Source organism: Mauremys mutica, chromosome 1 (assembly GCF_020497125.1).
Source record: "Mauremys mutica isolate MM-2020 ecotype Southern chromosome 1, ASM2049712v1, whole genome shotgun sequence".
NCBI classification, from domain to species: Eukaryota; Metazoa; Chordata; order Testudines; family Geoemydidae; genus Mauremys; species Mauremys mutica.
This window is the reverse complement of record NC_059072.1, coordinates 205,698,457-205,842,635: the sequence shown is the minus strand read 5'-3', so window position 1 is coordinate 205,842,635 and position 144,179 is coordinate 205,698,457. Positions and strand designations below refer to the sequence as shown.

Genomic DNA, 144,179 nt, shown 5'->3' with positions numbered 1-144,179 from the left:
TATAGCTTTCAGTAATGACAGTGGAATTGGTGTGGAATACAGGTAACGTTGGCACTAAAATGAATGTCAACCCTTGGAATGAGGCTTATTTAAGTGGTAAGCAGCAGAAGAATTAAGCCAGAATGTATACCTTTAGATTGTGTTACTAAACTCCTGCTAAATGTGTCGTCGTTCTTGCCACAGCCTGCCCGCCCTGTAACTAAATGTGCTGTCTTTTCTCCCATGGATATGTCTGTTTGAATTATTTATATGCATATAGCCACAGAGCATGGAGTTTCCTTTTAGACAACTACAAACCTTTTTTTATGCTGCCAGTTGTAGTAACGTGCATTTCAGGTAACTTGATAGCAATTACTGAGCAAGGGAAGCCATGTCTAACACGCAACTCGGTGGCATTTCTCTGCTGTGGTGGAGCAATGAGGAAATTGGGGGGAGGTGCATGGTGGTGGCACAGACAGCCACTGGCCTGTGGGGAAAGAGGACATGGCATGGAGTGGGGGAAGAAAGGGTACAGAGCCCCTAGTTTGGAAGGGAGAATGGGGGAATCTAGTGTGTGGGCAAAGGCAATGGAGAACACAGGCGTGGAGGTGGGTTGCAAAAATGTCTCTAAAATAGAGGGGATAACAGAGTGGCACATAGGGAACTTGCAGTCGGGAATAGAGGGATGCAAGGAGCTCCTGGTGTGGCAATGTGCTTGGCCTACAGAAGCAATAAAGTGTGTAACCCACTATTATATGTTGCTTTCATACTACCTGGGTAATAGCTTGATAATATAGATCCACCCATGGCAATGGGCACTGAGGGACTATAGTCAGACATGACTGTCTCCCAGCTAGCAGGCAGATGGAGGCCCCATCCAACAACTCCAGTGGTTTCCCCATTATGTACTGAAACCTTAGGATCTATCAGCATGGATCAGCTGTCAGGAGCAGGCTGGCCTCAGCACCTGCAGGGAACCCCACGAAAGTCACTAAGGCTCCTGGCATCTGCAGGGACTGGACTGCACAGAACCCATTGACTTCAGTGGGGATCTGCATGGGTGTCGGGACCCACCTGTCTGGATAAACTTGCTGAACTGGGGCCTTAGTTTGCCACCCTACTCCCTCCCCTCACCCTCCCACCCTTCCAAAAAAAGCTTGAAAGGAGAAGGAATAAAAGATACACTGTAAACCAGAGCTATAGTGGTGGTGGTCATTATTGGTAATGTGGTAGTACCCCGGGACCCTAGTTAAGGCTCACAACCCCATTGGGCTAGGTGCAGTACAAACACACAACACAAAGATGGCCCCTGCCTCAAAGAGCTTACGGTCTCTGAGATGAGGAACAGCAGGTGGATACAGACAGATAGGGAATACAATGAGACAACGGGCAATGGGTAGTGGTCTCAGCATACCCACTGCCCAGCCATTGTCAAGTTTTGAAGGAGGACAATGAGTAGAGCTCTGTGATGGTGTGGGGACTGTTGAAAATGAAGCTGCAGATACAGGCACTGCCTCATGTCTTCACTCAGCAAAACCCTGAGCCTGACACAGGCTCGCAAATGTTCATAACATGCTTTGAGATCATTGCCTGCAAAGCTCTCTGGCAGTGTAAAATCATATCAATGGATCAAATCCTGAAATTACCTACTCAAGCCTTACTCATTGGGGATTTTGCCTGAATATTAACTGAGTAATGACTGAGATTTGGCCTATACATATTACACATCATTATTGTTTAAATGGGAGTTGTCTGTCTGGGTTTTTTAATTAGTTTGCGTTTGGCTTGGTTACATTTGGATGGAACAAGTACTGAATAAGTATATTTGCTGGTGTTCCCTGCTGTGTTTAATACTACCTGTGCTGTTTCTAGACCACCACTCTTCACTGGCTCTTGCCTGGTTTGCTAGAAGGCCGAGGATGAATTGTCAAGTGAGTGGGAGATTGCCCTGTGAAAAGTGCTGCCAACCTGCCCCAGTCCTAGACCCTGCTACATCCCTTCCTAGGTCACAAGCAGCTAGACTCACATCCTGACACACACACATGCTTGTACCTTGAAGGCGTGCCCCCACACCTGACTTCCCTAGCTGTCAATTCCCCCAACTCTCTTGTGCACACCTCTCAGATGACAAACTCAGAGTAACTCTCTTAGCCTCAGAGAGGTAGCCTTGTTAGTCTATAAGGTGCCACAGGATTCTTTGCTTCTCTTAGCCTCCTGTAATAATATTAAGAGTCTCACCTTTGGGGTGAAAATATGTAATCAGCCCACAAATTATTTGTTGCAGAAAAAATTACAACATAAAACAGTCCAGCATTGCTCATAAAAATCTACTGAGTATTTCTTTCTTTGTTTAGATCTTGTTCCAAGACATACAAGGTCAGATTCTCAGTTGATTTTAAACCAGCTCCATATGGAGCTGTGCTGATTTATACCATCTGAGGATCTGTCCTCTAATTTAAGGTAGAATTGGCTCTAGCACGTCTTTCTAAATGCATAAACGGAAAATGTCTCGCTGTAACTTCCCAGCAGTATGTCCTATAAATGCGGATTTCATAACAAAGAATAAAACTGGAATTATGCCAAGCCAAATATTGGCCTTACTATGAAGTAATAAGTGGCAATAGCAGATCCAGCCACAGAAAATTATCTATAGCATCAGCTTCAAGCAAAGGAAAGGGTTCTTATCATACTGGAAAATGGGGAGGAGTCAAGGTTTTGATTTTTCTCCCATAACCATTGCAGCTGTTCAGTGTTCAGCATTGCTACTAAAATAAACCTGATATCCTGTAAGATCTAAAACCTGATCTGTCCTGACACATTTGTTATCATGAAGCTAGATCATGAACAAATTAAGGCATTTGGCACCTTTAAAATACATATTTGATTTATCTATAGTTAAGAACAGTTTACAAAAAATAAAGAGAGCTCAGTTTACAGGCTTAGCAAATAATACCAGGGGCTACAGTTTCAAACATAGGCACCTAAATGAAGGCACTCAGTTTCAGTGTGGGTACTCAAGTTGGCATGTAGGTGCCCAAATACCCATTTTAAGTACTAAGTGCTGATTTGAGTGTCCAAATGTGGACCTGAGTGCCATAATTTAGGCACCAAATATTACATGGAGGACCTCTGAGATTTTTCAGAGTTGACTCATCTATCTATTACATTTCAGTGGGAGTTGAAATGGCTAAATCCTCTATTCAGCTGTGAAAATCTCAGCCTTACGTTTTATGGTAAAAATTGGTCTTGATAGCTTGCCAATCACTCTGTGAGCTACCAGTTTCCATAGGGACTATGTAGACCTGTTTATTCTCACTAATTTGGGAAGATGGCTCCCTTGTACTGAAGAGTACTGCTCACAGTAACTTGGCTGTATTTTGACAGGACACTTAAAGCCAGGGCTTTGGAGCTGTGCTCCGGCTCCGCTTCGCTCCAGCTCCAAGTGAAAACCTGCAGCTCCACTGCTCCGGAGCTGCTCCGCGCTCCAGCTCCGCGCTCCACTCCAAAGCCCTGCTTAAAGCTGCTCTCTAAGAAAAAAAAAATCGTACTCATTTAGATTTGTCATTGTTTGACTGCGCTAGAGTAGGAAGCAATACTTATGTGTATGGAATCGTTCAAAAGGCCTGCCTTTCCTATGGACAGATAAAAATACTAGAGCTGATTGGGAATTTTCTATCCTTTTTTTTGGATGGAAAATGTTTCTGCAAAATTGAAATTTTCAATGGGGAAAACAAACAAAATATTTCATTTGGGTCAGTTCATCATTAAACTGCCTCTGTTTGCAGTGCACCGTGGACGTTGTAGTTTAGGTGCTTTATGCTCCCATTCTCTCCTATGGGCTGGGCTCCTTGACTGGACTATATCTCCCATGATGCACCCTGGTGTCCCCTCTGACTGAAAAAAACAGTGCAATGGAGGAATCACATAACACCATGGGAGGTGCTCTCTGGCCAGGGAGCCTGGTCCATAGCGAAAGAAGAGGGCATGAAGCAACTTAACTAAAACTCCCATGAGGCACCATGGCACCTTAGGCAATTGTAATTTAATGTCAAACTGACAACTGAACTGAAATGTTGAGTCAGAAGTGTCCAAATTTTGGAATTTTTTGTTCTGCACTTGGGATGAAAACATGGAAAGAAATGAGAGGAGTGATCCGCGACAGGAGAAACCCTATCAAATTGAAAAGTAAGATCTATAAGATGATAGTTAGGCCTGGACTTTTGTGTGGCTCCAAAAGATGGGCACTCAGGAAGAGACAGGAGCAGATCTTGAATGTAGTGGAAATGAAAATATTAAGCTGGATGCTTGGACTTACAAAGATGAACCATGTTCAGAACAAACAAATTAGAGGAAGTGTGAAGGTGGTACCTATTCTAAAAAAAGCTGAGGGAATCCAGATGGAGATGGTTTGAACATATGAAAAGATGAGAAGACTATATAGAAAGGTGTTAAACTTAGAAGTGGAGGGTACAAGAAAGGTTGGAAGACCCAAAACTAGATGGATGGATGTCATATGAAAGGATTTTATTAGCTGTGGAGTTTCCAAGGAATTGCTTCAAGACAGACTAGAATGGAGAGAGATGGAAAGAGCCCACCAATATAGATAGGCCAAAGGCTAGAAGAATTGGGATGAAAACAAATGTGAAAATATCAGAATTTCCCACAGGACAAATTCCAATTTTTGCTGAGCTGTAATAGATATCTATTTACATCTATGGAGATATAGAATATTACCTAGCCGCCCACACACTGACCTCTGTACTTCTCAAAACATTCCTGTCCCGACAATGAGCTTGTGTTGCATGAATGGTTCCTTTTGTTCTGAACTTATATAACTCAGTGTCTCTGATAATCAAGTCAAATTCTATCCATCTTGGACACTTTTATTATTCTTCCCATGTGAAAAATGCAACGTATTTTATATGTGGGCAAGTGCTTCCTCTGAGAAGCAGTGAGGCAATGAAGTGACAGACAAGTGCTGTTCAGACAGTGATAACATTCATGACAAATAAATATATGTAGCAGTAAATGGCTTCTGTGGGCAATATAGTTTCGAAGTGGTCAGGATACTTGCCAGACATTGGATTTGTTTATTGTGAATATTCCTCTTTCTTGAATAAGATAAAATTCAACACACTGCAGTATAAAACACCCAAACAACTCCCGCCCCCCCGTCCCCATTGCTTTGCCTCACCAGTTGGAAAGTGCTGTGCTTCTGCTTTCTTTGACTTTCTTTTCATGTCATTGTGGGGGTGACACTGAGGTAAATAGTTGTACAAAGGCAGGTTTAAAAAACAATTGTGGCGTGGCCTGTTTGGAAAAGGAGTTGTTATGCAATTTCTCAGCGACCCCGTCAATAAAGATTTCAATGCAGTTTGTAGGAAGTTCATGTTTGATATGTTTGTGTTGTGACTGGCTGAAATCCTTCTCTTTTATATAACTAGTGTATTATCATTAGCATTTAAAGGCCTAAAAGATATAGGGTCAGCCTACCTTCTATATCCTATGGGAGTGGGACTGGTGACCATCATGAAGAAGAATCTTGTCAGGAGAGAGGAGAGTCTCTTCCATCAAGTCCTCACAACACTAGAATTTGTAGCTTTGTATAAAACTCTACCTAAGTTTTCCCAAGTGTAAAATTGGTATGATGACAATAATAGTAATCTGCCTTATAGAGATGTTGAGGATGCCTTTATTTCTTGGTAACTAATAGTTGGTTCACATTTTTCAAATGAATAAATATCCTCTTTAAAGGCAAACTTTCATTAAAATTGTTGACATTTTTCTTCTCAGGACAAATTGAGACTTTTTAAAAAAAAAATCATTTTTTCCCAAAAAATGTTATTTAAAATATCAGCATCTTTTTGTTAACCCCAAAACCTGACTTTTGGTAAATGAACAATGTCTATAACCATCTTGATTTTTTTAAATGTCTCTTAAAAACACTCAGAAAAACCATTTTTCAAACACTTGTTGAAAAATCTAAAACAAACAGAAAATGGATGTGTTTCAGTCAGTTTGAAATGAAAACAATTTCAAAGTTTCTCTCTCTCTCTATTTTATTTTATTTTTGGTGTGTGAAAATAGGTTTGCATTGTTTAACCATCTATAGTAATTAGTTAGCCAAGGATAGGTATTATCTTTCTTTCTTTCTTTCTTTCTTTCTTTCTTTCTTTCTTTCTTTCTTTCTTTCTTTCTTTCTTTCTTTCTTTCTTTCTTTCTTTCTTTCTTTCTTTCTTTCTTTCTTTCTTTCTTTCTTTCTTTCTTTCTTGACCTGGCAGCTTGTTTGCAACTTGAGTTGCTTTGATTATAGGCTGGTTAATGGCTGTGGTTCATTCATAATACTTTGTATGAGAAACACTATGCAGAAATAAATTTCATTGTAATGTAACATTGCTTGTCTTAACTCTAGCATCGTATTAGAAATAATCCAAAATGGAGTATTGGCTCCAAATTGCTCCTAAACACTTCAGAATATCGGATCCAAAACTGAGTTTTTCAGTCGGGTCCCTTGCTATAATGAGGCTGAACCAGAATCCATACCAAACCATATTCAACTGCTCCTGAACTTTGAAGAAGTTTGGACTTGGATGCAAGTCTTGTTGTGGCCTTTATGATTCAGGCTCATATTTAATCAGTATTCTGAATTATCCAAGTACATTCTGGCAGATGAACTAAGACAGTAGGACTGATGAAGAGGATGATAATGACCCCATGAAACTTGGGATGACCTTCTCTTTTGAAGAGGTGTGAAACAGATGGCCCATGAGCCAGATTCAGCCTGCTTCATGTATTCATGAGGCCTGAAGGATATTATCAGATTATCCAGGTTCTAAACCTTTGTTTTCTGATCTGATGTGCTATGTGCCTATGCAAAAATGATGATAATATGGCTGAGCTGTGGAAAGAATTTTTACTTGGTGCTGTGAAGGTGAACAGGGTATGGCCTCATGAGCAAGGGGTAGGCAGCTCCTCTCAAATCACTATTGGCATTTCAATATCATCAATGGTAATCTGCTGGTTGTGGGGGCGGGGAAAGTCCTTGATTGCAGCTTCCTGAAAAGGCCTGTGTTCTTAAAGATGGGAGTGTCATGCACCTTCCCCAACCAACCCACCCTGATGTCAGTGAAGCATCTCCAGTGGTCCACTAACAGTTGCATGATCATAGAAAAGTAGCTCTTTCTGTTGATGTACTCTGTGGCAACTTGGGCTGGGGTCAAAATCATGCTGTTTGTTGCCCCACTATAGATCAGAAACCCCATAGCTGCAAATCTATCCATTACATCCTGCATGTTGCTGAGATTCACAGTTCTGCATTGTAGGAGATCATTAATGTGGGACAGTGGCCTCCCCATGGTGAATTTCCCAACTCCCACTGATCAGTAGCAAGCCAGCATTGCAAGTTTCCACAGTATGATCACCACTTGCTTCTCCACTGCCAGTGCAGCTCACATGTTGGTTTCCCTGCACTGGAGGGCTGGAATGAGCTCAGCTCACAGATCCAAGAATGTGGCCTTCTGCATCTGAAAATTCTGCAGCCACTGCTCGTCATTCTACACCTGCACTCTGAGGCCGTTCCACTAGCCAGTACTCATTTCTCAGGCCCCGAAGCAGTACCCTGGTGTCTGCAGCTGCTCCGTGAATGCCTCCAATCTTGTACTGTTTTATTTCTATGTCCCACAGCAATCTGTCCTCAAAGAAATTATCACATCCCCCATTGTTGCAGTAATTCCTGCAGGTCTGCAACAACACGTTGTGAAAATTCCCCAAAAGGCATTACTCCAGAGGGCGGCGCATGGCACACTGGAATACATACCTTCGGTGCACCACATTTTATGTCAACACAAACACTCCTGGTGAGGACACAGTGTGTCTAAAAGTTAGTAGTGAATACATGTCTTGTAGGCAGGTGCTGTGCCAGCTTCCCCCTCAGAGCAGTGACAGTGCACTGTCATACCTCTGCCTTGCAGCCATCCTTGACCCTCATGTGAGCAGATTCCCAGTCCAAAGCTATGTCGGGGGTTTAAGATGTTTACTGGAGATTAGAGTAAAAGCCTTTAAAAAAAAAAAAAAAAGGCAGAAGTGTGATAAATGGTTATCTTCCCACAAGACAATAGACTCTGCCGCCTGACAATACCCCAAGGGCATGACTACAGAGGGTTTTAGGAGAACAAGAACACTCCCTAAAGCATGCTGGAAAGATCTTAGAATGTAGAAAACTAAGGTTTGTCTTCTGTGCCTCATCTGACTTTGCAGCTGTTAATCCCCCGTGTGTTTAAACTAAAACCAATTCTCAATCTGGCATCAGGACACAAAAAGGGTTATTTGAAGCTGGGTGGAACTGTATCAATAGTGACCTAAAGAGGTGGGAGTGTTCATTTTGACACTAATAAAACTGGGAAAGCTGTGGGTGGATGAATACAAGAACAAAGGGCTGCAGAATAGAATGGAGTTGAGATAAAAAAGCCAGGAAGAAAAGCACCCATAAACACTCTGATTTTAGTCCTAGTAAGGCAAAAAAAAAATTAGATAACATGGAAGAAATTCTGGGTAGGGTGATATGCTATTGAAGTGTTACACTTAGCCAGACTGACTCCTGTCCTGTTAGCACAAGAGATTTTCCTTCCTAGGAGAAGCAACTGTAACAGATCTCCCTGTCTGATATCTGAGAGAAACAGCTATCGTCTTCAAATGAATTAATGCTAATGCTCAGACAGGGCTAACAACTTTTGAGGGGGGCTGGCATGTGTATATATTTAGAGAAGTGTCAATTGTATATAGGGTCAGCGGGTTCTCTGTATTGAGATCTTTAATATTTGGACTATTGTAGCGAGAGAGGGGGAAGAAACATTGGTTCAAAGAAGTTGCGGTGTGACTTAAACAAATCAAAATTATGCCAAGGTTGTGGTACTTTGGCACATGTACCACTACCTTCTGCCCATGTTGCATCTGCCCATGTTGCATCTGTTCTGTGGATAAGCAGAACTTTATCCTCCAAAGTTGTCACTTTCCTGTAGAACTAAATGGATTTTGCACATTTTCTAAATCTTTCAAACCATTTTTCATCTGGAAGTACAAAATGGTTTCAGCATTTTGAAATAGCAAGATATACACTGCTTTAAAAAATGAAAAGGCTGCTCAGCCCTGTACTGTAAAAATGTGTGTTATGGGAACATTCAGATAAGGTTATATATCATGCCAGATATCAAGTCTGTTAAGGGTTAAATGAATATAGAGGATTAAGATAAATTACATACATGTTTTAAGTACCGAATGCTATAATTTTGACTTCCAATGGCTTTGGCCATGGTATTGGTATGTTTTGTTTTTTCCTTACAGCTATAAACCATTAACCGTGATGTCAGCATGGAAATGACTAGAATTAGCATTGGCTGAGCATGGATGCTTGCCTAGCTCCGTTCTGAAGATCATTCTTCTAATATAACTTTTGTGTTGATTTTAATTTTTTTTTAAATCCCTTAGGAGGCTTGCTGGTAACAAGCCTGCCATTCTATCAGACCTGTTTACAAAATACAATTAGAAGATAGGAAATTGGAATGGAAAGTTGAAATATCAAAAAATGTAACCCAATATAAATTTTCTGAAAGGTTTCTAATAGCAAGTGTCAAAACAAAAATACTGACAGTTTTGAACATAATTGTTATTTTTAATTGACATTTCAACATACAATGTTTCTGTTTCAGTTAAACTGAAACAATCTGTTCAAACCTTGTATTTTGCAGTGACACTGAGTTAGTTTCCTAGACCTGAAGAAGAGCCCTGTGAAAGCTTGAACACTTTTCTCTCTCACCAACAGAAGTTGGTCCAATAAAAGATATTACCTCACCTGACTTGTCTCTCTGATATCCTGGGTCCAACACAGCTAGAGTAACACTGCATACAACAAACAGTGTCATTTTGACATTTTATGCCAGAAAAGCTAACTCTCTCGTTGGACCCAACCTTAACCTGCCATATATTTTGGTCTCAACTAAACTGTACTTTTCAGCACTGCAGTTTTCTACATAAAAATTTCAGCCAGCTCTGTAACCTGCACAGATTTTGAACCTTTGCTATCAGTACATCCCAGCAGATAGCAAATGGGACGGATGAACCAGATTGTCTAAAACAAGTACAGATTTGCACCATCATTGCCCCAAATTACAAGGAATCCTTACATGAACTTTTCTTGATGTATGAAAGAGTTTGATAACTTTTTAATGTCCTGTTTGTTTATTTAGTTCTAACAGGTTTACAAATCCTTGCCATGTAAGTATCAAACAATACAATAATCATTACAACAGTAAGCTTTTGTTTAGCGAAACATTATACAGGAATATAGTCATCAGATCTCTCTAACAGAGTGTTTCCATATTACAGAGTGATTATCATCACAACATCTGTAACCTTTCATTTCTACTGATACTATTAAATTGAGTGAAATCTCTCATTACATATATAGAACTGACCAGGCATATCTATCAAATGTTAATATTTTAGACAAACTGAATAGGGATAGCTCAGTGGTTTGAGCATTGGCCTGCTAAACCCAGGGTTGTGAGTTCAATCCTTAAGGGGGCCACTTAGGGATCTGGGGCAAAAATTGGTCCTGCTAGTGAAGGCAGGGGGCTGGACTTGATGACCTTTCAAGGTCCCTTCCAGTTCTAGGAGATTGGTATATCTCCAATTATTTAAAAAAAAAAAAAGGTGTGGTGGGGCTTTTTGCAGACGAATGTATCTTGTCTGAGTATTAAATAAAAGGTAACCAAACATCTAAGTTATCTATTTGTCCTCTGTATATTTTGCTGTAATGTGTGTTAGCTATTCCTCTATGGTTGGACTATTTTTCTTCTTCCACTGGCCAAGCAGCTACTAACGGATGAGAGATTAATTCTTCATTTCTTTTTGTGTGACCATGTCTGCTAGGAAGCCCCAGGAAGCGTACCAAAGGGTCAGTTGTTAATAAGTACAGTTTGATAACTCTTACACGATTGCCACATTCCCCTGCATCGCTAGGGGCTGGCAGAGGAAAAGCTGAAGACACTCCTAGGAAGGCTGTTCTCATGGCATTTCTGTCCTGGCCAGGAGCAGTGAGTTCCAGAAGACTCGTGATAAAACCTCTGTTTCCTGCCCAATTTCGCAGACCCAAGAGGTTTATATCATTTTGATGAGGTGGCTAAACACCTAAGGTTGGGTTACTTTCCAAACAGAAGCTTCTAATATTGAGGTTTCTTGACAGCTCAGATCTGGCTGTCATACAATGGATTGCTTTACACTCCTAATATTAAAACACCTAGACACTGCGTCTCAGCACATAGCCTAAATATTACTGTGAGGGGCACACGAAAATATAGTAGATAAAACATGACATGTGCCTTTCTAAATGTATTCAAAAGGATGTATCCAGCATCTTACATATGGAGTCTTCATATCATAACATAGCAATAATAGGATGTGCTTCATTGTTGGCACAGCTGAACTATAAAGGCAAGTGAAAATAGTTATAGTATTAAAAAACACACGGAAAAGAGCTTATTCCATCCCAAACCACATCCAGATGGCTCCATTTGTTCCCAAACCTCAGACCACAGCTCTATTGTGAAAACAGGTGGTTACTGCACATGAATTGTTATTGACTGAGTCCACCTAGTGGAGTTTTCCAGTAAATACAGCAGGCAAAACATGAAGTTATCTATAATAGAGAGTGATTCTATTAAAGACACTTGCATTAGCATCAAAGATAATATAATGTTATTGCTTACCAAGCCCCGTAGGATCAATAATACCACTTTTTAAACCAAATAATTAGCTTAGGGACAATAAGATACACATAGGGATACACATAATACCGAATAAATAATACATTCATAAATACAGTTTATTTCTTTGTTGGGAGAAAAAATCCAAACAAAACTAACAGCACTGTCAAGACATTCAGTACAACTGCAACATTCATGCGCTCAGCTTTTCTTTTCTTTTCTTTTGTTCTATCCCCCTCTGCCTTTCTCTAGTGCTCATCTAGATTATAACCGCTTTTGGGCAGGGAATTTGTCTTCAGACCTGTTTTTAAGAATAATACCCTTTTGTCACTACACAAACAAATATGTACACTGGAGAGCTCACACCCTCCAGTGTGATGTTCTTGGTCAAATCACTGTGGCTAAAAACTATATGAATTGAGTCAGACTGTGATATGTATGTGGTTGGCTGGGTTTTAGTAGGATCAGATGATATAGTAGGACAGAGTCATAGCTTCACTTTTCTGGACAGATAGACTAGAAAGGAAGAAGAAAAATGATTGCCTCTTTGTGTGGCTGAGGTGTGTCTAGCCTTCAGCTTTCTCCAGAGCAGAAATGTTTGGTTGAGATTATTAAAGTAGTGCAGGAGGTTTAACCATGAAATTAGTGGAATATGTGGGGTTAAATCCCTTGTGTTGCTCAGTCTTCATCTTCTGCTTGAAAATCTGGTGAGATTTCCCTTCCCTCGGCCCCTTCCCAGCCCATCCCTCAATTCCTCCAGAGGACTGATTTAGCAGATGATCTGCGATGATCAGAAATGTGTTTGTACAAAGGTAAACCAACAGACTGTGGCTACTTCATGGATTAAAAAAATTAACCTGCCATACTTGATATCTGACTGACATGTTAGGATATTGCTATGGGGGAGGCCTCATATTTCTTCATATACAGAAATATGTGGAGATTGATGACATGGGTTGTGTTCCAGCATGCCCATCTATTGCCATAACCATCATGATTCAAGGCCATCTCTGTATGTGCTAATGATTGTAAAACATGGCGCTGTGCAACCCAGAGGCCTCTCTGTTTTACACAATTAAAAGTAGTAGTGGCTGGGCAGAATGAACTCTCCTCCACTAAGGGCCCACGGGAAGCCAGTGCAGTCCTGAAAGTGTATGACGCTGGCCAGGAAAATGGGGCGTGGGCAGAATGGCTGAGGTATAAGTTGTATCAACAAATTCTGGCTACATCATCCAACAACAGGACTCCTAGGGAACCCCAAGAGAAACTCAAGTGAGCTTCTGGGTGGAAGTCCACATGGCAGCTTGGCAGTGTCACCATTATTTGTTCTCTGTGTGGGTGAATTCCCCCAAGGTCCAGAGGGATTCAATAGCACATGGAGGTGTAGTTCAGACACTCCTTCCCCAGTGCAGGAATCTCTCTTTTATCTAAGTGCTGAGTACATGGAGGGTGCTGTAGGAATAACAAATGCAATAATAACAAAGGACCACAGACTAATGGACTAGCTGTTGTCCTGGCTGGCATGCCGTAGCCCCAAGGCTAGGGAGTGTGGTCAGGTGCCCAGAGCACATGTTGGCAAGTGCTAGACAGGCACGCATGAGGCACCTTTTGGGAGCGGTAGCAAGGGGCACACCCACGTGTTGTTTTCCTCCTCCCTTGGTTGCCATGAGTCATCCTGTCCTGCACCTGCAGGATTTCCCTCCTCCCTGCTGAGTGGTTGGCACTGCTTTATCAGCACCTCATAATGCGAGCCCCTATAATAAGGGCAGGATTTTAGCTTAACAATAGAGCATAGTTTTCTACTCTGATCAAGAGTTATTCATATTACATGACATGGTTGCACTCTGCCTGCACTTTGTTATTGGAAAGTGTCACGCTGAGGCCATTTGGCTCAAATGAGAAAGTAAGAGAAAAGCAAAGCTCTGATATGAAAAGCAGAGCTATTAGCGCACAAATTGACTCCTGAGTGCTGTATGACAGCCTAAATGCCAAACACAATTCCATTGCTCTGACTTGGTATGTGTACCGCTTCTACATGGAGCACACATCTCACACTAACACCACAGCCATTGTTTGTGTGTCAGTTTTTCTTCCCAACACCCACATTAGCAAAGCATAAGGATTTAGTCATGTGACTTCCATTGACATCAAAGAGTGTCCCTCTACTACAGCAAGGAGTTGTAGCTAGGCTTAGAAGGCCTAGATTTTTATCTGTAAATATTGATTTTTTCTGTATACATAAACTAACCAAAAAATATTTCCACCAATGATAATAGAAATTTACAGATAGACAAAGAAAGAAAAATGCTGCTTGGGAACATATTAGTGTTTCATATAAAGATATATTCTGTATATTTTGACATATGATGTTGACAATTTGTTTTTTTAACAGTTATCAAGCTTTAATTTTTTGAATCTCAGTATCTACTGTCAGTCAATAATTATTTAATTCCCCCATAATTTCCCGCAACTGTGAACATTTAAATAGATTAAAAAAATTAAAAATGCACAAACCCCATAATTTTATGCAACTGTGAATATTTAAATTGACAAAAATAGAAACAAATGCTTAAAACATCTATATTAGCTGTCAAGATTATAAAAAAAAAATTGAATTCTGGCAAGTCTAATTATAGTACAAAACAAAGGAGAGACCTGCTGTGTTATCTATTCCTTCTCCCTGCCAATGAGGGATTATGCATTAATATAAACTTTTGAGGCCTTTATCCAGCCCAACTGTAAATGTCTCAAGTGACAGGGCTTCTACCACTTTTCTTGGGAGACTATTATTTTTCCAGCACTCCAAAGTGAGCAGGGCATCTCAAAGAGTAAGTGAAGTTGCAACCCTTCCTCCAAGGAGCATACAAACTCAAATTTAACAAGGCAATGATAAGGGAGGTCATCAACAGAAAGGGGAAAGGAAAGAGAATGGAAGAGGATGATGATGAGGATAATAAGATCTCATGGAGATAAGGCATGTACACATCTTGTTGGTTTAATTCCATATTTTTTCTCTCTCTCTTTAGTTGTAGGCTACCTAATATCTCCCTCATTTCTCATAGGCTTTGCAGCAGCTCATTATGCTATATCACCACCATCTGGAAAGTTTTCCAGCTACTCAACCTAAAATTTTCCTCTTCTTCGGTTCATTTCTCTGCGTGATAGAGAAATTGTCCATGTTGTCAACTCTTGTGATTTTGATGGCAAATCGGAGGATATTTGCTGTTTTACTCAAAGCCTCAGCTCCTGAAAACAAGCAATTGTGGTGACAAACTTAGCTTTCACTTAAAAATCAAAGTAGGTTTCTAGCCCTCATGGTGGCTGAGAAAAGCTTGAATAGGGACCCAAATGCACCCTACAGGCTCAAAAATCAGAAGGAAAATACCAAGAACTTAGGGTTTTGTTTGTTTTTTTTTAAATGATGATTTTTAATTACAATTTGGGGTGGGGCCTGACTCATTTCTGAACATCTATGGTTGGTAATACTGAATTTTAGAACTAACATTGTTTGAAATAAACCTGATTAGTTCAAAACAGGTCCAGTAATTCCATTTTGTGACCTTTGATCTGGAAAAGGAATGGAAGATGCTAAAACGTGCTTATTGGTGAAAACCTTGTTATGTAAACAGCAGCAGGTTTCTTGAAAATTAAGGCTCATGCTTTATTTTTATTATTGTTTGTATAGCCTCAACAGTGTAACATCTAAACACACAAAACTCAAATGAGGAATGGAGGTTGGGTTTTCTTTAACCATTTACTGTGACTGGATCCAGGTTGTATCTTTTTTCTAATTGTCCACATAGCATTAAAGACAGAAAATGCATGTTTCATGGTCCGCTGGCACCAGGCAGAGACAGATTTAAGGACGATATTGTTGAACTGTTCCTAGAGGATATCTATGTGCTATTCAAATGCTGAAATATGATCAGCTGTCGACAGGTGTCTGCATTATAGCTACTGTAAATTCTCATATGCAAATGTATTGATACAGTTACTTCCTCTAAGGGCTTGTCTACGTGGTGCCTGAGTCCACACCAGCTGGGCTGTAAATTCTAGTGTGTGCACCAGTGTGTCACACACTAATTGGGCCATGTGGGCCTTGCTAAGGTTCACTAAAAGTTCCCTAGTGCGTGTTAATGTAGTACTGTTTGATATGGGAATACCTTAATGTGCACTGGAGAACTTTTAGTGTGAGCCAGCCTGCTGTTAAGAGGGCTGCATTTTGGCCCCTGCACTCTTTTGTCGGGCAATAGATTTCAAAATGCAGCATTCCATCAGGTCCATAGGCATCGAGATCGGTGATGTCTCACTCACAGACCTTGACTACGCTGATGACGTTGTTCTTTTAGTGCAGAACCCCAACAGGTTTTCTGAGGTACTCCAGCATATAGAGGAGGAGTCAGCTAAGGTTGGTCGCCATGTTTCATGGTCAGAGACAAAACTGCAAAATATAGGATCAGGTCCACCTGCGACTCCAGTCTCTTTGAACAACGAAACTGTTGAATCATTCCCAGCTTTTGCTATGTGGGTTCTATACTTACCAGCTCCTCCAGTTCTCACACAGAGGTTCTCCATCGGATTGGCATCACAGCATCTGCCATGGACCATTTACAATGGATATGGAATTAGCATCATGTTAGTATGACAACCAAGTTCAGGATTAATTCGAGCTGTATCCTTCCCATACTGTTGTACGGCTGCGAAGCATGCACACTATGCCACTCAGACTGGACAAAGCTGGAGACTTTCCACAGAAAATGTCAACGTCAGGTATTGGGCATAAAGTGGAATGACTTCATCTATAATGCAGATGTTTATGTCCACTTGCGTCTACAGAGTACTAGGGCCATTGTCTGCAGGCGGCGCCTTACGCTTTTGGGACATGTCACAAGGATGACACAAGATGTTCCAGCCAGTGCTGTTCTCTGGGTGGCTTGTAACATCCGGGATAAAATTCCACCAACCGAGGGGTGGAGGCAGCCCAGAGGCAGACCCCCTATTACATGGGTTCATCAAGTCTGTTCCAATGTTGGACTCTCAGGCCATCAAGCCGTTGCAGTTGCGCAGGAATGGACCAAATGATGAATGATCGCTATGGCCAACTGTCTGGCTAAGCATTGAAGAAGGAGAAGCAGAGCCCCCAGGGGCTACCTGGTACGGATTAGAATTTACACCTCAGCTGGGTCGGACAAAGGCACCATGTAGAGGTTTTTTCCTTCAGCTTTAATTTTATTTATTTCCACTGCAGTAGCCCCTAGGGATCCCAAAACAGGGATTAGGCCCCCGTTGTACAGTCTAAACAAATAACACAAAACAGTCCCTTCCACAGATTACTCACGCAGGTCACAATCTAGAATTGTTTATTAATTGTCAGGGTGACTAGCGCTTCTGGCATTTTACATTATTACTTAAATCTAATGCTGTTCACCTATTTTTTCAGTTAGAGACACTTTTTTCATTAAATCAGAGGATGCACGAAGAAGTTCAGGGCCAGGTCCTTTACTTGTGTAAACAGGTGCTGTGACAAGGTAAGGCAGCAACCTGGAAAGGGTTAAAGACACATGGCGGCTGAGAAAGAGATCAGGGAGAGAAAGCTGGGCCCAGGCTGATTGAGAAAGAGAGGAGCATCTGGGCACCATATCCAGTTTGATCATTGGAGTTGTTTTATTTTGGATTTAAATGTCTATGTTCAAAAAACAAATCATACCCTCAGGCTGGGCCTCAAAAGGATTTGAGTATGGTGCTGCTTCCCCTCCTGGCTGCTGAAACAGTCCACTTTACAGGCACTTTACAGGATTAGACCAGCTATCTGGCATTCATTGCCTATGTCAGTTTACAATGTGGGCTTGATTGTATTACAGCTTCTATCTATACCATTCTTTCTGTAAGACTGCAGAAGAGTCTCTCAAGACTAGAGGTGGAGGCCCCATCTTTGAGACATTTCAAACTAGGCTGGCCAAAGCACTACAAAATATACTAGACCAGGGGTCGGCAACCTTTCAGAAGTGGTGTGCAGAGTTTTCCTTTATTCACTCTAATTTAAGGTTTCACATGCCAGTAATACATGTTAACGTTTTTAGGTCTCTTTCTATAAGTCTATAATAGATAACTAAACTATTGTTGTATGTAAAGTATATAAGGTTTAAAAATGTTTAAGAAGCTTCATTTAAAATTAAATTAAAATGCAGAGCCCCCTGGACTGGTGGCCCAGGACCCAGGCAGTGTGAGTGCCACTGAAAATCAGCTTGCGTGCCGCCTTCGGCACCTGTGCCATAGGTTGCCTACCCCTGTACTAGACTATAGAACAACTTGGCAGCACCAGGGGAAGGATCTATGACCTAACAGTCTTTTCCATCTCTAATTTCTGAAATTCATCCTGTGGCTCTTTCCAGACACCTGCTTAAAGTATCTAAAAACTCTTGTGTAGCTTCAGTGAAGTCAGTAGCTTAAGGGAAGTCGGTGACGAGGGACTTTCTAGGGTGCTGGGTCAGACAGAGGTGCAGGTTAAACTGAAAGCACTATGGCTATTTCGAACTGAACACTGAAAGATAAGTGGTAAGGAAAGCAGTGGGAAAGAGGGACTCGATGTGGAAGAGGAGTTAGAGACCATGATAATGCAGGAACGGGGATATACTTTATTACCTAGCATCAGTGGATAGAGTCTGAAATTTATGCCAGCAGACCTTCTGTCAAAGACCTAATGCATTTTCTAACACATTTACTCTCTACTTTCTAGATTCCAGGTTAAGAAATCGGTGTGAAACTCAAATTGGAGAGTCCAGGGGCTTTCCATACAACTTATATGTCTAGTAGCTCACCTCCACTTAGTGTGGTACCCAGGCTAACTTGATTTTCTTGCATCCAGCATAAGAAAAAGTGAGGTGTACAGGTGAAGAAGCAATACAAGGAGGTATAAGCAGTGATGAAAGTAACTGCATTAAATAGATTAATAGATATTGCCCACTGCAGATGTAATAGAATCTTAGAGCTGATTTAAAACCTGAATTTCCATCCCATGGTGAATTCTAGTTTTTTGGCCGTAATTGGGATAAAAAAGTCAAAATAGTGAAACTTTTCACCCAACATAATTCTGGTTCAAAAATGTTTTGACATTTTTGATCAGAATGAAATGTTTTGACATTCCTAAATCAAAAATATTTCATTTCAGGTAGACAAACAAATGTTTCAAATTGGATAAACCTGAAATGAAACATTTCATTTGGTTTTTCCCCAATGGAAAATTCCACCAAAATTGATTTCTCTCTCCTCCCCCCGGCCCTCCTGCTGGAACACTTCAGTTCTGGTGAAACCTGTTTTCCAACAGGAAAATGGTTTGTTCAAAAGCTTTTGACCAGCCGTCATACAGATTTCTGGCATATGTTAGATGTAACAGTAAGATATTTTTCCCAGAAAAATTGTTCAGTAGTTGAAGATATTTCCTAAAGGAATGATAAAAATCTTGAAAGCTATTAATCAAGCTTGACAGATTTCTAATGGAGCTAATTATTGTCCACAGCTCAGACAAGATGAAATACAGTAGCAGGTAGATGATGGCTTGCCAAACAGCTGAATGGAGGAAAGCTACTGTGCTGTGGGTTCTGATCGTATAAATCTTGATTGCATGCTTAACAGCTCAAGCTGTCCACTACCACAAGCTCCTTACTACACACTTACTGGTATCAACATTCTAAAAGAATAACTAAAACTAAGCTTGAAAAGATTAGATTTTTATTGCTAAATCTTGCTAAATGTCAATTTCATAGTAGCACAAACCTGAAAAAATATTTCCATCAATAGCTGAAACTTACAAATAAGCTGCATATTTCATGCTTTGCCTAAGAACTTAGAGTTTGTTTTAAGGCTAAATCAATGACATATGATGACAATTTGTGTATTTATGGTTCTAAAGCTTTAACTTTTTGATCTCAATGGCAACTATCATTATTGTCTGATCCCCCATAATTTTCTAGAACTGAACATTTAAACTGAAAAAATGCTTAAAATCCCATAACATTGCTCAACTGAAAATTTAAGTCAACATTTGAAAAAAATGCTTAGAAATATCAATATTCTTCATCAAAATAATAAAAATGTAATTCTGCCAAGCCTAATTAAAATTCAGCCATAAGGAACAGTTTTCATTTGACCCACCTGTATGATACAGTATATGCTAGCACAGTTTAGTAGCTTGGGGAAGAAAAGCATTTTCATAAGTGAAGTCTAAGCATTTACTTTTAGCTGAGTAAAGATTGTTTAGATATGACTCTCTTGTGTTTTACAGAGTTTCAGTAAAAACGTAAAAGCATAATGCAAAGACAGCACGCTAATGAAGCCCTGCTAAAGCCGTTGTATTCAGTGTTGTTGTTCATTATTTGTATTACAGCTGCATTCTGGATCCTCAAAGAATTAGAGTCACATTGTACTAGGTGTTGTACAAACAAATAAAAAACAGCCCTTGCTACAGGCAGCGCATGATGTAGTCTTGTATGATAAGACACAATGGGTGGAGAAAAAGAGAATGAGGAGTGAAGGGGCGGAAGTTCCTAAGGGACACATCACACGATCCATTGTCTACAGCCAAGCCCTAAGATACAACCGCATTTGCTCCAATCCCTCAGACAGAGACAAACATCTAAAAGACCTTTATCAAGCATTCTTAAAACTACAATACCCACCTGGGGAATTGAGGAAACAGTTTGACAGAGCGAGAGGCGTACCCAGAAGTCACCTACTACAGGACAGGCCCAACAGGGAAAACAACAGAACACCACTGGCCACCACGTACCGCCCCCAGCTAAAACCTCTCCAGCGCATCATCAATGATCTAAAACATTGGTTCTCAAACTGGGGATTGCGACCCCTGGGGAGGACGCGACCTGGTTATGGGGCGGGTCACAAGCCCTGACCCCGGCGCAAGGCTGCAAGCTGCCAACCCCGATCTCTGTGCCGGGCTGTGAGCCCAGACAGTGACGCGTGGCTGTGAGCCCCGACCACCGTGTGGGACTGTGAGCCCCGACGCCTGTGTAGAGCTGCGGGGCTGTGAGCCCTGACAGTGACGTGTGGCTGTGAGCCCCGATCACCGTGTGGGACTGTGAGCCCCGACGCCTGTGTAGAGCTGCGGGGCTGTGAGCCCCAATCCCAACCCTGGCCAGGACCAGAGCTGCGAGCTCCGGCCTAGTGCAGGGCTGCGAGTCCCGACCCCGGCCAGGCGTGGTGTTGTGATCCCCGACCTCAGCCAGGAGAAGGGCTGTGAACCCTGAGCTGGGGTATCCAGGACGCTGTGAGCCCCGATCCCTGTACTGGGGTTGTCAGGCAGAGCCCAGCCATGCTGAGGGTTATCAGCTGGGAGCTCCGCCGGGCACAAGGTTGTTAACCCCCAGCCCTGCCAAGCACAGAGTTGTTAGCCCCGAGCCCTGCAACCCGTTGTGAGCCCCGCCAGGCGCTTGGTTGTGTGAGCCACGATCACCACCATTTGCCGACCTCAGAGCCCAAAGCTCCTCCAGCCCAGCTCCACCCCCAACTCCATGCCACCTCCAACCCAGCTCCACCGCCAAAGAAAGGGCACCAAACAGAAGTTTGCCCAGGGTGCCATTATTCCTATGGCTGGCCCTGGTACTGAAACAATATTAGAGGGCTTGATTCGCAGCTGAACAAGTACTTTATTAATTACCAGTCAGACACACACGAGCAAACTTTCTCCTGAAAATAAGGGCCACCTGTACAGCTAAAACCGCTAAAAAACAAAAGTATCTCGAGTCTTACATTAAACTTGGTTTTGCCAGTATCATCACTTCTGGTATTGAAAAACCGCAATGCGTCATTTGCTGTGAAGTTTTGTCTGCTGAATCAATGAAACCATGCAAACTGCAGCAACATCTTGAAACTAGACATCCTGAGCATAAAAATCAAAACGTGGATTTTGTCAAACGCAGAGAAGAAGCAACAAAGAAGGCCAGGCTTGATGCTGATGGAAGTTTCTGACAGCAAACATCCTCAGCTGTGGAGGCTTTTTATGTTGTGTCACTATGAATTGCCTGTACCAAAACACCACATATGGTAGGTGAGGAGCTTATTTTGCCAGCATGCAAAGATATTGTGGCACTTATGGTTAGCAATAATACTGCCAAAAAACTGCTTTCCATGTCTAATGATACTGTGAAATGCAGAATATGTGAGATGTCTGAAGAGATCAACAAACAAGTTATGCATGAAATTAAACATTCTGCTTTCAGTATGTTCAGCCTGCTACTTGATGAAACTATTGATGTTACTCACTGTGCACAACTGATAGCATTCATAAGGTATTTTAATGCCGGGGTCGTTAAAGATGAGTTCTTATTCTGTGAACAACTTCAAACAACCACAACAGCACAGTCCATTTTCAATAAGGTGAATGCCTTTTTCGAAAGCAACGGCATTGAGTGGAAAAATCTTTGTGGTATCTGTACCGATGGTGCTCCAGCAATGATGGGTGCATGGTCTGGCTTTCAGCAGAAGGTACAGTGTGCCTCACTGTAGCAGGGTGGACCCCTGCTCCTGCACTGAAGGGATTAAAAACAGCCCTGGGAAGGGGCTGTGGCTGGAGAAAGCAGCCTTTAGGCTGGGGCAAGAAGCCTGGGCTGATTGGGGAAAGTCGGCTCAGCTGTGGCCATGCTCCAATCAGGCCCAGTTGGCCCCTATAAGAGGCTGTGAGCCAGAAGCCCAAACAGTCTCTCTCTAGCTGTAGAGGGAGATGGGCCTGGCTGCAGGGAGCTGGACACAGGGTACCTGAGGGGAGCAGGGCTGGGGAAAGGCAGAGGAGCTGGGGAGCTCTAGCCTGGAAAGCCCCAGGCTGCGGCCTAGCATTGGGCCAACAGGTACTGGGGGTTGCAGAGGGCAGCCCAGGGGTAGGCTAAGGCAGCAGGTCCAAACCCTCCTTACCAGTGATGAGTAGGCTGATACTGCAGTCTGCCCCAGGACGTGGGGCTAGACAATGACTGGCAGTAGCCATACACTGAGGCAAGGTGGGGATAGAGGGTGGGGGTTCTCTGGGGAGGGGAGACCCTGAGAGAAAGGGGTTACTGCCAGGGGGCAGCACCCCATGTAAAAGGGTACCGGGTCCAGGGAGGGACACAGGGGCCAGAGGACAGGCGGATCACCGGCCTGCAGAGGGCGCTCCGGACTGGAAATTGAGCTAATTCCCAGAAGACACCGGCAGGAGGCGCCGCAGGGGTGAGTCTACTCCTCTACACTCACCTAATGTTATTGTCACTCATTGTGGAATCCATCCTCATGTCCTATTTGCAAAGACATTGCCTTAATGCTGTGGTGGATGTTGTTATACAAGCAGTGAACTACCTTAAAGCTCATGCTCTGAATAGTCGTCTCTTTCGAGAGCTCTGCAATGAAATGGGTGGTGAATATCAAGTTCTGCTTTTCCACACTCAAGTCTCATAGATTCATAGACTTTAAGGTCAGAAGGGACCATTATGATCATCTAGTCTGACCTCCTGCACAATGCAGGCCACAGAATCTCACCCATCCACTCCTGTAACAAACCCCTAACCTATGTCTGAGTTACTGAAGTCCTCAAATTGTGGTTTGAAGACCTCAAGCTGCAGAGAATCCTCCAGAAAGTGACCCGTGCCCCACACTGCAGAGGAAGGCGAAAAACCTTCTGATGGCTTTCTAGGGGACGCGGATTAAAACACGTTTTTATACTTCATGAAGGGATGGCAGAGTTTTTCCTGTGAAAACAGAAACAAGAGCTGAACATAATGTTCAGTGACAAGAAATGGCTTCTCTGCTTGGCATACCTAGTTGATAGCTTTGGTAGCCTTAATGATCTCAATCTGTCACTTCAGGGAAAATGTTCAACATTAGTAGACCTGTTTAATACAACTTCATCTGGAAGGCTTTGATTTTATCTGTGGTGCAGGAAGCTGGACACAGACAGATATGGCATGTTTTGGACACTCTTTGTTCAGCGAGGAAGAGGAGGTTGTTAACATTGATAGTGCTTTCAAGTCAGCAATCAGTGAACATTTGAGAGCCCTTCATGAAGAGTTCTCACACTACTTCCCAGCACTACCAGAAGCTCTTCATTCCCTGGTAAAGAACCCTTTCAGTGTGACAGCTGAAGCAGTTACCTACTGACGATATTCATGCACAGGAACAGTTTGTTGACATGATCAATGATGCTGAAGTGAAAGCAAAATTCACACAGCTGCCTCCAAACCAGTTCTGGTGCTCAGTTTCAAGTGAATACCCACTGGTGTCTGAAATGGTCCTGAGAGTCCTTCTGCCATTTCCCACTACCTACGAATGCGAGAGTGGATTCTCTAGCCTTTTCACAATAAAGACGAAATCTTGAAACCAGCTTGATGTGAAAGACCTCAGATGCGCCCTTTCTAAAACAACACCAAGAATAAAACTTCTTGTGTCAAATAAACAGCATCATCAATCTCACTGATTTTTGGCTGCTTCAGGTCATTAATTGCTGTCAAGTATTAAAATAAAATTCTTCTTAAAAATAACTTCCATTTATATTTAATTTGATAAAAAATGTGTTTTAGTCTTAATTTAAAAGCAGTGAGAAAAGGTAAATTCATTTTAAGCAATAGGGTTTAAATGTAGTACTTAACATAGTGTTAAATATAAAAAATGTGTTTTTAATTTCTAAGGGGGGGGTCCACACTCAGAGGTTTGGTGTTCGAAATGGGTTACCAATACAAAAAAGTTTGAGAACCACTGATCTACAACCTATTCTGGAAAACGATCCCTCACTCTCACAGACCTTGGAAGACAGGCCAGTCCTTGCTTACAGACAGCCCCCCAACCTGAAGCAAATACTCACCAACAACTACACACCACACCACAGAAACACTAACCCAGGAACCAATCCCTGTAACAAACCCCATTGCCGTCTCTGTCCCCATATCTACTCTAGCGACACCATCAGAGGACTCAACCACATGAGCCACACCATCAGGGGCTCATTCACCTGCATATCTATTAATGTGATATATGCCATCATGTGCCAGCAATTCCCCTCTGCCATGTACATTGGCCAAACCGGACAGTCTCCATATAAAAGAATAAATGGACACAAATCAGACATCCGGAATGGTAACATACAAAAGCCAGTAGGTCAACACTTCAACCTCCCTGGACATTCAATAACAGATTTAAAAGTAGCCATTCTTCAACAACAAAAAACTTCAAAAACAGACTTGGAAGAGAAACTGCTGAGCTACAATTCATTTGCAAACTTAACACCATCAATTTGGGCTTGAATAGGGACTGGGAGTGGCTGGCTCACTACAAAAGCCATTTTCCCTCTCTTGGGATGGACACCTCCTCATCAATTATTGGGAGTGGACCACATCCACTCTGACTGAATTGGCCTTGTCAACACTTGGTTCTCCACTTGTGAGGTAACTCCCTTCTCTTCACGTGCCAGTATATTTATGCCTGTATCTGTAATTTTCACTCCGTGCATCTTAAGAAATGTGAGTTCTTTTACCCAGAAAGCTTATGCCCAAATAAATCTATTAATCTTTAAGGTGCCACCGGACTCCTCATTGTTTTTAAAGGTAACATCAGCTATGGGAACTATACTACATACAAAAAATTGCATTGATTTAACTAAATTCGTTGTTAAAACTAGTGCTACCTCTGTCATGTACTTTTGTACCATATATGGACTGGTCAGAGCTTGCTTATATACACCAGATGTGTTCATCATCATATATGTTAATGCTCTGCGAGGTCTGACTTGTGAGCTTAAATAAGGTAACTCATACAGTGCCACCCTGTGGCTGAACAGTATGATACAGGTTAACATTCCATTACAGTTGCCCCTTTAAGTTCTACATTCCTACATACAATATTTATATTACCACACCATCTTTAAAGTTTGGTATGTATCAGTCTTTAAGCATCTCTGAATCTACTGTTTTCTAATTACACAATGTATAATGCATAACTTGGTCATCTGGCTGTCCATTAGCTGCAACATCTGGCTGTGGTTGGTCTGGAATTCGTGAGTCCTCTTGTTCTACATCACCTTCTGTAGGGTTTGCTCTGTTGATTGTTCTTTCTTTGGAAAGAACTGTAGATGTTGATGGTTTCTGGTTATCCCTCCACTGTGGGGGTCTTGATCACAGATGATCTGGGTGCTGAATTTTTTTTAGGACAGCTGGAGTAGTCAAATTGGATTGGGAAAAAAGAATGAACATGACACTTATGAGGTTCTAGACCTGGCAAGTCTCTGAGTGATCTAAGTGCTCTTAAATTGACGTTAGAGTGGCTAATATTGAGTTAGCTCAATTTCTTTTGTTATTGCAAACAGGAATAATGCTTACTCAACTTTCTGAAGAGCACAATATCTATGGATGAAATCTATGGATGAAAAGTGCTATGGGAATGCTTAGTATTATTAGGTCTGATTCCTATTTATTTTAGGCAGGCAAAAACTCTGCTTGGGAATAGAACCAGAATTTATAGGCATTTGGAGGAAAACAGGTTTTGGTATTGGTGAGTTCAACACCACGCTAAGGTCTGGTCTACACTGTGTGCGTGTGTGAGGATCGATCTAAGTTACATAACTTCAGCTACATCAGTAACGTAGCTGAAGTCACCATACTTAGACCTACTCACCACGGTGTCTTCACTGCGGTGAGTCGACTGCTGCCGCTCCCCTGTTGACTCTGCCTGCGCCTCTCATGGCGGTGGAGTACAGGAGTAGATGGGAGAGTGCTCGGGGGTTGATTTATCGCGTCTAGGCTAGACGCGATAAATCAATCCCTGCTGGATCAATCGCTGCCCGCTGATCCGGCAGGTAGTGTAGACATACCCTTAGAGTCCAACCCTGCAAATACCTACTTAATTGTGTGAGGAGTCCCAGGCATTGATCATATGAAACCAGGGCTGGTGCAACCATTTAGGCGACCTAGGTGGTCGCCTAGGGTGCTGGGATTTGGGGGGGGCACCATTTTCTTTGGCAGCTACCGCGGCGGCCGGATCTTCGGCTGTCCTGGTTGCTGCTGGCATTTAGGTGGAGGGAGCTGGGGTAGGGGAGTGCGGGGAGGGCTACCTGCAGCAAGTAAGGTGGGGGGTGGCACTCAGGGGAACTCCCTGCCCCAGGTCTCCCCAGCCCCACCTCCTCCCCGAGCACGCCGTGGCTGCTTCACTTCTCCCGCCTCCCAGGCTTGCGGTGCCAATCAGCTTAGGCGCCGCAATACTGGGAGGCGGGAGAAGTGAAGCAGCGACGGCGTGCTTGAGGTGCTCGTGCTCGGAGCAGGGGTGAGCTGGGGCCTCAGGGCGGAGGGTGGGGAGCTGCCGCAAAGGGGGCGCCTCAGAGCGGAGGGGGGTAGCTGCCGCAGGGGGGGTGCCTCAGGGCGGAGGGGGAGAGCTGCCGCGGGGGGGAGCGCCTCATGGCGGGGGTGCAAGGTGGAAGTTTCGCCTAGGGCGCAAAACATCCTTGCACCGGCCCTGTATGAAACATTGATAAAAGAGCTAAAAAAAAACCCTGGAAGCCCCCCCCCCCCATGATGCAAGCTGATGAATTCTCCCTACAAATGAGTTGATACTCTACCACGTTGTCACTTTTTAAAACAAGAGTGTTAGGGTCAGTCGATCATGTATGTTTGAGTCCTTATCTAAAAGCACCCCCTAGTGTCTTTAAAGTTTTCTTTTATTCCCCAATGACCATTTAGCCTTGTTCTGCATCACATTAAGGTGACACTAATAGCTGCACGTGCTCTAGATAGACTGAAACTAGTTTAAGGTAATTTGATTTAAGGGAGGGTTAATTTGGTAATTTCTTGAAACAAGTTATACCAATTTAAGCAAGGAGTAAACTGGTTTAAGTGCATCTAAACAGGGTATTTGTACCAGTGTGACTAGATGACTTTAAAACCTATTGTTTTACCAGTGCAAATTTTCTTGTATACACAACAAAGCTTAATGCATGAGAGTGATTAGCATGAGTACAAAACAGCTTTCAAGGTGAAGCTTAAGAAATAGGACTAAACTGAGCCATATGACCAAAATTGGTATTGGCTTTAAAAAAGAAAGTCCACTCTACCTTAAATAAAATTCAGTCTGCCACTTTACAGGGAGTAAAGTACACAAGGTGATCATGGCTTCTCAAACAAAAGAGCAAAGCATTCTGAACAAGCTGTGAGGGCTGCTCTGCTCCCATACTGGTCCAAGTCTGTGTGTAGATGCCTATTTCAGAATAAAAGGGGTTAAAGCTTTTCTAGTTGAAGTTGGTTTGTTACCAATGTTAACCAAGTAAGTACATTTAGCTAGATCATTGTTAGCCACTCTTATTCTGAAATAAGAATGTCCACACCTGGACTTAACTAAGGGTATGCTACACTTCAAATCTGCAGCGCTGATAGTTGCAGCGCTGGTCGTCCAGCTGTGCAGGGCCAGCGCTGGTGTGTGGCCACACTCACAGCTACCAGCGCTGCAGTGTGGCCACATTTGCAGCGCTGTTGGGAGTGATGAATTATGGGCAGCTATCCCAGCATTCAAGTGGCAGCAACATGCTTTTCAAAAGAGGGGTGTGTGGGGCAGTGTGACAGGGACCGGGGGCGGGGGGGAGAGAGTGGATTTTTGGAACTGACACTGTGCAAAATCAGAAAAATTTCCCACCCCCTTACTGTTAACTGCAAACAGCCTGCATCCAACATACTCTCTTTCCCCCCTCTGCCCCCTCCCCCCGTTTCTCTCAAGCAAAGCAAACACTCAACCCCAGTGAATGACTCCTTTTCTCGCTGCTGGTCAAGCAAAACGCAAACACTCAACCCCTGTGAATCACGCAGGGAGGAGGATCTCATTTGATTGTTCACAGATTGATCACAGCAAACAGGAGCTGATGAGCAGCTCCGGTAGCAACGGAGCTCCGGAGGTTCACAACAAAACAAAGAGAGGCTGCATAACAAAACAAAGGGAGTAATTTAGTTAAAAGCATTCTGGGATACACCCTTATACCCTGGAGGCCAATAACAGCGCTGGTGTGTGGCCACACTTGATGACCAGCGCTGCAATCCTTATTCCCCATGCTGAGTGAGGTGTACGGCCAGCGCTGCTGCCAGGGAGTTGCAGCGCTGGAAGTGCCCTGCAGGTGTGGCCACTTACTAATTGCAGCGCTGGAAAGCCTCCACCAGCGCTGTAACTCGCAAGTGTAGCCATACCCTTAGGAAAGGTGTGAATTAATAGATTTAGTTATTTCAGTGCAAGTTTGTATGGAGACCAGCCTTAAGTGATAGAGAAGCCCTGCTAAGGAGACTGGAAGGGGGAAATTACAGTAATTTAGCCTTGGGGTCAGGAAGATGTGTTTCTTTTGAGGTTGTCATCAGACTAAGGGTATGGCTACACTGGCGATTTGCAGCACTGGAAAGCCTCCACCAGCGCTGCAATTAGTAAGTGGCCACACCTGCAAGGCACTTCCAGCGCTGCAACTCCCTGGCTGCAGCGCTGGCCATACACCTCACTCAGCATGGGGAATAAGGATTCCAGCGCTGGTTCTGCAGCGCTGGTCATCAAGTGTGGCCACACACCAGCGCTGTGATTGGCCTCCAGGGTATAAGGATGTATCCCAGAATGCCTGTTCAGCCACTCTGCTCATCAGGTCAGACTCTACTTCCCTGGCCTCAGGTGACCCGCCCTTTAAATGCCCCGGGAATTTTAAAAATCCCCTTCCTGTTTGCTCAGCCAGGTATGGAATGCAATCAGTGAATCTTTACAGGTGACCATGCCTCCACGTGGCAAACGAGCCCCAGCATGGAGCAATGGCGAGCTGATGGACCTCATCAGTGTTTGGGGGGAGGAATCTGTGCAGGCACAGCTGCGCTCTAGCCGTAAGAATTATGATACCTTTGCCCAGGTATCGAGAGCCATGCTGGAAAGGGGCCATGAGCGTGACACGCTGCAGTGCAGGGTAAAAGTAAAGGAGCTGCGGAGTGCCTATTGCAAAGCACGTGAGGGGAACCGCAGATCCGGCAGTGCCCCCACGACCTGCCGGTTTTACAAGGAGCTGGATGCGATTTATGGGGGTGACCCCTCTGTAAATCCAAGGACCACCATGGACAGTTCAGAGCCGGTAGAGGAGGGGGAGGGGGAGGCAGACAGTGAGGCTACTGTGGTGGGGGAAGACACCCCGGAGTCCCAGGAGGCATGCAGTCAGGAGCTCTTCTCAAGCCAGGAGGAAGCTAGCCAGTCGCAGCCCCTGGAATTTGGTGCAGAAGAATCACAGGAGCAGGTCCCAGGTAAGCAGCTTTTATTGCAATGCAAAGGTTTTGGGAGAGGAGGGGGGGTATGGCTGCATGCCTGCATGCCTAGACATGGAATATCCCATTGATGTGGTCTATCACGTCGCGGTAATCTGCCTCTGTAATCTCTTCAAAAGTTTCTGCAAGAGCATAGGCAATTCGCGTGACCAAGTTTAAAGGGAGAGCCATTGTGGTCCCTGTCCCAGTCAGGCTAACGCGTCCGCGCCACTGTTCCAGGATGGGTGGGGGAACCATGCCTGCACAGAGGCAAGCTGCATAGGGGCCAGGGCGGAATCCGCATTGTTGTAGGAGACCCTCCCTTGCTTCCCAGGTAACCCGCAGCAGGGAGATATCTTCAAGTATTAACTCCTGTGGGAAATGGAGGGAGTGTTTCAGTGCTGGTTTCACCAACTGCATACCGCGGCAGGAACCCCAGGGTTAATTCCTGAGGGACATGGCAGTGCTGCTTTCCCCAAGTGCTGCTTGATGCCTGCCTTTAACAAAGCCCCAAAACAGGCAGCGTAGCCATGAAGCAAGAAGCACCCTGCCCAAGCATACCGCGGCAGGAACCCCAGGGTTAATTCCTGAGGGACATGGCAGTGCTGCTTTCCCCAAGTGCTGCTTGATGCCTGCCTTTAACAAAGCCCAAAAACAGGCAGTGTAGCCATGAAGCAAGAAGCACCCTGTTCCCCAAGTGCTGCTTGATGCCTGCCTTTAACAAAGCCCAAAAACAGGCAGTGTAGCCATGAAGCAAGAAGCACCCTGCCCAAGCACACCTCGGCAGGAACCCCAGGGTTAATTACCATTACCATTTCTGGGAGGCTGTGAATTCTCTAGCTGTAGTTTGAAATGTCTGAGGAATGCTACAGTGTGAGACTTGAAACTAACTTCAGATTATACACAATGCAAGCTCTCTTAAAATGTATCATTTGCTGTATTTTTATAGTGACCTTGAGTAGTCCTGGGCCGGTCTTATCAGTGACTGAAAGAAAGCTTCAAAACCTCAGAAGAAAGCCTAACAAAAGCAAAGAAGATTTGGTGAAGGCAGATATGAGCCAGTGTGCAACAGAGAATAAAACTGCGCAGGAATGGAGAGAAAAGATGCAGCACTGGAGGGAAACAGAAAGCAGGAGAAAGGCGTTGACGCTGAAGAAAACCACGAGGCAGCTTATAAACCTCATGGCACACCAAACAGACTGTATGCAGTCACTGGTAGCAATGCAGGCAGAGCACTACCGTGCCAAACCCCCACCCTCCCAAACCTCTTTCCCCTATGCACCAATGTCAGCTCCAAGTCCCGTTCCCCAGCATCCAGGTTCTTACCTACACCATCACCAGCTGCCCCCGACACCTGTACGGTCACCTATGAGCCCAGAGAGCTACGACCCTTACCCTCTGCACTCAACCCCCATCACCATGCAACAGTACAATCCTGAGGTGCACAGCACTCCTGGCAGTACATATGCAAAACTATGAATGTACAGTTCAACAACCAAGCCCCCTGCCCGTTTACTTCCTTTTTTTAAAATAAATGATTTCTTTGATTATGAAACAGTTTTTATTATTGCATAAAGTGAAAGATAACAAACCCCAAGGAAAACACAGGTAACAAACATCAAGGAAAACACAGGCACTTAAAAGCACTGTAACCAGTGCACGTCACTCCTGGTCAAGGCAAAAAAACATTACTGTTGGCTTTCAGCCTCAAATTCCTCCCTCAAGGCATCCCTAATCCTTGTTGCCCTGTGGTGGGCGTCTCTAGTAGCCCTGCTGTCTGGCTGTGCAAATTCAGCCTCCAGGACTTGCACCTCGTTGGTCCATGCCTGGCTGAATGTTTCACCCTTCCCTTCACAAATATTATGGAGGGTACAGCACGCGGATACAACCGCAGGGATGCTGCTTTCCCCCAAGTCTAGCTTCCCATAAAATGCCCGCCAGCGCCCCTTTAAACGGCCAAAAGCACACTCCATAGTCATTCGGCATCGGCTCAGCCTGTAGTTAAAACGGTCCCGGCTCCTGTCCAGCTTCCCTGTGTAGGGTTTCATGAGCCAAGGCATTAATGGGTAAGCGGGGTCCCCAAGGATCACAATGGGCATTTCAACGTCCCCTACTGTGATCTTTCGGTCTGGGAAAAATGTACCTTCCTGCATCTTCCTGAACAGGCCGCTGTTCCGAAAGATGCGTGCATCATGCACTTTTCCAGGCCAGCCTGTGTAAATATCAATGAAACGCCCATGGTGATCCACAAGCGCCTGGAGAACCATAGAGAAATACCCCTTGCGATTAATGTACTCGTAGGCTAGGTGGGGTGGTGCCAGAATAGGAATATGCGTCCCATCTATTGCCCCTCCACAGTTAGGGAAACCCATTTCTGCAAAGCCATCCACAATGTCCTGCACGTTCCCCACAGTCACGGTTCTCCTTAGCAGGATGCGATTAATGGCCCTGCAAACTTGCATCAACACGATTCCAACGGTCGACTTTCCCACCCCAAACTGGTTCCCGACCGACCGGTAGCTGTCTGGAGTTGCCAGCTTCCAGATTGCAATAGCCACCCTCTTTTCCACCATCAGGGCAGCTCTCAATCTTGTGTCCTTGCGCCGCAGGGTGGGGGCGAGCTCAGCACACAGTCCCATGAAAGTGGCTTTTCTCATACGAAAGTTCTGCAGCCACTGCTCGTCATCCCAGACTTCCATGACAATGTGATCCCACCACTCACTGCTTGTCTCACGAGCCCAAAAGCGGCGTTCCACGGTGCTGAGCATTTCCGTTACCGCCACAAGCAATTTCATGTCACCCGCTTTAGGCAAATCCATATCATCATCGGACTCCTCACTGTCACTTTGGAGCTGAAGGAATAGCTCAACTGCCAAACGTGATGTGCTGGCGACAGTCAGCAGCAAATTCCTCAGCAGCTCAGGCTCCATTTCACACACTGAAAGCGTGCTGCACTCACAATGGCAAGAAACGTGGACGGCGAAACTGACTGCTGGGAAGTGAAGCGATGCACCACGGGGCGTTGGAACAGGAAGCGGAATGACCCACACACTTCCTTCCCCTTCCCACAATACTCAGCGCCAAAACGGCGCCAAAACGGGACGAGGTGCTCTGTGGGATAGCTGCCCACAATGCACCTCTCAGTACAGCGCTGGAAATGCTGCCAATGTGGCCACACTGCAGCGCTGGTAGCTGTCAGTGTGGCCACACTGCAGCGCTGGCCCTGCACAGCTGGACGACCAGCGCTGCAAACTACCAGTGCTGCAACTCGCCAGTGTAGGCATACCCTAAATAAGAACACAACAGGGGGAATTCATGGCCGGGGCACCCTGCAAACACTTTGCACTGGTTCTACCAATGTAAAATGGCTGCAAAGCAGCTGTAAGTTTCTGCTATGGAGTATTCCTGGTATAGGGAGCATTGCCTGCATTAGGGGGATGAATTGGCCCCTATCATCTCCAGGATACTGCAGGTGCAAGCTGCTTTGCCATCAGGGTCCCTGCACTGGGATGTGCCCTGGCTCAGGGATTAATCTGGGCCACCTTGGGCAAACTGTATCTGAAAAACACTTTAGTACCAAGTACAACAACACGTGGGGCTTTCCATGGGAAGCAGCTGGCCTTAAGTGGCATCCATTACCTGACTCAGCCGCCAGGGAAATCCTCTAAACAAGAGGGGACATGAAGGAAGAGAGAATCTTCACAGTGACCACCCAGTACAACAGCCACATGAAGGTGAAGGTGAGCTGAAATGCTTTGCATAATGGAAAAAAACACCCCAAATTGGGGGAGTGTCTGAGTGATGAACACAATAAGTGAATAGGCTTCATAATAGTAAATAAAGACATTTTAAAGGTCACCTGAACGGCTTTAAAAGCCTGATTTGAGCACTTAATTTTATTCTTGCCAAAATGAGGCCACATGTTCTCTGAAGAGTTTGGGACTGTCACCCTCTGGCACTGCTGAACTCCCTTAAGGAGCTGCAGCACACCTTTGGGCAGCTGCCCCTATATTCCATCCAAGGCTGCCCAGTCTAGTCTGGTCGTCTTGCTACAATGCTACCTCCCAGCTCCTCCCAAGCCTCCTTGATTCCCCCCCACCCCGTCTCACTACCCTTTCTCCTACTTCACAGCAGCCCAGTGTCCTGTCTAGCTCCCTTTTGGGCCTCTCTTTCCTCTAATGCTCCCAGTTCACCATCATCCCAGTTCAATGGAGACTAGCTTCCAGACTGCCTCCACACGATCACCTCAATACAGTTTCTGCTCCCCCTGAATCCCCTCTGGGCCTCTGAGCTACATTTCTCACCTGATCCAAACAGCCTCTCAGTTGACTCTTCTAGCCCCATTTACTGCTCCAGCCTTCTACCTCCCACTTCCAATCCTTCTTCTTCCAAGCCTCTTCCTGTCTCCTCTAGCTGCCACTTCATCCAACTCCAGTGGCTCACTCATCCTGCACAAGGACTGGAAGTGAAATATGCTGTACACTGGCCCTTCAGTTCTGAGGTGAAGGCAACCCATAGTGCACTGGGCTAGGGAAGCTCTACAGCTACTGTATTAGGTGATGGCACTGTAGTCAATGAGGAGTCTTGCACACTCCCTGTGCTGCAGCATCCAGGGATTGACTTGTCTCCTGGTGTGGGTTAATTAGAGGCAAATCTTGCCCACCTCCACTGCAGTGGCTGCTTGAACCTGCTGTAGGAGTGTTATTTCTATCACCGTACAGATAAAAGATAGTCCCTTCCCAGAGAGGTTACAGATGAGTGAGAACATCTGATTGCTCCTGTGCTCGCTAAAATATGATTGATTTTTTTTTAGTAATCAATCTAACTTCGGAAAATTATCCAGCAGAAAAATACCCATCCTCTAATCTTACATAACGTAGTACAACAGCCAGTGAGTGGGACTCTTTTGGGGGCAGTTAATTTTACAATAGTGTTTAGAATCTCTCCCTGGTGAGGTGAAGGGCATTTGAATCACACGTTCCATCTCCCACATTCAAACTGTTGCAGCTCCTGGCCTTCTCCTGGTGCCTGCTTGGGCCTTGCAGCACATAGGCGCCGACTCTGTGGAGCACTCATGGGGAAAAATCCACCAGCAGCTCCCCACCCCGCCCCAGCTCACCTCCACCTCCTCCCCTGAGCATGCTGCCGCGTCCTGCTTCTCTCCCTTCCCTCTCAGCTGTTTTGCGCGGCAAGCAGTGGGAGGGAGGGGGAGGAGGAGGAACGCGGTGCGCTCGGGGATGGGTCCGGGGTTGGGATTTGGGGAGGGATCCAATGAGGCAGGGAGAGGTGGAGTTGGGGCGGGGCCAAAGGGACGTGAGCCAAGGAGAGTTGGCACCTGTGCCTTGCAGTGAAAGTGAGCGAGGGGGAGAGTGAGCGACTGAGAGAGCGGGGGGATGGAATGAGCGGTGGCAGGGCCTGCGGAAGAGGCAGGGCCTCAGAGCAGGACAAGGGTGTTTGGTTTTCTGCAATTAGAAAGTTGGCCACCCTACCCCCACCCTGGGGGAAGGAAGACAGTTGGGAACTCCTGTCAGTAAGCTCCAGGAAGGGCACTGGTGTCTATCCTAGAACAGAGAGGCCGACAGTCTGAGCCTGGCTGAAGAGGAACAAGCGTGTGCTGGTAAAAAGAAAGTTACTTGCCCCCCTGTAGGGAATCTAGCTCTCTAAGAAAGATTAGCTGGACTAGAGACTGAAAGCCAGTGTGAGCAAGGACCAGAGCCATTGAGTCTGTGAGCCAAGAGGGGCTGCTGGCTATTTACTGATGAGAAAGGGGGAAGGAGAAGAATAAGACTGGTAAGGAAGAAACAGAAGCCATGGATTATGTCTTTATGTTGATTCAGTGGTTGTTGATCAAGAGTGTCCCCTGAATAAGGGATTGGCTGAGGCAAAGCCCTGGGCAGAGTTTGATTTATATGATGGGGGAAACTGAGGCACAGCACAGGGCTTGGCCTGGGACAACTCTCATGGTCAGTACACTTCTTTCTTCCTTTCTCTGTCTGCTTGGTGTGTGTTACATGGGGATGTTCAAGGACAGGGGTCTCAAACAGGCGGCCTGCCGGGTTATTTTCTGCAGCCCTCCCCAGCGTTTACCTAGAGCGGCTCTGGCCTGACCCACACCGGGGCAGGACAGGCTCCCTGCCTGCCTGCCCTGCCCCCGCGCCACTCCGGGAAGCGGCCGGAACCTGGGGAAGGAGGGGTGCAGGGGTGTGTGTGGCCGTTGCTTCAGGCACCGCCCCCAGCAGCTCCCATTGGCTGCGGTTCCCCATTCCCGTGAGAAGCCTGCCCTGCCCCCAGTGCGAGTTGGGCCGGAGCCCGCCCCCCAAACCTCTCCTGCATCCCGACCCCCTGCCCTGAGCCCCCTGCTGCACCCCGCACCCTGACCTCCTGCCCTGAGCCCCCTGCTGCACCCTACACCCTGACCCCCTGCCCTGAGCCCCCTGATGCACCCTGAACCCCGACCACCTGCCCTGAACCCTCTGCCGCACCCTGCACCCCTCCTGCACCCCAACCCCCTGCCCTGAGCCCCCTGCCACACCCTGTACCCTGACCCCCTGCCACACCCCTCCCCCCTCCTGCACCCCACACCCCAACTCCCTGCCCTGAGCCCCCGCCACACCCCTCCTGCACCCCCTGGGGGCAGGGAGGGGGCGGAGTTGGGGTGGGAATTTCGGGAAAGGGGTTGGAATGGGGGCAGGGAAGGGGTGGGAAGAGGCAAGGCAGGGGCAGGGCCTCATGGAAGGGGTGGAGTGGGGGCGGGGCTGAGGGGGCTGGGGGGAGGTGTCAGTAAATGCGGCCCTTGGGCCAATGGACTAGTCTTCATGTGGCCCTTGTGGTCATTTGACTTTGAGACCCCTGTTCTAGGACATACTGTACCAGCAGCTGCCTAAAATCACAATAGTTTAACTTTAAATATTGTATTTACCATTAGATTAAATGACTAGCAAATGAAAGCCCTAAAAAGCAGCTTGACTTTCACTAACCTAAAGTGTAATGATTTCACAGCTAAAAAATAAAGAGAATGTAGATTATAGTATTCAAAAATCAATCTCTTAACCACTAGTGTCTGTTTACTCAGTGACTCATTTACCTAGATAGAAAATTAGTATCTGTAAAGCAGATGCTAGCCAAACTGATCACCAAGAAAACTTTCTCTGTGCAGTTAATGATATCAGTTCTCTCCTTTAATGATTCCCTAAGCCTGTTTACATTCAAAATAATTCCATTATTCATTATGTGAACAAAATAGCCCAAGGGCCTTAACTACTGTGCAGTTGCTAAGTGACACACATACATCGCTTGAAGACTGTAGCCACTTCCATTGTTCTACTGTCAGCTGGTACAGTGATTCCATCTTTGTGGTTAAAAACATTTATTCAGTTTCTCTGAGAAACAGATTGTATTGTTTATTATCTGAAGGTTCCATTGCTGTTGGAGTGTTATTCATTCCTTCATGGCATGTCCACTGTTTGAAATCCAGGTGCTCCTAGATCAGGTGCCTTAACAACAGAGAAGTTCTCGGTGGCACACAACATCAGAAGCTGGGTGGTCTTGTTCTTTGGGTAACCTGAGCCAAAGGGACCTATCACAGCTTCATACCCAGTTCAATTGCAGCCAGTCATGGCATGGAAGTCTGAGCACTAACAGTGTGTTGAAATCTCCCCAGGTCTTTGGTGGTATAGAAATGCCAGCAAACTCAGACCATAGACCGGTTGCTCGGCTCTCTCACTGCATCTTCCACCTCCTCACAAACCAGACATCTAACAACAATACAATGTCCCACGTCTGAGGATCCTGTTGAAGCGGTGAAGTACACAGGCCATTGAGGATCACATATAGCCTCAGTACTCTCTTGGACAACATGGAGCTCGCCTGGAGCGGTATATATGCGATATTCCAATGGTGGCATGTGATGATCAGCTTCAGGTGGCAACACAAGAAACTCTGGCTTTCTGAAGAGGCCTTTGATATATTAGCACAAAAGGCAAAGCCATGCAAACTGAGATGTCCACGGACATAAATAACTAAAAGGCATTTTTCCAGGCTTTGGCAAAACATGACAGCAAGGTCTGTCAACTCCCTGGCTGACAAAACAGAGGATGGCCTAAATAACAGCGATCTGAGTCTTGCCTATAGAGCCATCATGCACTTGCCTGGCACCCATAAACAGCTTTCTAACATCCTCATTATGAAACCAGACAACTCCCCCTGCTCAACCACGGATGGCATCCTTGATATATGGAAAATGCATTATGGAAGCATAGAATCATAGAATATCAGGGTTGGAAGGGACCTCAGGAGGTCATCTAGTCCAACTAAAGCTGGACCAATCCCCAACTAAATCATCCCAGCCAGGGCTTTGTCAAGCCTGACCTTAAAAACCTCTAAGGAAGGAGATTCCACCACCTCCCTAGGTAACCCATTCCAGTGCTTCACCACCCTCCTAGTGAAACAGTGTTTCCTAATATCCAACCTAAACCTCCTCCACTGCAACTTGAGAGCATTACTCCTTGTTCTGAGGGAACCATAAACCTGCTGATGACTGTCCTGAGCTATCTGACCTGGCAACCAGCATAGCTGCAGATCCAGGGGTGAATGCTGATCATCCATCACTCAAGGAAGTACAAACAGCCATCCAAAATTTATGGAACGAACATGCTGTTGGCCCTGAGCTGCTCAAAGATGCCTTGAAACCAGCGAGCATCAGCCTGCATCAACTGTTCTTAATAGCATGGGTATCAGGCAAAGTACCAGCAGAATGGAAAGCTGGCATCATGGTGTCCCTGTACAATGTCAAAGAATCTCTCACTGAGTGTGGCAGCTATGGGCATATCTCATTATTGGTCCCTGGGAAGGTGTTTGCTCATGTTCAGCTTGTTCGGATGCAGCTGGTCCTTAACAGACATTGCAGTGAAATCTGATTGTTCTGGATGACAAGGTAGTCAACAATGGATACTGTCCTTACCCTCCAGTTTCTGGCTGAGCAGCACTGAGCATTTAATCACCTGCTTTATACATCAGTGTCATAGAGGCTTTTGATTTGGTTGACAGGTCTGCTCTTCGTCTTCCACTGAAAGTAGTTGGTGTTCCAAATGTTTTCCTAAATGTGGTGCATGATCTTCACACTGCTCCTGGTGCAAAAGTGCATGTTGGTTCATGACTTTCAGTGTTTATGCACAACCTCAGATGTATGGCAGGGATGCAGTCTCATCCCTGGCACTATTATCTTGAGCCATCAACTGGATATTTGGACTTGCTGCTCCACATGTTGGAATCAAGATTGGTCAAGTAGTGTTTACTGACCAAGACTATGCTGATGAATTCACCTTGCTTGTGGAGAAGTCTCTCCAAGGTCTCCAAGACACTGCCTGCAATATAGGATTGAATATCTCATGGAAAAGACCAAGGTCCAGAGCCTCAAGGCTGGACCACCAGAACCCCTGCTGGAGCTGGGATTGAGTTCCATAGAGAGTGTTACATTCATCTACCTAGGTTGCAAGCAGAGTTCAAACAGTCATAGCAAACTGGGCACTCTTCATTCTGGAGGCAGCAAGACTTATGGACTCCATCAAATAGCTCACTTATGGATGCAAACACATCTTTGCACTGAGACAAAGTTCAGGATCTAACAAAGCTATATTACCTGTGTAATGATTTTGAGGTTCAATAAACAATCTGGAGAGCTTCTGTAGTGAGCTTCTGCACACAACCATGGGATGTTCCCAATACATCTCCAAATTCCCGCACACAACACTGTCCCTTCTGAGGGAATGTCTCCAGATCATAACTTTCATAAACATCTTGCTACAACCTGTGTTGCTAAGGTCAGAAACCTGGACCCTCTTACAGGCAGACTTGGAGCAGCTGGAGGCATTCCATATGCTCTGTCAGTACCAAATCCTGAGGATAAAGTGGTTTGACTTTGTGAAAAAATGTCACAATCTTGCAAAGATCTGACTTTCCTTCACTCACTCATTGTATCCAAAAGTGGCATTGCATGCTTTTTGGCCATGTTGCCAGGTTGGACAAAGACACCCGAGCACACCATGCTCTTGACCGCTTCATTGATGCACAAAGGGGTACACTTCTTGACCCTACTTGGTGCTGCCCAAGAGATTCATGGATTTGTAGGATTGAGCCAGATCTGAGAACTTCTTTACCAATCAGGTAAGTGAGCTTAGAACGTGCCTACCAGATCAGGCTTTGCAGATGCGTTAGGCAGGGAGGATAGAAGTTCCTCCCAATTTATGCATCGGTCTGAGGCTTAGCCAACTGGATGCATGGTGTGGGGCTGTATTATGCATGCTCAGAAGCAGAAACATAGGTGCCTAGGGAACTTTTACTGCAAAAATGTAGGTGCAGAACACTTTTAGATGCTTATAGGGCTTGGGGACAACAGAATAGGGTGAATACCAGTGGGGTTGAATCTGGGATTTAGGCAGGGCCATCCTTACCCATATGCAAAGTACGCAGCTGTGTAGGGCACCAGGAAATGTGAGGCACCAAATTTCCTGATGCCCTGCGCAGCTGTGTGCTGCTCCAGCCCCTGCTCCGCCTCTTCCCCAGGCCCCCAACCCTGCTCCACCCCTTCCCCAAAGCCCCTGCCGTGCTCCACCCCAGCCCTGCCTCTTCCCGCCCCTGAGGAGTGCAGCAGGGCCGGGCCGGCACTCACCAGCGGTGGGAAGTTCAGGGACCCGGCCCCAGCCACGTCGCCGGGGTGTGCTAGGGGGTGGTTCCCCCACCAAGCCAGCCCCCCCACTCATTTACAAAATTAGTAAAAACTTAGCCCCAATCCAGCAAACACACATGCTCAAGTAAAGTAGGACCTTATTTCCACAGGCGCCAGCTTCCTCTGGGCCCGGGGGTGCTCAAACCCCTGCTCTGCCCCAGGCTCCACCCCACCCCTTCTCCCAACCCCTCATCCCCATCCCGCCTCTTTCCACCCAGTTCTGTTCCTTCCCCAGAGCGTGCCCTGTCCCCGCTCCTCCCTCCCAGTGCCTCCTGCATGCCACAAAACAGCTGATTGCCACAAGGGGAGGCACTGGGAGGGAGGAGGAGGAGTTGATCATTGGGCCGCTGGCAGGCAGGAGATGCTGGGGGCAGGGGAGGGAGAGGTAGGTGCTAAGAACCTACTAATTTTTTTCCATGGGTGCTCCAGCCCTCGAGCACCCATGGAGTTGGCGCCTATGCTTATTTCTGTCACTAAACACACAGGAGAGCCAGATCTGATGAGTGAGAAATTGCTATTTTTGAACTGCTTTTCAGAGCTGAACCACAGTTTACAATGACAAATTACATTCACTGGTCCTCCCTTACAGAACACTCACTGAGATTCAGTTCTGCTGATCATGCAACATTCAAATCACAGCATAGACAGAAAGGGTTTCCCCTTTGGTTTCATCCCAAATGGAATGAATCCAAGAAGGCTAACTAATATGAACAAATAAATAATAAATAGTTACAAGACACCACCACACACGTTATCCCATCTGTAAGTGTGTCTCTCCCACATGCAATTTTAAATTAAATATGGGGAAAGATTTGACTTGTATTCTGTCACCCTAACAATTCTGTTCCAACAGCATTCCTGTTCAGGTGAGAGCTGCCAGCATATGTCTGCCGGTGAACAGTAATTTGTTGTCTGCAGAGTAGCTCTCTGAGTAGTGCTACAGTAAGCTGTGCACAAAGAAGCTGATCATTCCATGCTGTTCAGTAAACATCTTCACACTTTTTGAAGGTGACCTTTGATATTAATATTTCATTCTCTCCACATTGTCATGTCTGTATAAGATCTGTTTTGGTTAAATTAAAGAACTTACTTTGAGATTTCTTTTGTTTTCTAAATGGCATGTGCAGTAATTGTATACTAATATGGTGTTTAGTTATAGGAAACAATTCAAACATAAAGGGTTTTATCTCCACAACAGTCAGGGTGGACCACAATTGGGAGTGGACCACATGCACCCTGACTGAATTGACCTTGTCAACACTGGTTCTCCATTTGTGAGGTAACTCCCTTCTCTTCATGTGCCAGTATATTTACGGCTGTATCTGTAATTTTCAGTCCATGCATCTGAAGAAGTGGGTTTTTTTACCCACGAAAGCTTATCCCAAATAAATCTGTTAGACTTTAAGGTGCCACCAGACTCTTTTTTTTTTTTTTAGCACAATCTAATTTCTTCTGTGAGGGTAAGGAAAAAAACTGCACATGACAGGTGTGTGACCTATTGTATAGATTATGATTACAAGGAATGTAGTTGGGTGACTAGCAGCTAATATTAGAACACTATGTAGAGTACTGGTAAACACAGCAAAAAGGAAATGAGTTTTGATTCATTCACATTATATAAGGTCATTATGGGTAGCTTCTTAATTTTAAGTCAAAATGCACATCTTGATCTGTGTAAACATTAATATCTTTGTCATCTTGCGGCAATTCCTGAAACAAGCAGGCAGAGATGAAAACAAGTTTTCTTACGTATAACTGATTGTGAAATTAAATATCTTGGTCTTACTGAACAAAATAAACAGTGACTGTGCCACACAGCCAGTGTGTGGCAAATGAGACTAAATAAATAAGCAAGAATGTAAGAACATAAGAACGGTCATACTGGGTCAGACCAAACGTCCATTTAGCCCAGTATCCTGTCGTCCGACATTGAGCAATGCCAGGTGCCCCAGAGGGAATGAACAGGTAATCATCAAGTGATCAATCCCTTTTGGCCATTCCCAGCTTCTGGCAAACAGAGGCTAGGGACACCATCCCTGCCCATCCAACTTCACCTTCCTATTGCAGCCTTTCTCACTAATGAAGACCCATGCCATCTCTAGGCGGGATATGTAGGAATTACTTCATACAACTCTGCAGTGAAACACAGCAGCTGTTTCACAGTGCACAGCAATAGATGGATGGAAAATGATTTTCCCATACCATGAAAATTTCTCCATTTTCCATTAGGACAAAACAAAATCAAGTTATTTTGATGACTAACCAGAGGGGGAGACCCCAACCCAGAGTAGCCAATAGCCCTGTGGTTAGGGCACTCTCCTGGGATGGGGGAGATTCAGGAACCACTGAGCTACTGCCTAGTCTGGGAAGGTGCAGGAACACACCCTCCCCCTACCATCCCAGACTTGAGACGCCTTTAATTGAAACTGGTATGTTCCCATGAAAGTTTTGGTTTCAGTGAAAAACTGTTTCATAAAAAAAATTCCTGACCAGATCCTAATAAGCAACACCACACAGCAGATTAGGATCAGAAGCAAAGACTGGAAAGAGATGAGGAGTGCCTCGCATCAGTCTACAACCTCACCAGTAGCTGAACATCTGATTCAACTCCTACTGAAATCAATGGAAAGACTCCCACAGGGTCTGAACTGACTCCCACTGAAGTCTGAGTAACGAGCAGTGAGGGAATCCAAGTCGGTGCTTCGTGGCTAGAAAGCTGGTGGCAGTGCCCAGGAGTGGGGTGAAAATGGGGAATTTTAGGAGTTCAGCAAATACAATGGACAACTTTTAGTGGGAAAACAAGATAACATTATGACCTGGTGCCAAGGAATTTTGGTTCATGCTTTCTCTGCTGCTGAAGAAGTCTTGAGCTATACTGCTTGAGAAACCTGGTACAGCTATCCAGTGTATTGTGCACATTTATGAAAAATCAAACCTGATTAGACTGGGTTTAGTTTAGCATTGAACAGGAAATAGGTCATTGCACTTACTGCTTTCTTTCAGAAAATTGAACAGGAAGTCAGATAATGGAAATTTAAAAACAATCTCTGATTGGGGGGAAAAAAGTGTTTAGGACCAAATCACTGTTTTCTTCCCCCCCATTTTATAGCGATAAATAGAACAGAGATGGGGAAAAATCTGTTAGACGTTAGATCCAGGATTGTTCCCTACTGGAGATATTCTAGTGTTCTCCTGTCTACGGCTATGGGTACTCTACAAGCTCGTGCTGTGATTCCCCTGCTCGTGTACACATACTCACACTAGCTCTCATCAAGGAGAGCAAGAATGAGCATGTGTACATGAGTTGGGGAATTACCCCCCTAGCTTATACACTATATAGACATAGACTCACACGCCCCTTGGAAGACTAGTCCAGAGCCATGTACCTGTCACCTCAGGAAATTCTTCCTGATACTCAGCCTAAGTTTCCCCTCTTATATCATCCATTCACATGCCCATGTATTTAAATAAATCAATCCCGATCCTTGGCATTAACATTCTTTAATGGTTTGTAGATTGGTATCCTTTAGTGTTCATTGTTGCCGAGCTAATATTCTTATTTTACCTTTTGAGTCTTTTCTCCTAAACCAGATAATCTTTGTTGATGTTCTCTGATCTATATCAAATTTGTTACTATATTGTAGGTGCATGCACACCAGTATCAGAGGGAAAAGGACTATTACCTTGCTGATATGGGAAATGTTACACAGCCTAAATCTGCATTAGCCTTTTTGTGCACACATCCCACTGGAAATTCATACGTAACTTGCAACTCTTATCGTTCTGTCAGGTTTTTCAGTATTAATACTTGCTAAGTTTCTCCATCCCAGGGATGGTTGCCTCCACTCCCATGTTAAATTCACTTTCAGCCGCCTGCGGGAGGTCCACCGGAGCCGCCTGCCACCCTCCCGGTGACAGGCAGAGCACCTCCCACGGCATGCCGCCCCAAGCACGCGTCTTGGCGCGCTGGGGTCTGGAGCCGGCCCTGCCTGCAATGTTGTGGTTAATTTCAATCTTGGATTTTTAGGCAATATTTGTTCAAAGATTAACTTCAAGAGGAATGTTCAGATGTAAATGCAGCATACTTGCATAGTTCAGTGTTAACAACTAAGCTCTATTGAGAACCAGGAAAGCAAACTGTACTCTTAATGATGAAGTACTGTACTTGCTATGGCAGGAGAAAACAGAGTTGCTTTTAAAAAACCTACTCGTTTGTACCTATTTCAAAAAATGTAGCTGTTTTTTGCAATGTTGGCTCAGCCTATGATGAGTCAATTGCAAGTTATTATAAATCTCACTTCTGAGGATTTGTATACATGGGAAATGATTCTGGAATAGCTATTCCTGATTAATTACTCCTGATTAACTCTGTGACATTATCTGATTAAAATATGACCATGTAGATCATTGTTGCTATCACTGTTATATAATTGCAAGAAATCTTATACAAAGTATGTCAAGTAAGATGTCAATAGAAAAGTTATGATTTTCTGAATATGATTGCTATTTGTAGACATGTATCATTTTTGTATTTGAAGTTATTAATATTAACAGTGTACCTGTATTTCAAATGTTTGCTCATGGGTAACACCCACAAGGTATGTAGCCTGCACATTGTGAAGCCTGCACACTTAACTCACAATGGGCCATGGAAGACACCCATCCACACCTGATGGACTTTCCTGTGAACCTGCTAACTAGAGCATGGGTAATGCCTTCTATTATGACCAAGTGAAGCATGCATGGACATATGACTTGCCCACGTGACTCCAAACACTATCTTGTTCCCTGTAATTTTCCACAGTGAGAAGGCTGGGTTTCCCTTCACTTGTCAGAAGTTATAAAAATTGCTTCTTTCCTGCTCAAACCTTTCAGCTATGAACTTATACTAATGGGAGCATGCTAACCAAGGGACTGAGAACTTTCCAATGATTTGGAAGCAACCAGAGACTTAACAAGCCAGCAGTTTATTCCATCTCTGCTACAAGCTTGAACCAAGAACTTTGCAATTGTTGTATGTATTTGACTCCTTTAGCCAATTTTAATTCTCACCTTTCTTTCTTTTTTTATAAATAAACCTTTAGATATTAGATACTAAAAGATTGGCAACACCGTGATTATTGGATAAGATCTGAGTTATATATTGACCTGAGGATGTGGCTGGTCCTTTGGGATCAGAAGAACCCTTTTGTTTGATGATATTTGTTCTAAATAACCACTCATCATTAAGTCTAGTGTCTGAGTGTTGAATCTTGGACTGGAATATCTAAAGAGGCTGCATTTCTGACTTCTTGTTAGCCAGTGTGATGCAGGGCTGCCCAGAGGGGGGGGCAAGAGGGGCAATTTGCCCCAGGCCCCGAGCCCCACAGGGCCCCCACAAGAGTTTTTCGGGGCCCCTGGAGCGGGATCCTTCACTCGCTCCAGGGGGCCTGGAAAACTCTTGCGGGGCCGGGCGCAGGAGCTTCTTCGCTCCCGGTCTTCGCCGGCGGGGGGGGGGTGTCCTTCCGCCCCGGAGTGGAACGACCCCCCACGGGCGAATTACCGCTGAAGACGGAGCGGGACCCGCCGCCGAAGTTCAGCTTGGTCTTCGGCGGTAATTCGGTGGTGGGGGGCCCTTCCGTTCCGGGACCCGCCGCCGAAGTGCCCCGAAGACCCGCGGCGGGGGCCCCCCCGCTGCCGAATTACTGCCGAAGACCGGGCTGCGCTTCGGCGGCGGGGGGGCCCCCGCCGCGGGTCTTCAGGCACTTCGGCGGTGGGTCCCGGAACGGAAGGGCCCCCCGCCGCCGAAGACCCCGGGCCCCCGGAATCCTCTGGGCGGCCCTGGTGTGATGAGACAGAGGCTTACTTTTGTTGCTGGATTGATATATCTCATGGAAGAATAACCACTGGTTTTGGGGTGTGTCTACCCTTTTCCCCAGCAGCTTGTCCTGAATTTGTTATTCTCAGTTGTGAGAATAGCACATTGGAAAACATAATCCCAACTATATATATAAAATGATGGGGTCTAAATTGGCTGTTACCACTCAAGAAAGAGATCTTGGAGTCATTGTGAGTAGTTCTCTGAAAACATCCACTCAGTGTTCAGCGGCAGTCAAAAAAGCGAACAGAATGTTGGGCATCATTAGGAAAGGGATAGATAATAAACAGAAAATATCATATTGCCTCTATATAAGTCCATGGTATGCTCACATCTCGAATACTGTGTGCAGATGTGGTCAAAAAAGATATATTGGATTTGGAAAAGATTCAGAAAAGGGCAACAAAAATTATTAGAGGTATGGAACGGTTTCCATATGAGGAGAGATTAAAAAGACTGGGATTTTTCAGCTTGGAAAAGAGACGGCTAGGGGGAGATATGATTGAGGTCTATAAAATCATGACTAGTGTAGAGAAAGTAGATGAGGAAGTGTTGTTTACTGCTTCTCATAACACAAGAACTAGGGGTCACCAAATGAAATTAATAGGCAGCAGGTTTAAAACAAACAAAACGAAGTATTTCTTCACACAACACACAGTCAACCTGTGGAACTCCTTGCCAGGGAATGTTGTGAAGGCCAAGACCATAACAGGGTTAAAAAAAAAGAACTAGATAAATTCATGAAGGATAGGTTCATCAGTGGCTATTAGCCAGGATGGGCAGGGATGGTGTCCCTAGCCTCTGTTTGCCAGCAGAGCCGCAGAGAGCGGGTTCGGGCCCCAGTGAAAATTTTTTCTCAGGTCCCCCAGCAAGGGTGGACCGGCTAAACAGGGCCGACGAAGCCAGGGAAGCCGGGCCCCCTTCTGGACCGCCAGGCCCCAGTAATTTGTATTGCCTCCCCCCCTTCCTCGTCGGCCCTGTTTGCCAAAAGTAGGAAATGGGCGACGGGATGGATCACTTGATGATTACCTGTTCTGTTCATTCCCTCTGGGGCACCTGGTACTGGCCACGGTTGGACGACAGGATACTGGGCTGGATGGACCTTTGGTCTGACTGAGTATGGCCATTCTTATATTCTTATGTGACGCACGGAGGCACAGTGACAAACTTCATGTGTGGACACTCTTATTATGGAATAAGAGCGCCTTCACCCCTTCCCCTGTCCTCCAATTAGTTTAAGTGGATTAAGATAATTCAGAATAAGGCATTTTTATTCTGGAATAAGAGCAGCCACATATGGATTTAATTAGGAATAGTTAATCGGCTTTAAACTCACATCTTAATTTATTCTGGATACATTTTCATGTATTGACAAACCCTAATTTTATTACTTGTTTAATACCAATAATATACTTCTTACTATGCACAACAGATAAAGACAGCAGCTACCCAGAAAAGCTTGCAGTTTAGGCCAGGGATCAGCAACCTTTGGCCTGCAGCCCGCCAGGGTAAGCCCCCTGGAGGGCCGGGCTGGTTTGTTTACCTGCCGTGTCCACAGATTTGACCAATCACAGCTCCCACTGACCACGGTTCGCCATTCTAGGCCAACGGGGGCTGTAAGAAGTGGCGGCCAGCACATCCCTCAGCCTGCACCGCTTCCCGCAGCCCCCATTGGCCTGGGAGCCGCCATCAGCTGAACCTGCAGAGGGGGCAGGTAAACAAACCGGCCTGGCCCACCAGGGGGCTTACCCTGTTGGGCCATGTGCCAAAGGTTGCCGATCCCTGGTCTAGGCAGATGGGCCCAGAGAAGGAAGGACAAACTAGGAAAACTAGAGGAAAAACTGACATGTTATCTCCATCCAACATTTCTCTTTAGAGCATTTGTGTGCCACACAGAAGAAGTGAATATTTGGAAGGGATTTAAATGAGGAGATATAGACCTTGCAAACCCAGGACTGGGATGATTTTCCATACATAGAAGCAACAGGGGAAAAAGGCATGGAGATAGGAGTGAGGAAAAAAGAACAAATATGTCACGATCCTAACAAGGGCAGTCAGAGCCAAGGGTCAGAGCAAGGGCAAATCTGAGGCTGGGAGTAGCAGAGGAGTTCATAGTCAGATCCAGGTCAGGGTCAATACCAAGGGTCAGAGTCCAAGTCAGGTTTCAGGGTCTGAGTCAGGAAGCAAAGTCCAAATCAAGCTGATGTCAAGCCAGAAATTCAAGACCAAAGACCAGTCATGGTGGCTACAGAAAATCCACACAGTTGCCTGGACACTTCCTGGAATGCCCCTTGGGTTTATATTGGGCAGGGAGCCAATCAGGAGCCATGACGCTGCTGTCAAACCTTTAAGGCAGAACATCCCACGGGCTGTGTCCACAGCCGGTCATGGAAAGTGGAGCACAAATTGGTTACAAGTGCTGCTGTGTGGCAGCCTGGAGCTGTCTACTGCCTGATTGCTCTATAGGCCTGGGTTCTAGATCTCTAAGGCTTTACAAAACAGGCCATTAAGATTGTCAGAGCAGAATGGTTGTGAGGAATAGGGCATGGGTGGTGCGTGAACCACCTGTTGGGGGAAGCTAGCCCCTGTCTCCACCCCTTCTGCCCAAGGCCCAGGCAGTCCCCCAGCCCCAAGCTGCCCGAGCGCCCCCAGTGACGGAGCTCTGGGCAGGCGGCATGGCCTCAGCGCCCCCAGCCCCAGAGCACTGGGCGGGTGGTGTGGCTCTGGTGTCCCCAGCCCCAGTGCCAGGCAGGTGGCATGGCCCCAGTGCCCCCAGCCCTGGAGTGCCAGGTGGCGTGAGCACCGGCCCGAGCCACCCCAAGTTCCAGATGCAGTCTGCAATAGTCCCAGGTGTGGGGAAGAGTGGGAAGCCAGAGGGGATCTGGGGTGGTGCGTGGGTGGGGCCACACCGGGTTGTTTGGAGACTCTTAGCCTCCCCTGGCCTGTGATACCCACCACCCATCGAATAGGGCTAGCCATAGATACATGTAAAGCAGGTTGTCATTTGGATCTCTGCATACAGTTCAAGTTCAGTCACTGATGGACTGGCATATTTTACCCTCTGGCAATTGACCAAAGTCATGCCCATATTAATCATTCCAGAAGAAGAAGTCACCAAGGCTGATAACTTTCATCTTTTCTGCCTGACTGAGCCCTCACAAATTGTCAGGCTGGTCTTGCTTATTGGTAGAAAAGCATATCCTATATATTATAATACCACAGGATGGGAACAGTACATTTATGGAAGAGTGAACCCAATTCTATTTCAAATTGGGGGATTATCAACAAAATAGCTAAGTATATACCACTACTTTTATACCAGGTACTTTTACTTTTTATATTTCATGAGCCACACAGAATCCAATTTAACTTTCAGATTGCAGACTGAGTTTGCCGTTCGAAATAGAATTTTAAATTTGAAAACAATGTGGATTTCATCTGCAAACTACTGAGATACAAAAAATGCCAACTTTAAGAGTAACTCTTTAAAGTAAAACTGCACTCTAAATGTGGGAAAAACTCTTATCTGTTTCAATGGGGTTAGGATTTCATCTTAGATGTTTTGTAGAGCCAGTCCAAAATACGGGAAAATCTGGCATGAAAAATGTTGTGAAAAATTTGTCCCCTTTTTGTTGGAAATTTTTAAAATGTGAAGTTTATTTTATCAGCTTAAGTGTTTTTATTTTAGACAGACATACACCATTTCTGCAACTTTTTCAACAAAAGGCTCATCTCAACAATAGACTCTTATTCTTACACAGAGCTAGAACCAATGCTTTTGCCAATGACAAGCCCAATTATTTAATATGGTGAATGACAGGCTCAACATTGGCTGGTATGCTCTGTTACGGTGCATATGTATTTTTCTCTAGACAGCTGAACACAATGGTTTGAGAGAACTGCTGAACATGTTGCTTGGTTCTGCTAACTGATCCTCCATTGACCATACCAGATCTAATTGCAGAACACTCCCTGCTCTGACATGTGTATATAATGGATCAAGCATGGTGAGTGCCAGAAGGAGGAAAAGAAGAATGGACTCCTCCCCTCAGCACAGAAACAAGAGTATAGTGCCCGTTCTTCCACCAGTCAAATGGGAGAAATGAAGGCACGGCCCATTCCTCCCCCAGCAGCCAGAGGAAAGACTAAGAAATATAGGTAGGCCTCTTGATATTTTAATCAGGAGTAAATGATTACAAAATATTATATTGCCGGTATAGTTATATGCTACTTAAACAGCACAATGAGGTGGACATAGTTCCTGGGCAGCGCTGTGGAGAAAGATTAATCTGTACTTTTTTTGTGTTTGTACCATTTCCACTGGGATGGGGACAAAGAGAAAATAGTTTGCGCTGGCTAAACACTGGTTTACTTATTGTACAGTGTGTAGTGCACAGCTAAATGTTCTAGTTCCTGCTGATGGCTGTGTGATAAATAGAAGTGTAATTAAAGAGAGCGAATGCTGGCACCAGGAAGTACACATTGTTCCGATAGCCTACACCGCAGAGGTTTGGAGAGAATGCTAATAGGGGAGTAGTTTTTATCAGTGTTGGCTCATGTTTGGCAGAATAAAAGAACTCACATACAATCCTCTCCACCAGGAAAGAGCATGCATTAGCCTGCTACTCACTAGCTCTTGTAACACCAACCATCATGAAATCCTATTTTCCTCCCTATTAAAAGTAGTAAACCCAAGCACAAAAAGGTGGGAAACAAACAGCAGAGAAGCAAAGGTGCATGCACCACCCAGCAGGTAGTGAAAATAAAACAAAGTCTTGAAAGAGACCTAGAAGCAAAAGCCACCCCTCCTTTATTCAGTACCCAGGGGCTATTAAGCAGTTGAAAATCACAACTATGCCATTATTGTCTGCGACTTGATGTTGGTGCGATTCTATGCTGCTACAATGAGGGATCCATTTTTCTGGATCAAGACCAAAATTCTGTTGTTTTAAAGAGACAAGGTGGGTGATGTAATATCTTTCATTGGACCAGCTTCTGTTGGTGAGAGAGACAAGCTTTTGATCTTGCACAGAGCTCTTCTTCAGGTCTGGGTAAGGTACTCAGAGTGTCATGGCTAAATACAAGGGAACAGATGGTTAGAGTATAAGGAGTTAACATGTTGTAAGAGATCATTCAAGGTGAAGTGGGCAATTATCACCTTTCTAGTTGTAGGACATAGGAGGGCTAGTTTGTTGATTGTAGTAATTTGCCATAAATCCCATGCCTTTAAATCCATGATTTTTAGTGTCTAGCAAAGTTATGAATTTAAGCTCTCAGGCTCGTCTTCTGAAAGTGTGCAGGTTTCCTTCAAGGACGAGGACTGATAGGTCAGATATAGAGAGATGGTTTTGGGAAAGGTGTTTGCCCACTGATGGTATGTTGTTTTTGTCTTTTACCATTTTCCTGTGTGAGTTCTTTTGAGAGCACAGCAATTGTCTGGTTTCCCCCAAATAGTTGTTATTGGGGCATTTAGAGCACTAGATGAGATGCACCACATACTGTGATATGCAGGTTTAGGACCAGGGATGCTGAAAGGTGTTTTGTGGGGGGTGTTGATCATTGTAGCAGTAGAGATATGCTGCAGGTTTTGCATCTGTTGTTGTGGCGGGGTGTGGTAGCGCTTTGAGTTGCTGTGTTCTGATCTGTGCGGAGCTTGTTTTTGATTATGAGCTTGGTGAAGTTTGTTATGTGAAGGCCAGAAGAGGGGGTTCAGGAAAGATTTTTCAGGATGTGCTCCCCATCGAGTATGGGTTATAATTGTTTAATATCTCATATGTGTTCCAGTGTTAGATGGTAGATGACAACTAGGGGTGTGCAGTCAGAGGGATTTTTTTCCTGAATTGAAGAATGTTCTCTTGGGGTATTTGGGTGGCCCGTGCCATGATGCAATCTACTTCTCTGTCAGAGTGGCCTTGTTTGGTGAAGGAGGTCTTAAGTGTGTTAAGGTGCATACCCCAGACTTTATCCTCAGTGCATCATCTGTAGTGTCTGAATGCCTGGTTGTAGATAGATGTCTTGGTGTGTTACTGGATCTGTGAAGGTAGGTGTGGTGATTCCTTGGGTTCTTGTATACAGTTGTCTGTAGGGCTCCATTGATGAAGCTGATCATGGTTTCCAGGAAATAGATGCTGGTGTGGGAGTATTCTAGGGGGAGTTTGATGGATGGGCAGTGGTTATTAAGGAGCTATGGTGGAAGTTTAGGCCATCTGTCCCAAGGATGAAAATATCATTGATGTATCTCAGGTATATCATTGACATATCAATGCATTTAAGGCAGTGTGCAATTTCACTAAAGCATGTTAAGGAATTTCAAGAGTCCTCTCTTAAAATTCTTTTTGCAGTACCAGGAACTTGATCTCATGCTTTAAATATGTTAACTCCACTTATCTCAAAATTGAATTTAATTCAACACATTGTTGCTACATTAACTTTGGCTTGTTTAGTTTTGTACTCTTTTGTGCAAAGCTGTAACTGTTTGATATTCATATGTGACTTCCTTATCATTTGTCTGGATTTACCTTACGGTGTTTATCACTATTTTGGCTGCAACAAGTCATTAATGATTTACAGTTTTCTGACTTAAGCTATATAGTTTATCATGGAATTAAAACAATGTCTGATTCTTGATAAATCAACTGTTGTAACTGACCTAGACAAGGGACATAAAAGCTTGAATGATAACAGTATACACTAAAATACAAAATTACTTTGCACTTCAGTAGCATATTCCATTTAAAAATCTCTAAGCTCTTTACAAATATTAATATTAATACTTTGTCTCCGAGGGTGGTAATATTTTGGACTAATTTTGGTTGTTGGGTTGTGTGTAGGTGCTGGGTGTGTTGGTGACTTGTGATATATACGAGGTCAGAATATGGATCTGGTGGTCCCTGCTAGCATTATAATCTATGATTCTATAAATTAAGTATCACAATAACTCTGTAGGCAGGTATTATTAACCCCCATTTATGAGTGGGAGAATGATGCACAGAGAAGAGAGTTGCTCCAAATCATGCAGCAAGTCTTTAACAAAACTGAGGGGAAAAAACACTGCTTCCTGTCATGTTTTAGCAGAAGACCATGCTTTTCTGCCACAAATCATCTCTGCTTATCACATGCAGGTGCTCAGTAAAATAATACAGCAGTTAAAAAGTCTGTCACTAACCATACTTTGGACAACACTCGATGAAAAAGTGATCCAGAACGGCAATTGGTCCATAGATCTTTCTTCAGTAGAGAAATTATCAATGGAATTCCAAGATTCCATTATTTCTGGATTGGCATATGATCTTTTTACAAGTTCTAAATGTCTCCCTACACAAGCTTCAAGCATCTAGAATGATAGTTTGATTCAATTGAAATCAGTAAGAGTGGTGCCACTGACTATGCTGGGGCCAGAACTTCACTCCTAGTTTTCACTTGTCAGAAGTTATCCTTATTCAGGAGCTGGTAGTTTTCATTTTATTGGGTTTACTTTTATTTAGCTTTTCGGAATATTTGTCTGAGTATGTATCACTGATGCCAGTGAATTTGCTCCCATAGTAATTACAGTTGAACCCTGTTATGTCGCCGGCCTAGGGGTTTGCCAAAAATAGTCCAGATAACCGATGATCGAGATAAACCCCTATCCACCCCCCCACCCCTGAACTCCCCTGCCCTCTCTCCAACACCCCCTCCCTGCCCCCTTACCGCGGTGCCTGCACGTGGCTGGATCCGGTGAAGCGGGACGGGGACCCGGAGCCGGGCAGCCAAAGAAGCGGGACCTGGTAAGCGGGACGGGCGGCAGGCGAAGCGGGGACCGGGTATGCGGGGCCGGGTATGCGGGCGGGGCCGGGCAGGGACCGGGTATGCGGGGCCGGGTATGCGGGGGCGGGGACGGGCAGGGACCAGGTATGCGGGCGGGGATGGGCGAAGCGGAGCCGGGCGGGGGGGCGGCGAAGCGGGGACCGGGCGAAGCGGAGCCGGGCGGGGGGGCGGCGAAGCGGGGACCGGGCGAAGCGGAGCCGGGCGGCGGCGAAGCGGGGACCGGGCGAAGCGGAGCCGGGCGGGCGGGCGGCGAAGCGGGGACCGGGCGAAGCGGGCCGGGCGGGCGGGCGGCGAAGCGGGGACCGGGCGAAGCGGGGCCGGGCGGGCGGGCGGCGAAGCGGGGACCGGGCGAAGCGGGGCCGGGCGGGCGGCGAAGCGGGGACCGGGCGAAGCGGGGCCGGGCGGGCGGGCGGCGAAGCGGGGACCGGGCGAAGCGGGGCCGGGCGGGCGGGCGGCGAAGCGGGGACCGGGCGAAGCGGGGCCGGGCGGGCGGGCGGCGAAGCGGGGACCGGGCATGCGGGGCCGGCCGGGCGGGCGGCGAAGCGGGGACCGGGCATGCGGGCGGCTGGGGAACCGCGCGGCTGGAGAGCCAGGGAGCGGGCGGCTGGGGACGCGGGGAGCCGGGCTCGAGATATTAGGGTTGGGCAAATCGACATAACGGATGAGAAACCCATAAGATAAAGAGGGAGTTTGGCGGTTCCACTTGTAAAACCTCGAGTTAATAGGATTGGCAAGTTAACCGAGGTCGAGATAAATGGGTTCGACTGTAATTAGAACTGACAATATTGCTGTTTTGAGATTAATTCAATTTAAATTCCAATTGCTTTCTTTTATTTAAAACACATTTTAAAAATTCACTTTTCACATAACATTCAAATGTGCACTGACTCTGCATCGAAGGTCAGATTTACTGGTGCATTCCAATTGTATCAAGCGACTCTGACACAAAAGTAGCCATAATTGTCCAATTATGCTGGATTTATGGCTGCTTTGCCTTACTGGAGTAGCACAGAGAAGCCAAAGCATATAATTGAAAATGGCCCCAAGTATTTATAAATGTATATGATACGTACAAGTTGTTCAGTGTTTGTTTTTCTTTATAATAGACACCAGTATTTTGATTAAGGTTGCAGGCTTCGTTCTGTTCTCAGTTACAACAATGAACACTGAATTTCAATGGATGTAAACCAAGGACATTGTTTGAATTTTTATTCAGACTCGTTTTTCTAGTTTTAGATAACAGATAAGCTGCTCGCCGAGGCAGCCTTAGTGGTATGTACACAGAGAAAAGGAAAGGTTGCTTATGACGATTCCTGACAGTATTGTTGCTCCAGGGAAGGGTGAGAGGAGTTTCACCCCCACCACGCTGTGATATTCTTTGCCTCTGAAAATTGAAAGCCTCTAAGTTCTCCATCCTACTCTTTGGTATAGCTGTGGGCTTTACTTTTGAGAATAGTTTACTTCTATTCTAGTACTTATGGAAAAGCTACAGCAAAAAGGTGGGTCTTGTGGCATGACCTGAAAATGGCAAGGTTAGATTTTTCCTGATTTTCTTTGAAGCGGTACTTGGGAGCCTGGGGCCTGCTATTGAGAAGTCTTTACTTCAGGCTCTCTTGAGTCTTAACCTAGACTGTTAAACATGTGTGCAAAATTCAGCAATGATGTAAAGAGTGGAGTAAGTTACAAGTTGGCTGCAAGTTGATTAGCAAATGAAGTAGGTATTAAGATAATGTAACCTGTATTGCTTTGATGATCAATGGACATGCAAAATGAATGTAAGGGGCATTGTAAGCTGTTGGTTGGGGCTCAACTCTCCGGCTGGCGGGAGGGGAGCCACACCGACTCGCTCCTTGTCCCCTCTAACTGGTGGGACGGCAAGAAATCAGGGTTAGTACCGTCTCCCGTTCAGGCCCTCTGGATCAGGGGGGCTGGATAACAATAGTTCAATATAAGCCCAGGCCCTCTGGAGCAGGGGCTTGGGTAACAGCAATCAGTCTCAAGAAGTCCAGGCCCTCTGGAGCAGGGGGCTGGATAACCACAGTTCAATATGAGCCCAGGCCCTCTGGAGCAGGGGCTTGGGTAACAGCAATCAGTCTCAGGAAGTCCACAGGTTCAGACCCTCAGGCAGGGGACGAACACAAGGCACACAGTCTATCAGTGTAAGCCCAGGCCCTCAGTTAGGGCGGGGCAGCACAACAGCAGTTCTACGCCCAGATCCTTACAGCAGGAGCTGGGCAACACCAGTTCAATATAAAACCCAGGCCCTCTGGAGCAGGGGGGCTGGGTACCAACAGTTTACTACAGCAGTTCAGTTTAGGCCTCAGGTCCTTGCCTCAGGAGCTGAGCAACTACACAGTCAGTAAGCCCAGACTCTCTGGTCAGGGCGGGGCAACAACCCATAATCCACAGGACTCAGGTCCTGATGTCAGGGGCTGAGCAACGACAGCAACTCAGGTTAGTGCAGGCGTCTGTCTGCGTTGGGGTGAGGGGGAGACTGCCACCCGTGAGTGGGGTGGCAGGGGGGACACAGGCCCACCCACTCCACTGTGTCCCAGCCCGGGGCCCTATTAGCGGCTAGCACGGCCGCTGGTCAGTGGGGTCCTGACCGAAACACACCGACATGGGCACCTCGGTGCCTATAGCCTGACAGGGGTCGGCTATCCCCGGGCTACAGTCCATTTCCCCCTCTATGGGTACCTGCTCCTCGGTCGCCGTGAGTTCGGACCAGTCCATCGGCAGGGGGTCTGCAGGACCAGGGCTTGGGGGCAGGTCCGGCAACTCCTGCGGGAAGTCCGGCCCGGCTGCCTCCGATGGCTCCTCCGGATAACAGCAGGGTGGAAGCGGCGGCGGCGGCTCCTCCTCGTACCGGGCGGGAGGAAGTCCTAGCGGCTGCTCCGGGTTCCGATCCCGGGGAAGTTCCGTGGGTTCCTCATTGTACCGGGCGTGGGGCAGTGGGGGCCAGTCTGGATCGCCGCCTCGGGTCCTGGAGGGTTCCCAGTCTGGAGCTCCCACTGGCACGTCTGCTCACGGCGGTGGCTGGCTCCTGACTGAGCTCTGGCGTTCTCCTTTTCTACTTCCTGTCCCGCCCCTTGACTTCCGGGGGGCGGGGACAGGAAGTGGTGGCTCAGCCCAGCTGGGCTTCTGGGAGGGAGCGCCCTCTGCTGGGCAGGAGGGGAGCCACACCGACTCGCTACAGGCATGCTAAGAGTATTTCACAAAAAAGGCATGAAACAGAAGAGTGTAAGACATAGTGAGATGATGGCTTATACTGGCATCTCTGAAAAATCAGGCCACTTGTTAATATGCCTAAATATGAATTTAAGTACCTAATATTTGGTATACATGTTTGAAAATAGTGGCCTGTATATTTGTAAATAATGGAGACTAAATGGGATGCTGATAATTTAGATTTCACCTATATAAATTAGAGGGAAAATCTGGGATAGTTACTGTTGCTATGGGTCACGTATGGTCACAGCTTTCCACTCAGGATAAATGTAAAGAAACTATTGTAATCAGGTGGTTGAAACAGCCTAGCAGTAGCATTCCAAAACACAGGCACATGGAAAAGCTGAGTAGATGCTCAGTCATGTGACCCAAGGGGTTTGGTCTGTTGTGAGGGCACAAGGAGAGATAAACAGAGCACACACAGAGAGAGAATGCCAACTGGACATGGCCTGGAAGCACAGAAATGGAACTGTGAGCTAAAGGGAAGAGAAAAAGCTTTTTGGGTATATAGTGTTGGCTGGAAAGGCTGCCTTGGTCAGCAAACAAAGGAACTGGTTCCTTCTTTTTGGTTCTTCCTGCATTTGGGAAAACAGGATTTTGTACATTTCTTGTAAATAAACAAGATTTCATCAAAGGTACCAGCCTTCAGCCTCAATTTCTCATCCCAACTGGAACAGCCCTCAGGGCCCTGAACTGTGACCAGCTGCTTGGGTCAAAAGGGATAGCAACATATTCTTCAATTGGATACATTCCCTCAATTCTAGATATCTGACAAATTGATTGTTACTAGGAATGTTACATTTTTCTTGAAAAACTCTGAGAGAATATGTTCACATCTGATATGCACTCACTGGCCCAGATCCTCAAGTGATGTAAATCAAGGGAGCTCTACTAATTTCAGTAGAACTGAACTGAGTCACTCCAGCTGAGGATCTGGTTCATTACTTGTTCATTCATAAAGCAACATGGACACCAGTTAAAATGTTTAATGCTGTTCGGTCAAAAATATGTCCTTCCTGGACAGGTCAGACAACACAGGACATTCTTGCTTTTATGCTGCCCCTTCACCTGTTTGTTCTGCCCCCTAAGGTGGTTGTACTACTATGGAAACATCTGTACAGATGCACAATACATATTTACACACATACACAGATATACACATAAGGGTATGTTACACCACCAATTACAACAATCTGTAGTTGTCAAGTAAATTGTCTGGGCAAGCCCAGACTGAGAACTAACCCTTATTTTTATGTTCAAAAGAAATAGTCTTAGGTACAGTTATTAGAATACACCTACCCATTTCCAAAATTTTCTTTGGGGCAATTATTTAGAATACATCTGGTGATTTCCAAATTTCTCTTTTTTTTTAAATAATGTGATTAAACTTATAACTGGACACAATGACAATGTAAAATTTTGAAGAAAAGCAGGGTAAACAAGAATTGAATTTCTAAACATTTTAGGGTCCATCTTGCATTCTTTAGGCACCCGAAACAGCCAGCCATTTCAAGGAAAGTGGGAAATGTCCCTTTGTCAAACAAAAGAATGAAAATTAACAATGTGCTGGCTTCTATATGCTGTAATAACAGGAAGAGAAACCAGGCTTTTCAACTTGGAGGTCTGCAAAATTCCTCTCTCTCACTAGATAAGGTGTTGCTATTGACTTAACAGCAAGGAGAGATGTCCAAACTTAAATCTTATTAGTAACGTAACTTATTTCTGGAAGGTCATTTAAGTCATAGTTTTCAAGACCGATAGCACCCAGGTCTAACAGAGGCCATTTTGGACTCTGATTTAAAAGGGTTTAGGACACGTTTTCCCAGTCGCTAACCCAATGACCTATTTGCGAAATTCCTGGAAGGGCGGGGAAGTCAAACTAAGGCCCCGGAGCTGCGGGAGGTGGCAAATAGCATGTTGCAATGCACTTAACATATGCTAATGCAAATTACAGAATAATGCATAGAGGAACTAAAGACAAATACATTTCCTGGGGCTGGTAAACTACTGAACTTTACAAGGAAGACAGCTAAAAAAGGAGCAATCTTCCTCCATATCCTCCTCAGGTGTGAGGCGAGCCCATTAACGCTCACTCTTCGTCCTTTCCAAATGCAAAAGGCAGCCCCTTAAAAGCAAAGGGCGGAGACGGTGAGGTGTCAGGAAGGGGTCTGATCTTTCCTGGGATGAGCGCGCTTTGCAAATCGCCAGGGGGAGGAAGAAGTAGCTACACGTGCTTGCTCGCTAGGAGAGGACCTAAGTCACAGGACCACCTGCTGCACCCGGCAGGGTTCCTGGTGAAGCTGATCCCAGGCGCTCCTCCCACTGAGCCCTCGCCTGCCTTCTCAGAGAGGAAACCCTGAGCTCCCACTGGCCTGCAGAGGGTTCCCCCGGCGCCGGGATGTAACTCGCCGGTGCAGTGCGGCTGTAACGCGAGCTGGGCTGCTCCAGAGGCTGAAACACAAACACCTGCCAGCCCAGGGAAGGCGAGAAGGGAGCCCCACAGCCAGCCGGCGGCTCTCTGGGGTTCTTTAATCGCACCAAAATGCGCATTGAGCTTCAGCCGTCAGGGCGCCTTGCCACCCCTCACCCCCGCCTGAAAGATCTGGCAGCGAGACCCCCCCGGAGCAGCGGGGGCGCGTTACAAGCCCCCGGGCGCCCTGGGCCGGAGATCTGGCTGGGGCAGCCGGCGGGGAGCGGCCGGCTGGTTTCTACGCCCCGGGGATGAGCGGACTGGCGCCCGCCGCCCGCAGCCCCTGGACTCCCTGTCACACCTGCCCCCCTCCCCGAGCGCGGTGCGTCCCCCGAGCCTGGACTCCCGGGCGGCCACCAGCCTCCCGCGCCGGGGGGGGGGGGCAGCAGTGACTCCGCGCCGGGGGGGGGGGAGCAGTGACTCCGCGCCGGGGGGGGGGCAGCAGTGACTCCGCGCCGGGGGGGGGGCAGCAGTGACTCCGCGCCACGCCGCCACCTGCCCCTTTGCCAGCCGCTCCCCCCCGCCAGGCTCCTCCCCGCCCGCGGCCGCCGCTCCGTGGCTTTCCCGGCTCGGGGCAGGGCAAGGGGCGAACTCCACAGCCTGCGCGGCCCGGCGGGGACAGGAGCGCGGCGGACCCCGCCCCAGCGCGGCTCAGCGCACCGGGGCAGGCTTCCCGGCGGTGAGTGGGTCGGGGTGGGCGTGTGGCGGGGGCCCGTGTGTGCCCTGGGCAGGGGTTTGGCAGCTCTCTTTGGAAACTCGCTTTCAACTTGTTGGCTGGCTGGAAGGCAGCGCCTCGGGTGGCCCCGGCGGCTTTTGCCAATGGCGAGATCCCGGCCTTGGAGTTGCATGCGGCTCCGGGCGGTGGTGGCTGGAGCAGGTTCGTCCCTTGGCTGTGATTGGGGGGGATCAGCAGGGAATGTAGTTAGCGGGTGGTTAGAGATCGCTGAAAAATAACCCTGTCCATATGCAGGGTGTTGGGTGACCAGTCAGGAGTTTATGTGGAGCAGCAAATGTTGCCTTTCCAAAGGGATCTTTTGATGCCCCTTCTAGTCCCCCTTATATGACAGCTGGTGCTTCATAAATAACCCATCCTTCACGCTAGGCAGGTGGCTCAGAAACAGGTGTAATTAGACGAGGATGAGATGGCTTTTGTTTCTAGGATCACAAAGGAAATGAGAGAGTTGTTACCTGCCTTGTCTTAGCTGTTTGGAATTTGGCAGCTTTACGCTGGATGTTCTCGGGGAATACAAATCTTATCTGAACATAGAACTGGGTGCTAGGAACTCTTGAATTTTGCAACAAACTTGCTACCTGCTATTGGGCGATTCATGTAGCTGCTCCATGACTCGGTTTCCCCATTGGTAAAATGGGGATAACAGATATTTTCCTTATGGGGGTGTGGTGAGGCTTTACTTGGCAAACCACTTTGAGGTCCTTGGATGGAAAGCATGATGTAGAGCAAAACAGTAACGTGCATCCTGATCACTGTATGTAATAGTAGTGTCATTGGTAGATATGGTGTCTTAAAGGCAAAAAGGACACTTCCTTATATTGTAATCATTTCAGAGGAACATCTAATTTATGAAATTGTGCAAATAGTCTTTACATATGTGAGTAGCTCATTGGTTTCAGTGGGGCTAGTAGCAAGTATGACTCAAATGAGTAAGGATTGAAGCATTAGGCCCTAAATTGCTTAGCCGCCCACCACACACCTCTCTTGGGTATCACAGTGGTCGGTGAGCATAATACACAACCCCGGATAAATACATTTTTCCATCCTCTGTCCCACAGTAGGTAAGAGGAATGGGAAAGCGAATACAGTGGATGGAATAATAGAGTACTTTGGTATCCCTGGAAAAAAAGGCTATGAGTGCTCTACAAACACTAAATTAAACCTCCTAATAACTCCTGAGTAAATATTATCTACCTTTCACGGTTGTGGGGGAGGGGAACTGAGGCGCTGAGAGAGTGAGCAATTTGTCCAAGGTCATGCTGAATGGCTGTCAGAGGTGAGAATAGCTCAGAATTTTTTTACTAGTCCTGTACTCTTATCATTCAGTATAAAAATATGTTTGTACTGCTATATTCTTACAAAAGACCCCATTTCTGGGGACACATTTCCTGCATTTTCAACTAAATTCATATAAAGTAACTCTCCCCACCCTCAAACTATCTCTTCTCTCCCCCCACCCCTGCCCAGCCCAGCCCAATTTAAAAATGGATTCTAGGGGTGAAATGTTTGACCCCTTTGAAGTCAATGGCAGAACTTTCATTGACCTCAGTAGGGCCTGGATTCACCCCAGGGTTTTTCAGCAGTAGACCAAAAAGACACAAGTATATTCCAACTTGTAGGGGGTCACAAGTGAATGATGACAGATAGCTGTGTTATACTGTATCAGCAAAAACAACGAGGAGTCCTTGTGGCACCTTGGAGGCTAACAAATTTATTTGGGCATAGGCTTTCGTGGGCTAGAACCCACTTCATCAGATGCATGAAGTGAAAAATACAGGAGCAGGTATAAATACATGAAAGAATGGGGGTTACTTTACCAAATGTGAGGTCAGTCTAAGGAGAGAGATCAATTAACAGCAGGATACTAAAGGAGGAAAAATAACTTTTGAAGTGGTAAGAGAGTGGCCCATTACAGACAGTTAACAAGAAGGTGTGAGTAACAGTAGGGAGAAATTAGTATTGGGGAAATTAAGTTTAGGTTTTGTAATGACCCAACCACTCCCAGTCTTTATTCAGGACTAATCTGATGGTGTCCAGTTTGCAAATTAATTCCAGTTCTGCAGCTTTACGTTGGAGTCTGTTTTTGAAGTTTTTGTTGTTGTTGTTGAAGAATTGCCAGTTTTAGGTCTGTTGTTGAGTAACCAGAGAGATTAAAGTGTTTTCCTGCTGGTTTTTGAATGTTATGATTCCTGATGTCAGATTTGTGTCCATTTATTCTTTTGCTTAGAGACTGTCCGGTTTGGCCAATGTACATGGCAGAGGGGCATTGCTGGCACATGATGGCATATATCACATTGGTAGATGTTCAGGTGAACGAGCCCCTGATGGTGTGACTAATGTGGTTAGGTCCTATGCTGGTGTCCCTTGAATAGATATGTGGACAGAGTTGGCACCAGGGTTTGTAGCAGGGATTGGTTCCTGGGTTGGTGTTCTTGCTGTGTGGTTGCTGGTGAGTATTTGCTTCAGGTTGGGGGGCTGTCTGTAGGCAAGGACTGGCCTGTCTCCCAAGGTCTGTGAGAGTGAGGGATCGTTTTCCAGAATAGGTTGTAGATCAGTGGTTCTCAAACTTTTTTGTATTGGTAACCCATTTCGTCCGTCAGGATAGCTTGTAGATCCTTGATGATGTGCTGGAGAGGTTTTAGTTGGGGGCTGTAAACGGGTCGGGACTCACCCCTGCGGCGCCTCCTACTGGTTACTCCGCAACTTAGCTCTTTTTCCAGTCCGGAGCGCCCTCTGCAGGCTGGTGATCCACCTGCTTTACTCTCAGCCCCGTGTCCCTCCCTGAACCCAGTGCCCCTTTTACTCTAACTGGGTCTCCCCCTCTCAGGGGAACCCCCCCCCACCACGCTATCCCCACTTGCCTCAGAATGGCTACTGCTCAGTCACTATCGAGCCCCATATCCTGGGACAGACTGCAGTGTCAGCCTTCTCATCACCGGCAACGGGGTTCGGACTTGCTGCTTTGCCTATCCTTAGGTTGCCCCCTGCAAACCCCAGTACCTCTTAGCCCCGTACTAGGCCGCAGGCCTGGGGCTTTCCTAGGCTGGAGCTTCCTCAGCCCTTTTCCCCATCCTGCTTCACCCTAGGTACTTATCTTAACGTCTAAGCAGCCAGACCCATCTCTCTCTAACCACAGAGAGAGACTCTCTGGCGTCCTGGCTGCTCTGGCCTTTTATAAGGCCCTGGGCTCAGTTTGGGGCGTGGCCCCCAGCTGCCGCCATTTCCCCAATCAGCCCAGCCAAAAGCCCCTTCCCAGGGCTGTTTTAAAGCCCCAAAGGGCAGGAGCGGGTAGCCAGCCCGCTACAGGGGCCATAGGTGACGGCTAGTGGTGTTCTGTTACTTTCTTTGTTGGGCCTGTCCTGTAGTAGGTGACTTCTTGATACCCTTCTGGCTCTGTCAATCTGTTTCTTCACTTCACCAGGTGGGTATTGCAGTTTTAAGAATGCTTGGTAGAGATTCTGTAGGTGTTTGTGTCTGTCTGAGGTATTGGAGCAAATGTGATTGTATCTTAGAGTTTGGCTGTAGACAATGGATCGTGTGATGTGGTCTGGATGAAAGCTGGAGTCATGTAGGTAAGTATAGGGATCAGTAGGTTTCCGGTATAGGGTGGTGTTTATGTGATTAGCACTGTAGTGTCTAGGAAGTGGACCTCTTGTGTGGACTGGTCCAGGCTGAGGTTGATGGTGGGGTGGAAATCGTTGAAATCTTGGTGGAATTCCTCAAGGGTTTCTTTTCCCTGGGTCCAGATGATGATGTTATCAGTGTAGCGCAAGTAGAGCAGGGGCGTAAGGGGACGAGAGCTGAGGAAACATTGTTCTAAGTCAGCCATAAAAATGTTGGCATACTGTGGGGCCATGTGGGTACCCATAGCAGTGCTCTGACTTGAAGGTATAAATTGTCCCCAAATCTGAACTAGTTGTGGGTGAGGACAAAGTCACAAAGTTCAGCCACCAGGTTTGCCGTGATGGTATCGGGGATGCTATTCCTGATGGCTTGTAGTCCATCTTTGTGTGGAATGTTGGTGTAGAGGGCTTCTACATCCATAGTGGCTAGGACGGTGTTTTCTGGAAGATCACTAATGGACTGTAGTTTCCTCAGGAAGTCAGTTGTGTCTCGAAGATAGCTGGGAGTGCTGGTAGCGTAAAGCCTGAGGAGAGAGTCTACATAGCCAGAGAATCCTGCTGTCAGGGTGCCAGTGCCTGAGATGATGAGATGTACAGGATTCCCAGGTTTATGGATTTTGGGTAGCAGATAGAATACCTCTGGTTGGGGCTCTAGGGGTGTGTCAATGTAGGTTTATTTCTGTGCTTCTTTAGGGAGTTTCTTGAGCAGGTGATGTTTCTTTTGGTAATCCTCAGTGGGGTCAGAGGGTAATGGTCTGTAGAATGTGGTCTCAGAGTTGTCTAGCAGCCACTGATAAAAGGTGGGGGAGGATTTGTGGTACACATAACAAAATGGCTATAAAGTATAGTATATCATTTTAAAGACAAAGCTTTGCAATGGAATTGTACTATTGCTTACTGTGTGAATTTGGGCAAGCCTCTTAATCTATCTATGCCCCAGTTCTCCATCTGCAAAATAGGAATTATATTCTTTCTCCCATGCTTTGTCTGTCTTGTCTATTTAAATTTTAACTTTTTGGGGCAGGGATTCTCTTTTGTGTATGTAGTGTCTAGCACAACAGGGTCAGGATCTCAGATGGGTCTATTGGAGTTACTGTGCGACAAATAATAGTATATTAAAACATCCACACTGCAATGTACCTGTTCTAAGGCCATGTCTACATTCCAGTTATGTAAGTAAAATGTATATTGCCCAAGGGTGTGAATATTCCACCCCCCTGAGCAACATAAATGACACCAGCATAAGTGGCAGAGTGCACAGTGCTATGTCGGCAGGAGAGTTTCTCCAGCTAATGTAGCTACCACCGCTCGTTAGGGGTGGTTTAATTATGCTGACAGAAGAGCTCTCTCCCATTTGCATAGAATGGCTACACAAGAGATCTTATAGCGGCGCTGCTGCATTGGTACAGCTGTGCCAGTGTAAGGTCTCTAGTGTAGACATAACCTAAGTAACCATTCTTTAGTAACTTAGGAGTTTTTCTACCTGTAATGTTGTGTGTTTTGTTTAGCCATGACTATAAATCAGCACCATGATTTCGCATAGTTTAAAGTTTAGTTTGTTTACTTGTTTTATTTTATACTTCCTTCCTTGTCTTTTATACTTCCTCATCAAAGTTTTTGCTCTTACGTAGCTAGACCTATAAATAACTGGTCTGATTTATTTACTGCTGATTCGTATCTCAGAAACTGGGCAAACAACTAAGATTCAAGTTTCAGGACACAAGATTGCTAAAATGTATAGTGAGTACAAAGGTGGAGGACATACTGTCGTCAGGAGGCTGTAGATATCTAGACTAAGGTGAGTGAGTTTGCTTAAATTAGGCTTCTGAAAGTACTAGCACAGTGCTGGTTTCCAGACATGTTGTGTTGCTGTAAAAACTAACACTGTCTTTCCTTTTAGCTTATATCTACGCTACCACTTACGTAGGTATAATTTATGTCGCCTAGTGATGTGAAAAAGCCACCTTCCTGAGCGACGTAAGTCACACCGACCCAAGTGCTGGTGTCGACAGCACTATGTACTGGTGAGAGAGCATCTCACACCAGCATAGCTACTACCACTCGTGGGGGCTGGAGTATGTCGGCTTAGAGTGGCTACATTAGAGAGCTTACAGCTGCACTGCTCTAAACTCTCTAATCTAGTGTAGCTGTAGCCAATTACAGAGTCTCAGGAAGCTAATGTAATTAATAATAGCACTTTTTGTTTCCAAAGCTCTGTACAACTATAAAGTAATTCAGAATGCTGTGTGTGGTGTGTAAGCATTATTGTCATTTTTCAGATGGGGAACCAGAGATAGAAAGCAGCAAACAATCCTGTGGCACCTGATAGACTAACAGACGTTTTGCAGCATGAGCTTTCGTGGGTGAATACCCACTTCGTCGGATGCATCCGATGAAGTGGGTATTCACCCACGAAAGCTCATGCTGCAAAACGTCTGTTAGTCTATAAGGTGCCACAGGATTCTTTGCTGCTTTTACAGATCCAGACTAACACGGCTACCCCTCTGATACAGAGATAGAAAGAAATTACTTACTGTCGAGTTATGAGGAAGTCATTGGCAGAGCTGAGATTAAAAGTCAGGATTTCCTGACCCCCAATTCCTTCCTCTAGAGACAGTTTGCTTGTTTTAGTAATAAGAGTAAAGGCTCCTAACTAGTGGGACTTTTGGGAATATTATGTTGTGAAAGGTCTTTCTTACAGTGTGCAATAAGCTCTCAAATACCACACAGTGATTTCAAATATTTAAAGTCATTGATCACTGTTAGTTTGCTCCTAAATTTAGTAGCTGCTTTATATTTGAACAATGACAGGTCTTTTGTTTTACTTTTAGTTTAGCTACAGATATATGTTTCAGTTGTGACTGATTAGAACAAACAAACAGGAATTTGATGTCCTCTTTCTTTAAACATTTGTCTCAATTTCAAATTGAGGAGACTGGGAGGAAATGACTGATTTTGACTGTATTTTTGAGGTGCAAAACTTATTGTAAAACTAAATTAAGATATTGCTCGCTTTGACACTGAGTAGCTTCAGGCTTCCCATAGGGTGAAATCAGATGGCTAGAATCTTTTTGAGGAATTTTCCCCGATTTCTTAAGAACATTATTGAGGCACTGCATTTTATGTGTTAAACATTAGAACCATTAAAAAATCCACATTAGTAACTGTACTGCGACAATGCAAATGCACCAGGATTTGAGCTCCCCTTTTTCCAGGTCTGTGATTGGTTGGATATTGTCAGTGTCTATGCTGGGTGTTCAGGGCTAAAATTTCACCTTTGTTATTGCACAGTGTTTTGCCAGCTACCTAGCAGTGACTGAAGGGCTCAGATTTAACATATACAATATAATAGATTTAACAATATAATAGGAATATGTCTAATGCCCAATTAGTCTTGGAAAATGTATCTACTGCTCTAAAATAAGCTTTGCAGCATCCTCTGCCTGGCAATCCTATGATAACAAGCACAATTGCACGTATGTGACATTCTTCTACTCTGGAGGAAGTGCCTGGGGGAGAAACTGTGGGAGAAGAAGGTTAGAGAGGTTGCAGTGAAAATATTAAAAAAAAAAAAAAAAAAAAGCTTTCAAAATTCTTTCTGGTCACTTTTAGTATGTTGGTTATTCAAACATTTTTAGTATTTTGATCCACACTTTTGTTTCCGACGGTTGTGAGATCATCTGAATTGTGTGTCATGATCAACTCTCTGCATAGCCAAGGAACTACCCCATAACAGCCTACACTTTCATAGAGACTATTTTAATAGCCTCTATTAAGGGATCTAGCTGTTTCTAATAGCAAGGAACAGTTATGAGACCTTCCCCCCCCCCCCCTTTAATAAGCTATCTCCTGTCTAGGCACTGAAAAAACCCAAACCCTTTACTTTTGCATAACACTTTTGGAAAGTTTCTGGTTCAGTCATAGCAATTTTTATTTACACAAACATTTCTGATTCATGCTTTGAAATATTCTCTTACTGGTTTTATTTACAATATGCACTGGCAGGCCTGCAAGCTGACAAAACATCTTTCAAACTGAACAAAAACAGATTTTGGAATGACCATATAGTCACAATATCATAATTAATTTGATCTATAGCTTTAATGGAAATTTTAATAGGTAGAAAACTATAAATGTGCCCATTATGCAGGTAAAAACCCTTTTTGGACAACCCAAGCTAAGGAATGTCCAGTATTTTACCTTGGACGGCTGGTCTTGAAGATAAATCTAGAGTGCATCAGGAAGTGTTCCTGGTGGTCTCCCAAAAGGCTTCACTCTTCCCTGTAAACCAGTTATCAGCTAATGATGCAGCATTTTGAGGTCATCAGATATTCCAGGTCACTGTTTCTGAGCGTGGGTGTAAGACAGAGGAAAAGAGTTCTAAGAGAGCACCTAGTGAGGTGACCACTCCAACTTCCATAAAGTCAGTGAGAGTTTTTCTGTTAACTTCAATGATTATTGGATCAGGCCCCAGGTGCACAACCATTCTTCAGAAGGAGTCAAAGGATAACTTAAACACTCACAATTCCTTCAGACAGAGAGCTGCAGTATGATAAGCAGCCCCAGTGAGTTACATGGAGGTTGTATTGGCATTTTTATCCAAAGCCATTGGGTGGTGGTGGGCAGGGGGACTCCCACGCATCTTATGAATAAGGATATGATGGAAAGTTATTTCCCAAGTGAATACTGAGGCATTTACTTCAGTTATCAACATGCAGAGATACAAAAGTTAAACTTTATTAAAATTCAGTCACTGTAACATCTTTTCATCTGAAAGTATTTGCACCGCTTCTTTCCTGCTGTTAGAAGAAAATTGTACTTTGAAAGTTTACACTACACTCTGGAAAGAAAACATGAGTTTGTTTTTACATAGGATGGAAATCAAGTGCAGCTTTAATTACTAGGAGATTAATAGTCTCTCCATAATAGTAGCTAGCATGTTAAGAACATAAGAATGGCTATACTGGGACAGACCAGAGGTCCATCCAGCCCAGCATCCTGCCTGCAGGTCCCCCAGAGGGAGTGATCTCTCTCCTGCCATCCATCACCACTCTCTGACAAACAGAGGCTAGGGACACCATTCCTTACCCATCCTGGCTAATAGCCATTAATGGACTTAACCTCCATGAATTTATCTAGTTCTCTTTTAAACCCTGCTATAGTCCTTCACAACCTCCTCAGGCAAGGAGTTCCACAAGTTGACTGTACGCTGTGTGAAGAAGAACTTCCTTTTATTTGTTTTAAACCTGCTGCCCATTAATTTCATTTGGTGGCCCCTAGTTCTTATATTATGGGAACAAGTAAATAACTTTTCCTTATTCACTTTCTCCACATCACTCATGATTTTATATACCTCTATCATATCCCCCCTTAGTCTCCTCTTTTCCAAGCTGAAAAGTCCTAGCCTCTTTAATCTCTCCTCATATGGGACCCATTTCAAACCCCTAATCATTTTAGTTGCCCTTCTCTGAACCTTTTCTAATGCCAATATATCTTTTTTGAGATGAGACCACATCTGTATGCAGTATTCAAGATGTGGGTATACCATGGATTTGTATAAGGGCAATAAGATATTCTCCGTCTTATTCTCTATCCCTTTTTTAATGATTCCTAACATCCTGTTCGCTTTTTTTGACTGCTGCTGCACGCTGCATGGACGTCTTCAGAGAACTATCCATGATGACTCCAAGATCTCTTTCCTGATTAGTTGTAGCTAAATTAGCCCCCATCATATTGTATGTATAGTTGGGGTTATTTTTTCTAATGTGCATTACTTTACATTTATTCACATTAAATTTCATTTGCCATTTTGTTGCCCAATCACTTAGTTTTGTGAGATCTTTTTGAAATTCTTCACAATCTGTTTTGGTCTTAACTATCTTGAGCAGTTTAGTAGCGTATCACCGGCAAACTTTGCCACCTCACTGTGTACCCCTTTCTCCAGATCATTTATGAATAAGTTGAATAGGATTGGTCCTAGGACTGACCCTTGGGGAACACCACTAGTTACCCCTCTCCATTCTGAAAATTTACCATTTATTCCTGCCCTTTGTTCCCTGTCTTTTAACCAGTTCTCAATCCATGAAAGAATCTTCCCTCTTACTACCTTTAGGACGTCTTTAAATCTAGTACAGTTTTACATGAGGTGGGGTAGTATTTTAAAAAGACCTTATTAATCAGTTTACAATCTGGCCTACTTTAAAATCTAGCAAAATATGATGTGATTTTTAATACTTTTTGTATAAATATTTATTAATAAATAGATGCTGTATCGCTAGGGCCTATATTTAGTGATTTGTTAACACACAACAATTATCAGCCAGGAAAGGGAGGGCATGCTAACGCAAACTGTATAGGTAATTCTGGTGCAAAAGCGAGTGACTGACGAGGCACTATAACTTAATCTCTTTCTGCAAACGCAGGAGGAAATAGTTGGTGAAATAACGAAGGATAAAGTGGGTATGTGAAACTTACTTTAAAAATTCCTAGCAGTATCTTGCACTATGGAGAGTAAAAATGCCTAGTGTTTTTTGTAGTGGCAGCATTTGGCATGGTCTGCCTTACAAATTTGGGTTGACATAGTTACAGCCCTTGTGGTGGTAAAAAAAAATCCACATCCCTGAGCACTATCCTGCCCTAATTCTTGCTGCAGGAGCAGCTAAGCTGACAGAAGAATGCTTCTGTTGGCTTAGCTACCATTACTTAGGGAGGTGGAGTTCCTACAGTGATGGAAAAACATCTTCCGTTGCTGTAGTCTTATGTTTATACTAGCAGGTTACAATGGCATAGCTACCCGGCCGTAACTATACTGCTGTAGTGCAAACATGTTCTAATCCTGGTCTATATCGAAAACTTAGGTCGACCTAGCTATGTTGCTCAGGGGTATGAAAAATTCACACCCTCAAGAGATGTTGTTAGGCCAAACTAAGCCCCAGTTTAAATGCCATTGGGTTGATGGAAGAATTCTTCTATCGATCTAGCTTAGCTACCACCACTCGGGGGTGGATTAACTACAGCAATGGAAACCCCCTTTCTGTTACTATAGCAATTGTTTATGCTATGGCGCTACAGCAGCACAGCTGTAGCTTCATAACTGTGCCACTGTAGCATCTGTAGTGTAGACATAGCCTAAGTCTTCTATTTAAGAAGCTGACAAAGCAGCAGGTATTTCTAAGGTTGTGTTGATTACCATTCTGTTTTCATATCACCTTTTCCAGAGAATAGAAAAACCCCTTCTGCGAAGTGTTACTCATCCACTGAGGTGGGGCAGAACTGTATTCCACCATTATATGCTGTGAACATCTGTGTAAGAATGGATGAGACATAAAACAGAGGTACTGACGACTTGTGTTCACTGGATTCATTGCCTTTCCTGTAAGTAGGAGTAAATGGTGTTAACCCCAGTGTCCTGCCCAAATAAGACTAATAGCATTCTGCTGACCTAAATTTCTCCTGTAGCGTTGACCGGTTCTGTTCCCGCCCCCCCACCCCCGTGGGTTTCCTATTCTAAATTGCTGTGGAGTGTTGGTATATTCTAGCTGTTTATGCCATTGCTGCAATCCGCTAAAGAGGTGGCTGCAATTTAGTCATATTCTTCCCATTACCAATCTTCCTATACCACAGTCTCCTATGCCAGGGCTCTGTGCTATCCCATCCTTCCTTCCCCTCCCCGCTCATGGGCTCCAGCCTGAGCCTGGATATCTACGCTGCAATTTTTTAGCCCTGTGAGCCTAACACAGGCCTGCTGTGGGTTTTTGACTGCAGTGTACCCTGAGGCAAAAAATTGCACCTTTCTTAGAGGCGAGACAAGGCCTGGGAGTATCAGTACTCTTGTTTTGAGAGCGAGTGTGGCACTCAGTTAACCTTCTTGGGCTGTGGGGCACTTATGCAGCTGGCTGTTACTTGCTGCTGTACAATAGTTAAGGCTGCATCAGTGTGTTAAGATTATAAAAGCATGTTTGCATTTCGCTTGAATGTAAAGATGAACTTTGAGCTGAAACTTGCATAGGAACATTCCTTTCTGCCTCTCCTTCAGTGCTCCCAACAGGAGTTCATTTTTAATGTTTGGCCCCTTAATAGAGAGCAGACTTCTTTTCTGGGTGTGCGTGGTGGTCTAACTGAACTTGAAATTGAAAATTTCCATGCAATTTTATTCTTAGTCCATAATGTAGCATAGAACCAGTGTTAATTTTATAGTGTAGGGGAAGAGGATGGCTTTTTTTTAGTTTTTGTCTCTTGTTGGTTAACAGTCACTGCCTCCCTCCTCAACAATATTATTACATATTTGAGAGCTAGAGTCTAACAAGAAAACTAAGGTATTAAATCTGTAATGCTGATAGGTTTATTTCATGCTGTTAAATTTAGTTAATGTTAGAGGGTTGAGAAAGGTTGAGAAACTAATTATCTTTAATTTATGCAATACATTTCTAGGTAGAAGTGGATGAGTTAAGAGTGAAATGACAGTCATAACTAAGAACATCACTGTGCTTGTTTGTTTGCAGCTTAACTAGAGATGGTTGAAAAATGGTATTTCTGTCCTGCAGGAAATTGAAACTTTGAAATTGCCAAAGTGGGACAAAAAGTTAATCTCTGATTATTTTTTTTGTTTGGTTTTGTTTTTCAACCAATGGAATATTCTGAAAAATTTAGTTTTAACCTTTATTATTTTGACAAGATCAAAACATTCTTGTATAGTATATACATATTTCAGTAATTTCCCATTACGAATTTTGAAATCGTATGTTCCTGCAGAACGTTTTGATTCTGTTTGGAAATGGCATTTTCCAACTGAAAATTGCTGTCACTTTTTTCAGCCAGCTCTAATTGTAACGCTATGAATGCATGTGTTTTTGGTGTATATTTACAGGTTATCCCAAGTTTTTCAAACACTGGAGCTGTCTCAGCACTGTTGACAAAGCTAAGATGGCTGTAAACTCAGTAAGTAGTTAAATATTCAGTTTTATTTTCTGTGGGTAGCAGCCTACTGAGTAATGAATTAATAATCAGGTTCATTAAAAGTGGACATAGGTATACATGACTTTTATTTTTTCTTTTTTTTTTTTTAAAGTTTCTTGCCTTTAGTTTCCTAATCTATAAAATGGGGAAAATATTTGCCGGCATCTCAGGGTATTGTGGGGATGAATGAACTAATGCTTCAAGTCTCTGATATCACAGTGATAGATGTAGTTTATGAATCTAGCACTCTGTGATTCTCGGAGGGTACTATGAAAATACAAAACTACCTATCATATAATTACAGTAAAACTTTGCTAATTTACATTAATCATTGGGTGACCAGTTATTGATTACTGTCCTATGGCTAGAAGGAGGAAAAAATACACAACATAAAGTATTCTGCATGACAAGATGTACCTTGCTGATTATAATGAGTAGTTTTCATTATAATTTAGAATGTAATGATATTTGGTCTATAGTGTATTTGGTAAAAGTAATGAAGTCTTAGCAGAGTTCTGTAGTGAGATCTGATAATTGGCACTGAAGCGACGCTGTCAACTGGAAAATCAAATTTATCACTGAAAAATTTGCACCTAATGTAGTAACTATCCCCTAAATTATTACAGCTGAAATAAGTTATCAGTATAAAAACCTCTATTTTTCCAATTTTTTTTAAATTATTATTTTCACTGTTTTTTTTCAATAAAAGAGAAGCTAACTGTCCAGAAGAGACTCTTAAGGAAGCAAAAAATAAAATAAAATCTCTTTGTAAAGGAAATTTGAAATCTAAATTTAAAACATATTTAGAGGGTGATGTGATCTATTGGAAACTAGTTGTATTTTCTTTTTAAATTAATCCCTCAGTTGAATGTCTCTAAGTCTCTCACTCCACTTCTCAGGAGACTCTGTATATCTATTTTTTTGTGAGTGTAATGAATTTCTGAATGAGTGCAATGAGAATTAGTGGGCTTTTATTGTATTTACATAAGTGACAATGCTTTTTTTAGAAGTGATTATATTGTTTTAACTTTGCAACATTAATGTTTTTTCCCACCTTCACCTCAATTTTGCTATTTAGGGGCCACCACCATACTACGAAAATCATGGTTATCAGCCAGAAAACTTCTATATTTCCAGACAGCCTGTGGATGCTAACATGTATCCACAATATCCTCCTCCATATTATCCTCCATCAGTGCCACATTATGTCCCAAGAGTTCCTGTTCATCAGTCAGCTCCCCCAGTAGTACAGCCAAAGCCTCCATCAGCGAAAATGTGCACAAGTAAGATTTGTCTGGTTTTCTTTTTATGTAGACCGATTGCAGTCTGGCATGTGTTTAACAGATGAAACTTGTTTTCTTTCAAGCTCTTATGTTGAGGGACTATCCCAGGAGTACCTCTTTGTCCCTGAGAGTGCTAGATAGCCGAACAAGTCAATTACTGTTATACTTTTTTGTAAAAGGTATGAGGTGTTGGGTGGTTCTTTGACGTGATGATGAGATGGAGAGAGTAACATCTGCATTGCAGATTCACGCCTGCTTAGTAGTGATTGAAAACTGTCCATCTAAGGGCATGTCTTCACTAGCAATGTTAAAACGCTAGCTTTAACATGGCTGTGTAGTCAGGGCATAGCTATAAAAAAAAAACAACCTCCACGAGGGGAATAGTTACCAGCGCTGGGAGCATGGCTTCCAGTGCTGGGGCACTGTCTACACTGGTGCTTTACAGCACTGAAACTTACAGTGCTCAGGGGGGTGTTTTTTCACACGCCTGAGCGAGAAAGTTGCAGTGCTGTAAAGTGCCAGTGTAGACAAGCCCTAGGTTTACTTGCAGGGAGATAGGGATGGAGGCTAGCCTAGTAAAATAATTAGTTTGCAAACCTAACTCATCTTTTTCTCCCTTTTTAATTGCAGAAGTTAAGAAAACTCTATGCATCGTTTTGTCTGTTGCAATAATACTATCGGGTGCCGTAATTGCAGCTATCCTTATCTGGTATTTTGGTAAGGATGTGTTGTTTGTGTTGATAGAAATCTTTTATTCAAAGCTAAAATGTCTTGAGATTTTCTATTTCCCAACATAAGTGTGTCATCTTCCAGAAGGGTAAATTAGAACAGGAAATTCTTGTTATCTATCTCTTTTATGAATGCAACTTATTTTAATATCTAAAAGCTTAATTATTTGTCATAACCAGTGTCACTGTTGCTGTTGTCCTTTCCTTTAACTTCAAATATATTTACATTTCAGCAGCAACCTCTTATTCATCTGAATTCTCTGAGATCCCACAAACTGTTTAGCAATAATTGGTCTAGGACAAGCTTTTGTACAACTATTTTAGTAATGTGACATCTAAATATAACTGTGCCTCAGTGGGTCACAACTGAGGGTGCCAAATTCAGGACGAATTGCTGAGAAATAGGGCAGATACACCCCAAGACTGGTGGTTAATCCCCCATAGGATTTACCAATCCAGCAACAAAAGTAAACTTCTGTTTCACCACACTGGCTAACAAGAAGTCATAAAAGCAGTTTCCTTGGGCATTCCAGTTCTTATGTCACCACCAAAAACACTGGATTTAAAAGTGAGTGGTTCTTTACAACCAAATCAAATAAATGGTTCTTCTGATCCCAAAGGGCCAGCCACACACCCAGGTAAATATACAACTTAGCTCTTACCCAAAAATCATGCTGATGCCAATCCTTTAGTATCTAAAATCTAAAGGTTTATTCATAGAAAGAAAGAAAGGTGAGAGTTAAAATTGGTTAGAGGAATTAAATACATACAGTAATTGCAAAGTTCTTGGTTCAGGCTTGTAGCAGTGATGGAATAAACTTCTGTCTTGATATGTCTTTGGTTGCTTCCAAATCATTGGAAGGTCCTCAGTCCCTTGGTTAGAATGCTCCCATTAGTATAAATTCATAGTCCAGAGGCTTGAGCAAGAAAGAGGCTGGAGCAGGATAGAGGCAAAATGGGCCTTTTATAGCTTCTGCCTTGTGGAGGGAATCCCATTGTTCTTACTGTGGAAAATTAGAGCAACAAGATGGAGTTTGGAGTCTCACATCCATGCATTTTTGCCTAGTCGCATCAGGAAATTCCATTAATTGTAGATGGGCATCTCCCATGGCCCATTGTTAGTTGAATGTTCTTTTGATGGGCCACTCAATTTGAATAGTCCCTCCAAGATGTGCTGGCTAGCTACCTTGTGGGCATTACCCCAGGAGCAAACATTTGAAATCCAGGTGTAGAGCCAATACTCATAACTTCAAATACAAAAATGACACATGTATACAAATAGCAGAATTATAGTCAGAGAGTCATAACCTTTCCACAGACACCTCACTTGACAACTTTATACAAGATTTGTTGCAAATATATAACAGTGGTTACAACAATGATCTATATGGTCATATTTTAATCAGATAATGTCACACTAGGGTTAAGAGTGCAGTTTGCCCCAGAGCAAAGGGCTTCTATGCCCAGTGTCACTTAAAACTTTTATAAGGTTTAAGTTACACAGCTTCCCCCTAACTGCAACCCTGAAGGGAAGTGAAGGGGAAGGGAAGAAAGGAAGGATCAGGTATGTGTAGACATGTTAGGCCTGACTAATTTTTCACAAGTGCTTCATAGAACTGATTGGAGTACTTCATTTCCATGCAATATGCTGTTTGGTCAAAGCTGGAATGTTTTGTGGAGATGTATTGGTTTTCACTAAACTTTTGAAGGGAAGGTTTTTGGGTCTGGGGCAGAGGCAGATAGTTGGAGGTGCAGACACACCCAACACAACTTCCTATGTCAAAAGTGAACGCATTTCCTTAAAACTTTGGCAAATTGAATAGACCAGGGGTGGCCAACCTGTGGCTCTTCAGAAGTTAATATGTGGCTCCTTGTATAGGCACCAACTCTGGGGCTGGAGCTACAGGCGCCAAAATTCCAATGTGTAGGGGGATGCTCACTGTTCAACCCCTGGCTCGGCCACAGGCCCTGCCCCCACTCCACCCCTTCCCGCCGCCTCCCCTGAGCCTGCCATGCCCTTGCTCCTCCCCCACCCTCCCCGAGCCTCCTGCATGCCACGAAACAGCAGATCGGGAGCAGGGCCGCCCGGGGGGGGGGGCAAAGGGGGCAATTTGCCCTGGGCCACGGGCTCTGCAGGGGCCCCCAGAGAACAGCTGAGGCTCCTGCTTCCGCCCCTCTCCTGGAGCCCTAGCGCATCAAGCGCTGTCCTCAGACAGCGGTGCAGCGTGGCTCCGGCGGGGCCCCTGAGCCCCGCCCCGCTCCGAGCCGCGTGGTGAGGGGGCGGGGCTGGGAGCTCCAACCTGAGCTCAGCTCCCTCCGCTCGGCGTGGAGCTCCCAGCCCCGCCCCCTGACCACGCGGCTCGGAGCGGGACGGAGTTCAGGCCCCGCAGGAGACTCGCTGCGGCTGTTCAGCCGAGGCACTGAGACTCCGGGTGAGGAGAGAGCCGGGGGTAAGAGGCTGGGGCTGGGGGGGTTGGCGAAGGGGCAGGGAGTCCTGGGGACAGGGAGGGGGCGGAGGTTGGGGGAGCGGTCAGGGGGCAGGGAATGGGGGGGGTTGGATCGTGGGTGTTCTGGGGGGGGTGGATAGGGTCAGGGCCGCCCAGAGGGGGCGGGGCAAGAGGGCGCAGGAGCTTCTTCGCTCCCGGTCTTCGCCGGCAGGGGTCCTTCCGCTCCGGGGCGGAAGGACCCCCCCCCACTGGCGAATTACTGCCGAAGCGGGACCCGCCGCCGACGTGCAGCCCGGTCTTCGGCGGTAATTCGGCGGTGGGGGTCTGGGACCCGCCGCCGAAGTGCCCCGAAAACCCGCGGCGGGGACCTCCCCCCCCCCCCGCCGCCGAATACCGGGCTGCACTTTGGCGGCGGGTCCTGCTTCGGCGGTAATTCGGCGGCGGGGGGTTCCTGCCGCGGGTCTTCGGGGCACTTCGGCGGCGGGTCCTGGAACGGAAGGGCCCCCCGCCGCCGAAGACCCCGGGCCCCCGGAATCCTCTGGGCGGCCCTGATCGGGAGGTGTGGGGAGGGATGGGGAGGTGCTGATCGGCAGAGCTGCCGGTGGGCAGGAGGCACTGGGAATGGGGTTGGGGAGCTGATGCGGGGGCTGCTGATGTATTACTGTAGTTCTTTGGCAATGTACATTTGTAAATGCTGGCTCCTTCTCAGGCTCAGGTTGGCCACCCCTGGAATAGACCTTCTCTAGTCCACTGGTGCTAAACACCAACAGCTCCCACTTGCTTCAAGTGGAGTCAGGAGAACTCATCAGATCTTTAAAAAATATAAAATAAGACCCTCTATTCCATCTTCTAATATTAGAGCTGGTTCAAATACACCTCTACCCCGATATAATGTGACCCGATATAATACGAATTTGGATATAAGGTGGTAAAGCAGTGCTCCGGGGGGGCACAGGGCTGCGCACTCCAGTGGATCAAAGCAAGTTCGATATAATGCGGTTTCACCTATAATGCAGCAAGATTTTTTGACTCCCAAGGACAGCGTTATATCGAGGTAGAGGTGTAGTTTAACTGAAGCATTTTTTCAGTGAAGAAACTGATTTTCACTAAAACACAAATGTTCATTTTGGTAGAAGTTTTCTGGTGGGAAGAACTAAAAAACTTGCAGTTTTCTGAGGCTTTTTGCCCTCTTTTCTTTTTCCTTCCCCCACCTTTTTCCATTGTGTGTATGTGTGTGATGATGGTAATGGAAGGAACAGGTGTGAAGAAGAGTGAGGGGGAGAATTCAAAAAAGAGAATATTTCAACTCTCAAACTGGAAGACCAAAGAATTCTGGGGTTGGGTGTAGGAGAGGGGGAAAAACCTGACACTGCACGTCCCCTTCCCAAGTTTGAAGTTTTTGACAGAGAAAAATATAGCATTTTTTGACCGGTTTTAATGAACATATACAAAAAAATTGCAGAATGACACATTCAGTACAGAGTGGATTTTTCTCAATATTGAATTAACTTCCTCCCCACAAGAAGAAACTTTCTAATGTTTATAGTGATGATTTGAAATGGAACAAGCTGACTTAATTGACATCTTAACAGAAATCTGGCTCCCAAGCAGGCTGTTTGAAACCTTAAGTATGTGTTTAGTTTCCTTAAATTTAGTTAAACACCTGTTGTGGGCTCAAAGCAGGGGCACCTGGGTAAAACTTAATGGATTGTGTTATTCAGGAGGTCAGTCTAGATGGTCTAATAATTTAATTGTGCCACTTCCCGCAGCTCCCATTGTCTGGGAACAGCAAACCGTGGACACTGGGAGCTGAGGAGCTCTGTGCCTGCAGAGGCTCCAAATAAACAAAATGTCCCAACCTGCTAGCGACTTACCCTGACGGGCCGGGAGCCAAAGTTTGCCAACCCCTGAAATATAGGGTCAGCTTATGAAAGGGTCATACAGTTTTTGCTATTTTTACCTAACCATCCTGGGGGGTCAGTTTATAAATGAACAGGCTAATGAACGAGTATATACGGTACATTCTTCCATTTTACCAGCCCTGTTGCCCATATTTCTTTTGTATGTGCTCTCCCCAAATTGTACAAACAATCAAAAGCTCTTTCAACATATGCCTTGATTAAATTCATATTCTCCTAGAGAACTCAGCAGAAATCATAACAATTTGAGGCTCACTCTTTTCTTAAGGATCCATTTTAATGACCACACACCTATCTCCTTTCCACTCTGATCCCCTTGCAGTGACCAATAGCTGTCTTGGCTCATCAATAGAGTGTGGATCTTCAGGAATATGTGTTTCACCATCTCAGTGGTGCGACGGAGTGGCCCACTGTTCCAATGGCGAAGATGAAAACCGATGTGGTAAGTATTTCAAGTATGCCAAGGTAAAATTGTTCTTGGAAGCCTCTTGGTGATGTCTCCTTCCTTAGCCCTTGTCTACATTAGAAAGTGGCATTAGCTTAGTTTAAGGTGTGACTTTAACCAATTTAGTTAAACCAGTGCAAACCCCTGTATGGACAGTCTTCTTTTGGTTTTAGAATGGCTTAATATCAGTTAGCTTAAGTCCATTGCTAATTGAGTTGCTGGACTAAAATAACCCATACTTAAACCAAATCAAAACGTCCCACACAGGATTTTGTGCCAGATCAGTTTAAAATCACACCTTAAATTAAACTGGTGCAACTTTCTAATATAGACAAGGCCCTAGAAATGTTTGCATTACCTATTGTGTAGCTGCTTTCTTACAACAATCTCAGGTGGTAGTGGTGGTGGTACTATCTGCTTGAGTTCAGTGACATGGCTTGGCTCATTCTTATTAAAGTTCCTTTTCCACCAGCTCCCCTCACTTTTCAACCTCTCCCTAGCATGCCTCCCCCATGAAAAAATCCACCTGTCTCATATTAGTGTGTGCCAGTCTAACAAAAGCAAAACAAAGCTGGAAGCTTACTACCACCAGCAAAGAGCTTCACCTTCCAAAGATTGCTTTACATAACGTTCAGGGTAGGAGTCTATCTAACTCAATGGTTCTCAGAGCTGGTCCGCTGCTTGTTCAGGGAAAGCCCCTGGCAGGCCGGACTGGTTTGTTTACCTGCCTCGTCCGCAGGTTCGGCCAATCACGGCTCCTGCTGTTCGCCGCTCCAGGCTAATGGGGGCTGCGGGAAGCGGTACGGGCTGAGGGACGTACTGGCTGCCGCTTTCCGCAGCCCCCATTGGCCTGGAGCGGCGAACCGCGGTCAGCAGGAGCAGCAATCAGCCGAACCTGCGGACGTGGCAGGTAAACAGCCCGACCCGCCAGGGGCTTTCCCTGAACAAGCGGTGGACCAGCTTTGAGAACCACTGGTCTAACTGATTTAGTGACTTCAGCTGAAGAAATGGCGAGAGGGAGAACTTTCATGATGAACTGGTTGTAGTCACCAGAGAATATTTGGTTGTGAATATCCTTAATGTGTACGTGCAAAAGCCACATCCGTCTTGTTTTTAATATCTGTGTTCTGTAATACATGACTTCCAGAAAATGGTCTTGAAGAGGACACGCTGCTCCATTTGATCCTATCGTTAAAGCTGAGCAAGAAACAGTTTTCCTGTCCCATGAAAATTTCTGAGATTTCAAAGAGAGACCTTTGAAACAGAGACCTTTCAAACTCTTGAGAGAAACAACTAGCTATCCAGCCCAGAATAGTCCACCTGGGAGATAGGAGATCTGGGTTCAAGTCCCTGCTCCAATTTAGGCAGAACAGGGATTTAAACTAGAGTGCCTCGCATCCCAGTTAAGTACCCCAACTACTTAGGGTAGTGGTTATCATCAGTCTCTTCCTGACCAGAGATTCCATCCTGGACTATTGAAACTGAACCTTTACTGGAAATTTTTCAGTTTTAACTAATCAGAATTTTCTGACCCCCAAAAAAGTTTTGTTTTTTTCAATAATAAAAAAACCACAAACAACAATAATAATAAAAAAAACCACACCAAAAAACAACCCCCCCCAACTAGCGCATTACCTATACATGCTTTTGGAACTCTGCTCTTCTGACATATTCTGCATAGTACTGACACTTAGCTGATGAATTTTCTTGTTTAGTTGCATAATTGGGTCTCTTTCAGTAATATAGCTTATTCCTGCCATATCTTGCTCTTGAACTTTTCATATTGAACTCTTTTTGGTCTTCCCTCTGTGACACATTATCTCTTTAAATCAGATATATAATAGGCCTTGACGGTATAGGGCAAGCTGTTCCATGTTAAAATCTTTGCTTTGTGATCTTCTATACTAGTACAGGACATAATTTTCTTATCCTTTGATCAGCTTATCTGTTATTGCCATTCACTTAGGCTGAGGGTGGAGCATGGGAAAGACTTGTGCTAATTTTAAAATGTTCATACAATAAAAAATGAACATTAAAATGTAAATACAACTTCAGGTAGTAACTCATTTGAATGGCTTTAGAAAAAGGAATTAAAATGATACGTAAAAATCCAGTATATAAAAACTTCATAAAAAGTGTGTCACAATAAAGCATCAACTGGAAGTTTTTATTTAAAAGCAAAAAGTAATTTCAGGTGCTACACCTGTCTGTGGAGCCCATGACAACTTTTGTGGTTTCACAATCATATTTTTATTTATAGTTTTAGAAAATGAATATACAGGAAAAAACCTGAAACTAGCTATTCACAAAATGCTGTCAAATGAAGAAGTAAACTGAAACAATATCCTTCTATCTTTTCCTTAATCTTGCAACTCTAGTACTCTTAGAGCTTGCTTGTAAGAGTAGTCGGCGCAAAATACTTTTTAGGAATATGAAAATTGTAGGCTTTGAACAGGATGGTCAGCAATTTTGTCTTCTTTGATTGCAGTTAGACTCTATGGATCAAATTTTATCCTAGAGGTCTATTCATCTATCAGCAAATCCTGGTATCCAGTATGCAAAGATGACTGGAATGATAACTATGGAAAGATAGCTTGTAAAGACATGGGATATAATGTGTAAGTATAACAATCTAATTGTGAAAGATGTACAGCCAACACAACTGTTTCATTACATTTTTCAAAGAATGGACACCTGCAGCAAAAAAACAGTTAACTGCTTTTTCTGTTGCTAGTCTAATTTTCATGAATAGAAAACAGTCCCAGTTAAAACAAAAATCAGTAGGTGTTGCTGAATCAAAGTGACATTTCTTCAAAACCATGTAATGCATATGCCATATACAATAGTTGTGGGATCTGTTTGTGCATCAATAACATGCATGCACACGCACAGTGCTTAGGATCCTCTTGGACTGAGAGTGCTGTCTCAACTTAAAACCTTATAAAAAAAACCCTATTCATTGTGACCAATATTATATAGACAACCCTGACCTCTGGAGGACACTAAAGGTTTTATTGTTTTCTTTCACAAGAGCGTTGACATTTAACCGGTTTCTGGACAAATTCCAACCACAGCAACTTATTTTTATCTACCTGAAATCCTCTGTAGCTATAATCACCTATGTTGTTGCTCTTGGGAGTGAGGGGTGGGGGGAGGGGAAGACTCACAAATGAAGATGGGCTGGTGGTGCTACATTTCTATTCATGAGGTGGTTGGAGTGATGGATTAGTCTGGTCAGACCTTGGCGATCTTCACCATGAAAAAGTGTTAGATGAAAGCAAGGTCTTATTTGATTGTAGTAGTGGACATAGCAAATAGTTACTTAGAAACTAAAATTTAATTCTGCCATGGTACAGCGCCTTTGTGGTCCTTATGATATATAGTATTCCATAATATTGTTCATGTTATACGCTTTAGATTGGTGGAAGGTTTTATATTACTAAAAGGAACTTTCGATAGGATTTGAAATATCTGAGTTTCTTACTAAATATTTTGTTTTATACAGAAATACTTATTACTCTAGTCAAGGAATAACACCTGAAAGAGGTTTTACAAGCTTTATGAGGTTGAATACAAGTGCTGGGAACATAGACCTATACAAAAAACTCTATAACAGGTATTTATATTTCATGTAAGCTTTTTTTATATTTGTTTACTTTTAACTGTTGGAAGCAAGGTGGCTTCCACCTTCACTATGATGCAAACACCTCTGATGGGAATTAGTAGAGCTGGACAAAAATTTTTGCATGAAGTCTTTATCAGCAAAATATGCAGATTTGGTGATAGTGAAATATTTAATCAATTCATGTAGATTTTTGCCAAATTGTTTTCGGTGGAGGGAAAAAACAAAGCAAAAAAATGCCAATAAAATCAAAACATTTGTATGGGTGTTTTATTTTGTTTTTGTTTTGAAATTACTTTTGTTTCAAAATTTCCTTTTAAAAAGAATAAAATTAAATGATTAAAAAATGGTCAAAATTTAAATGCAACTGTTTCAGATCAAACAAAATATTTAATTTAACCCCAAACAAATTTTTGACTTTTTTTTTTTCAGGCTTGCCAGTGAACCAAAAAATCCATTATCTACCCTGCTCTATTTAATTTTTTTAAAATGGGGGGAAGAGAAGTTCCTGTGGCTGATCACAATAACTGCTTTTCATTAAATTAATCCCACAACTTTTGAATAATTCCTGGCACTGTCTCTTTAAAGGTTATTTTTCAGTGTCCACTTAATAAAACTTGATTTCTTGAGGACACTTGATTTTTCTCTCTCGCGTTCAATCCTATTCTTTGCACACCATCCGAAAGACTGTTTTGGAGAAAACTCATGATGTTAGTTACTATATGAAAATTTGAGTTCACAGTGGTAACAACCATAAAGTATTAAAAGACCCACAGCATTATTTTGGTATCACTTTTTTAGAGCTGTATTAATATGCATGTAGCAGAGTTAAAAGGACACCTTCTAGAGTGGCAGACTGCAAGTTAAACTACTTTATGAAACATACGTATGTTCTCATTTCAGTTCCCTGGTATGTGCGCAGCTGCACTTACAAAATTCACCAATTCCCTCCCCTTTTTATTTTTTAAAATATTGCTGTATGAAGGATCGAGGGCCACTCCACACCATGAATAATAGGGACTAGTGTGATCACACCTCTCTTCCACTGCCCTTCACCTCACTCTCTTCATTGTACTGATGTACCTCACAGTTCTATGTTTCTGCTGGTTACAATCAGAGCGGCATGCTTCCTACTAATGCTCCTGCTCTGAGTGGAGGAAACAGAAGTGAAGGTTGTGTGAGCACCGGCAGGGCAGTCAGAGAGAGTGAGCGGGGGAAGGAGACAAGTGTGGCTGGTTGGGAGGGCACAATGTATTGCTGTGGCTGGAGAGTTGTCTCTAACTGCCATTTGCTAAGCAGAGTCTTTATATGCACTAACTAACTGTATGCTGATTTATTTTAGTGACTCGTGTGTGTCTGGAGCAGTGGTATCTCTGCGTTGCATAGGTAAGTGTTTTGTGTTTCTTTAGAAGAATATAACTTTTTCATTTGTCTGTGCTTTCAGTGACTGTCTAGAAAGCAGCTGTGCAAGGGTTCTGCGTATTGAAGCACATCTTATTCAGATGGGATAGGCGTCTTGGTTGTAGTTCTAAGTGCAGAATCTGGATGGGAGGGGGAGGGCTAGCAGATTTGGGGAGACAAGCAGGATGCTGGATCCTGAAATTTCTTTGTCTAACTGCATTGTTGCTGGCTTTATCAGATCCTCTGAATAATCTGTCCAAGATTAAATTTATATAGAAATTGCCATATAAAAATCAGACCAGTAGGGCCATTTAATCCAGAATCCTGTTTGACAGTGGCCAGTATCAAATGTTCTAGAGGCAAGTCCAAAAAACCCTGTAATGAGCAATTGAGGAATAACTTGCCCGTAGTGTAAATCAGGGGTCAGCAACCTACGGCATGCAAGCCAATTTTGAGCGGCACGCTGCTGCCTGCTGCGGTCCTGGCCCCCAGTCCCACTCAGCCCCCCTGCCCACTGCTCTCCCCTGCGGGGGCAGGAGGTAGAAGCTAGGTCCTGCGGCAGCCAAGCTTCCCCATTCCCTCGCTTCTTCCCCCCAGCGTGGTGCCTTCCTGTGCCGCCTCCTCTCCTTCCCTGCCCCAATCAGCTGATGGCCCTTGCGAGGGGGATGGGGAAGAGTGGCAGCATGCTCCCTGCTCTGTAGAGGAGGCAGAGAAGAGGTAGGGACGGGGCCTTGGGGAAGGGGGTGGAACAGGGCATATTCCTTCCAGCCCCCTGCCATGAGCCGCTGAGGGCAGGGAGCTGGGAGCACCCCCAAGAGCCGAGCACCCCAGTCCTCTGTCCTGACCCCGGAACCCCCCCCATGCCCAGCCTTCTGCCATTCACCCCCACAGCCCCCATCCCTCTGCTCTGACCCTGATCCCCCCCCCCCACACCCAGCCTTCTGCCCTGCACCTCCCACACCCCCCAGCCCTCTGCCCTGACCCCTGAACCCCCCCACCCAGCCATCTGCCCTACATCCCACACACACCCCAGCCCTCTGCCCTGAACCCCCCTACACACACCCAGCCTTCTGACCTGAACCCCCCACAGCCCTTTGCCTTGACCCCTGAACCCTCCCCCCAGATCTGGGGTTCCGGCCGCAGGCCCCACTCAGCCTGCTGCCGGCCTAGGTGAACAGAACCCCAGGCTGGCATTTTGCTGAGCAGGCTGGCGGCGTAAGATCAGCATTTTAATTTAATTTTAAATGAAGCTTCTTAAACATTTTTAAAACTTTGTTTGCTTTACATACAACAATAGTTTAGTTATATAATATAGATTTATAGAAAGAGACCTTCTAAAAACGTTAACATGTATTACTGGCACGCGAAACCTTAAATTAGAGTGAATAAATGAAGACTTGGCACACAACTTCTGAAAGGTTGCTGACCCCTGATGTAAATTTTTTCATGAATCCCTGATAGTTAGTGAAACATTTATCCCTTCTAGCTGCTTTTATTCCTATCCTGTCTGTGGATGTTCTCATTATCCATAGTAATATTTATTCTCTGTGGCTCAGAGGGGAGAAAAGCTCTCTCCTCAGTTCTGCTTATGCTTAAGTGTAGTTTTCCTCTTACCTTTATGGTAAGGTACTTTTGTTCTATATAAATAAGGGACATTTTATTATATAGTTTTGCAAGGACAGTCTGCCATCCTGGCAAACATCTAGGGACAGATTCTTGTGTCTGTAGTAATGATACTTCATGCCTGTTATATCTTTTATATATTGTATGATACTATATATTGTATGATGGGGTTGTCTGCAATAGAGGGGGCTGAACATAACCCAGGTCCTATGTTCTTTCCAGTCCTGTGTTCTTATATTTATCCCTACAATTATACATAGGATCCAGAATGATTAGAATACAATGATGTCTGGCCTTTTAGCCTATATTTATGAGTGTGGGAGCTCTTCTTTCTCCCTTGTGCAGGGTCTAGTACAGGAACACTAGTATGTGTGACAGCATGTTACAAATTCATATAGTTATGCAGTTCTTCTAAGCCCACCCCAATAGTCATCCTTCTGTCAGTCATTTACAAGTAATCATGCATCGACCTCTTCCACATACCTTCTCCAAGTTTGATGGAAAGAAAGGTGGAATGAAAAATTAAGCTAGTCCCATGTCATTTTGTTAGAGAAGTAACCTGGTGACTCCTCTCCATCTCTTCATTAGTGAGATTTTTAAGGCTGCAACTTGGAGACCAAGTACCTTGGGGGTGCGGGGGAATGAGGGGGAGGGGGAGGGGAAATCTCTGAATTGTTATGTATTCTAGTGGTAAGCAGAAAGCAACAACTCATATAGACTTACATTCCAAAACAAACTCTGGGGGAAGAGGGTAAGTAATCCTACATAGTGGGGGTCTCCCTTACGTGGGTTTGTTTGTCTTCCATCTGAAATTCTGATAGTTAAAAGGATCCACCTTTTCATTTCCCATCCAGAGATCAGCAACTACGTGCAATAGTTCACCCTGCAAGAGCAGTGTAAGTGAGAATTGGGCCTTTAGTATGGAATTTTGAACCCATGAGTTTGTTAGACTGCTGATCCTGACTAATTTAAACACCCTGGCAGACAATCTAAAAAGCTACCAAGTAACACCCCAAGAGTAGAGAAGCTATATGTATGTCATCTAGGTTGATACCAGTGTGAGTCTACATCCCCTCTAGTGAGTGGACCATGTAAGGAATGTTACAGGTCTGCTACTGCCACTGACCCTCTAATCCAGGCAGCAGAAGCTTATACTTTCAGAGCCAAAGGTCCTGGATTCAGTCTCTTCAAAGACCCATCCAGAGGATCATGACATTTTTGTTGATAAACTGCATTTAAAATCTTCAGCCTCCAGAGTTCCAGTTTTCCACCTGGTGGTGGTTTTTTAAATGGGAAAATCCCAACATAATTTTGAATTATCGTTATCCTGAGACTAGCAGCCAATAATAGTTGAAAACAATCTCTCTTCCACACACCCCATCTTTGTGTATTTTTTCAGTGTGTGGCTTATCTCGTAAAAATGCGAATCCTGCGGGCAGAATTGTGGGTGGCAGTGCTGCACTGGTGAAGGAATGGCCATGGCAGGTCAGCCTTCAAATCCAAGGCTCCCATGTATGTGGAGGCTCCATTATCACCCCTGAATGGATAGTGACAGCTGCTCACTGTGTGGAAGGGTAAGTCCTAAGCTACTGCATTCTGTCAATTGATTCCCCAAAGTGAGGGAATTCTGGTACTGCACAACATATATGGTTGGGTGTAGATTTTTGGGATGGTGGACTTACTGCCTTCAGGTTGTAGAGGAAGTCAAATCTGAGAGAACGCCTCCAGGGTTTCAAACTGAATTGATCATTTTTTTTTTCCTCTTTTGCATACACATCTTGCACTGATTGTATGTGCATGTGGGGGCTGGGAAGAGACAATTTGGTTGCATGTTCTATGGCATTCTAACTTCATACCATTTTAACCTTATTAAAAGGAAATCACTTTGTAAGAGGGTTGTTGGAAATTCGCTGTTTGCTTTCAATGGGAAGCATCTGTTTCCATTCATGTCATGGGTGGAGCCAGCCCCCCTGCTTCTCCCCCCCTTTTTTTAAAATTGGACCTCCCTATATGGCATAGGGATGCAGATACACTTGAAGATACAGAGGACTTTGGGTAATTATGCTGATTATTGAGGGAACAAAAACCTACACCAGAAAGCACAAAGCTAATTCCAGTTAAAACGATACAAAACACTGGTTAAATCATTTTTTCAATACACTTAATTAAAAAAAAAATCTATATCAGAGGTGGGCAAACTACGACCCCCCAGGTCACATCCGTCCTGCGGGACCGTCCTGCCCAGCTCTTGAGCTCCTGGCCGGGAATGCTAGCCCCTGTCCCCTCCCCAGCAGCCTCAGTTCGCCATGCCGCCAGCGCTTTGGGCGGTGGGGCTGCGAGGTCCTGCCAGGCAGTGTGGCTGCAAGAGCTGCTGAGTGTAGTGTATTAAATTGCTCCACATAGGAATGTGCTACTTATGGAGCACTAGGACTGGCAGCCATAAGTAAGTAGTACACCTTAAGTGGCACATACCTATAGGGAGCAATTTAATACACTACACCCAGGTAGGGAAGGCTGTGCCTCCTCAAACAGCCTAGCCCCTGCCCCCATCCGCCCCCTCCCACTTCCCGCCTCCTGGCACCCCTTGCCCCTTATCCAACCCCTATACTCCCCGCCTCCTTACCATGTGCTCAGAGCACCAGGACTGGCAGCTGTAAGTAGTACACCATAAGTAGCACATTCCTACGGGGAGCAGTTTAATACACTACACTGGCCCCCCCCATACAGTTTCGGAACCCTGATGTGGCCCTCAGGCCAAAAAGTTTGCCCACCTCTGATCTATAGCATCACAATGGAAAATGCATGCTGATTTAATCTATATTTGCCTGGATCGGCATTGCAGTTCATTTTAGTTCATACCATCTTTCCCTTAAGGCCTCTTGGAATCTCATCACTAAATATTAAATACAGCACGGGCCCATATTGTAAATTCACGCTGTAAAGACCTGTCATTTTCTGTTGTCTTTCCCATCTTGTTCTGAGGGCTAGTGCCACAAAGAGGACTAAGGCTCAGCATTGCAATGCCTAAATTTAGGTGCTCTGCCCCTAGTGGAGTTCTCAGCACCCAGGTTCCCTATGCAATGCATGGGGAGTGTTATTCACCTAAGAATGAGATCCACACACAAGCAGCAAGCTGAGCTGCCTAAGCTACCAAGTAGGACATGGTAAGGAGAGGGGTGGGTGCTAAGCCCTGCCTCTCTGAGAGACTTCAATGCGTAACTTTGGGTCTGAGATTCATACATGAGAACTTTCCCTTGGAGTTAGGACTGACCTGGTTTAGGAGCCTCTCTGTGATGGTGGTTTTATATACTCCGTAGCCCAGTGATTAACGTTCTGGGTGAGTGCTCTAGAGACTGGGTTCAGATCCTCCCTCTGCCAGATATGGAAAAGGGATTTGAACCCAGGTCACCCACCTCCCAGATGAGCGTCCTAACCACTGTGCTGTTGGGTATAAGTGACCACCATCTCTTCTGGCTGGGTTTTGTGTGAAGCCCAGTCCAGTAAACATGGTCTAAGGTGGCCTCAGAGCACATTTTACTGGATTGAACCCTGAAGGTGAGGTAAGTGGGGAATACCTAGTTTGTGAATCCCACTTGGTCTTACATGTGACTTAAGTGCTGAACTCCTCTACAGTGTCAGGATTGAGGTGACAGTGCGGATGCCCACTGTCAGAAATCTGAGTGTCTAGGAAATTTAAGGCACCTACAGCTTTTGGTGGCACCTGAGTAGGAGTTTTCCAAGCTGAACACTACCAATCTTTTTAATCTCTCCTTATATGGAAGCTGTTCCATACCCCCTAATCTACATTTTGTTGGCCAATCACCCAGTTTCGTGAGATCTTTGTACTCTTTGCAGTCTGCTTTGGACTTAACTATCTTGAGTAATTTTGTATTGTCTGCAAACTTTGCTACCTCACTGATTTATTAATATGTTGAACAACACAAGTCCCTGTACAAATCCTTGAGGGACCTTGCTGTTTACCTCTCTACTATGAAAACTCCCCATTTATTCCTACCCTCTGTTTCTTTTTTTACCACTTACTGATCCATGAGAGGACCTTCCCTCTTATCCCATGACTGCTTACTTTCCTGAAGAGCCTTTTGGTGTGGGACCTTGTCAAAGGCTTTCTGAAAGTCCAAGTACACTGTATCCACTGGATCATCCTTTTCCACATGTTGGACACCTGCAGACAATTCTGATAGATTGAGGAGGCATGATTTCCCTTTACAGAAGATGTGTTGACTCTTCCCCAACAATCATGTTCATCTGTTTGATAATTCTGTTCTTTACTATAGTTCCAACTAATTTGCCTGAGGCTAAAGCTACGCTTACCAGCCTGTAATTGCCGTGATCACCTCTGGAGCCTTTTTTAAAAATCAGCATTACATTAGCTATCCACAAATCGTCTGGTACAGAGGCTGATTTAAGTGATAGGTTACATATCACAGTTATTCTGCAATTTCTTATTTGAGTTCCTTCAGAACTCTTGGGTGAATACCATCTGATCCTGAGTATTTTTACTGTTTCATTTATGAATTTTGTTGTTCCAAAATCTCCTCTATTGATATCTCAGTCTGGGTTTGTCTCTTAGGTTTGTCACCTAAAAAGAATGGCTCAGATGTGGGAGTCTCCCTCTAATCCTCTGCAGTGAAGACTGGTGCAAATAATTCATTTAGCTTCTTTGCAATGGCCTTGTCTTCCTTGAGTGCTCTTTTAGCACCTCAATTGTCCAATGGCTCCACTGATTGTTAGGCAGGCTTCCTGCTTCTGATGTACTTAAAAATGTTTACTGTTAGTTTTTGTGTCTTTAGTTGCTCTTCTAAATCTTTTTTTGGCCTGCCTAATTACACTTGATTTGTCAGAGTTTATGTTCCTTTCTATTTTCCTCAGTCAGATTTGACTTTCAATTTATGCAAAGGATGTCTTTTTTTTTTTTTTTCTCACTGCCTCTTTTACTCTGTTGATATGCCATGTTGGTGTGGGGTGTTTTTTGGTCCTTTTACTGTTTTTATTTTTATTTAGGGTACATATAGTTTGAGCCTCTATTATGGTGCTTTAAAGAAGTTTCCATGCAGCTTGCAGGCATTTCCCTTGTGTGACTGTTCCTTTTAATCTGCAATTAACTAGCCTCCTCAATTTTGTGTACCTCTGCTTTTTGGAAATTAAATACTACTGTGGTGGGTTTCTTTGGAATTTCCCCCCCTACAAGGATGTTTAACAACCATAATGTAATTCATTACCACTTAGACCAGATCCTGTGCTCCACTTAGGACTAAATCAAGAATTGCCTCTCCTCTTGTGGGTTCCAGGATTAGCTTCTCCAAGAAGCAGTCATTTAAGGTGTCAAGAAACTTTATCTCTTCGTCCTGAGGTGATATGTACCCAGTCAACATGGGGATAATTGAAATCCCCCATTATTATTGGGTTTTCTGTTTTTGCAGTTTGTCTAACTTCCCCGAGCATTTCACAATCACCATCAGTATCCTGATAAGGGGGTGGGTAGTGTATTCCTACTGCTTTACTCTTATTGTTCAAGCATGGAATTTCTGTCTATAGAGATTCTGTGATACAGTTTGATTAATTTAAGACTGGTACTATCTTTCACTCTATGCTTTCGTTCACATATAGTGTCACTCCCCCACCAGTGTGACCTACCCTGTCATTCCTATATATTTTGTACCCTGGTATTACTGTGCCCCTTAGATTATCATTGTTCCACCAAGTTTCTGGGATGTCCGTTATGTCAAAATCCTCACTTTTTAATATCAGGAACTCAAGTTCACCCATCGTAGTATTTAGACTCCTTGCATTTGTATATAAGCACTTATAAAATTTGTCAATATTTGGTTGTCTGCCTTCATGTGATGCAGTTAAATGGGACTCCTTTTCATTTTCTTTCTCTTCAGTTCCTATCTGTACTTTATCAACGTCTATCCTCTCCTCTTTGCTAGGATATAGGGTATCTATCCCCTTTAATAAATCCTCCCCTATGGGATATATCTGTCTGAACCTTGTGCTCCTTTGCACCTGTTGGCTTTCCCCCTGCCCTTAGTTTAAAAACTCCTCTATAGCCTTTTTAATTTTGCAGTCTGGTTCCGTATTGGTTTAGGTAGAACCCATCCCTTCTGTATAGGCTTATCTTTCCCAAAAGGTCCCTCACTTCCTACTAAATATAAATTCCTCCTCTGAACACCATCATCACATCCATGCACTGACACCCTGCAGTTCTGCCTGTCTAACTGGTCCTGCATGTGGAACTGGAAGCATTTCAGAGAATGCTACCATGGAGGTCCTGGACTTTAATCTCTTTCCTAGCAGCCTAAATTTGGCCTCCAGAACCTCTTGCCTATCCTTCCTTATGTCATTGGTACCTTCATGTATCACTGCCACCGGCTCCTCCTCAGCCCTGCACTTAAGTGTATCTAGATGTCTTGAGAGGTCTGCAACCTTTGCTCCAAGCAAGCAATTCGCTCTGCAGTTCTCCTGATCATCACAAACCCAACTATCTGTATTTCTAATAATTGAATCCCCCATTACTATTGCCTGTCTCTTCCTAATAACTGGGGTTCCCCCCCCCACCTACATTTTGGTAGTTAGGCCCCCTTGTGAATCCCATCATTGTGATCTGCTGTCTTCATGGTCAGTCATTGAAATGGCACCAAGACTACAAAAATGTGACTGTCTTTCTTATATTGTATGTCTACATCTTCACCTTGTGGATAAATATGGAATGTCTGTGCCAGGATTTCTGTACTCTTTGGGCTTGTCTACATGGCCTGCTGGATTGAGGGGCAGTGATCGATCCAGCGGGGGTTGATTTATCACATCTAGTTTAGACACGATAAATCGACTGCTGAGCGCTCTCCCGTGTCAACTCTGGTACTTCACCAGGGCAAGAGGTGCAGGCGGAGTCTATGGGAGAGCGTCAGCCGTTGACTTCCCACAGTGAAGACACCGCGGTAAGTAGATCTAAGTACATCGACTTCGGCTACGTTATTCACGTAGCTGAAGTTGCTTAACTTAGACGATCCCTCCTCCTCCCCAGTGTAGACCAGGTCTTTGTTTCTTCTTTCACTACTGTCTCCATTGTGAACACTGGCTTTCTCAGCTTCATTGCCACATATAGATTAAATGTATTAACATTCTTCTTGCTGTTAAATTTGGCAACTGAAGGAGGATTGGGAACAATAAGTATCTATTGTTTACAACTCTCTTAGGATGTAATAGTTCAATGTGTGTGCTTACCCATTCACAGTAAAAAGTCCATGAGATCTGAAATCATTTGACTGCCGCAGGAGAAAGTATATGGGGCTCTGCTTAATACAGAAGCAAATAGTCTAACCTTATTTTACTCTCCAGACCGCTTTCTTCTCCATCCTACTGGAGTGTGTATGCTGGGATTCTGAAGCAAACGGAAACGCGCTACAGAAGTGGATCCAGAGTGCAGAAAATAATTTCCCACCCAAATTATGATTCAGATTCTAAAAACAATGACGTTGCCCTGATGAAGTTACAGACACCGCTGAGTTTTACTGGTAGGTATTCTCTTGTGTGCTTAAGCCCAAAAACTCAGCTGCAGAAATTGCCCACCCTCTTTTATTTATTATTTTAAATTGCGTCAGCTGTTAAAGAGGAAGGGCTTGCTCTGCAGACACTTAGAAAACATGAGAAAAATACAAAGCATGAGAAGATATTTTAATAACATGTAGTCAGCAAGCCAGGATTGAACACTAAGCTGCTACAAAATAGAAACTGTAATAAAATGTGCTTTTTTAATTGGATGTCAATTTATCAGCTGTCAGAGATCTGCAGGGATGGCAGGGGTGTCATGTCAGCACTACTCTCCTCAAAGGACACTTAAATGACCTGCCAACTCTACTGAAACCCAGGATTCTTCATGAATGAGAAATGAAATCCTTGCTCTGTGTTGATAACCTGGTCATTCTATTAACTACCCACAGTGGCCTTCTAGAGAGCCTATACATGCAAGGAATATACTGCAACATATGGGACTTACACATCAAATGTGACGAGCGATCTTTTTATGAAAAGAGGAGGTACATAAGGAAACACTCTAAATCCAGTGTGTGCGTACCACATAATCCATTCATCAGGGCTTTTCAGACTAGCTATAACTCCTAGTGTCCTCTCCATCAAAACAGCACACAGTTCTTCCACTATAAAGCACTTGAAAATGAAGTACTAAAATCAAACACACAGTCCATTCTGGTGTCCATAACTCCCAGGCCTTGATACTAACTTCTGTACTTTGCCCTAAGCTGAGTAGTGCACAATGGATCAAGACCTAAAACAGTTTCCAGAAAGAAGCAAAACTATTTCAGACCCCGGAAGAGCATGCAAAACTGAAGTGGGTTCTTTTTTAAATGAACTGCAGTGGCCAAACTAGAAGTGAAAACTGGAAGACAAGGCATAATGCAAACCCAGAGAGAGATGGCAGAGAGGATGCTCTCAACTCCAGTGCCACAGATTTGAAGGCATTCAAGAGACTTTTCAAATTCCTGAAGTCCTAAGACTTTCTAATAAGATGCAATGAAGAAAAACAACATATAGTGCTTGGAGAAATGGCAAAAATAGCATGAAGAAAACTCCCCCTTGCTGCTGGTGATAGGCAAGTGTGTCTGTTCAATAGGAATAGCATGAGCCCTACATGCTAAGGGGCAAACAAAAGTTTAACAAATATTTTACTGCTAGTTTGCATGCTGTGCACAACCTATTTGGAATCTGTGGAAGAAGCAGCATGCTAATTTCAATAGGACTTTGCATGGAAAGTACACAATGCTCATGTGAATTAGGCGTTCTTGACCAATGATTGCCCTCAGTCTGTGTCCTAGTGGATCAGTGTTTCATCTCCATGTCTTGCTCCCTCTGCCCCCTTCTGTCCCCCTCTGCCCCCCCCCCAGAAATAAACCCTGTCAAAACAGTTGGCATTAACTTGTTAATTAAATGTTACCTGAGTGATGGAGAGGGAACTAACCTCCCTCTGACTCCCCAGAGGCTGAAACTTTAGGTCAAGGCTTAGAAACATTTGGAAGCCTACACTCCTCCTACCCATCCTGTACTTCTTGTGGATAAAGAGGTCTTCAGTGTTCTCAGGCTGGCAGCTTTTATGACCACAATACTTGCTTAGATGCTAGGAAGCTAAGTGGACAGGGGAGGAGCCTTTATATTTAAAGCGCTAGCATGTACTTAGAGTCCCTAGTATTCAGTGTAGCATGGGTCTCCTGGGTGGAAGACCCTCTAATAGATTTTTTTAAAAATTTATTTACGTCCTCTTACTTAGGCTTGCTAATCACCAGTATATTCTTACTTTACAGACACTGTAGCACCTGTTTGTTTGCCTAACCCTGGAATGATGTTCCAGCCTGATCAACAGTGCTGGATATCTGGATGGGGAGCAGAATACCAAGGGGGTGAGACTTCTAGTTCTAAAATACTGGGACAATCATCTAGTTTTGTTCTAAGTTTGTACTAAACTAAAAAATGCTCATCATTTGCAGTCTGCCTGTAACTTTCGTGGGCTAGGAGACAATTTGAAAGATCCCTGCCAACTTGCTGTCACTCACTCTGTATTGATTTCTTCTTTCTGAGGCAAAATGTCTGGTATTATCAAGAAACTTGTAACGTGTCTCTCCACAGCATTCTGCGAAGCAGCTCAGCTAAGTATGGGGTTAGAAATATTAGCGCAGGAAAAAGAAGAGAAATTAGGATCATCCTGGCAGTCTAACAATAGGACAGTCTTCTGTATCTCTGCTAGCAGGGGCTTGAAACCCAGTAGTGACCACGTGCCCCACTCATGTGGCAGAGTGTAGTGGGGTGCATTCTACAGCAGTGCCTCATGAGGGGGTGTGGATTTTTGTCTGGGAGTGTAGAGAATATAAACGCTACAACACCCTCATAGAGTGGATAATTTCCTTGGGACAAGAGGACAGAGTTGCAGTGGTATGAGTAAAGCTGCAGTGAGTGAGTGGGAAAAGGAGAGCTTTTTCAGGCCAAGGAGGAGGGTGGAGCCTGATTAGGGAAAGTGCCAAGTACCTCCTGTAAGGTGCAGGGCACCCTAACTCATAGTGTTCGCTAACTTGATCACTGCCTGTCAGGTTCACTCCCTCTGGGGCACTATCGGCAGACAGGATGCTGGGCTGGATGGACCCTTGGTCTGACCCAGGATGGCCATTCTTATGTTGTTCAGGCTAATGTATCATCATCATCTTCAAAGTGGTTTTTAATATCTGTGTTCTTTTTTTAATCAAATGTCAGTGTTTATGCCAAAGCATCACTGACTGGTTTTTGATCTTGTGCACCACTGAAAGCAAATTTAGGGATTTGTAACTTCTACACATGACAATCTGACTGTTCTAACTTCATTTTTGTGTGTGCGTGTGTTTCAACTTTAGGTAAAACTTCAAATGTCTTGAATGCCGTAATGGTGCATTTAATAGAACGTTCTATATGTAATTCTGCTGAATACTATAATGGCTTAGTTTTGCCTACCATGATATGTGCTGGGTATCTGAACGGAGGAAAGGATTCCTGCCAGGTAATAATCTGTGTTTATTTTAGCTCTTAAAGATTAATTTTTTGATTATTCTAACACTTGCTGGAGCGGGTATTTAAAATGCTAGTGACTATGACAGGTCTAGTTAAATAGACAAGTGACTGTCTTTGGAGCATTGCAGTCGGGCTTCCAGTTTTCATCATGCTGAGAGAACTGCTAGAGGTAGCGCTGATAGTTGGATTCTCCCATCCCAGTTCCTCAGTCCTCGATGCCAGTATCGACATGTTGCTAAATTTGTGCAAAGTGCTAGCCCCTCATTTTCAAATGCAAATCTCTAACAATTTCTTGGGAGCACTGAAAATGAGTGACTTTTCACAAATTTAGCAACACTTTTCTCATGCTTTTGAGAAAAGAGAACCAGTCTCTCCCACCCTTAATATGCATCCAACAATATATGAATTCTTGCATTTTTGGTGGGTAAGCTAACTGTAGTACTGTAACTGAGGTAGCACTTGTTTTAGATCATTTGCTTTTTAAACTAGGGTGTGGCCTCCCAGTGTTGGGGATGGGGCACAACAGGGTTATCGGGGAGGCAAGGACCTGGCTGGTTAAGAATTGTCCTGTTTCTTCAAAACATCATTGATAAAATAAGAATTTCTTCCAATAGCTGAGCCTCCTGCTCATCTCCTGCTGCCAGGCTGAAATAACAAGGAGGAGGGAGGGATGGACTGAGAGAGCATGGCCTCTCCCCATGCAGGGGGGGTGGGGTGGGTGATCGCAGCTCTCTGGCCTCTCCTTGGGTGGTAGTTCCTCTCTGCCCACATAGTCTCTTGCACATGTGTGCTGGGGATCACGCTAAGGCCTGAGGAGCCTGCAGCTTGTTAGTGATTCTGGCAGGGACACAAGGAGAGCGCACAGCATGGCTGGCTGTGTCCTGCTGAGGCTGTCTGTCTGAAATGTGTCCTGGGCAGGGGAGGCTTGTGGGCAGGGGAGCAGTGGGGTGGGGTCCTGGACCCTAGGTGTCCATGGAATACTGTTTCTTAGAAAGAGGAGGGCATGCTTGGACACGAATCTCCACAGGGGATTGCAGCAAAAAAGTTTGGGAACCTCTGTTTTAGATGCAGTGTGGAAGCAATGCTCAGTGGGTTTTTTTTTTAATTGTTCCCTCTGAGACTTGGCTACAGTGTTTGAATCTGTATTTATCAGCTCTTTCCAATGGGCAAGGTCACTAATAGCATGCTTGTGGGGCTCGTGTTTTTGCCCAGGGTGACAGTGGAGGTCCGTTAGTAACTGAGAAAAACTCGGTGTGGTGGCTAGTTGGTGACACAAGCTGGGGAACTGGCTGTGCCAATCGCAGAAGACCTGGAGTTTATGGAAATATGACTGTGTTCACCGACTGGATTTACAGAAATATGCAGGTAAAATATATATATTCATGCTCTTTCTTCAACATTTTATACAGGCTTATAGAGTTTAAACTTTTAAGGCCAGAAGGGACCATTGTGATCATCTAGTTTGACCTCCTGCACGTTGCAGGCCATAGAACCTCACTGACCCACCCCTGTAATAGACCCCTAACCTCTGGCTGAGTAACTGAAGTCCTCAAATCATGATTCAAAGACTTTGAGTTAGAGAACCCCCACTATTTATTATTCCAAATCCCCATTATTCATATTATGAAAAGTAACATCATGTTTTTAATGACCTTGAGAACCATTAGCTGGCTCTATCATATCAAGTAATTGAGAAAACTGAGAGATATGATACTCACCATTTTTTTTTCTTTTTTTTTAAACAGGCAAATAGATGATCATGGTATCTGCTGTTCTTGCTGAATCACTTTCAAGAACAATCCTAAATGGAGTTATGGCTTTCTTGGCTATCTTACTATGTACTTTTAAAAAGAATTTCTAGATCCTTACAATTTTTTTAGTACTTGCAAACAACCTGAAGTTTTGCACACTCAGTTCTGTGCTGGCTGCAGTGACTGATCTATTTAATGAAGTAGAAGACTGACAAGCACCTTTCTCATTATGGTGCCTGGTGGCACAAAATTGCTGTCCACTGGTAACTGACATGTCCCTTTAGTTTTGTAGCTTCCAAGTTTATAGGGTTTTCTATAATCACATTTGTAATTGAAATAATCACTGTTTCAATTACAAGCAGGGTGGTTTGACACTTGCTTTACTGGCATCATTTAATTTAAATGTAAGTAGTGGTGTAAATATGAGTCTCTGGGGTCCTAGCTGGTGACTTAAAGAGGAAAACACATGGTGCATGACAGTCAGGGCATTATAGGTAAAGGGAAGCTGTTTTGCACATTGGAGAGTAGAGGCAGGGAGAGATGTCTTGGCATATATTCAGGTGATTAAAAATCCTCAGGATCTTTACAGGTGCGGTAACAGCCAAGGTGATCTCTTTGGATTTACCCCAACATAAATAGGATCAGCATTTAGCTCAGTAATTGAAATGTGCCATTGTTCTTCACGGTTACCTTTCCTGGGTCCCACATCTAGCCTGCAGGAGAAATACAGTAACTACTGTTCTAAAGCTAGACAGCACAGAGAGGCTGCTGAGAACGGCTCTTCTGGCTTGTAGCAGGACACGGTGTACCAGTAGCATGCTCAGTTTTATGAGCTGGGAGCTGCTAACTGATTCTGAGAACTCTTCCCTCTGAAATGCAAAGAACAAAGCTTTTGCTGTGTGGCTGCCTTCCATGTAGTCATTCTCTGTGATCAAAGTGTAGGTATGGAAGGCTGGGAAAGTGTGGAAATCAGAGATGCAAAAAACCCCATTTCCACCAAACACGTGACTACCTCAGTTTTAAAGTAATCTGGCTTTTAATTCCATAGGAAGTTCTCTGTACCTGTCCCTGTAGCTATTTTAGCAGGAGACCAACCACTTAAGCTTTTTTTTTAAAAACAAAACACAAAGCCACTAACCATTCACATAAGTCTGATGATTTTAATGTTCTAGGAGAGGAAAAATAAAATGTTATAGTTTTAGAGGTGTACAAAAAGACACCGGTATGGCGCTGACAAATTGACCAAAAGTAATGAGACTCAGTATGTCTCTTCTCCTGCTTTATGTGCTCTCCAATGGAGTGAAATGACCAAGTTTGCTGTTACTTAATGGTACTTTAATTCCCAAAGCTTTGAGTTGGAGAAATTTCCACTTCAGTTTTGGAACCACAATCTGTTAAATATCAGAGTGCCACTTAAATAATATTTTAAAAATGGTTGTAAAGGCTAGAATGTTCAGGGGCACACACAAGCCATAATGAATCACTTTCTATTGGAATGACAAATCTCTTCAGGGGAATGACTTTTTTAAAAAATAGCAATGTATACCAGAACAAGACAAAATTTCTTAAGAAAACAAATGCAGTTGTCTTGCACATAAGTGGTACAGCTAATAAATCTTTTACAAATCATTTCTCCTTGCAGTAATTTATTACAGCATTTCTACCTCCCTCAAGCTTTTTGTTTTGACTGAAAGTCTATAAAGCACCTTGAGAGCCTCAGAGATGAAGGATACTCTTCTGATTTAAGCACAAGATGGGACACCTAAGGGAGCTGGTTTTTTCTCCAACCTTTCAGCAAGCTTCCTCGTAGTCCTTTAAACAGGTTACTTGGCTTGACTTTTAGAAGTGCTGACTACCCCCCACTGCTAAATAACATTGGTGGGAAGGACAATTTTAGTGATTCTTAGGGTATGTCTACACTACAAGAGTAGTTCGATTTAACTTAGGTCGAATTTGTGGATTCGACCTTATGAAGTCGAATTTGTGTATCCACACTAAGGACACTAATTCGACTTTGTGAGTCCACACTAACGGGGCAAGCGTCGACATTGGAAGCAGTGCATTGTGGGCAGCTATCCCACAGTTCCCGCAGTCCCCGCTTCCCATTGGAATGCTGGGTAGAGCTCCCAATGCCTGCTGGGGGAAAAATGTGTCGAGGGTGGTTTTGGGTAACTGTCGTCATTCAACCGTCACTCCCGCCCTCTCTCCCTGAAAGCGCCGGCGGGAAATCTGTTTACGCACTTTTCTGGTCAGTGACAGCGCGGACGCCACAGCACTGCGAGCATGGAGCCCACTGCGATCATCGCTGCACTTATGGCCGTTGTCAACTCCTCGCACCTTATCGTCCACCTCTTCCACAGTCAGCTGCTGAGAAATCGGGCGAGGAGGCTCCGGCAGCGCGGTGAGGACAGGAAGTCACAGAGTGGCGCAGACCTCTCACAAAGCACGGGACCCCGCGCCGCGGAGATCATGGTGGCAATGGGTCACGTTCATGCTGTGGGACGGCGATTCTGGGCCCGGGAAACAAGCACGGACTGGTGGGACCGCATAGTGCTGCAGGTCTGGGATGAATCACAGTGGCTGCGAAACTTCAGGATGCGTAAGGGCACTTTCCTTGAACTGTGTGACTTGCTGGCCCCTGCCCTGAAGCGCCAGGACACCCGGATGCGAGCAGCCCTGAGTGTGCAGAAGCGAGTGGCCATAGCCCTCTGGAAACTTGCAACGCCAGACAGCTACCGGTCAGTAGCGAACCACTTTGGCGTGGGCAAATCTACCGTGGGGGTTGCTGTGATGCAAGTAGCCCATGCAATCGTTGACCTACTGCTCTCAAAGGTAGTGACCCTGGGAAACGTCCAGGTCGTCATAGATGGCTTCGCCGCGATGGGATTCCCAAACTGCGGTGGGGCTATAGATGGTACTCTCATCCCTATCCTGGGACCGGCCCACCAGGCCAGCCAGTATATTAACCGAAAGGGCTACTTTTCAATGGTGCTGCAAGCACTGGTGGACCATAGGGGACGTTTTACCAACATCTACGTCGGGTGGCCGGGCAAGGTTCATGACGCGCGTGTTTTCAGGAACTCTTGTCTGTTTAGACACCTGCAGGAAAGTAGTTTCTTCCCGGACCACAAAATAAGTGTTGGGGATGTGGAGATGCCTACAGTGATCCTCGGGGACCCAGCCTACCCGCTAATGCCCTGGCTCATGAAGCCCTATACAGGCGCCCTGGACAGTGACAAGGAGCTCTTCAACTACCGGCTGAGCAAGTGCAGAATGGTGGTGGAGTGTGCTTTCGGACGTCTCAAGGGGAGATGGAGGAGCTTACTGACTCGCTCGGATCTCAGCGAAACCAATATCCCCATTGTTATTGCAGCTTGCTGTGTGCTCCACAATCTCTGTGAGAGCAAGGGGGAGACCTTTATGGCGGGATGGGAGGTTGAGGCAAATCGCCTGGCTGCTGATTACGCTCAGCCAGACACCCGTGCGATTAGAAGAGCCCAGCGGGAAGCGCTGTGCATCCGGGAGGCTTTGAAAGCTAGGTTCCTCAGAGCAGGGTAACCTATGACTGTCCAGTCTCTTTACAGAGAAGCTGAACCTGCCCCTGTTTCAGTTACTATTGACTTTTTTCAGCGGTTACATACCCCGTTCACCAGGTTTCCCCCCTTCCAACAGACGTTTAAAAATAAAGCACCTCTCCCCAGGAACCTCCTCCATCGGCTGTTCGAGTACCTGTACGAGAGCTTCGTGGAAGTGTCCCAGGAGGATTTCTATTCGATCGCTATATGTATTGACCTTCTTTTCATATAGTTTTGATTCCTGATTTTAAAAAAATAAATGTTTACATGTTTATAGCACTTACCGACTGATCCTTCCCCTGATTCAGAGTCCGGGTTAACGGCCGGGGAGGGTTGATAGGGGATCTCTGTGAGGGTGATGAAGAGATCCTGGCTGTCGGGGAAATCAGTATTGTAAGCGCTGTCGCCTGCCTCGTCCTCCACAAACCCTTCCTCATCTTCCCCATCCGCGAACATCGCCGAGAAACTGCCCCTCGACACTATCCCATCCTCAGAGTCCACGGTCACTGGTGGGGCAGTGGTGGCAGACCCACCGAGAATGGCATGCAGTGCCTCGTAGAAGCGGCATGTCTGGGGCTGGGCTCCGGAGCGTCCGTTTGCCGCTTTGATTTTTTGGTAGCCTTGTCTCAGGTCCTTGATTTTCACGCGGCACTGCGTTGCATCCCGGCTGTATCCTCTGAGTGCCATGGCTTTGGAGATCTTCTTGTAGGTCTTTGCATTCCGTTTTTTGGAGCGCAGCTCCGAAAGCACAGACTCATCGCCCCACACAGCGATCAGATCCAAGACTTCCCGGTCAGTCTATGCTGGGGCCCTCTTTATACTCTGAGATTGCATGGACCCCTCTGCTGGAGAGCTCTGCATCGCTGCCGGTGCTGCTGAGCTCGCCCCGATGTCCAACCAGGAACTGAGATTCAAAATGGCCAGACAGGAAAAGGAATTCAAATTTTCCCGGAGCTTTTCCTGTATGGCTGATCAGAACATCTGAGCTCGGACTGCTGTCCAGAGCGTCAACACAGTGGTGCACTGTGGGATAGCTCCCAGAGCTACTAAGGTCGATTTCCGTCCACACATAGGCTAACTCGACATAGCCATGTCGAATTTAGCGCTACTCCCCTCGTCGGGGTGGAGTACCGAATTCGAACTAAAGAGCCCTCTAGGTCGAACTAATTAGCTTCCTGGTGTGGACGGGTGCACGGTTAAATCGAATTAACGCTGCTAAATTCGACATAAACTCCTAGTGTAGACCAGGCCTTAGTGGCAAGGAAGCTCATCTTAAAGGCAGTAAGGGCTGAGGGGAAGTATCTATTTTGCTACTTGGATGGATAGAAGGTTGGATTTGAGTCAGTACTGGACCTATCTTTAGTTGTAACAGGCACATGCTGTGTTCCAATGATACTTGAAATAAAAGTATTCACCAAGTTCACTACTGAATGCATACGAAGGATAACTTGAAGTTTAATCAAAGAAAACTTGTGTGTGTCCAAAAGTGTTACTTTCAGGGCTTTTTTTCTTTTAAGACCATAAGCTCACGTTACTGTTGACGGAATAGCAGCAGCGTAATGTAGCTCTTTTTATAAATAGAGACTTCAGTTTCTGGAGCTGAGTGGGGCCAAGAAAACTTCCACACTAAAGAAAGCTCAGTCTATGCCCATTTGCCCCTCAGCTCTTCCATCGTGTCTAACAAACACAGGTCAACATGAGCTATGTATGCTTCTCTACCACCCCTTTGGGTAGGCCATTCAACCGTCTGATGGGATCAACCTCAGTCACTTTACAAGAACAATATAAGAAGTTTTAATAGAATTTCATAGAAGCATAATTACAGTACACACTCACAGAAACAACTTGGTCTCAACTCATGATTTGTTGAGCTACATTAAGATTAGGTTCTTTGCCAGTGATTGGGCTAGGACATCAGATGACATACAGAGGATCTCAGTCCAGGATCTAACAACTTTATATCCTCACACTACACTTGCAAAGTGATATTTACCTTTGTTTCTTTTAATATGTACCATACTACCAAAATGTCAAAATAGACTAACTAGTTTCCATGGCTGAAATAAAGCACAAAAAAAAGGTAAGAAGGAAAGCACACATTTAAAATATACTTGCAGTGAGAGACTGAATCAAAAGTGTAAAATAGATTAATTCATTTGCCTACTGTAGGATGCATGTTCTGTAGCGGAGAGCTTGTGTCCTCGCTTGTTAAAATGAACACATTCAGAATGTTTTGCAGTAGCAACATAATTACGGGGAAGCATAAGAAGGTCTTAATGCTATACATTAAACTAAAACAAAATAAAATGGTTCACAGGTGAACATGAGAGAGACACATAACTGATGAGGTTAAAGCAATTATGTGATTTAGCTAATCTCTGACTTGGCCTTAAAAACTTAATTAACTACTGTAGACAGATGCACAATTTCTAAAGGGTTATACAAAGCTCTGATTATAGATCTGTCCAGTACCAAGAACTGACATTTGAAACAGACTGTTTAAAGCGGAGAGGCTACAGCACAGATTTTATTAAGCGAAGGCGAGCTTGTGTGAGACGATGAATTCGTCCACTCAGAAAATGCCTTTGATCAGCAGCATCTTTCCGTTCCTGAAGAAAGAAGCTCAATTTTTCTTTTTCTTGTAAAAGTTGCAGCATTGAATTCTGTAATTTATCTCCAAAGTCCTGAAGGATGTAGAACTGCATGATCAGAGGAATTTGGCTGGAGAGACGTTTACCTGCACTCTGAAAACAGAAGATGGTTATAAAACATTACTATCAAAGAGAGGACATGGGAAGAGCTCTCTAGTGAAAGTCAGTAAGAAGCTACAACATTCTGTGTCAAGTGATTGTTGCAGCATCTTCATGAATTAGTCTGTAAATGGTTCAGACAGCTGAGATGCAACTTTTCCTCTTTAATCCCATTTGAAAACATGAATGAGACGCACTGCTAATTTCAACCATAAGTATTCTCAGGGGCATAACCACAAGGCAGACCAGTCATTGCTGACTACCTGTATAACCTAATTAATGCTGACATTTGTCAGCAGAGGACCATCCAGTAAACAACAGTTAAAGTAACTCCTCACTCAAGGTTGTCCCGGTTAACGTTGTTATGTTGCTGATCAATTAGAGAACATGCTCGTTTAAAGTTGCGCAGTGCTCCCTTATAATATTATTTGGCAGCAGCCTGCTTCATCCACTGCTTGCAGAAAGAGCAGCACATTGGAGCTTGGTAGGGGCTTGGAGTCAGTGTGGACCATTAGCCCTGTGCAGAGTGGGGAAAGAGGGGTGGTAATGTCAGGGTGTCCTCCTACCCCCCCCCATCTCCACAGAGCGGGGTGGGGACATGACAAGACTCAGGATGGAGAGAGCTTGCTGGCAGCAGCTGCTGTCTCAGCTTGCTGATCTATTTAAAAAGGCAATGTACTTAGAGTGTGAGGCTGTATTAACAATGTGTTAACCCTTGAGGGCTCAGACGATTGCTAGTTCATCATTTAGCAGTAAGGCATTCCCTGAGAAATATCCCACCCTCTGACACCACCACCTCAACCAAGCTTCACAATCATCATTGCTGTTTATAATATTAAATTGTTTAAAGTTTGTTTTTGTGTGTGTGCGTGTGTATATATTTCTGGAACCTAACCCCCCCCCCCATTTACATTAATTTGTATGGGGACATTAGATTTGCTTAACATTATTTTGCTTAGAGTTGCATTTTTCAGGAACATAACTACACCATTAAGCAAGGAGTTACTGTACTGTTGTAAAGAAAACTCCTTCCACAGAAGCCATAGCGTGTGGCTGACCTGCTTCCACAAACTGCTGGGGGTAGTAATGAAATGGCTTATAGTACATTAAGTAATTATTGTAGGACAAAACCTATCACAAACGTCACATCTTAGGATTCTAGCTTGAACCCCTTTAACGTTATCAACCTGTCTGGGTTGTGCCCATTTGACTGCTTGTGCCAAAGTCAACTCCCAGTATTCAGAACTTATTTGTACTAGTCCTGTGAAGTACAGGGCTGCCTTAGTGCTATGCCCTAGCCTTAAAGGATGTCATTGTGGGGATTTGATCACTTATTTAGAACCATGAAAGCTCATTGCATTTTCCTGAGCTAGTTCCCTCTTAATCTAACTAACAAATCAGAGTGCAACAGAAGCAGCAATTTATTATTCACACAAGCTATTCAAGATGATTGACTAGCAGAAGGAACTTAAATGAAGGACACTTTTGTGAGAAATCTCAGTCTATTGCCCAACATTTCTCCTTTCACATCATTAAGCTGAGGGTAAAATTTTTCAAGAATACTTAGATGCTTAAATCCCATTAGCAGAAGTGACAAACCTAGGAGCCTAATTCTCATGGAAAATTGATGGTATTTAACTGCATAGTGTCTCTTGAAAATGTAGCTTAGTTAGGGTTGCCAACTTTTTACTCACACAAAACCGAATATCTTTGCCCCGCCCCTGCCCCTCCTCCAAAGCCCCACCCCCACTCACTCCATCCCCCTCCCTGTGTCACTCGCTCTCCTCACCCTCACTCGTTCATTTTCACCGGGCTGACTCGGGGTTGGGATGAAGGAGAGGGGGAGGGGGCTCTGGGCTGAGGCAGTGGGTTGGGATGTGGAAGTGAGTGAGGGAGGGGGCTCTGGGTTGCAGCAGGGGGTTGGAGTGGGGGATGAGGCCTCCAGCTGGAGGTGTGGGCCTCTAGGTTGGGCCTGGGGATGCAGGGCTTGGGGTGCCAGGAGGGTACTCTGGGCTGGGATCGAGAGGTTAAGAGGGTGGGAGGAGGATCAGAGCTGGGGCAGAGGGCAGGGGGCATGGGGTGTGGGGGGGTAGGCTCCGGGCAGTGCTTACCTCAAAAGCTCCAGGAAGCAGCAGCATGTGCCCGTCTGGCTCCTACGCCAAAGCGTGGCCAGGCGGCTCTGCTCCATCTGCAGGCGCCGTCCCCACTGGCTGCGGTTCTCAGCCAATGGGAGCTGCGGAGCTAGCACTTGGGATGGAGGCAGCGCACAGAGTCCCCTGGCTGCCCCTAGGCCTAGGTGCCGGAGCGGGGGACGTGCTGCTGTCTTCCAGGAGGCACGTGGAGCCAAGTCAGGCAGGGAGTCTGCCTTAGCCCCACTGCACTGCCGATCGGCCTTTTAGCGGCGCAGTCAGCACCTCCCAACCCTATACTGAGTGTCTAATGGCTGTTTGCTGCAGATTCACTGCGCTAGTGTTATTTAACCTATTGCCAAGTGAAGCACTTTAAGTATGTGAGAGATGATGTAAAAGCAAGTTCGCTTTTGCCTTTTCACCCTACCTCATAACATCTATGGCTAAAATAACCACTTCTACTTACAGGAGCGACATGTAGTTTCCATTTTGTTCTCAGAGAGAGAACAGAGGCCTGATGGTTCAATAGCTGCCTCTAGTATTATGAATGCACTGATTTGTATCTACACATGCATCCATTTTGTGCCACTGCACTTGAATTTTGCCGGTAGTGCAACACTACAGACCAGACTATAACTCACCTAAAGATCAGGCCCTTAATCTCTGAGTTGATGTAGGGCTAAAATCAGAGGTGGCATACATTTTGTCATTAAGTTGATGAAAGTTGGTGTAATTTGAAAACTGAGGTAGACTTATAGCAGGAAAAGCAATCAAAAGGCAGACGCTACACACTCAGCCTGTAACTATCCCTACATAATGATTCTGTACATTGATACTGTACATGCCTTTCACATCACTTCCGAATTTGCCCATAGACATTTTACATCGGCTGTTCAAAATTCCAGTTAATGCAAAGAGATGTTATCCATGGACAGCGGGGAGGGGGGAATTATATGCCTTATAAATGGTACCAGAGTTTTCTTAAATTAAAAACTCCTATTGACTGCAAAGGGAACGGGATTAGTACATGCTGAAGGATTTGGAATGGAATAAAAACTGTGGTAGGAATCCATAAACTCACACTGAAGTATGCTGCCAGGTGATAACCCATTTCCATAACGGCAGAGTGGTTCTGGGTTGGAACAGTGCCAAAATTGAAACTCAAGGCAGCCGGGTTCAGACCATTGGCTGCTTCCTTTGGTGTTTCTTCCCTGATAACTTTTAAGTCTTGGCTGTAAACATTGTCCTGGCAGTATACAAGCTGCTCCATTTTAAACTGGACTCGGATCATTGTTTCAGCTTCCTCTGCTTGTTTGTCTCTAATGTCTTCAATTTTGTCCTGTGAAGGTAGGTGGGGGGGGGGGGGAGAAAACTATCAAAATCTAGTAAGCAACCGGTGTACAGGTGAGTACAGGACCAGCCCCATGTGACAGGTGACATGGTGTCACAGCTTCTCACGAGCACACGGTAAGAGCCAGATTCTGGTTCTGTGTCAGCGGGCAGGAGAGGCCGCATTGCTCTGTGTCTCCATTACACTTGTGGACAGGAACAGCCAAAAGCCTGCCGCTTGAGTTCTCTGAGTACGAACAACAGAGGAGTGTTTGTGCTGCCAACTATGTGAGAAACCCCTCGAGGGATGAGTTTGCAGGGCAGGGGTAATATTGATGGGATCTTTCAATATATTCTGATACAGCATGTAGCGACTGCCGATGCTGTATTCAGCCTCAACATATTCATAAAGGTGATATGTCTGCAGGAATCTCCACAAGTTGCTTAAAGGTACAACAATCAAATAACTGACTGATAAGGAGTAACATGTAGTTCTATATACAATTCATTATGTCATTCAGTATTGCTGGTCTTATACCTGGTTACATAAAATCATAGCAGTGTCAGACTGGAAGGGATCTCGAGAGGTCATCTAGTCCAGTCCCCTGCACTCAAGCCAGGACTACATAATAACGAGCCCATTCCTGAGAGTTGTTTGTGTAACCTGTTCTAAAAACCTCAGATGACTGAGATTCCACAACTTCCCTCAACAATTTTTTTCCAGAGCTTACCTTGACAGTTAGGAAGTTTTTGCTAATGTCCAATCTAACCCCACCTTGCTGCAATTTAAGCCCATTGCTTCTTGTCCTATCCTCAGAGAAAAGGAGAACAATTTTTCATCTTTGCCCTTATAACAACCTTTTCTGTACTTTAAAACTTATGATGTCCTCCCTCAGTCTTCTCATCTCCAAACTAAACAAACTCAATTTTAATCAGTCTTTCCTCATAGGTCACGTTTTCCAGATCTTCAATAATTTTTGATGTTTTCTGGACAGCATGTGGTGTCTCACCTTAGCAGCTCTGTTAAGATTGTGAAAATCCTCAAAATGATCTTTGGCAACTTCTGTAAAAGATTTTCGGACAAGTTCTGAGGGGAGAAAAGAGATAAAATAAAGGTAGCAGTGTAAATGTGATTACTGAGCTACTGGTAGTACAAAATTTGTGAAAACTGGTCATTTACCATATCTATTCATGGAGCTATGCCTCATCAATGCAATTTTTAATTCCTCCTTGTCATATCTACGATGATCTTTCATTTTCCTATCGTGGTTGATTTCTAACTTTTTCAGAAATAATGCCCATTTAGGAATTTGTACGTTCAAAGTCTGAAGGTCAGGGATTGAGGTCTAGAGATCTGTCTCATGCCATGAAACTGGTTTGATTCAGATTCATTTTCCCCTGCCTGAAGCAGCCAAGATACAGCTCTTGCCATGTTAACCAAAATCTAGATAAACCAATATTTCCGAAGCTTAGGATAAGCTTAGTAAATGAAACTCACCAATTACTTTCTTCAGTATCTCAATAGCTGGTTCTTCTAGTGCCATGATTTGCTGTCTTACAATGGTCTCAAATGCCTTGTAACTGACAAACCCTGGGAGCTCTCTTCCCCGATATTGTTTTTCAAATCTCCACACTTCATGTTGTATAGTTTTTCTAACTATAACATTAAAACAACAGCACTATTTAAATACACCAAATCCGATGAATTTCTAAAAGAAAATTATGGATTTCAAAGAAGTTCAGTTCTTTTTTCTGAAGACACTTGACTGGAAGAACTAGTACACAGATGATCATTTAAGCAAGTTGATTTCCATAGAACTGAGCCAAAATATGCCATTACTACTTTTAAGAATGAGCTGTTTCATTCACTGAGATGAACATATAAACTAATGGAAACAGGAACAAGGACCAGTATTCTGATCCAGTACAGCAACTCCTATCAGTCTGATATGTTTTCTGCAACTGAAAAACTGCACAATAATAAGTTTATTCTAGACCTTCTAGTACACTCAGACAACACCATCACTAAAACATTGTCAACACTGGAGAAATTTGCCATCCTAAATAATATTTGTTCTCCTTTTTGATACATGTGTACTTTGCCTCCACATGTACAAGTGCTTTAAAAAGTGTCCAATCTTGATTGATCATGTGTGGATTTAGAAATTATAGCATAATCATGCCTGACTGGAGGCAGGAGGTGCACAGGTAATGCTGCATTCAATTATTAAGGACCATTCCTCCTAGAAGTTCCAAGAGATACCAGAAACTTTTTATGGGCTTGACACAAAGTACACTGCAAATTTTTTTTTCAGTGTTTAATGATAAGTAGACTCGAGTTTGAGGCAAAACTTCAGAAGGAAGGTGTATAGGGGTTTGTAAAATTAATCAGTCAACCAGAAAAACATCTTCTAATGGAATTTACAATAGAAAGCCCAAAAACTTGAATAATTTAGTAAAAAGTCTTGTCTATTCCATTTATCTGCTATTTTAAATATTTATTCCAGCTCTCTAATGATCTGCAACTAGAACAGTTAGATGAACTTACCTTGCAATGACTTCAGTTTATATAAATAATAATAACTGCCTCATACACTGTGCTTTTCATGGGTCGATCTCAAGGAAGGCAGAAGTATCATCATCTCCATTTTACATGCAATGAAGGTGCACCTCCCATTCACACACATAAGCGCTTCAACTGATTCCAAAGGGAATAAGTAACATCATTAAGAAGCTAGTTTTTCCTGGCTTTCTCCTCTTCTATTTTTCCTGTGGTTTTGTTCACCAGCTATCTCCTCTTTCCACCTGTTTTCCTACTTTTTTCACTCACCTAATACCTGTAGATTAACTGGCTCTGGGTATGTGGTGGGATAGGACAGATTAGACAATAGAAAACACCTTTGTCTGAATGTAGTTGCCCCTCAGTGACATGTACCCTACATACATTTTGTAACTATTCATTTAAAATTACACTTAACAATGTTTATGTCGACATTCACGGACAGCTAAAAACATATAGCAATAGGTGCTGCTCGACAGAAATAATGCTTCATGTCTACCAAAAGGAAGAATTAATGGGTATTCTGAGCGATTTAGAAATGTTTTGAGCTGATGTTAAAGTCAAATTTCAGTGAGACAGTCTTCTCCTTTTAGATCTGGATTCAGTAAGCAATTAGCAGACTGGGTTATCTGTGAAACATGGGTGTTCTTTAGGTGGTTATTTTATTACTCACAACTTGCTAGACTTTAAACCATAGACTTTTAAAAATCTTTTTAACATAAGTTAGTCAAAGAATCAAGGGCATATTGTCAGCTGGTGAAATTGTCCTTGCATCATTGACTTCAATGGAAATGGAGGGAATCCATCGATTTCAATGGAGCTATGTGAGTTCACACCAGTTGGGGATCGTGGTAGATAAATTCTCATCACTTCAAGTTTTCAATTTCATTAACACGATCTATTAGCTGTCTTACAACTTCAGTCAAAAGAAGTGAAGTTGAGTATTTCATAGCAGCTTCACAGGCAAGCCCCTGTACTTACCAGTCAATGCGCTGTCATCAAGTATCTTCCCCCATTTTTGAAACTCTGTGCGGATTTTTGTAAACAGTCTAATTTCATTTTCAAACAACTTTTCTTCTCCTGCCACTGAACCCACAATGTCTTGATTAAACAGTTTGATTTTCTGTAATGAGATTTTAAAAAAACACTCTGAATTCTGTAAAGGCAGCATAGCTAAGCAAGAGTGAACTTGATTCCATTTTCCTTGTGGATCAAGGCAATCTTTTATTAAATTCCAATCAGTTAGATTTATGCAAAGCCAATCAAGATTGGCGGAGTTACACAGCTATCAATGCTGAGGGCCTATTTGTTTCCTGCAGAACTTCTATTACTGGGAGGACATTCAAAAAGAACAGTATCCAGACTGACTTGCAGATCCCAGGTTGAGATTGCAGGCCTGGCAGTTAGAAAAAACAACCACCATCTTATATTTGTAAACTGAGGACGTGTGTTATGGAAATCATTGAGACGTAACCACGGAACGCTATAATGTCATATTAACCAAGTTCTGTCCAGCGTTGAACTGCTCTACAAGTCAATGGGATTTGCGCTGCTAACTAATTTTGGTGCTTTTGAAAATCTCAACCTAAATCTTAATTCACCTCCTTTGTCCCTTTCTCTTTACCCTAAAAATGATCTAACAGCAGCCAAGATTTTCAGAAATGGTGCCTATAACTAGGCTCCTTAATCCAGATTCAGGCACCTGTACAAGTGGCCTGATTTTCGTGGCACTGGGTGGGTGCCCAGCATTTTTGAAAATCAGACCATTTATTTGGGTGCCTATATGTGGCTTGAGGTATCCAATTTTAAACACCTACTTTTGAAAAACTTGTTCTTTTTTTTTTTTTTATAATTTACTGCTCCTGACAGCCTTTGAGTCTGAAGTTGTCTAGTTATCAGCCAGGACAGTAGATGTACGCGCTTCTCCACCAGCATTCTGTCCATGTGCCTCAGTCCTGTTCTGGAGGGGTAGTTCATTCTCAATGTTCATTTAGTCCTTGGTTTCTTTGCTGAGAGAGCTGGCATATCAGATTGTGAGGTTTCTTTTTTCCTCACTGTGGACACTTGTCCACTGAGAACTGCTGAGACCACCAACTCATTTCATACAGACCACTGAGCAGCCATCATAGCAATTAGCAGTAACAATTTTCCACACAGACCAAGAGGGGGCAGATGACAATAGCTAGGCTAGGTAGAAGCTGCCATACATTATCCCCCTTTTCTTAGTTTCATTTTTCACACAGAAAGATGTGGTTTTGTTGGGGGCCAGCTAGATATGTGGATATGAAGATTAAAATCTTTGAGTAAATGTACTAATCTCAGTTTCCCCTATACTGCATTACCCTGAAACTTATATTATTTGACCAAAGCCCTTGGCTTTCTCAGGAGCTCATTGTCTGTATTATTTCTAGTGAATATTATGTTTGACCTGGTTTCCCTGTTCCATTTCGTTTTGCTGCCTGCTTGAACTCAAAGGGTTAAATCAGACTGGAATTGGGGATTGTCCTAGGCAGAAAACAAAACTAGGATTAACAGATCAGACAGCTTCAGGTACACACCTTCATAGCAACGAAGAGAGCAATGGGGCCATTACTGGGAGATGCTACATCCAGATGCCAGTGAAATAAACAGGTTTTATTTTGCTAAAGCTGAGACCTCACAGACAGTATCCAAGGGAGGGAACTTCAAGTGACAGGGGAGGGGTGGCCCTGAGAGTGTCTGTAAAACAGCTGACAGGCTGAGAGGTCTCATTCAGAGGCAGAGGAAGCTTGTTGCAAGCAGTGTAGACTGGTTCTCCCAACTCAGGGATGAAAAAGAAGCTCCAGACCTGCCTGAGCTGTGGACAGAGGGGTTAAGCTTGGGTAAGGGAATAGACATGTACATTATTTTATATCCACTTCTCTAAGTTCTGTGAACCTTTTGGGCAAAATACATCATCAGACTGGATACCATGAGCCAAATGCATCCATGGTTTAAATTCAGGGATGCGCTTAGGGTTGTATGTGTTGTAAGCAGTGAAAGCCCTACAAAGTGTTGATGGCAGAAATGATTTTGTTCCCTTTGAAATTCCTGATTTTGATAAGCTCAGGAAAATTTAGTAATTGTTCAGCTCTCTTTGCTGTGCCACAAAGCCAAATACATATTTATTCTTACATCTATTAGGAAAAACATCTTCTCGCCTTCTGCTTTTGGTGTGCCTTTGCCATATTTGCGAAACTCTTCAGTTGTTTTTTGGAGTTGAAAGTTTATTTGCTCTTCTAAAGCAGGCAAAGATTTCTAGGGGAGAAAAAAGAACAAGACTTGTACAGTTTGGACAATTCCATTCTTTGAAAGAAATAGACCATTTCAGAGTGTGACACAGAGATCTATGAATCTTGCACTGCCCTTAAAAGTCCAGGTATGCTCTGTAGTCTAAACCAACACTGCCTGGCCTGAGAAAAGAATGGGGAAGGTTTAAAGTGTGGTGTTCTTCAGTGATTTTCTTACATGAAAAAGCAGTGTTGCTTTGCTGGGCTAGTACAGCATCCTATTTAGAGAACCAGTGCATCTCAGCAACCTTTTCATTATTATTAAACAGTTGTTTATAAAAAGCACACATAGTATCTAAAATATATCATATTTACTGTATATAAATTATTCAGGCTTCCGAAAGTTGATGATGATACTAGTTCGCTCTAGTTAGCACTATTCATCCATAGATTTCAAAGCGCTTTACAAAGGAAAGCAAGTATCAGAATCCCTACTTTAAAGACAGGAACACTGAATCACAGAGTGATTTGCCCATGTTTAAAGAGTAGGTCAGCAGCAAAGCTGAGAATAGAATATTGGTCAACTGACTATTGCTGAGTAAAAATTTTTGGATGAATAATTTATTCACTCTAAAAAGCAGTTTCAGTCAACCCAAAGCTATCTGAATATGAGCTGATGGTTTCAGCTGGGGAAGAGCTGGACTTTTCTAATTTACTGACAAATTCCAAACATTATTGGAACCAAAATGAATATTTCCCCTGATTATACCCCCGTTTTGGCAGCTGAACTGAAAAATCCATTATCCGCCCAGCTCTACACCTGACTGCCAAGCCAAGGCCCAGTATATCGGATCATGTACTTCCAGATTGCCATCAGGCAGGGTAATTAAAGGCTATTCATAGAAATAATTTCTACAGGCCCAGTCCTCCAAAACTGCAGGATCGGGTCCTATTTTTTGAAAAATGGTTACTCATGTAAAGTGTTACTTTGGTAGCTTACATTAATGTGTTCCACAAGCTCAGCTGTAAGCTTCTCTGCCAAAATGGGGATAGTAGCCTTGTTTTCATCCAGAAGAACTCTGAAACAGAATAAGGAATATGAATAGAGACGACTCACATTTGCCAAACAAGAGAGCAGTGTCTTCCCTAGTTCTGCCACACAAAGCAGGTAAATACACCTCTACACCAATATAACGTGACCCAATATAACAGGAATTCAGCTGTAACGTGGTAAAGCAGCGCTCCGAGGGGGTGGGGCTGCGTGTTCCGGCGGATCAAAGCAAGTTCAATATAATGCAGTTTCACCTATAACTCGGTAAGATTTGTTAGCTCCCAAGGACAGCGTTATATCGGGGTAGAGGTGTACAGTTTCTTCTGATCAAGCAGGGGAATGCTAGTTAAGGTGCAGCCGTAGCCTCACTACATCCTGCCAAATCTGCTTTTGTGCAAGATTAGATCTGAAATGATGAGCAGTTTGCTGAACAGACTGAGAACAGAAAAAGGTTCAGAACTGTAACTTCAGAAAAAGATCATGAGATAAAAATATCCACATTTATTTCTGTATTATAAGAACATATGTACTGCTCTATATGGTAGGGATACTCATTCAGAACCACTTCCGGGTTCAAAAATTCTCTTCATACATGAAATGCAGAAGAGCAATAGTTTGTGGAGGAGGATAGTGTTCTCCTGACACAGACCATATCTTTCCTGCGAGTTTCCCCATTCTTTCCAGTGGATAGAACGATATGCATTAACCCCTGAGCCAACAAAGCACTTTAAAGCCTGTGCTTAACTTGACTCCTTTGGGATTACTTCAGAGTTTAATGGTCACCATGTTTTTAAATGGTTTTCTGAATCAGGGCTTAAATCAAACTTGAATCTGAAAAGAAGTTGAGTTTAAGTTGAGAAGTTATTTGACATGTAAATTCTTCCTTACATTTTGGAAAACTCTACCACACAGACAATGCAAACAAACAAAGAAACCCACCCCAAACTAAGCTCAAGAATAATTCTCAATGTGGGCCTAATCCAAAACCGATGGGAGTCAGTAGGAATCTTTCCATTGACCTCAATGGACTTTGGATCAGGCCCTTTAACTGTTTGAAAACTACCTAAAATGTTCATGCTGCTCAAAGAAAGCTCTCTCCTTCTGGATTGCAGAGGCCAGGGTGAGCTTGTCATGAATATCTTGCTGCCCACGACATTTAACAATCATATAACCCTTCCTTAGGTGGATGACAAGGTTTTGTACGATATCAACAACCGACGACTCAGTTCCTCTGTCCACCAAATCTGGTTTTGTTAGGATCCCTGAGAAGTAATATGATGAGAAGATTAGACATGCACAGAAATGAATGATGGGAAAGATCTATTGTGAGTATCTAGTTACCCAATGCAGCATTGTTCCTGACAGCATATGCTAAAGAGATTTCTCCAGCGATGCTGTAAGTTCCCTCCCCTCCCCCCAACCTCTCTCTCCCTCCCTCCCCCCACCTTTTTCAGGAACACCTCAGGGATATCAAATTAATAGCAGAGCTTTTACAATATTAACTTCTAATCTTTTCAGTTTTCAAGATATTTATAGGCATAGTATCAATGGCAGTAGGGCCCCAAATTAAGCTATCCCTTTCGCTATCTGTTCCCTTTTATCGGTGTGCAAAATTCATGTTATTCCATAGAGCTTGTTTTTGGGGCAGTGGGAAGAATATTAGAACTCTATGACCTAACTTCCCCCCATTTATATTTTTAAAAGTATGTCTCACCTAGAGTTCTCTCCCCATCAGGGTCTACCTCTTGAGCCATTTTCAGTGCCTCTGTTGTTGCAATATCCACATTACTTGGCACCACTACCAAATTTATAGTCTCTTGCTTCGCAATAAATTTTTTAATTAGCCTTTTGATCTGTAATAAAATATGGTAAGAAAGAAATACAGTAAAGTTTGATGTGACAAATGCCATTGGATGCCAGGCTCCTCATCATCTGACTAGGTGGAATGTCATACACATAATGGATACAATCATACAATAGAAGCTAGGGTGCAAATTTCAGCGGCTGAATTCAGCCTGATTATCTAAAGGTAATCCAAATGTGTAACATGGTCCAGAACAGACTGCTATTATATCGGCCTTGGGAAATTATCATAAAAATGTACTAGACCAGGTGCACAATCTATTTGATGATGAATATGCTAATGATATTTTACCTGCATTAGAGACAACCAAATTCTATTGTCTAAATGCACAGCTAAGAAAAAAAAATCAAGTTGGATTATATTGACACGTCAAGATCAGATAAAATGTAGAGCTAAATACATCCATCTCAAAAGTGTACCTATCAAAAGAAAACAAAATGTCTTGTCTTTGCCTTTCAGCGAGAGATTGGTAAAAAGTAAAAAAAAAAGAGACATGAAACTTCACTGTTTTCCCCCCCATGTTTGAATCCCAAACTAGCAGAGTTTCTCATGGTTTTGTGTTGAGTTGCCTAAGGTTCACGCAGCTCTACTTATATTGAATTCATATAACTATTATCCTGTCTGAGTTTCCATAAATCTTCCCTTGTCTTCTATATTTCCCTTCAACACCATTTTCTGTCACGTTAAAAAAGTAAGATGCTTTATCTCCCTTATTTTGCAACTGGAGAATGTGGGCCATTCAGGACAATTGACATGTGCAGCTGGTGTCACACCAACCATTTTATTGTGGATAGAATTAGTAGAGTTGTACAAATTACGACAGTAATTTCATGGCAAAATATTGATTTTTTTTTACCTGCATTCTGGCTGGATAAGGGAGCCCACTTGTATTATCTTTGACATTGTTGCAATACATGGCCAACCCCTTCTCATTTAATCAACCTTTGATGACATTTGTGGAGAAGGTACTAATACACATATCTACTGTATACCACCATCCACCCCTTAAGCTCCTCCTAACACTAGGGCTACATTACAAGTGGCCTTGTTCTCGCAGAATTCTAATTTGAATTAAAAATATTTTAGTTTGTTACCTTTTCTATAATAAAGACGGGAAAATCATCACTCACTTCTATTTTATGCATTATCTTCTTCACTCCGTAAAGTGTTCAACATGGTTCGGAAAAAAATGGGTCAAATACTGCTGCCATTTACACTGCTGTAAGTTTGCGGTAACACTGCTGAAGTTAGACTTTGATCCATTATGTGGGGAAGCACTGAGACAGTAAAATTAATGTCTTTTCCTTACTACACAACATGATCGTCTGTTGTAGAAGAATACACTAGACAGAGATTTCTTTAGTTTTCAGCCTTCCTTTTGCTGAATTTTGTCTGTAGGGCTGACCAGCATGTGTTTCATTCTAAGTGACGATCACTCTTATTTTCAGCACTTCCTCCACCAATAACTGTCCTGTGTGTTGTCTACAACATCTTTAATGCTGGTTGTGAGCTAAGTGAACTGTATAGAACGTTATTGTCTAGATCCTCCAGCAAAACCTTCTGTTTAAGATAATTTGTGCATTAGATCCCTACTAATGTAACTTAGCTGTTTCCTAGCTCAGAACATGTATGTGCATTACCTGTTCGCCAATGTCTTGTGGCTGATTCCCCACAGCCACCCTAGCAATCCCTGGAAGATCAATCAGTGTCAGATCTGGAACATTCGGGGAGCTAATTTCTAGGGAAATTAATTCCTGGCTAATGCCCACTCCTTCACCAGCTATTGCATCCTGGGCTACAAAGGAGGAAAGGGAAAGAGAGGAAAAGCAAGGTTTAGAAACTCATCATGGGAATTTCAGATTAGCACATATCAGAACTGGAAAGCTCCTGTTGCATCTATTTTTTTTTTATTTAATTTTTTTTTTTTTTAAGAAAAGCATTTTGGGGGACAATTCTGCCCAGGCAAAAATCCCATGGAAATCAATAGACTCCTTTTCAGGATTTGAGCCTTAATAAAAATTGAAGACTACATTGTCTATGACAGGGATCGGCAACCTTTGGCATGCAGACCATCAGGGAAATCCGCTGGCGGGCTGGGACCGTTTGTTTACCTGCACTGTCCACAGGTTCGGCCTATCACAGCTCCCACTGGCCACGGTTCACCGTTGCAGGCCAATGTGGGCGGAGATCAGCTGAACTTGTGGACGCTGCAGGTAAACAAACCGTCCCGGCCCACCAGTGGATTTCCTGACGGGATGCATGCCAAAGGTCAGGGCCGCCCAGAGGATTCCGGGGGCCCGGGGTCTTCGGCGGCGGGGGGGGCCCTTCCGTTCCGGGACCCACCGCCAAAGTGCCCCGAAGACCCGCGGTGGGAGCCCCCTGCCGCCGAATTGCCGCTGAAGTGCAGCCTGGTCTTCGGCGGTAATTCGGTGTCGGGGGGGGTCCCCGCCGCGAGCCTTCGGGGCACTTCGGCGGCGGGTCCCGGAACAGAAGGGGCCCCCCGCCGCCGAAGACCGGGCTGTGCTGCAGCAGCGGCGGCGGATCCCACTTCCCCCGCCCCGGCCCCAGCCTCAGCCTCTTACCCGAGCGCGTCTCTGGCGGGGCCTGAGCTCCGTCCCGCTCAGAGCCGCGTGGTGAGGGGGCGGGGCTGGGAGCTGCCACGCCCTTCTGAGTGGGGCGGGGCTCAGGCCTCGTTGGAGCTCCCAGCCCTGCCCCCTCCCCACGCCGCTCTGAGCGGGGCGGGGCTCAGGGGCTCGGCCGGAGACTCGGCGCTTGATGCGCTAGGGCTCCAGGAGAGGGGCGGAGGCGGGAGCCTCCGCTCTTCTCTTGGGGGCCCCTGCGGAGCCCGGGGCCCGGGGCAAATTGCCCCCTTTGCCCCCCCCTCTGGGCGGCCCTGCCAAAGGTTGGTGATCCCTGGTCTCTGAATTAAACTTTCAGAAATCTCAATGTACAAAAATCACATATCTGGAGATGGCTTATAAAAATAATATAGTGGTACAATAAATTACTTAGTATTTACACAATTGCTTCCTCATCTTCAAAATGCTTGACATGCATTAATTAATCCTTGACAACCTTGCAAAGTAGCAAAGGATTATTATACACATTCTATAAATGGATAAAGTGAGGCACAGAGATTAAGTGACCTGTCCAAGGTCATATAGCAAAGCAGTGGCAGAGCCATGAACAGACTGGAAGGATATTGAGTGCCAGTACTTTGTTTTAACCATCAGACCACACTGTCTAAATCAAACACCACCTCACAGAAGCCTGCTAGTACATGCAACTGATTTGTTAATTCTACATAACTACATCATTTTATAGCTGTGTTGCTGCTATTTCTTGATACCAAAGTAAATAATTTCTCATGAGAAACCTTCAGATGCATAATTAGCCTATTTGACTTTTATGTCACTTACCTCACTACCTTACCTGTTTGTTTGTTTTATTATTTCTTGAAAACCTTAGAGAATAAATGTACACAATATGCAGTATAAAAGGAAGGTGACCATGTATATCACTGTTGATGGTCACCTTCCTTTTATACTGCATCATAGTATACATTTATTAGATTTAGACCATAGACTGCTAAGTATAATAATCCTGTTTATCTGCATGTATCATATTTGTATGTGAAGTTATGAATATTTGCTATGTATTTGTATCTCAAACATGTGTTGTATTCCTGGGTAACCCCCCGCCCCCAAATCAGATTTCCATCAGTTCCAACCGTTTTAATGTGTTGATGGGCCATTGAAGAGACTCAACTCAGCCAGTGAGTTTCTCCTGTAGACATTTCAGAGGGCACTTAGTATGGTGACCATATTTCCAAAAAGGAAGATGGGATATGGCGAAGGGCTGTCCCTCTCTCTCCTCCCCATGAGGCTGGCCCAAGCCGCTCGCCCGAGCCCCCCTCTCCACATGGGGGGGGGGAGGCAGGGCTCGGGTGATCAGCAACATAATTACTGAATAGAGTGACCTTATTTGCCAAAGGCTAGGGCTGGTGTTTGTGCTTGGCCCCCTCCCGCCCCCGCCCCAAACATTCCTCCGTTCCCACCTTTTTTGACAAAAGCAGGAATTTGTGACATTTGCTCTTGCCAGCTGATCAAGTTGACAAGAACAAATGGGACAAATACCCGCTTTTGCCAAATAAGTCAGGACAGGGCTTAAAAAAGGGACTGTCCCTGCCAAAATGGGATGTATGGTCACCCTAGCACTGAGGCAATCGCTGCCCAGTGACTCAGCAAGACATGTGATAAGGACATGCGACCTAGGAATCCAACTTGTTGCCAGTACCTTTCCAGGCACATAGGCTGAAAGTATAAAATAGGATAACATGGCATCACTACTTTGTCTACATTCCTACTTCACCCCTGTGGACTGTGATTTCTAACAAGGAAGCTTTGAACAAGGGGCAGATGACCTCCAACTTGTTTGGGTGATCCAGAGAAACTTTTTGCAAGCTAGCAGACTTACCATCACTGCTACGATCCTAACCTAATGACTCTAAAATCAATTGTATGTGATCCTTTTAATCATTTAATAACTCTCTTCTTTTATATCAATAAACATTTAATTTTAGATTACTGAAGGATTGGCATTTGTGTTGTATTTGGTAAAATGCTAATTTTATAATTTGACCAGGCATGTGTGTCTGACCCTTTGGAATTAGAAGAACCTCATGTATGGTGAATCTGGTTTTCAGTAACCTTTCATCATAAAGTCCAGTGGTCTGGGTGGTGAGCCAGGGACTGGAATGCCTAAGGAGACTGTGGTTTTGGCTTCTTGTTAACCAGTTTGATGATACACAAAATCACTTTTTGTTACTGGCTAGATAAGCTTTAACGACAGGATAACCACCAGTTTAGAGTGTGCCTCCTCTGTTTCTCAGCAGTCTGTCCTGAGCTGGCATTTGCAGCTATGTCCCACTTAGGCACAGTGACATATACTTAAAACCAAACAATGTTATGACCAGTAACGATGTATGTAAGTATGCAAGCTACGACAAGGACAATGAAATGTTAAGCTTCAGAGCATAAGTTGATAGCCCTTAGGAGTAGGAGAGATGTTTCCTCCCATCATGAGGATCACTACAACTAGCTAGCTACATGTTTTTTTGTCTTCCCTTAGAATACTAGGTATTGGCCAATGGCAAGTGCAAGGATACACTATGGCCTGAGCTGGTCTGAAAACTCCTGGAGCAAATCACTTCTGATGTAAAATGCTGCAACCCACTGTGAACGTGGCTCCCTGTGTTCTTGGCATTCTCAGCAGTCATGATCAAGGTGTTAATTTGGGAAATGTTATGCTGCCTAACAGAAGGGAATAAAGGATGAAAAGGAGGATCTGATGAATTAAATCAGAATGCAATAAATACCACTTACCTTTTCTTATTTCCTTATCCACCACTGAGGGATCGTGGAGTTCTTCATCTATATCCTGGTAACTAATTTTCCCTTTCCATTCCTGCTGAGGAGCCAGTTTTTTCAGTTTGAGCACTAAGGGACATCTGGTAACAATACCTGCAGTTGTCCATAAAGAGAGTTAATTCTGTTAACAGTCATCCTTGTTACTTTGAATGGGTGCAGAGCACCCCACAGAATGTAGCTTTTCCCACAGTATGCAGAAGAATGCCCAAAGCGCTTCAGTGTGTTCACACAGCTCATACACACTGGAATATCTGAGAGTTGGGAAAGCAGGCTGGGCATTGGTAGGGCAGTGAGGAAAACTATCATCCCATTTGTATGTTGCACTGCACAGTGACCATATTTTAAAAGTTCTTTCTGTTTTGAAAGATTTCACATTTGTTTGAAAGCTATTTCATATAGTTAAAGTGGGTAATGGAAACCAGTAATATATATCTGAAGAGAGAGGAAACTTTAAAGGTGTGCATATGTATGCTAGATGCTTTATATCTTGCACAGCCATTGTAAGTATATCCCTACTACAGAATTGTACACTGATCCTGTTCTATAGTAGGGAAATGATTTTGTATTGTATTGTATGGGATTGTTTTAAAAAAATCTATACATGTATTAATTTCTATAGGTTTTTAAGAGTAATTACTATAGAACCCTGTTTAATTTTAATAAATGTTAAGGCCAGAAAGGACCACTATGACAATGTAGTTTGACCTCCTACATAACACAGGCCATAGAATTGCACCCAGTGATTCCTGCATCAGGCCAATATCTTCCTGTCATGCTAGTGCATATCTTTTAGAAAAACGTCCAGTCTTGATTTTCATTTTAATAGACCCCTATTAGTTTCAACTCTATTAATCTCCATGGCACTTTCCCTTCGGGAATAGCAGCCAAACTTGACAGATACAAAAAAGGAGGAGACTTCCACTCTGGCCAACCTCACACCCAGAAAGTGTGAAGATGAAGCAAAGATGTGGAAGAATGCTCTGGAAGTACTGTGGTTTACCTGCCGTGTCCCTGGCAGTTCTTCTGTTGTTAGACAGAGTAAAGTGGCTCAGAATAACAACACCTTTTGCAGAGCTTTAACATAGTGTCTTTCGTAAATACCTGGAACACAATGCATGTGTCTCCCGTTTAGTCACTAGCTTCAGCATATGCTGTCAGAAGGTCTTTTGCATGCCCATACTGCTGCCTGGGTCATGAGAGCTGCAGGTGGGTGTCCTCCTGTGCAAGAACAGGGCTCATATTCTGCTTCTTTACCAAATGACAGGAGGACAGCTAATGTGATGCCAATTTTTAAAAAGGGGTCCAGAGGTGATCCAGGCAATTACAAGCCAGTAAGCCTAACTTTAATACCGGGCTAACTGGTTGAAACTCCAGTAAAAAACAGAATTGTCAGACACATAGATGAACGTAATTTGTTGTGGAAGAGTCAGCATGGTTTTTGTAAAGAGAAATCATGTCTCACCAATCTACTAGAATTCTTTGAGGGGGTCAACAAGCATGTGGAGAAGGGGGAGCCAGTGGATCTAGTGTACTTAGATTTTCAAAAAGGCTTTGACAAGGTCCCTCACCAAAGGCTCTTAAGCAAAGTAAGATGTCATGGGATAAGAAGGAAAGTCCTCTCATGGACTGATAACTGGTGAAAAGATAGGAAATAAAGCATAGGAATAAATGGTCAGTTTTCAGAATGGAGAGAGGTAAATAGTGGTGTCCCTCACCAGTCTGTACTGGGACTGGTACTATTCAACATATTCATAAATGATCTGGAAAAATGGGTAAATAGTGAGGTGGCAAAATTTGTAGATGATACAAAACTACTCAAGATAGTTAAGTCCAAAGCAGACTACCAACAGCTACAAAGGGATTGCACAAAACTGGGTGATTGGCAGATGAAATTCAGTGTTGATAAATGCAAAGTATTGCGCATTGGAAAACATAATCCCAACTATACATATAAAATGATGGGGTCTGTGATGGGGCAGCCCCGCCCCGCACTAGCCCCAGCAGTGTCAGTCCAGTAGCTCTGATGGAGGAAGTCCCACCCTGTTCATACTGGGCATGCTCCAAGTGCTCTGGGAGTATAAAAGAGAGACTTCAGCTCAGTCTGGGCTGGTGGCTGCAGGGGAAGGACCTATCCGGGAAGCTCCTGCAGAGGACCAGCCACCACCCTTGAACTTGCTGGGAACTGAAGCTTCCCCTGGTCAGCACAAAGCCCTGCTACGGGAGGAGCCCGAGGGATGATGGACCTGGAGACCTGCAGAGAACTTTGGGACTTGTGGGAGACCCCAGCTCTCAAGCCAGTAGGAAGTGATCTGGAGGGGTGGGGTAACAGACTGGTACCTTGCCTCCGTTAAGCCTCAGTGTGTTTCGGTAGGACCCCCCCTGCTGAGCCAGTGTCAAGGTCCTACATTGTTGTTAGGGCCATGGGCCAAGGCCCGGTCGAGTGGGAGAGACTCTGGCCATTGGGCCATACTGTCTGGCAACCAAGGGTGATCCTAGAGACTGGCCATTGTGCCATACTTCCCCACAGCCAGGGGCATAAGCCCTCACAGGGTCTAAATTAGCTGTTACCACTCAAGAGAGAGATCTTGGAGTCATTGTGGATAATTCTCTGAAAACATCCACTCAGTGTGCAGTGACAGTCAAAAAGCTAACAGAATGTTGGGAATCATTAGGAAAGGGATAGATAATAAGACAAAAAATATCAAATTGCCTCTATGTAAATCCATGGTATGCCCACAACTTGAATACTGCATGCAGATGTGATCGTCCCATCTCAAAAAAGATATATTGGATTTGGAAAAGGTTCAGAAAAGGGCAACAAAAATTATTAGGGGCATGGAAAGGCTTCTGTATTAGGAGAGATTAATAAGATTGGGACTTTTCAGCTTGGAAAAGAGACGACTACGGGGGGAATATGATTGAAGTCTATAAAATCATGACTGGTGTGAAGAAAGTAAATAAGGAAGTGTTAGCCAGGATGGGCAGGGATGGTGTTCCTAGTCTCTGCTTGCCAGAAGCTGGCAATGGGCAACAGGTAGGGTGACCAGATGTCCTGATTTTATAGGGAGAGTCCTGATATTTGGGGCTTTGTCTTATATAGGCACCTATTAATCTCTACCCCCTGTCCTGATTTTTTCACACTAGATGTCTGGTCACTTTAGTGACAAGGGATGGATCACTTGATGATTACCTGTTCTGTTCATTCCCTCTGGGGCACCTGGATTTGGCCATTGTCAGAAGACAGGATACTGGGCTACATGGACCTTTGGTCTGACCCAGTATGGCCATTCTTATGTTCTTTGGAACAAAGGTTGCTACTATCTGGCTAGGTAGTAGTGTTGATTCCCTTTCAAAAGGTTTCACTCCACACAATTACTCTGCTATTAATACTGCAGACGGAGTGTTGCACTGACACATGCTCCTCAGCTAGCTGAAGTGGGAGATATACCAACCCATGGGAAAGATATGCAGAGGGAGAAGTGCAACAGATGTTCTAAGGCAGTGGTTTTCACACTTTTTTTCTGGCAACCTAGTTGAAGAAAATTGTTGATGGCCATGACCCAACAGAGCTGTGGATGAGGGGTTGGGGTGTGGGAGAGGGCTCAGGGCTGGGGCAGAGGTTTGGGGTGAGGAATAAGGGGTTCGGGGTATCAGAGGGGGCTCTGGATTGGGGCAGGGGGTTAGAGTGCAGGGGGGTGAGGCTCTGGCTGGGGGCACAGGCTCTCGGATGGGGCTGGGGATGAGGGGTTTGGGGTGCAGGAGGGGGCTCTGGTTTGGAGGGGAGCTCAGGGCTGGGGCATAGGATTGGGGTGTGGGGTTGGGGCACAGGCTTAGCTCTGGTGGCTCCTAGTCAGTGGCGCAGGCGGGGTGCAGAGGCAGGCTTCCTGTCTCTTCCTGGAACCGCAGACTGCGCTGTGCCCCGGAAGCAGCCAGCAGCAGGTCTGGCTCCACATGGCTCTTGCCTGCAGGCACCGCGGTGCTCGATGTGGGGGTAGCATGCAGTGCCCCATGGTCCCCCTGCCTAGGAGCTGCTTCTGGGGTGCAGCACAGTGTCAGAACAGGTAGGGACTACCAGTTTTTACTGGCCGGCTGCCAGGGTCCCTGAGCGCTGAGCAAGGCGACCCAGTGCCTTCCATTCTGTGACGTAGCACTGGGTCACGACCCAAAGTTTGAAATCCACTGTTCTAAGGCATTGGTCTGTGTTTAAAATCTTTCTGTAGCTCTGATGAAGGAAAACTCTATTTTAAATATGAAAATAGAGCCTATGGAAAACAAAATTAAAAGCTGCATCTTGGCATAAGGGATGGTGTGGAATACACTAAACCACCGGATGTTATCAGAAAATAGTTTCATGTGCTTGAGACATTACTGCCCACCAAATATGAGCCACCCTGAAACTGTGGAGGTGTAGTAGATTTCTTGGGGAATTTCAGTCACATACTCACTGAATGTGGCAACCCCCCTGAAAACATGACTAAGCTAAAGTATCAAGTCCCCTTTATATCCTTCAGTGATTGGAATTGGGTGCTGGTTATGAAGAGATCTAAACAAATGCATTCATTCAACTAAAAATGTTTCCTTAATGTTTCCTGATCTGTGTACATCAACCATAATGAGAAAGCAAAAATTAGATATCCTATAGCAAAAGTGATAAAAATTCAAGTATTTACTGAAGAATTGAGAGATTTTTCAACTGGTAGGGAGTTTGCCGTTTGTTTGTTTTATTGTAATGAGTAAGGATGGGCACCCTTCTGAGCCACCAATAGTCCCTCCTTACCTGGTAGAACACGTCTAGATGTTTCCCACCTGACTGGAAAAAGTGACTTACTGCTCGAGGATATGGTCATAACTTGAACTGGTCAAAAATTCTGACAATTTCCAGCAACGTTCTGAATCAGAAAATTTTGATTCAACAAAATCAAAATGTTCATAGAATCACAGAACTGAAAGGGACCTCAAGAGTTCATCTAGTCCAGTCCCCTGCACTCATGGCAGGATTAGGTATTATCTAATTCTAAACTATCCCTGACAGGTGTTTGTCTAACCCAGAGATGGGCAAACTATGGCCTGTGGGACCCTCCTGCCCGGCCCCTGAGCTCCTGGCCCAGGAGGCTAGCCCCCGGCCCCTGCCCTGCGGTTCCCCCACAGCCTCAGCTCACCCCGCCACCGGTGCAATGCTCTGGGCAGTGGGGATGCCAGCTGCTGGGGCAGAGCAGCTGCAGAGCCCGGTGCTCTGTGCTGCACGGTGGTGTGGCTGGCTCCAACCAGGTGGCGCAGCTGTAGCGCCGCCAGCCACCGGTGCTCCAGGCAGCGCGGTAAGGGGCTGGGGGTAGAGGGGGTTGGATAGAGGGCAAGGGAGTTCAAGGTGGTGGTTAGGGGGTGGATGGGGGCGGGTCACTCAGGGGGGAACAGAGGGGCTTGAATGGGGGCAGGGGTCTCGGGGGCAAGTCAGGAAGGAGAGGGGGGTTGGATGGGGCAGTGGGGGACAGTCAGGGGCAGGGGTTCTGGGGGAGGTCAAGGGACGGGGGGGATTTGATGGGACAGGAGTCCCAGGGGGGCCGTCAGGGGATGGGGGGGGATGGGGCAGGAGTCTGGGGAGGAGGCTGTCGGGGGGAGAAGCGGAGCGGTCAGATAGAGGGTGGGGGGCCGGGCCACGTCTGGCTATTTGGGGAGGCACAGCCTCCCCTAACTGGACCTCCATACAATTTTGGAAACTGGATGCGGCCCTCAGGCCAAAAAGTTTGCCCGCCCCAGTCTAACCTGCTCTTAAAATCTCCAATGATGGAGATTCCAAAACCTCCCAATGCAATTTATTCTAGTGCTTAACTACCCTGACAGTTAGGAAGCTTTTCCTAATGTCCAGCCTAGACCTCCCTTGCTGCTATTTAAGCTATTTAAACCTATTTTCTCCCTCCTTCTTGTAGCAACCTTCTATGTACTTGAAAACTGTTGCTATCATGTCCCCTCCCAGTCTTCTCTTTTCCAAACTAAACAAACCAAATTTTTTCAATCTTCCCTCATAGGTCATGTTGTCTACACCTTAAATCATTTTTGTTGCTCTTCTCTGGACTTTCTCCAATTTGTTCACATCGTTCCTGAAATGTGGCTCCCAGAACTGGACACAATACGCCAGTTGAGGCCTAACCAGTGTGGAGTAGAGCGGAAGAATTGCTTCTCGCGTCTTGCTTACAATGTTTCTGCTAATACATCCCAGAATGATGTTTGCTTTTTTTGCAACAGTGTTACGCTGTTCACTCATATTTAGCTTATGGTCCACTATGACCCCCAGATCCCTTTCCACAGTACTCCTTCCTAGGCAGTCATTTCCCATTTTGTATGTGTGCAACTGATTGTACTCTATTTAGGAACAAAAGTCATTAAGCACCTCTGCCGTTTCCACATTTTCTGTTATTATTTCCTCCTTCCTCATTGAGTAACGGATGTACCCTGTCTGTGGTTTTCCTCTTGCTTCTAATGTATTTGTAGAATGTTTTCTTGTTACCCTTTATGTCTCTAGCTAGTTTGATCTCGTTTTGTGCCGTGGCCTTTCTAACTTTGTCCCTACATACTCGTGTTATTTGTTTATGTTCATCCTTTGTAATTTGACCTAGTTTTCACTTTTTGTAGGCCTCTTCTTTGATTTTTAGATCATTGACGATCTCCTGGTTAAGCCACGGAGGTCTCTTCCCATACTTTCTATCTTTCCTATGCAGTGGGATAGTTTGCTCTTTTGCCCTTAATAATGTCTCTCTGAAAAACTGCCAACTGTCTTCAATTGTTTTTCCTCTTAGACTTGCTTCCCAAGAACTCTTACCTACCAACTCCCTGAGTTTGCTAAGTCTGCCTTCTTGAAATCCATTGTCTTTATTGTGCTGTTCTCCCTCCTACCATTCCTTAGAATCATGAACTTGTATCATTTCATGATAACTTTCACCCAAAACTACCTTCCACTTTCAAATTCTCAACCAGTTCCTCCCTATTTGTCAAAATCAAATGTAGAACAGCCTCTTCCCTAGTAGCTTTCTCCACCTGCTGAAATAAAGAATTGTCTCCAATTCATTCCAAGAACTTGTTGGACAATCTGTACCCTGCTGTTATTTTCCCAACAGATGTCTGCGTAGTTGAAGTCCCCCATCACCATCAAGTCCTATGCTTTGGATGATTTTGTCAGTTGTTTAAAAAAAGCCTCATCCACCTGGTTAGGTGGTCTGCAGTAGACCCCTACCATGACATCACCCTTGTTTTTTACCCCTTTTATCCTTACCCAGAAACTTTCAACAAGTCTGTCTCCTATTTCCATCTCAACCTCAATCCAAGTGTATACATATTTAATATAAAAGACTACACCTCCTCCCTTTTTCCCCACCTGTCCTTCCTGAGCAAGCTGTATCCTTCTATACCAATTGTCCAGTCATGCATATTATCCCACCAAGTCTCTCTGATGCCAGCTATGTCATAGTTGTATTTATTTACTAGCATTTTGAGTTCCTGCTTATTCCCCATACTTTTCACATTAGTATACAGATATCTAAGACACTGATTTGATTTCCAGCCCCCCAGTTCTGTATCATCTTTCCTTTATGTTGCAGGGGGATGTGTTGACCTTTCCAAAATTTAATTTAGAAAAACCTAAACTATTGACTTTGATTTTTTTTCATTTCAAATGACTGTTTCAATTTTTATTTTATATTCTAAGTTATAATAGAACACAAAATCAACATTGAAACAAAACATTTTGATGTTATTGAATCTAAATGTTTCAATTGACCCAAAATAACATTTCCAAAAATTGTTTCACGCAAGGGATATGCCAGTTGCTGCACAGTTCTCATCATAACAGTGTTTTCTATATGATGGGATTGGGAAAATACAAATTCTTTTGGGTTGTGCCAGGAATGGATCTAAACCCAACTTTCAGAGTCCCCAAACTGACATGAATTACAGAACAACAGATAGAAACACACCACTGCGACTTGGGGCAGAGTCAGATTTCTGACATGAAAAGCTAAGAGGTAAATTATTACCACTGCCTCTAGGAAGAGCGACTCCGGACAGGGCTTCTAGAACTGAGCTTTTTCCAGAACTCTGGTCTCCAATCACTGCAATTGCTGGCAAAGCCAGGTCCTTTTCTACTCCGAGCGCTCTCAGGGAGTCAATGAGATCAATACAGGGACGGATTTTCTCCTCATAGTAGTTGTACAAGGTGTGTTCTGCATTCTGTAAGAATAACATTACATTTCATTTGAGCTTGTTTCACAGAATCAGGCATAGTTAAACATGTCTATGCCATAAATGATGTACATCAGCAGCAAACTATACTTCACCCCACCATACCACTCGCTTTGTACTGTGAGCTACAAGCCTTCTGCAGTATTTTTGACAAGGTAAACACATTTCTGTAAATTCAGCAAAATTTAGCTAATTTGCACCAATGGCTGAAAGATCTATTGCAAATTACTGAATTTTATAAATTAGCAAGTGACTACACAACAAGAAAAGTAAGAACAACACCCCATCAAATGTACTTTGTTCAGTTATTTTTGGTACCTGCAGTTTTTTCTTTCATTTATTTATAATGCATCATACATTTACAGTGCAAATATTTGTAATAAAAATATAAAGTGAGCATTGTACACTTAGTATTCTGTGTTGTAACTGACAATATATTTGAAAATGTACTAAAAATCTAAAAATATTTAAAATAAATGGTATTCTATAGTTTAACAGAATGATTAATCACATGATTAATCGTGATTAACTTTTTAAATCGTTTGACAGCCCTAATTTTATGATTTAACAGGTCAGGCAGCTTCCTATATTAATCTAAAATTTGGTATCTGTGTATAGAGATAAAGAGGTAAATTCTTATCTTCCAGCCTGAATTAAAAACACTATTTCAGGAAATAAATATATGAAAAGACAAATACAAAATCACGATCTTTAGTGATAAGTATTGTTTTACTTATCACCAGGAGAAAATGCTTTTGAACCCCCAGATCATAACTGCAATGCTTATTATCTGATAAAGTTATTATTTAACTGCTTTATTAACTTTAGTATAAACTTTTCAAATGTCTATTCTGGTTTTCTCAGTGTTAAACATAGGAAATATTAAATAAGAGTCTTGATATTTCTACCATGCACTGGAGCCTCATGTAGAAGAACAAAAACCCAAGTCCCATAATATCTGTTTAAAGTTTCTTATTGTGAATATTCATTAAGGTATACATTCTAGGGGCAAGTTGGAGTTAGGCTGTGGCCCTTCTATTTTTGATGCCTACATTAAAAAAAAAATCTGTTCATGAAATGCAGGTGCAAATCTTAGGGCTTGGCTACACTTGCAAGTTAGAGCACATTAAAGCAGCCCAGGTGCCCTAACTCTCAACCCGTCCACACTGGCAAGGCACTTAGAATGCCTGGACTCCGCAGCTGGAGCACTCCTGGTAATCCACCCCCACGAGAAGCATAGAGCTTGCTGTGCCCTGGCTGAAACGCACAGGTGTCAGTGTGGCCAATGTGTTGCATTACTGTGCTGTGATTGGCCTCTGGAAACGTCCCATAATCCCCTGAAGTCAAGTGGCCACTCTTGTCATTGTTTTGAACTCTGCTGCAGGCATGCGGATATCCCCTTTCAAAGCTCTGTTTCTAACAGCCAGCATGCTTATCTGCTCCGGGACAAAGCAACCATTACTGTGGAATGCTGCTTGCTGTGAGTGTGTGTGAGAGAGCGGGAGGCAGGGTGGTCTGCTGCTATCTGAATTTACAAGACAGCATGCTGACATACTCTCAGCACCCCAAAAATCCACTCTCTCTCCCCCCACATACACACAGCACACTCCCCGTCACACCTCACCCCATTTGAAAAGCATGTTGCAGCCACTTGAACGCTGGGATAGCTATCACAATGAACTGCTCTCTGTGGTATTGCAAGAACTATTAACACACAGTGCTCTACATCTGCAAGTGTAGCCATGCCCTTAGTAATTACATGACTGAGCACCTGGCCCCTGATCCTGCAAAGATTTACGCATATGATTTACAAAGTATTATACGAGTCAAAGGGATTTACACATGTGCATGAAGTTAAACATCTGCATCAGTGTTTGCAGGATTGGTGCCCAGACTTTCACACACACAATCACACACGGAGACAGAATTATTTTGATCCGTGCCTGCAAATCATGTGTGTAGAAGTGAAGTCAGATGGCTGAAAATTCAGCCCTAAATGACAGCAGCAACTGAGCATTAAAATCTCAGAAGAGGTGTCAGTTTTCACTCAAGTGCCAAGTATCTGACTTGCCTTAGTCTGTTGCTCTTCGAGATCAGAGATTCCCCCTTGCTGTTTCATATTTTCTTGATGATATTTCTCAGACTCCGCCCCCTGGGCTGCTGCTATGTCTCTCTGAAGCATCTCATTCCACTCTGGAGGTGCACTCTGCATGCAAGGGTGTGGTACTGCAGTAGCTCCTTTTGACTCTGTTGGTTGCAGTCTTGTTAAAGCTTCTTTTGACTGTGTTGGGAGTGATCCTGGAAAAACTGCATTTGACTGTGTGTGGGGAGGTGTTCCTCCAAGGAATACTTGTGATTCTTTGGTCATCAAGTTAGCTCCAGGCCCTGCCTCTGCCTGCATCGCTTACTGTGACCTTTTACGCACTACCTGCCTGCTTCTTTGCTTCCCAGATGAAGATGCCCAGCAGCCCTGGGATTTGTTCATTAACTGTCACTGAAAAGCAAATGTCTAGTCCAACAACTCTTCAGTAGTGCTCCTGAAATTATAGATGGGCTTGAGTGGCTTCAGCTCTGCAATAATAACTATGGACAAAGTCAGAACAATATTGTTATTGGTTGGGCCAAATCTCTGCTGGAACCAGCTGGTGTAATTCTTTTCAAACCAATGGATCTGTGTTGGTTTGTACCAGCTGAGGTTCTGACCCCTTATTTTGCTCCTGTGGGAATTCTGCACCAAAAAATTAAAAATTCTGTGCATATTTTAAAATCCCACATACTATATTTGTCAAAATAACACAATATAATCACACCCATTTCAATTATTTTGGTGATTTATTTCAAAATATCTGTCAGCATGTAGGTCTGTAACAATACAGACAACACAAAAGATTCCCCCAGGAGCAGAGAGCTAAAGAAACCCCTGCACACACATGAGCCGCACTGCAGGATCAAGGTATAAGTTACTCTAAAGTAAGGGAGATGGGGAGGAAGGCAGAGAGCACATTAGTCAGTTGAGAGACTGCATTAACTTAGTGGGGTCTGTCCCCAGCCTCTTCCCAGTGAGAGGTGAGGATGCTTCCTGCTTCTCTCAGGGCAAACAGACCCCAAGACCCACTTAACTGCTCCTAGCCCCCCGCCCCGACTTCTTTCACTCCCCATCCCTCAGGATCCTTGCCCCAGCGTCTTTTCTCCCTCAGCTGCTTCTCCCTCAGGGCACAGCCCTGGGCCCTCACCTCTCCCTAGAGATTGACTCCCCTTTTCCCATCCCACTGGCCCCCCCAGGTTCCAACCCCCCCCCCATCACTGGGGATTCTCTGCTTCTTCCCCACCACAACCGGGGCCCCTGTGCTTCCTCTCCCACCTTGACTGACTCTTTACTTGCCTGACCCATCCCCAGAGTCCCTAGTGCAGTGAAGGAAACTGACTGTGGGAGCCGCAACCAGACAACCCCAGCTCCTGGAGGAGCGGACCTGCCTGCATGGTGCAGCAGGTAAGAGCTCCGACTGGGGCTGGGGTGTGTGCTGCGAGCAGACCTCTGGTGCGAAACTTGGGAGGGGAAGGCGGAATCCTTCCACCCTCCTTAAATGGCACCCCTGGCCAAGGCTCCCACATAGCTACTTGTGTCAGCCCTAGGCCATTGCATTTTTCAAAAGGACAAATCTGGACAACTAGTGGCTGGCTCTTTACAAGTGTCCCGGAGACTCTGCTTCTTGGGGACACTCCCTTTGCTTAAAAGTGGCCTGTAAAAGAAAAAAAGGGGTTGTGGCCTTTTTGCTGCATTATATTGTGAAAAGGAGAATTGGAAGTTTACTCTTTTTTTCTTTTCCTGTTTAGTTTTAATGTAGTAAAAATTCAGGTCTTGTCTCCCCTCTGTCCTAGAAGAATGCCTGGAGAAATAGGAGGTTCATGATCTCAGTTACTAGACTGACAGAGAGGCAGTGATTTTTTTTCTTTAATGCAGTTGGTTTAAAAATGGAGGGGACTTTTTTTTATTAAAACCCTACTTAAGTGAGATGCTTGAAAAAAGAATAATAAGAAAAAATTCTTTAGTGGAAATATCATAACCCTCGTCCCTTTAATTAATGGCTGATCCAGACTTCCCGCTCTTCTAAAACAAGCCTATAACAAAATGGGGAAGACTAGACTTGACATTAGTTACAGTTCTAATGCATAAAAGGGGCAGCAGGAAAAACAAAACAGACTTAAAAAAAAAACAACCCCCCCCAACCATTTAGGGTTCCTTTATACTTCATGAACAAGAAAAAGTTGTACATGTCCAACTTCATTGTTAAAGTCACCTTAAATCAACACTTTGCAGGCCTTCAGTCCTGGCACTCAGGCAGCTGAGCTAGACTGGACAGCAATCAGTCCTAAAATGCTCCTGAAAACCCGTGTTGATCAGTGGAGATACCTCATGCAAGGAAAAATACATGGTTGAAATAGGGACAACATTTGGAAATGAAAAAAAAAATAATGAAGGAATTTTTTGAAAAAATTGTCATTTTTTAGCTAGCTATAGAGCTGGATGATTTTTTTTTTCAAATTTTGTGGGGAAAAAGGTTATTTTTCAAAAGTATTCCACAATTCTCTCCTCCTTCTTTCCCTCCCCTTTGTTGTCGACATGACTGCTGCTAGTAAAGTCACACATTATTCCCTTCCAGAGCAACCTGTAACCCCATTTATCAATATAATGCTGGATTCATTTTTTCCTTCGCCTTTATGTATTTATCTCCCAGTGTGTCATGAATCCATTCCTAAATATACATGAAAGAGCACCCACTGATTTCATCATTAGTAATTAAAATTAGGCATTAATTAACACATTTTTAATATGTGACCTTGACTAGAATTCTGCTCACTTTCCCATGGCTGTTTTGGAGCTGTGGTGCTAAAAGAAATGACCTAAATTTAGGCCATGTCTACACTACCACTTCTAATGATAAAATTTATGTCGCTCAGGGGTTTGAATATTCCAGCCCCTTGAGTGACATAAATTACACTGGCATAAGTGGGAGTGTGCACAGTGCTATGTCGGCAGAGGAGTTTCTCCCATTGCCCATTAGGAGTGGTTTAATTATGCCAACGGGAGATCTCCCTCCTGTCATCTTAGGGATTGGCTACACTTGCAAGTTAGAGCACATTAAATAAGCTCTGGGTGCCCTAACTCCTGAGGTGTCCACACTGGCAAGGCACTTAGGGTGCCCGGACTCCGCAGCTGGAGCACTCCTGATAATCCACCCCCACAAGAAGCATAGTGCTTGCTGCACCCTGGCTGAAACGCCCAGGTGTGAGTGTGGACAATGTGTTGCATTACTGTGCTGTGATTGGCCTCTGGACACATCCCATAATCCCCTGAAGTCAAGTGGCCACTCTTGTCATTGTTTTGAACTCGGCTGCAGGCATGCAGATATCCCCTTTCAAAGCTCCGTTTCTGACAGTAGGCATGTTTATCTACTCCGGGACACAAAGCAAACCATTACTGTGGACTGCTCCTGTTGCAGAGGCAGGCGTGTGTGTGTGTGTGAGAGAGAGAGAGAGAGAGAGAGAGGTGAGTCTGCTGCTGTCTGAACTTACAAGACAGCATGCTAACACACTCGCTGTACCCCAAAACATACTGTCTCTCCCCTCACAGACATACAACACACTCCCTATCACACTCCACCCCGCCATTTGAAAAGCACGCTCCAGCCACTTGCATACTGGGATATTGCATACTGGGATAGCTACCACAATGCACTGCTGAGCTCCCATGTCCTGGGCAGCAGGGGCAGATTTACCATGAAACACACAGTGCCCTGGCATGGGGCCCCCCAACAACAAGGGGCCCCAAGGCCAGGCACTCAGGCAGCTCAGGATCAGCGCACCTCCTGCAGGGGGTCTGCTCCAGGAGTAGGGCTGCGGGGGTAGAAGCTGTGGGGAGCAGGGAGGGAGGCTCACCCACAGCCTCAGGGGAGCAGGCAGGAGGTGCGGGTGGTGGAAGGAGCACAGGGCAGATGCGCAGCCGGCCAGAGAGAAGTGGCGCTTTGATGGGGAAACCGCTGCTTCTCTCCGGCTGCGTGGCTGCCCCTGCTCCACCTGAGTCCTCCAGCCCGTGCTCGCAGGGCTGGACTCAGCAAGGGGGCGGGGCTTTAGGGGCTGCAGCCTGCAGCCCAGGACTCCAGGGCCCACTTAGCCTGGGCTGCAGCCCCTAAAGCCCTTGTGTTCCAGCCCTGCCTGGCGGGGGAGGCACCAAGAATCGCAGCCAATGGGCCGTGGGGCAAGCACAGGGCAGCATGGAGCCACCTGAACTCCCCACACCTGCACCCCCTGAACCAAACGGGAGCTGCCTCAGATAAGTGCTCTGCACCCCAACCCCCTGGCCCAGCCAGCCCCCCTCCTACACCTGAACTCCTGGCCAGACCCCCCCATCCCCATTCTGCTCCCAAAGCCTAACTCCCTCCCAGACCCTCCACCTCCAGCCCTGAGCCCCAGGGGGGAGAGATAAGAGACAATGCTCCCCCCAGGGGGAGGGCAAAAATGAAGCTGAGCACAGGGCCCCACTAACTCTAAATCCGCCTCTGCTGGGCAGAGTCCTTTGAGGCTGGCGACGCCACTCCCCAGCAGTGCTTCCGCCAGTGCCAGTGCCCCCTTGCCTTCCTGGGGGGACTCTCACGAGGAGGCTGCTGTCCCCTGAAGCCCAGGAGGGGCAGAGACTCCCCAGTGGTGGCAGCGAGGCGAGAGGTGAGGAGTCAGGGACTGGAGAGGTATCACCCTAGCTACCAGGACATCATCCCTGGATAGCTGGATAGGGGGGATATAGAGAGCATCACCACCAGATATTGTGGGGGCAGGGAGTGGGGATGCATTACTCCAGATATCATGTGTCATCCTTAGGTCATGGGGGAACATGGGAGGCATCCCTCCAGATGGATGGGCAGGGACTGGTTGGGGGGGAATGGCACCCTCGGATAACAGGGGCCATGGCAGGGTGTCACCCCCCCCAAAGTGGCGGGGCGTGGACTGGTGGGGGCATCACTATCAGATAAGAGGGGACATGAGGAGTGTCACCCCACCCAAATGGGGGGGCAAAGACTGGTGGGAGGCATCACCCCCAGATGGCGGGCCCAGGGAGATTCTCCCCCAGCAACAGGAAGTGAGGGGGAGGAGGAGTGTGGGGTCAGGGAGGGGATCTCCCTGCTCTTCACCACCTCCCTGTTTGTTGCCTAGCAGGGGAAATCCCCCCATGGGGTGGGCAGGTGGAGGAATCCTAGTTGTGGGGAACTCACATTGGAGTCCTGCCCTTTTCCTGGTGTCCAAAGTGAAGTTAGCCAGGTTTGTCCCTGTGGGGTGCAGGAGGGTCCACAGGGAGGGGTGCATCTATTGGGCCCTCCCTGGAGTGGGGGAAGGTGTCTTGAGGGGAATCCCCAGGGACAGTATGTGGGGGAGCTCTATCAGTCCCTCCCTTGGTTAGGGGGTGTGGGATCGTGGGGAGGTTCTCTATGGTCTGTCATTCCTGCCCCCAGGCAGGTGGTGCGAGATCTGGGGAAGGGTCCCTTATAGAGGATACAGTGGTCCCTGTGAGAGGGCGCTGGATCCTGGGGGCTTTCCTAAGGGGAGTGCGGGGGCCGGGAGGAGTATGGGGCTCTGTCGTGCCCTCCCCAGGACGGGTGTGGGACCCTGGGAGATTCCCTGTGGAAGGGTGCAGGGAAGGTGTCCCTGGGTGGAGTGTGTATTGGTCCCTTCCTAGGGCAGGGGGTGCCGGAGCCAGGGAGGGCTCCCAGTGGGAGTGTGGGAGGGGTCTGTTGGTCCTTCCCAAGAGTGAGGGGGTGCAGGGTTGGCCTGTCAGTCCCTCCCGAGGATGGTCAGGGTCCATAGGGGTTCCCTATGATGTATGGGGGAGTCTGCAGAAGTGCAGGATCTGAGGGGGGCCCTATGGGGATACAGGGTGGGGGAGATAATCTCTGGGAGTGAGGGGTGATCTGTCAATACCTCCTTGGAGTGGGAGGGGGCAGGATCTGGGGAGGGAATCTGTTGGTCCCTTCCCAGGGCTACAGGATCTAGGGAGGGCCCTATGGAGTGCAGGGGATTCCTGGAGGGTGAAGGGGGGGGGTCTGTTGGTCCCTCCTTGGGGCAGGGGGGATGGGATATGGGGGGGTTGGTCCCCATGCAAGTGCAGGGGTGTCCATGGGGCTGTGGAGGGGGTCTGTCAATCGGTAAATCTGAAAGTTAGACCTATACCTACTATTGATAGTATTAAGCCCCCCAATGCCCTCCAAATATAGAAGTCAAACTATGCCTCTGTCTAAAGCCCAGCCTCTTTGCTATACTTTAACTTCACACAGACTCCCACAGGAGATGAAAGTCAGACCAGACATAGTGCTCACAGCACTGGAAACTATTAGAGGGTTATCCAGGCTGTCTCTCTCTCTCACACACACTCATCTAAAAATGGATCATACTTTAACAAATTAAAACGTTGGCTCCCAGCACATCCTCATAAAGAGGTAACAAACTCTATTTATTTTGTATCCTGTATCCGTATGCTGGTAGAGATACTGATAATTTTATAAGGAAAATGCCTATGCCCAGTAACTCATTTAGTCCTCTCTCTTATTTCAGCTTTCCTTGCAGCGTCTGCCAGCCTACCCACACTTAGCTATAAAAAGAGATGAACTAAACATACCCACAAACTTTTAAATACTTACTGAAAAGAGGCAAAAGAAAAAATTCCTACCTGTGTTGAGCTCGGTTCAAGAGGAAACTACCTACTACAGAATTTCATTGTTCTGCAGCGTGTCACCATCTCCACCCACAATCCATGACAGAAAACAGGAGAAATGAAAGTAACTCAAAAGCTTACCATTGGTGGCAGCACTGTGCATTGATTTTGCAATGCAATACATTTTCTTTCTTTTACACTTCTGTCATGAACTCCATCCACATTCTCAGGTAGTAATCAGGGGAAACGAAACTAACTTGAAAGAGTATCCTTAGCATCACTGTAAATTAGTTTCACAATGGAATGAATGTTTCTAGAATCAGTGTTGCATTGACTCTCATATGTTGTATTTATATATGGCGGGGTGGCTAACCTGAGCCTGGGAAGGAGCCAGAATTTACCAATGTGCATTGCCAAAGAGCCACAGTAATACGGCAGCAACCCCGCATCCGCTCCCCAGCCCCAGGTTGCTCCCGCCTGCCGGCATCCCTCACCGATCAGCACCTACTCCCCTCTCCCGCCGTAATCAGCTGTTTCATTTGCGCAGGAGGCAATGGGGAGGAGGAGCGAGGGCATGCAAGGCTCAGGGAAAGGGGCATGGGCCTTGGGGGGAAGGGGTGGAGTGGGGGCAAGGCTTGGGGCAGAGCAGGGGGTAGAGCAGCGAGCACCCCCGAGCACATTGGAAAGTTGGCATCTATAGCTCCAGCCCTGGAATCAGTGCCTAGGTAAGGAGCTGCATATTAACCTCTGACGAGCCGCACGTGGCTCCAGAGCCACAGGTTGGACACCCCTGATATATGGTTAATGCAACTTATATTTACAGATGGCTGCAGTTATTGATTTGTTTTACTACAAGGTGGCAGGGTCTAGTGCAGGGGAGCCAAAACTTTACAGCAGTATGTACTGCCTCGCAGGCTCACCACCGCCAAGAATTCAAAAATAATGAGTCAGGTCCCAAAAAATCAAAAGATTGGCTTAAAAATCTTGAGATTTTAAAAACTAATAAATGTTGGGTCTTTTTACAGTATTTGCCTTTGGGGTTTTTGAGCCTTTAGATTTCATGCATACAAGCTTTTCTCTGCAACCAGGAGGACTAGACACCAACTTTAAAATGAATCTGAGGTTCCTGACTCCAGGAGCTGGGGCTCTGAGAAAAACAACAAATAATCATGAGTGTTAGCCTTACTACAGCAGTGGTGCCAAGACATGGACAACAATCCAAAGCAAATGAATCCACACCCAAGATCGATTTCTGATCCATTCAAAAAAATCAGTCTTAATGCCCCCCCCAACATTCAAAAACCAATTTCCTCAACAATCCCAGTCAATCTCCCCAAACACACAAACTCAAGTCTACTCCCCCTAATCCGTTGTCTCTTCAGCCTCCAGACTCATTTGTCCTGGTCGTCTCCTCTCCATAGAGGGCCCCTAGCTCCAGGTTCCTTCTCTACTTCCCCTTACTCCCATCCAGGGTCCCTGGCCTCTTTTCTCTTCTTTCCACACCCCCCACAGTTCTCCACCCAATTCCTTTTTTTCCTGCCCAGGCTAATCTCCCATTGAGGGGCCCCAGCACCAGGGTCCCCAATTCTCCCTCTCAGATGCAAAAGTATCATTACTATTAGGGCTGTGTGGGAAATGGTTCTTCCCTTCCCATGAACATTTCAAGATATTGAAAAATTGTCCCATCCTGAATCAGGATGTGTAGGGTTCCTTGGGTCTCCTTTGAGGCGCCCCCTTCAGTGACAATGGGGAATTGGTGCTTGCATCAAGTGGGGTGATCAGTCGTCCTGGTTTGCAGCTGAGCCATGGGGCAAGTGGCAGTTCTGGCCTCCTGGATGGGGGCTAGGCTAGTAAGAAGTCTGTGGCTCAGGACTCCTGCCCAAGGGCTAAACTGACAAATAGTCAATAGCTCAGGCCTTCTGCAGTGCGCTCTCTGTGGGATATTTAAGTAGTATTTTAATTCCTCTGCCAAGAGGTAAAGTGTGTGTGTGGGGGGGGCACACGGGGTCACATGCCCACAGACTTCTGCTATTATTTGCCAGCCCCGCTCAGTCACACGGTGCGGCGGGGCCTCTTCCTGGTGCGGCAGCTGCTGGAGCTGGTGAGCTGGGAGCTGCACCCTGTGGGGAGAGGCAGGAGCAACAGTGGGAGCTGCAAGGAGGGAAGACTGAGGATAATGGGGAGGGGCTGCTTGCGGGGGGAAGGAGGGAGGATGTTTAAATTGTGCCCCCCCCCCCCACTATCGGCAGGTACGGGTGGTCTTTGCCTCCGCCACTTTGGCCTTGTAGAAGTTGGGAGGGCAAAGGTTCTGGTGGCCTTGTCATGAGGTCTTAGATTATCACACGAAGAGGAATCCCATTCTGCTTCCTGCGTCAGGAAGCCCATCAGGAGCGGGGGTGGGCTCTGTCCCCCAGGAAGTTCTGAGGTGTTGCTCACATAGTGGCATGGGAAAGCAGTTCAGCTGCCAAGCCATCTCCCTCCGTGATGAAGAGCCCTGGCTTCCTTAGTGGTAGATCTATACCAAAAGAGCTGAGGAACTCAGGTGAGAGATGGACCCTCCCAAGAATGAGGGACATTAATATGGGACAGCACTTACAGGGACATTCCTGCCCCTTCCCCATATGTGTGCAGTTATATCCCCTGCCATATGTATCCCATCTCTCCCACTGTCATCCCCCCCCGCCCACAGTGTGAGGGAACACAAGCCATCCATGCCCCCCTCATCCATGAAACCCTTAGTAATGTTCTCCATGTAGGCCTCTTGGACTCCCCATCAGCAGAGGGGGAGACATGGAGCTGAAGCTGTCTGAGACACTGAGACACCGTCACCAGCTCTATTCCTGTGGCTCCATCCTTGTCTGGTGAGCCATCTGCAGATCAGCAACAGGGATTCCCACTCTGCCAAACTTGAGGTGATTCATCATCACAACAGGAAGCAGCAGGAAGGCTGATGATGTCCCTTGAAGCCAGAAGAGCTTATGAGGGGAGCCAGAGATGAGTCCCTAAACTCCTCTATAATTGCAATCTTCCCAGCTGCCTGAATTTGATCTCATTCTCCCTGCCACACGCCCCTCCTCTCTCTCCTCCAATTGGGAAGATTTGCTCCCCTATTCACAAGTCTTTGGCTGGGGGAAAAAAACATCTGTTTCTCCAGTGACTGGGTTTGGGATCAAGTTACACTTTGGGCTCTATCTCTGCGGTGAAAAAGGCAAGATAACTACTTTTTGTTTAAAGAAAGCATATTGTTCCGACTGTGCCTGTCAAGCTCTCCTAAGCATACCAGATATGAAGAACCACAGCATCCTCCCAGACTGTATGGCCTAGTAGCTAGGAAACCAGAATAGGACACAAACGATCTAAGTTCTAGTCCCAGCTATGCCAATAAGCTTGTGTGACCTTAGGCAAGTCACTTCACTGTCTTGTGTCTTCCAACTCCCCACCCATATTTGCTGTCTTCTCCAGTTCAATTGTAAAAGCAGCAAAGAATCCTGTGGCACCTTATAGACTAACAGACGTTTTGGAGCATAAGCTTTCGTGGGTGAATACCCATTCGTGGGATGCATGTAGTGGCATGTAGACTAACACGGCTACCCCTCTGATACTTGATAGTTCAATTGTAAGCTCTTTGGAGCAAGAACTGTCTCTCATTATGTGTTTACACAGTGCATAGTACAATGGGAGCCCTATACCTTTTGGAACCTCTAGGTGCTAAAAATAATTAATAGTAATGATAATTAGCTTCATACAACTATATTTTGGTACTGTGCACCAGATATCATCTAGGGGAATCCATCCAGTGACATTAATTTTATTTCTCTATTCTCTTTTTTTTCCCACTACAAAATTACCAAAAAAATCCCCCCCAAACTTTAGAAACTGAAAAACTCCTCTATTGTTATGGCATTTTAAAACAGCAAGCCCATGTCCAAATCACTTTACATTTTCCAGAAGAATTCAATCGCAGCCCAAGACTTAACCTATCATCAATTTGGAGGCTAAGCTGTCTTTCTCTTTTTATTATCATTATTATTATTATTTATTATTATTATTACTAAAAGGGGGGGGACTCTGACTTATCATGAAAACTCAGCAGCATCTTTATGTAGCAACTGGTATAGCTGCATAACAGGAGCAAAGAT

General features: G+C 44.8%; 2 protein-coding genes and 1 pseudogene across 10 annotated transcripts; 2 read left to right on the top strand and 1 right to left on the bottom strand.

Moving 5' to 3' along the window:
* The first annotated feature begins 23,494 nt into the window (after positions 1–23,494).
* LOC123354891 lies at positions 23,495–24,189 on the top strand (annotated as a pseudogene).
* A 35,490-nt stretch (positions 24,190–59,679) lies between these two features.
* On the top strand, positions 59,680–100,704 carry TMPRSS2 (transmembrane serine protease 2). Of its 7 annotated transcripts, none has more exons than XM_045002526.1 (15): positions 59,680–59,760; positions 71,656–71,812; positions 73,305–73,375; positions 74,472–74,676; positions 75,307–75,393; positions 80,093–80,212; positions 82,704–82,833; positions 83,721–83,831; positions 85,180–85,223; positions 88,261–88,435; positions 94,221–94,396; positions 96,197–96,292; positions 97,274–97,416; positions 98,640–98,792; positions 99,173–100,704. In XM_045002526.1, the coding sequence occupies exons 2-15, from the start codon at positions 71,755–71,757 to the stop codon at positions 99,182–99,184; spliced, it is 1,581 nt and encodes a 526-aa protein (XP_044858461.1). In that variant the 5' UTR covers positions 59,680–59,760; positions 71,656–71,754; the 3' UTR covers positions 99,185–100,704. The 7 variants fall into 7 exon arrangements, with proteins under 7 accessions (XP_044858461.1, XP_044858460.1, XP_044858462.1 ...); XM_045002525.1 differs by lacking the exon at positions 59,680–59,760 and adding an exon at positions 59,778–60,090; XM_045002527.1 differs by lacking the exon at positions 59,680–59,760 and adding an exon at positions 60,385–60,404.
* Positions 100,705–104,012: 3,308 nt separating this feature from the next.
* LOC123362168 (interferon-induced GTP-binding protein Mx1-like) lies at positions 104,013–140,141 on the bottom strand. Of its 3 annotated transcripts, XM_045002521.1 has the most exons (16): positions 140,056–140,137; positions 135,641–135,753; positions 135,154–135,229; positions 133,414–133,925; positions 131,138–131,330; positions 123,069–123,206; positions 119,325–119,479; positions 117,535–117,673; positions 116,884–117,082; positions 115,770–115,848; positions 114,675–114,797; positions 112,503–112,644; positions 110,460–110,618; positions 109,972–110,048; positions 108,714–108,971; positions 104,013–105,497 (listed from the first exon to the last, which is right to left on the bottom strand). In XM_045002521.1, exons 4-16 carry the CDS (start codon positions 133,741–133,743, stop codon positions 105,267–105,269), a joined length of 2,223 nt encoding a protein of 740 aa, XP_044858456.1. In that variant the 5' UTR covers positions 133,744–133,925; positions 135,154–135,229; positions 135,641–135,753; positions 140,056–140,137; the 3' UTR covers positions 104,013–105,266. The 3 variants fall into 3 exon arrangements, with proteins under 3 accessions (XP_044858456.1, XP_044858457.1, XP_044858458.1); XM_045002522.1 differs by lacking the exon at positions 135,154–135,229; XM_045002523.1 differs by lacking the exons at positions 135,154–135,229; positions 135,641–135,753 and having other exon boundaries at positions 140,056–140,141.
* Between the last annotated feature and the right edge of the window lie 4,038 nt (positions 140,142–144,179).

Excerpts from the sequence above, each read along its gene's own strand:
- LOC123362168 (XM_045002523.1), bottom strand. The coding sequence starts at position 133,743 with ATGCAGGCAGAGGCAGGGCCTGGAGCTAACTTGATGACCAAAGAATCA. Across the intron at positions 123,207-131,137 it reads CGCTCTTCCTAGAGGCAGTG|GTATTGTTACCAGATGTCCC; the intron begins GTAATAATTTAC and ends GGACAACTGCAG. Across the intron at positions 119,480-123,068 it reads GGATAAGGAAATAAGAAAAG|CCCAGGATGCAATAGCTGGT; the intron begins GTAAGTGGTATT and ends CCTCCTTTGTAG.
- TMPRSS2 (XM_045002526.1), top strand. The coding sequence starts at position 71,755 with ATGAGACATAAAACAGAGGTACTGACGACTTGTGTTCACTGGATTCAT. Across the intron at positions 73,376-74,471 it reads CTAAGATGGCTGTAAACTCA|GGGCCACCACCATACTACGA; the intron begins GTAAGTAGTTAA and ends TTTGCTATTTAG. Across the intron at positions 96,293-97,273 it reads GGGAGCAGAATACCAAGGGG|GTAAAACTTCAAATGTCTTG; the intron begins GTGAGACTTCTA and ends TTTCAACTTTAG.